At 33.7% G+C, this 139,797-nt stretch overlaps 20 protein-coding genes, 1 long non-coding RNA gene, 4 other non-coding genes and 2 pseudogenes across 40 annotated transcripts in view; 17 read left to right on the forward strand and 10 right to left on the reverse strand.

Annotated features, from left to right (window-relative positions):
• Window positions 1-4,855: 4,855 nt before the first annotated feature.
• Window positions 4,856-8,090, forward strand: LOC145638582 (WRKY transcription factor 22-like). Its single transcript, XM_081689569.1, has 3 exons — window positions 4,856-6,299; window positions 6,411-6,521; window positions 6,991-8,090. Exons 1-3 carry the CDS (start codon window positions 5,677-5,679, stop codon window positions 7,460-7,462), a joined length of 1,206 nt encoding a protein of 401 aa, XP_081545695.1. The 5' UTR covers window positions 4,856-5,676; the 3' UTR covers window positions 7,463-8,090.
• Window positions 8,091-8,889: 799 nt separating this feature from the next.
• On the reverse strand, window positions 8,890-11,875 carry LOC145638583 (uncharacterized). Its single transcript, XM_081689570.1, has one exon. The coding sequence runs from the start codon at window positions 11,840-11,842 to the stop codon at window positions 9,569-9,571; it is 2,274 nt and encodes a 757-aa protein (XP_081545696.1). The 5' UTR covers window positions 11,843-11,875; the 3' UTR covers window positions 8,890-9,568.
• A 1,218-nt stretch (window positions 11,876-13,093) lies between these two features.
• Window positions 13,094-17,748, reverse strand: LOC145638584 (3-methyl-2-oxobutanoate hydroxymethyltransferase 1, mitochondrial-like). The gene is made up of 5 exons (XM_081689571.1): window positions 17,230-17,748; window positions 16,076-16,282; window positions 15,846-15,992; window positions 13,764-13,817; window positions 13,094-13,660 (listed from the first exon to the last, which is right to left on the reverse strand). The coding sequence occupies exons 1-5, from the start codon at window positions 17,635-17,637 to the stop codon at window positions 13,418-13,420; spliced, it is 1,059 nt and encodes a 352-aa protein (XP_081545697.1). The 5' UTR covers window positions 17,638-17,748; the 3' UTR covers window positions 13,094-13,417.
• A 1,733-nt stretch (window positions 17,749-19,481) lies between these two features.
• On the forward strand, window positions 19,482-24,220 carry LOC145638585 (uncharacterized). The gene is made up of 10 exons (XM_081689572.1): window positions 19,482-19,978; window positions 21,097-21,233; window positions 21,333-21,506; window positions 21,676-21,912; window positions 22,019-22,119; window positions 22,237-22,309; window positions 22,420-22,488; window positions 22,606-22,713; window positions 23,362-23,487; window positions 23,771-24,220. The coding sequence occupies exons 1-10, from the start codon at window positions 19,645-19,647 to the stop codon at window positions 23,963-23,965; spliced, it is 1,554 nt and encodes a 517-aa protein (XP_081545698.1). The 5' UTR covers window positions 19,482-19,644; the 3' UTR covers window positions 23,966-24,220.
• A 517-nt stretch (window positions 24,221-24,737) lies between these two features.
• Window positions 24,738-26,096, forward strand: LOC145638586 (uncharacterized). The gene is made up of 2 exons (XM_081689573.1): window positions 24,738-25,478; window positions 25,731-26,096. Exons 1-2 carry the CDS (start codon window positions 24,979-24,981, stop codon window positions 25,909-25,911), a joined length of 681 nt encoding a protein of 226 aa, XP_081545699.1. The 5' UTR covers window positions 24,738-24,978; the 3' UTR covers window positions 25,912-26,096.
• Window positions 26,097-28,757: 2,661 nt separating this feature from the next.
• Window positions 28,758-30,946, forward strand: LOC145639611 (desiccation protectant protein Lea14 homolog). The gene is made up of 2 exons (XM_081690897.1): window positions 28,758-29,505; window positions 30,473-30,946. Exons 1-2 carry the CDS (start codon window positions 29,300-29,302, stop codon window positions 30,744-30,746), a joined length of 480 nt encoding a protein of 159 aa, XP_081547023.1. The 5' UTR covers window positions 28,758-29,299; the 3' UTR covers window positions 30,747-30,946.
• A 247-nt stretch (window positions 30,947-31,193) lies between these two features.
• Window positions 31,194-62,333, forward strand: LOC145639610 (desiccation protectant protein Lea14 homolog). Of its 2 annotated transcripts, XM_081690896.1 has the most exons (3): window positions 31,194-31,490; window positions 33,173-33,484; window positions 62,322-62,333. In XM_081690896.1, exons 1-2 carry the CDS (start codon window positions 31,285-31,287, stop codon window positions 33,456-33,458), a joined length of 492 nt encoding a protein of 163 aa, XP_081547022.1. In that variant the 5' UTR covers window positions 31,194-31,284; the 3' UTR covers window positions 33,459-33,484; window positions 62,322-62,333. The 2 variants fall into 2 exon arrangements, with proteins under 2 accessions (XP_081547022.1, XP_081547020.1); XM_081690894.1 differs by lacking the exon at window positions 62,322-62,333 and having other exon boundaries at window positions 31,196-31,490; window positions 33,173-33,685.
• Window positions 34,588-34,660, forward strand: TRNAA-AGC (transfer RNA alanine (anticodon AGC)). The gene has a single exon. It is a non-coding gene; the product is annotated as a tRNA-Ala (tRNA).
• Window positions 35,343-35,825, forward strand: LOC145640685 (Late embryogenesis abundant (LEA) hydroxyproline-rich glycoprotein family). The gene has a single exon (XM_081691921.1). The coding sequence runs from the start codon at window positions 35,343-35,345 to the stop codon at window positions 35,823-35,825; it is 483 nt and encodes a 160-aa protein (XP_081548047.1).
• Window positions 39,803-40,754, forward strand: LOC145638587 (RING-H2 finger protein ATL67 pseudogene; annotated as a pseudogene).
• On the forward strand, window positions 46,370-48,407 carry LOC145639608 (reticulon-like protein B4). Its single transcript, XM_081690891.1, has 5 exons — window positions 46,370-46,801; window positions 47,135-47,315; window positions 47,415-47,559; window positions 47,662-47,731; window positions 47,843-48,407. Exons 1-5 carry the CDS (start codon window positions 46,465-46,467, stop codon window positions 48,010-48,012), a joined length of 903 nt encoding a protein of 300 aa, XP_081547017.1. The 5' UTR covers window positions 46,370-46,464; the 3' UTR covers window positions 48,013-48,407.
• Window positions 49,473-57,595, reverse strand: LOC145638588 (golgin candidate 4-like). Of its 2 annotated transcripts, XM_081689574.1 has the most exons (15): window positions 57,172-57,595; window positions 56,908-57,006; window positions 54,448-54,576; window positions 53,797-53,976; window positions 53,358-53,496; window positions 53,217-53,281; window positions 52,344-52,508; window positions 52,159-52,236; window positions 51,925-52,062; window positions 51,356-51,652; window positions 51,192-51,257; window positions 50,665-50,867; window positions 50,468-50,522; window positions 50,183-50,365; window positions 49,473-50,098 (listed from the first exon to the last, which is right to left on the reverse strand). In XM_081689574.1, the coding sequence occupies exons 1-15, from the start codon at window positions 57,379-57,381 to the stop codon at window positions 49,787-49,789; spliced, it is 2,319 nt and encodes a 772-aa protein (XP_081545700.1). In that variant the 5' UTR covers window positions 57,382-57,595; the 3' UTR covers window positions 49,473-49,786. The 2 variants fall into 2 exon arrangements, with proteins under 2 accessions (XP_081545700.1, XP_081545701.1); XM_081689575.1 differs by lacking the exons at window positions 56,908-57,006; window positions 57,172-57,595 and adding an exon at window positions 55,277-55,406.
• On the forward strand, window positions 59,848-59,940 carry LOC145641175 (small nucleolar RNA SNORD24). Its single transcript, XR_014115238.1, has one exon. It is a non-coding gene; the product is annotated as a small nucleolar RNA SNORD24 (small nucleolar RNA).
• On the forward strand, window positions 59,998-60,145 carry LOC145641396 (small nucleolar RNA snoR145). Its single transcript, XR_014115426.1, has one exon. It is a non-coding gene; the product is annotated as a small nucleolar RNA snoR145 (small nucleolar RNA).
• Window positions 60,247-65,943, reverse strand: LOC145639609 (U11/U12 small nuclear ribonucleoprotein 59 kDa protein-like). 2 transcript variants are annotated; one of them, XM_081690893.1, is made up of 8 exons: window positions 65,343-65,943; window positions 64,875-65,235; window positions 64,699-64,782; window positions 63,645-63,710; window positions 63,065-63,137; window positions 62,598-62,965; window positions 61,392-61,432; window positions 60,247-61,103 (listed from the first exon to the last, which is right to left on the reverse strand). In XM_081690893.1, the coding sequence occupies exons 1-8, from the start codon at window positions 65,510-65,512 to the stop codon at window positions 61,040-61,042; spliced, it is 1,227 nt and encodes a 408-aa protein (XP_081547019.1). In that variant the 5' UTR covers window positions 65,513-65,943; the 3' UTR covers window positions 60,247-61,039. The 2 variants fall into 2 exon arrangements, with proteins under 2 accessions (XP_081547019.1, XP_081547018.1); XM_081690892.1 differs by having other exon boundaries at window positions 60,247-61,114.
• On the forward strand, window positions 65,735-65,818 carry TRNAL-CAA (transfer RNA leucine (anticodon CAA)). Its single transcript has one exon. It is a non-coding gene; the product is annotated as a tRNA-Leu (tRNA).
• A 3,678-nt stretch (window positions 65,944-69,621) lies between the features above and the next one.
• LOC145638589 (uncharacterized) lies at window positions 69,622-70,717 on the reverse strand. The gene has a single exon (XM_081689576.1). It carries the CDS (start codon window positions 70,566-70,568, stop codon window positions 69,960-69,962), a length of 609 nt encoding a protein of 202 aa, XP_081545702.1. The 5' UTR covers window positions 70,569-70,717; the 3' UTR covers window positions 69,622-69,959.
• Window positions 70,718-76,580: 5,863 nt separating this feature from the next.
• LOC145639612 (delta(8)-fatty-acid desaturase-like) lies at window positions 76,581-78,540 on the forward strand. Its single transcript, XM_081690898.1, has one exon. It carries the CDS (start codon window positions 76,904-76,906, stop codon window positions 78,248-78,250), a length of 1,347 nt encoding a protein of 448 aa, XP_081547024.1. The 5' UTR covers window positions 76,581-76,903; the 3' UTR covers window positions 78,251-78,540.
• Window positions 78,541-82,694: 4,154 nt separating this feature from the next.
• LOC145640686 (nuclear transcription factor Y subunit B-10 pseudogene) lies at window positions 82,695-83,740 on the forward strand (annotated as a pseudogene).
• Window positions 83,240-88,945, reverse strand: LOC145638590 (nicotinamide/nicotinic acid mononucleotide adenylyltransferase-like). Of its 2 annotated transcripts, none has more exons than XM_081689577.1 (10): window positions 88,788-88,945; window positions 88,533-88,606; window positions 88,373-88,458; window positions 88,170-88,253; window positions 86,516-86,600; window positions 86,297-86,388; window positions 85,947-86,048; window positions 85,707-85,765; window positions 85,311-85,611; window positions 83,240-83,712 (listed from the first exon to the last, which is right to left on the reverse strand). In XM_081689577.1, exons 1-9 carry the CDS (start codon window positions 88,832-88,834, stop codon window positions 85,521-85,523), a joined length of 720 nt encoding a protein of 239 aa, XP_081545703.1. In that variant the 5' UTR covers window positions 88,835-88,945; the 3' UTR covers window positions 83,240-83,712; window positions 85,311-85,520. The 2 variants fall into 2 exon arrangements, with proteins under 2 accessions (XP_081545703.1, XP_081545704.1); XM_081689578.1 differs by lacking the exon at window positions 83,240-83,712 and adding an exon at window positions 84,225-84,461 and having other exon boundaries at window positions 84,787-85,611; window positions 86,309-86,388.
• Window positions 88,946-91,843: 2,898 nt separating this feature from the next.
• LOC145639613 (uncharacterized) lies at window positions 91,844-94,207 on the forward strand. Its single transcript, XM_081690899.1, has 2 exons — window positions 91,844-92,367; window positions 93,427-94,207. Exons 1-2 carry the CDS (start codon window positions 92,027-92,029, stop codon window positions 93,920-93,922), a joined length of 837 nt encoding a protein of 278 aa, XP_081547025.1. The 5' UTR covers window positions 91,844-92,026; the 3' UTR covers window positions 93,923-94,207.
• A 2,427-nt stretch (window positions 94,208-96,634) lies between these two features.
• On the forward strand, window positions 96,635-101,542 carry LOC145639614 (protein ABIL1-like). The gene is made up of 9 exons (XM_081690900.1): window positions 96,635-97,056; window positions 98,985-99,067; window positions 99,422-99,572; window positions 99,723-99,822; window positions 99,935-100,027; window positions 100,122-100,203; window positions 100,354-100,409; window positions 100,501-100,604; window positions 100,962-101,542. The coding sequence occupies exons 1-9, from the start codon at window positions 96,964-96,966 to the stop codon at window positions 101,121-101,123; spliced, it is 924 nt and encodes a 307-aa protein (XP_081547026.1). The 5' UTR covers window positions 96,635-96,963; the 3' UTR covers window positions 101,124-101,542.
• A 1,773-nt stretch (window positions 101,543-103,315) lies between these two features.
• LOC145639615 (uncharacterized) lies at window positions 103,316-109,940 on the reverse strand. Of its 10 annotated transcripts, none has more exons than XR_014114911.1 (5): window positions 109,495-109,940; window positions 109,106-109,164; window positions 105,943-108,735; window positions 105,586-105,630; window positions 103,316-103,673 (listed from the first exon to the last, which is right to left on the reverse strand). It is a non-coding gene; the product is annotated as an uncharacterized LOC145639615 (long non-coding RNA). The 10 variants fall into 10 exon arrangements; XR_014114910.1 differs by having other exon boundaries at window positions 103,317-104,009; XR_014114919.1 differs by having other exon boundaries at window positions 103,327-106,098; window positions 107,493-107,604; window positions 108,686-108,735.
• A 1,149-nt stretch (window positions 109,941-111,089) lies between these two features.
• Window positions 111,090-113,267, reverse strand: LOC145640687 (uncharacterized). The gene has a single exon (XM_081691922.1). The coding sequence runs from the start codon at window positions 113,265-113,267 to the stop codon at window positions 111,090-111,092; it is 2,178 nt and encodes a 725-aa protein (XP_081548048.1).
• On the reverse strand, window positions 113,268-114,218 carry LOC145640688 (uncharacterized). Its single transcript, XM_081691923.1, has one exon. It carries the CDS (start codon window positions 114,216-114,218, stop codon window positions 113,268-113,270), a length of 951 nt encoding a protein of 316 aa, XP_081548049.1.
• Window positions 114,219-131,832: 17,614 nt separating this feature from the next.
• LOC145639619 (UDP-D-xylose:L-fucose alpha-1,3-D-xylosyltransferase MGP4-like) lies at window positions 131,833-135,929 on the forward strand. 2 transcript variants are annotated; one of them, XM_081690905.1, is made up of 5 exons: window positions 131,833-132,398; window positions 134,013-134,174; window positions 134,567-134,782; window positions 135,295-135,516; window positions 135,588-135,929. In XM_081690905.1, the coding sequence occupies exons 1-4, from the start codon at window positions 131,964-131,966 to the stop codon at window positions 135,502-135,504; spliced, it is 1,023 nt and encodes a 340-aa protein (XP_081547031.1). In that variant the 5' UTR covers window positions 131,833-131,963; the 3' UTR covers window positions 135,505-135,516; window positions 135,588-135,929. The 2 variants fall into 2 exon arrangements, with proteins under 2 accessions (XP_081547031.1, XP_081547030.1); XM_081690904.1 differs by having other exon boundaries at window positions 135,295-135,929.
• Window positions 135,930-136,024: 95 nt separating this feature from the next.
• Window positions 136,025-139,797, reverse strand: part of LOC145639617 (putative alkaline/neutral invertase F) — a 4,267-nt gene continuing 494 nt past the window's right edge. The window contains exons 3-7 of one of the 2 annotated variants that reach the window (XM_081690901.1): window positions 138,750-139,193; window positions 137,914-138,472; window positions 137,415-137,577; window positions 136,907-137,085; window positions 136,025-136,757 (exon numbers count right to left, since the gene is read on the reverse strand). In XM_081690901.1, coding sequence (XP_081547027.1) covers window positions 136,168-136,757; window positions 136,907-137,085; window positions 137,415-137,577; window positions 137,914-138,472; window positions 138,750-138,845 — 1,587 coding nt within the window. In that variant the 5' untranslated portion in view covers window positions 138,846-139,193 and the 3' untranslated portion in view covers window positions 136,025-136,167. Of the gene's footprint in view, window positions 136,758-136,906; window positions 137,086-137,414; window positions 137,578-137,913; window positions 138,726-138,749; window positions 139,194-139,797 lie in introns of those variants that run through there. The other variant, XM_081690903.1, reaches the window with a different exon arrangement.

The following is a 139,797-nucleotide window of genomic DNA, read 5'->3' on the forward strand; positions in this document are numbered from 1 at the left end:
GTATTTGTGGGTCTAACACTTTGAGAGTGAGGGGTAAGGGATCACCACTCTCAAAATATATGTAGTGAGAATTGAACCCCCAACCTCAAGATTGACCACTATACCAAGTCTAGCTTGGGAGTGTATGTGTTTTTATTACTTCTAATATATTAGAACTCCGTACTAATTTGAAATTTTTACTACAATGCGTATACAATTGATGCTATAATGATCATGTACACACTAGAGAACCCAAAAAGGTACGTTGGAGTAGCATTTAGAACCGCAGAATGGTTATCATAGGATTCTGGAAATGAGAAATGAGAAAAGAGAAAGAATAGGAAGGAAATTTAGGATCCTCCTCCATATAGTTTATAGCTACTGGTAGTGCACAGTGCACGCCTCAAACGCAAGGCGCGTGGGCCCATAAATATCTGCAACGCCATGTGTCAGTCCGTCAGTTTTAAAATTCATGCATCCCTCATTTTTTGGGGGTCACACCCTAACATTAGCTCCCACCAACTCACTTATACCACGCGCATTTCTTTTGAGTGATCCACCATTTTTTCGTGTTTATCCCATGAATAAACTCATGCACTCACTACTACAACTTTCAACTTTATAGCGGATGCAGATGTGTCCTTTGTTTAATAAAAATGCGATACAGGCATACAACGATAGAAGCTTAACTTATGCTTATGGTTGTACAGTTGTACGTAGTGTTCGACTATGTTTTATAATGTGGTTGTTTGTTGCATGGTTGTATCAAGTTGTATGGCTAAGCAAGAATGTTTGAAAATTCCATAATAATCTAATCCGTATTTTTATATATTTTATGCCAAAAAACGTGATACCATTTGTACATATTTTATACTACTTCCGATTTTTTTTATAGTTGCAAATTTGGGGTATTATTTGGGGTATATAAAATATTTCAAAATTGCAACAAAAAAAAAAAAAAAAAAACGGAGGTAGTATAATTTTTAATAAATTATCCTGAATGTTCATATGTAAAAGACGGATAATTTAAATTCAAGTATCCTTGAATTTTATTGTGGTTAATCTGTTATAACTTTTTGATTAAAAAACGTTGATCATTTCTAATTTTAGATATTCTAGTATTCACTCTAGTAAAAAAAATATATAAAAAAAATTTAAGTTATACTCCATATTCATGAATTTTGATAATTCACTTCCAGTTTTGAACAAGGTTGGGGCTATTACAACCTCAATTTATTTTTACTCATTTCAAATAAAATAAGCTACATTTAAAATTTATTAGGCAAAATAAGCTATGACAAGTCAATATGAATGAGAGTGAGGGGTAGCTCAAGTGGTTAGAGCTTCTCTCCCGATTCCAAGAGATCTTGGGATCGATTCTCACCCCCGCCCTTGTGGCTCTCTAAACAAAAAAAAAAAAAAAAAAAAAAAAACAAGTCAATATGAATGAGAGCTTAGAGAATAATACCTATTGGAAGTAGACTAGTGGTTAATCAAAATAAGCAACTTATAAAAACATAACACAATCTATATTTCCAATTAAACATTTCACTTTTATCTTAATGCTTTACTTGAAAATTCGTTATTGAATAAGGCCTATATGCATAGACAATCGCAAATGTCAACGTTAACTATATCATAAAACTCATTTAACCAATTATCAATCCAACTTCTTGTATTTTATTCAGCAAGGGTAATGTATATTATCATGTATATAAGCCACGATATTAACTTGGTGAAAAAATGGCAAAATGCTAAAAGTACATAAATTGACCTAAAATAAACTAACTAGACAAATCAAGTCATATGAAAATTGCTACTCCGTAGAACTTAATTTGTTAAAGACTATTACCTCCCTACATATTCACACAAAAAAATTGTCAACATTGGCATAAATAGACTAGTAAAGTTGTTTCTTGCTGGCAATTTTAGTGAAGATAAAATGGACAATTTTTATTTATTTTTTTATTTTTTTAATTTGAACGCATTGCGAAAAAAGTTTAGTTTGCTACTTTGTTATTGGCTTATTGCCAGCTAGTTTGCCCCGAAAAAAAAAAGGAAAAAAAAAAAAAAGCACTCTATCATGGGCCAATAAGAAAAGATGGATGAGCTGATCATGCACCATGCATGTGATACCCGATTGTGACTAGATTATTCCGAAAAGTCAAGCAACTTGTGAAAACCAAACTTTATTCTATGAAATTCGAAGTAATATTAAGGAAATTTGGTCCTCATTCATTTTTTTTTTTAGAAAATAAATATATAGCTATACAAGTATACAACAAAAATCTACTAACCTAATTATTATTTATTAAAACTATGATAATACAGTTATCTACACACTATGGAGCACATGCTATAGTGTAATACGAATTAGAAATGTATATAATCAACACAAGTCTTACATAATTACTCATCATATATTCATATGTTATTGTACTACTAGATATGGGTTTTACATATTTTTAAAAGAAAATGAGGTATGGTGATAGATTTAAAATTACAATGAAATCAAAATTAAAGTTGATCGATGTTAGATGAAAGAAAATCTTCATTCCTTCATTGGTTAGTGTGTTACCCTCGATCAAGTTCACATAAAACCTCATCATTTTCAAGTCATATTCATAAAATTTATTACTGATGATAAGCAATGCAAGGATAGCTTAAGTAATTCGGATAAGTTAATTAGAAAAATTATAAGCATGCCAAATTATTGTGAGTATTATATATATACACACACGCAATAACTACTAATTTCATAGTATTTACTCCATAAATCATATATTTTTTTATTTAAGAAAAAGAAAATTCATACTTCCATTACGATGCTAGTTGCTTACGCAGTACAATAACTTAAAATGTAAGATTGTTAATAATCGTTCTTCGTTTTAAATTTTAATGATAAAAACATTTAATCCTTTTATGGACATCCATCCTTTCATAAATAAAACTTTCTTATTATGGTAAAATAAAATATTGGGAAAATTAGTTCAAAAACATTGACCATGGCAACAATTGCCAGGGTAGCACATTTCACATTAAAATATATGGATCGCATGGAAAAAGGGCCGATAATTACCATATTTTACAAGTTTACGTGTTTTGGTTGGTGGAGGGGATTGGCTACACAATAATAAAATATAAAATATATATAAATTATTGAGATTATTAATAATGTCCTTTGGCTTTTATTGAACTCCAAGTGTCACGGAAAATGCCACTTAAGATACTTTGAGTAGTTTTTAAATGTTGGGTTTATCCAAAAATATCTATACTTTTTATTATACTCTGTTATTAGGTTTGTAATATAATAAATCTATAAATGAAATAGTTCAAAAGCGATTGGCACGTCGTCAAGCTATGTCAAGATAGTTTGTTATTATAACCTCTCATGATTTTTGCTTTTAAAATATGATTGTTTAAAGTATAGAACGTATGGGGTTGAATTTGGTTATTTGCCATGTTAGTTTGAGTAGTCAAAATTCTTGGCATGATTTGAAATTTAAGTTGTCTTTGACTTAACATGAGTAACGTAAAAATATACTTAATTTGTATATAAAATTGTACGAGCATCATGTAACAACTAATCAACAATAATGCGATCAACATAAGAATAAAATTTTAAAAACAAATGAAGGTAATAACGGTTATTAATATCTTACAATACATTACCCTTGGATGATACACATACTCATGAATTGAATGACAGCTCATCTAATTCATCCTGAATTCTCACAATTATTTGTTCAATGCAAAGAGTCAAAGAGCTGTAGAGTGTTATGACTGTTATCATATAGTTAAACAACAAGGTCAATCTCATTAATACCCACCAAGATATCGATCCTTTATTTCCTTCATAGGTTTATTTATGTAGAGATATCCACTAGATGAATGTATAGTTAAATATTAATGAGATACATGTAACAATTTAACATTTAGTAAAAATGCACTTTAGTGTAAAAGTTTAATTAACCTAATTATATATGAAAATATATAATATGGTATAATCTAATTTCCATATAAAATATTGCTTGTATGGCTGTATCCAGACTCATAAGATGTAATGAGATAGCATTAATATTACTTGTATGAGCTGTATCCAGACTCATAAGATGTAATGCAATAACTTTAGTTTCAAATTAACGAGTACTATCCCAATACAGTTTTTTCACTAACACTCTTAAAATAAGAGTGTATTTGATTTAATTCGAGTCAAACATGACCTATCAACTCCATTTTTATTTAATTTTTGTGTCAAAATCCGCCATTGAGTGCATATATTTAGACATTGAAATCTTTATATTTTGATTTGGGTTGGGCCGTGTGGTGAAACAATTGGTGGTTTGGTTTGTAACTTTGTACAAGTACACTACTCGTATTAAGTTTAGTTAAAGAGTCAATCAGATTAAAACAAAACCGGACCAAAAATCCCAAAAAAAAAAAAAAAACCAATAATGCGCGTGTCCCACTCCCACTATGAGTCTATTAGTTGCGGGAGGGCTATTACAGCCTCGGGTCACAAGAGCACCCTAGTGGGACCCAGGTCACTTTCTTTTTGTCGGTACGCCCCTTAGTCACGAGCAGCAGTAGGACCCACCAAATGTTAAAAACCCCAAAACTTAACATAACAACATTGAGCCGCGTTTCTCCTTTTTCTTCCCGCAAATCCAGCCCCCCCTTTGACATTTTCTCAAGTCAACCCCCCCATCACCACCCTGGTTTTTCACGTACTCCACAATACCACTTGTTCATTTTTACTTTTTTTTTACTACTGTATTTATATTTATTCCTCCAAATTATGTAATTAATCTATATTCTTTTTTCTATGCGACTATAGAGTATTATCACTCCGTATTTATTACGAGTATTCTTACTTTCTTATAAAAATCGACAATACATCACAAAGTATTGAAAATAAAAATACATAAGTACTCCGTATTTATTATTTTGTCCTTTTATATGATTATCAATATAAATAATAACAAGGGCAACAAAAATAATTTTTTTTTTTAAAAAAAATTTGTCTTCTTGTTACCAGTTATATACTGTACAATTCCCTCAAAAAAAAAAAGAGAATTTATATACTATACAATAATACAATATTATCTTTAAAAATAAAATAAAAACAATAATACAATAATACTAAATGAGTGTAATGCTAATTTTACAATACAGTGTATGTTTTTAGGACATGAATAGTTTAGTCTAAATGAGAATAATTTTCATTTATTATATACCATTGCAAATATTCTTGATAAAGATTTTTTTTCCTTTTCATTTTCATAAATCACTTGAATTGAGCTTATGTAAACCGATGATATTGAAAAAAAATCAAAATAAATAGAGAAAAAATGGTAGAAAATTTATACACGTATAATAGAATATAAAAATAAAAAAAATACACACTCTTCTTTAAAAAAAAAAATAGAGAATTCAACCCATAAACGTCAAAAATATGCAACTTTAAAAAATAGAGAGCTGAAACTGAAAATGTCCTTTTCTAAAAATTTCATTTATATATATAAATCCCATCCCACTACCCTCCACTCTTTTTAATTATCTTTCTGATTTCTTATCCCCCCACCCCTTCCAAAAGTCAGCGCCTTCTCTTGTCTCCATTCTCTCATTCCTTCCTTCTTTATTCTCACTTTCTCTCTCCTCCCCTGTTTGTTTCATTTATCTCTCCTCATTACATCCATGGAAACCCCTCCAGATTGGGATCTACTCGCCGTTGTCAGAAGCTGCTGCTCCACCACCACTACAACCACCACCACCACAGCGGATCTAGAACCTTCTCCACCACTTCCGCCGCCACCCCCGTCGTCGTCGTCTTCGCAATTCATCCCTCTTCCTCAACTACATAACCAGCAGCAGCAACAACAACAACCGGCAAAGCAAGAGCCGTATTTTTCTACATCGCCTTGTTCAACAACGAGTGGGGGTGGTGGTGGAGGAAGTGGTGGTGTTCTTTTTCAATTTTCAAACCCCTTTGAGCCTTGCACCTCAACGACGTCGTTTGAGTTGCAGGATATTTGTAAACCGTTGATTTGCACTACTACAACTACTGCAAATAGTTCCGTCACTATTCATAACAATAATAGTTTTCAGTCTCTCTCCTCGGCTTCGTTGGCATCTCCGGTATCTTCGCCTTCTTCAGTCATCACTGGAAGATCTTTTGGAATTGTCGAACAACAACATCAACATCAACAACAACAAACGCAGCTTCGAGGATTAATTAAACCTTCTCATGTCATTTTTGGAACTTCTTCACCTTCTATCGCTGGAAATAATGCTTCTCAAACTCAGAGAACTAAGAAAAGGTTGGTTTTATTTGGATTAATTTCTCACGAGAAAAATATGATTTTGAGGAGTACCCATTTAGTAGATTGGTGTCAATTTTAATGGGTTCTGTTTTGATTGTTGTAATACAGGAAGAATTTGATGAAGAAGGTGTGTCATGTTCCAGCAGAAGGTCTTTCCTCTGATATGTGGGCTTGGAGAAAATATGGTCAGAAACCCATCAAAGGCTCTCCATATCCAAGGTGGTTTTTCTTTTTGTTTCTTTCTATATTACTTGATTTTTCCAAAAAAAAAAAATAAAAAATAAAAAAAATAAAAAAAATCAGTACTCCCCCTCGGTTAGCTCGAGTTTTCAACACTTTCCATTTTCATTCGATTAGTTTACAAAGTGTTCCGTTAAGCATATGCTAAAGCACCTATAATGATAACATGTTGTGATAAGCTAAAGAATTTGTGTTCAAACTCTTTATTTGCTTTTAAAAGCAAAGCAAATTCCTCAACACATAACTCCAAGAATCTCATCAAATCTCAGCTCATTTCCAAAATTCTTTACTTTTAAAGGTGAAACCAGAAAAGTAGTCCTTGTTCAATGAAACCAACCATTAATAGAAATTCACCTACCAAAAATCATTTTTCTGATTTTCAATTATTTGCTACAATTTTATCTTAATTTTTACTAATGAATTTTATTTCCAAAAATAAATACAACAGGGGATACTACAGATGTAGCAGCTCAAAAGGATGTTTAGCCAGAAAACAAGTAGAGCGCAACAGATCAGACCCTAAAATGTTCATAGTCACCTACACTTCGGAACACAATCATCCTATGCCAACACACAGAAACTCTCTCGCCGGAAGTACCCGTCAAAAACCACTTACTACCACCGGAACACCGCCGGAGCAGCCCACTTGCTCGTCACCCTCCGCCGCAAGTCTCTCTCCTTTGACCGAGAAGTCAGAGTCAAAGACTGAAGGAGATGAATTGATCAAAGAGGAAGAAGATACTAGCGAGATGGCTTTATCTGATTTAATGCTTAATGATGATTTCTATGTGGGATTTGAGCAAATCGACGGTGGCTCAGATGGGAGTGATTGTTTTTCAGATCATTTTTCGCCGTCGTCGTCGGAATTTCCTTGGTTAAGTAATAGTAGTAGTACGGCAGCAGCTGCCGGAGGGAGTTGACTTTTTCCGGTAGACGTTGACTTTTATTAATTTTTTCCGGTGGGAGGAATTCTAGTGGTTGTTGATGATGGTGGGATTGACTTTTGGTTCATTGACATGATGCCTTCCCACTTTAATTCGGTCAACTTTTATTTTATTTTATTTTAAATTTATTATTTTTACTTTATTTGTGCTTTTTTGGAGGGGGGAGGTGGGAAAAATGCTCTCACTATTTGTCAGAATCTATGTAAGGTCACAATGGCATTGTGGATTTGTAAGGTAGTGGAGATTTAACAGTAATCCAAAAGTTAGAGAGATAAGGAGGAGAGAGAAATTTAGAAAACACTTTTAGTTGGTAGAATCTCTATTCTCAACTAAAGTGGTTTTTTTTTTTTTTTTTTTTTTTTGATTTGTAAGTGAATGTAATGGGAATGGTCTATTGAAAGTTAGCAAGAGAAGAAAGAACCTTGTAGAGGAAAAAAGAGGGATGGGGTTGGGGTGCATATGCTTATAGTTATTCTTTTGTTTTTGTGAAGGAAGGGAAAAAAAAAAAAGGAAAAAAAGGGAAGAGGAATAGTAGTATAGTGGTAGTTATTAGCAATAAAACTCGTAAAGTTAATTATTCGGTATATATACTTCTTTCATTTTACGATGATTGTCTTACTTCTCGTTATGGTGCGTTTATATTTATGATTGATTATGATTATTTATTCGTTCGGTGCTCTTTCAAGAAATGTATTCTTACGCTTTGTCCTCTTCACTTATTCGATTAAATTAGTGTTTGACTCATACAAAACTAGCTCAAAACTTTGCTAGCAGCTTACTAACTTGATTTTTTGCTATCGAATGTTGACTTTTAGAGTTATGTAAACCCAATAAAAGTGTGAGTCAAGGACATATTATAGAGGATTATTATTTGTGAACGGAGCGAGAATTAAAGATAAGTTGCTTTTTAGCTTTGGAGTTCATTGTCAAACGGATATTTTATTTATTTATTTATTCTACTGTAAATAAATTAATTAGTTTATCAAATGCTTTAAGAGGGATGGTGATAGTTTAATGTAAAAATTGCTAGTTTTGGGACCATCGAATGGAATCTGTGGAAACACATGGTTCACAGCTGTCGGTTCTCAATCTCCAATGAAAGTCACCATCTTTTTCCTCTTTAGTTTTGGGGGATAAATTGGTAGGACAACCCTAATTACTGCCTAATTTTAACTGAAAACTCTGCACATTTTATAAATTTAGTAGGCCTTATTTTTAGAGCAGAGCAGAGACCATTTACAGACATTACAGTACCAATTTTGGTGAATGAAACCATAAACAAGCAGTAACTTTTCAAATACTGCATACCAGTTCTGTAATTCAATAGGGTTTTAATTTCTGAAATTCCCTACCTTCAACTTGATGTGAACATTCCACATTCCTCTTTTGAAACCACCAATCCACCATAATCTTTTGTCTAGTAGCTTTTAAATGTGGAAATTGACTGAGGAGGATCGGAATGGAATGTGCTATATGTAGTCGTAAGGGAAATGAATAACAAGTTTAAAGTAAAATTACATACTCAGTACCATGTAATAAAACCGAACAAAATTCCCTCCATAATACGAGTATTATGTTGAAGAAAGTATTTAAGACTAAGGTTATTGGATTGCAGCACAAAAATAGTCCTTTTCATATAAAATAAAAACCGATACATCTAAATTGTGCTCATTGCAGACAAGGGTTTCCCCTACTGTGTCTGCATCTTTGCTGAATGATTGACAATCAACCCAACGGAAATGTTGGTATAACATCACTCTGTCCTCTCAGGAAAAGGGGAATTTGAGCTCTGGATTTCAGCTCCCTAAATCAGCTGAGCCTGAAATGCAACTTTCGGTAATTTGTGGGGGGTTGAACAGGCAGCTAATAGCGACGTTGCAGCATCTTTTTTCTCTGCGTACCATGTACCTTGGCTTCATACAGCTTACTAACACTGTTAATTGTAATCCGGGGAGATCTTTTGGTTAGATGTAAATAGAAAAAATTGAAGTTCCACTTGTTTAAAGAGGGACTAGTTAAGCAACTTCCTTTACAAGATGGGAAGTATAACCTCTGATTACCAGAAAACCACTCTTTATGCAGTCACCTGTATCCTTCAACAAACTGTTTAAGTTTATCATCTTCGCCTGCTGCAGGAAGCCACTCAGTGAGTACCTCCATGGTTATATAGTCAGGATGACAAGCCAATTCAGTCATTTTACCCATAAGCTCTAAAGCTTTATCAAGCTTATTCTGGTCTCGTAGGCCTTTGAATAAAGCATTGAAGGTGCTTGAATCTGGGCCCACGCCTTTGGCTATCATGTCCTCAAAAAGAGAGAGTGCTTCCCCCAACTCATTCTTCTGGCAAAGAGCATCTATTAAGACATTGTATACTACAGTGTTGGGAGGAGTCCTGGTGGATGAACTCATTTTCCTAAAAATTTTCATGGCTTCATCAAGCTCTCCTGCCCTGCAACATGCATAGATTAGTGCTCCAAATGTGACAACTGTAGGAGCAATCTTGTTTTCAACCATTTGTATAAGCAGTCTGCGAGCTGGTTTCAGGTCCCCGGTTCTGCTGAAATATGATATCAAAGTATTGTAGGTGATACTATCAGGTTCAAGTCCAACCTCTTTCATTTCCTCCATCAACTGATGAGCTTTATCCAACTTATTCTTTTTGCAAAAGCCGTTGATCATCACATTATAACACCGAATGTCAGGGAGAAATCCAGCACTTTTCATCTCGAATAAAACTGACTCAACATCATCCATAAGCCCTGCTTGGGACAAACCAGAGATCAGGCTATAGTACACAATGGCATCTAATGCACATGTTTGTCTTATTTCTTTGAACAACTCCATTGCTTTATTGATATTATTTACACCACAGAAACCACTAATTAGCGTAGTATAAGTTACTTTGTTTCCTTTTAACCCTTTTCCTTCCATCTGACGGTAGAACTTGAGCGCGTTACCAGCTTTACCATCTCTGCACATACCACCCACTAAAGTATTAATAGTAACAACATTTGGTTGAACTCCTTGCTTCTCCATCTCATCAAACAATTCAAGAGATCTCTCAAGCTCATCAACTTTACAAAATCCATCAATCAGACAGTTATAAGTGCTACTTATTGGGGAGCATTTACCTTCTGAGATCATCTTTCTCATCATACATAAACCTTCTTCTGCACGACCAGCTTTACATAGCCCGTTGATAAGAGTATTATAGATTATTACATCCGGCTCAATGTGAGCACCTATCTTCCCGCTTCTCATTTTCTCAAACAAATTGATCGCTTCATCAATCTTAAAAGACTTGCAAAGGTGATTGATACTAATCCCAAGAGTCACAACATTAGCACTTCTGCCTTTCGCAAGCATATCTTCCAATAATACTTCCATTCTTTTAAATTGGCGGTCTTTTGCCAAACCTGTCAACAAAGCATTATATGGTGCAACTTCAACAGGTCCATCCAATTCCATGAAAGCATACAAAAGCTTCCAAGCCAGGTCAATCTCTCTAGTCCTACAGAGTTCAGTAATCCATCGCGTCAACAGAATAGTATCAGGAAACACGCGGTGTCTGCCAAACTTCAACGCTAGCTCCACAACTTTCTCCCAAGACAACCCCTTTCCATGCTTCCTAGCTTCCAACATCACCGAAAAAACAATCGCAGCAGTGTTTGAATTTGGCGGGAAATTCACATTTGGTTGGAGCATATCGTCGAGCACCTGGAGTGCATCATCAAAACGCCCGTTTCTAAAGAGCTGATCAATCACCACATTCCGAACATGGGTATTCTTCATCTGAGATTCTAATTCATCATAAATAATCATTAATTCCTCAATCATTCCAACCCGCCCTAAACATTGAATGAAAAGAATAACAGAATTAACCGTCAAAGGAACACCCATCTCTTTGGAAGTGTTAAGAAGGTCGAAGAGCTTCTCTTTCCAACTGGGTTTTCGAGAAGCAAGCTCAAAAACAGCTTGAAATGCAGAAGAAAGCAGATTATCATCTGGGCAAGGAGAATTGGAGCGAAGGTGTTCGATGAAATTGAGGGCTGTAGAAGAATCGCCCAAACGACGAGTGATTTGGAGGATGTGATTGGAGGAGAGGGAATTAGAATCTGAGAAGAGAATATTAGAAAGCTGTTGGTTTGTCTTCCAGTTTTCATTGTCGTTGGATTTGAGGATTTCGACGATTTGAGTAACGATTGAAGAAGATGATGAAGGGTCTACTTTAGGTGGTTCAGCATTGTAGGGTTTTTCGATGGATGAGTGAAGGAAAGAGGCGTAAATTTGAGGGTTTTGGTGTTTGAGTAATCGAAGGAGTTTAGAGCAGATTGGTGCTCTTGATGCGATGCTCATCTTTCTCTGTTTTTTTTCTCTGGGGAAGAAGGAAATAAATTTTGGGGGGAAGTCAAATTTGAAGACACTACATAAATCGGTTTGCTTGCACCCACAATGGTTGCTGAGAGGTTGCGGTGCGGTTATGGGCGGGTGTACGTTTGATAACGCGTGCACGATACATACACAATTATGGTAGCTAAGGTCTAAGGGCGATACATAATTACATATTGAGTAATGTTACTAACTCTTATTTGTTATTCCCCGATTAAATTATCTTATATGAATGTAACTGAGTTGGATTGCACTCATTACATTTTTTTTCCCTTTAAAATTCCCTAATACTAACTATTACTGAGTATAGAGGAAAATATTTATTGATATTTATCATGTCAAAGATTAATCTACCAATCATTTCCCACATGTAACGGCACAATGATATAAACTCGGGTGAACTATAGTAGAATTGATCTAAAAGAATGATGAGTACTTTCTTGTGGTTGTGAACTTGAGATAGCCAACTCAAGCCATAATTGCTTAAACCTTAACAAAGGAGATAAGTTGATATAGGTGTGAACTTTGTTGGAGATTGGAATTATTTCTTTTATACAAAGCAGAGAAAAGTTCCTAATAGAAGCTCCTAATAGAAGCAGATAAAATAAATCATTAAGACATTCACATTTTGATTTTTGACTTTGAAGATCATAAAAATTAATTAAAGGATACATCATACAAAACCGTATTATTATTGGACATGATAATTGTCAATTCTAAGACTCTGTAGATATCATTGTGCCAACAGTAGCAATGTCAAAATCACACACGACCCTTGTCAAATGTTGTCACAGCAAAGGTCAAAAGTCATGTCCATGACACTTTTTTCTGGAGGAATCTCAAAATTTGATTAAAGTTGAAGTGGAATTTCTCAAAGTGCCAAATAGCTTCAAGGTCGCCCATGATTGCACTGTCCTGTGTTATTGTTAGCAAGTCATTCTCATCAGATTCTTTAGAGATTACAGGAAACTTTCAAATAAACTCGTATGTCAATAATCAATATTGATTTAGCCTACCTTTAAACGATACTCCGTAATGTACCGGAGCTTAGACCTCATCTTACGGAGAGAACCTGCAGATATTACATGTAGAAAAAAAAAAAAGAAAAAAAAAAATTTAAGAAACTTCTGATTGGCTGATTTAATGCTTTGAATATATTCATACAGGGAATGAGCCTATTTAGAAGACAGAAATGGAGTCGAATACAAAATAAGAATCTCCGTGATCAGATCAAATCTCTTATTCTCATAAGGTCTCTACAGCCGAACTACAGTTTCTGTTATGCCTCTTAGCAAAATTACAGCACCAAACGACTTACAGACTTACAAGCTGAAAGAAAACACTATCCTCTGTTTCTGGCAGGGTGCTTCAGTGTCATAGCTGAAACTGATACAACATGCTCACTTTTACTAGCACTCTACTGATATAACATCCAAATTATACTATCAACAGAAATCAGTGGAGACTGGAGACCTCTTGTCAATATGAGGAGCCATTTTTTTTGTTTTGGATTGTCGAATACATTTTGTTAGTCGTAGCAATCTATGAGGTGATTTTGTTTTTCTCCATCTTTTCAACAGCTTCGGCTGCAGCAGAGGCAGCTTTATCCAATCCCATCTGTTTTAGCTCATCCAAGAAGCCACCAACTTCTGAAGCACTGATTTTATATGGGCTGTGGTCAGGTCCAGGGAATGAACCACTTGTCACTTCATCCTTGTACTCCACAAGGGCTTTGTTGATCACATCTCCAACGTGTGCATATTGCTTGCAGAATTTAGGAGTAACCTGCAATTATTCATTGAAAAAAAAATGGCAATAAACCATCTATTCTACTTCTATTTCATTTTAGGGGTGGCGGTGGCAGAATGTTTGAGTAGCACTATCTAACCTTTGCATGGTGAGGGTGTTGCAGCATTCCCAGGAGATCATGATACACTAATACCTGAAATTTAAGAAGCATTTGGTAAAAGAGATCATATATGATTGGATGCATTTTGCATATTTCATGGAGTTAGTCTACAATAAAATTAATGAAATCTTATTCAGCCTTTTTTTTTTTTCCTTTCTTTCTTTGAATGACAGACAGGGCAAATAGTTTAGAGGGCAGGGGTGGTGAAGAGGAGTCAATGCCACAGTTCCTTTTTTTAGTCGAATCTCAGAAATGACATCTAAGATTGAAATAAATTTCCTTCTTACAGAATCATTTAAGCTTTTGAATGATTGACAAAATTAGGATATATCAAGTGAATCAATTGGACATAAAAAAAAATCCTGGTGTAAAAACAAGAGCATAGGCAATTAAGTTTATCTGAATTTAGTCTGAAAACGGTAAATTTTATGGGACCACAGAAAGAATGCATCATACTAAACAAACTTGGCTGCAGAATTCTGCATCTTTATGATAAAATTGTTTGAAGCATGGGGAGAATGAAGAAGGAAAACAGCATTCTGCATTATAGAATGGTAGGCTTCCTACAAGTAGCCAAGAATTGATTGTATAGTTTTCTAATTTTTGATGCAAATCAGAGGGACCATAATTATTATAAGGGCATCCATAAGTCCACATCAGTGCTTTAAGAGGAAACACTTACTTTTGCAGTCTGCAAGAGAGGTGAAGCAACTGAGCCGATTTATTAAGCTAATAAAAGAGGTGCATGAAATCACATAAATTAGTTTCCTATCTTTATCTCTCTCAATTTCTATAATTAATTCTCCTTGAAACAACTTCTTTATCTTAATTTCCAAGTTGAAGAGGAATGTTTGGGTAGCCTTTCATGTGAGAAAGGTCAGAATGGAATTTAAAGCATTTAGAATAAGAGTCTCATTGAATAACTGGTACGTTTCTATAAAACAAAAAATAAAAAGAACCAAGTCATCTGCATGCAGCAAGGAATTCAATTGAAGAGCAGGTAGTATTCAAATTAAGCATTAGAAAGGCAAACAATCCAAGAATTTTATTGACATGGCAACTTCTTTTTTTTCATTTCTGTTCTTTGGTAATTTTGGGGGGGGGGGGGGGGGGGGAAGAGGGGAGGACACACGGGATGATGAGGATTTTGCTGAAGTGGAGTAGAGGCACTTGCAGTGCTTAAGGCCTAGTGCCCTACTTTTAGGTGCCAAATTCAGTTGAAGTAATTTATAGAGGCTTTGATATTTTAAACAAATGTCATGAATCTCCCATTCAATTTATAAGTAAGGTAATAATGATGCATGCTGGGAAAATCAGTTAATTACAATTGTGAAAAAAAAAGGGCAACCTAAGATCACAACAGTAGAAATTTTGCTGAAATTTCCATTGTTTTCTATAATTAAGGTTAGTCTCGTATAAGTCAAAAAAGGATTTTTCAGTAATCTTACAGACTTACACAAGGAAAAAAAAAACTATAACATGAACGACCACCTTTCTAATCATGACATGTGTGCTTGACTCCACCTAGGTTCGAGCACAGGCTTCTTGTCTTATGCCAGCACTTCAAGAACCCTAATACCTTGATGCACCTTGCGCATACAAACCAGGTCACCAGGAAACCCATTGCCTCAGGCCCTCAGTGCAGGCTCATGCCTTCTTAAAAAGTGGTCAGTAAACGAGTCTGAATTAAATTCAAGGGGAGGAAAGGAGCATAAAGTCAACAAAAAAGGGGTACACTACTATTCTTTAGTATTGAAGGGACACTGCAGATGAATTAAGAGAGTTGAGGGATGAAAAGAGTTATGTGCAGTGTGGAAGACAAACTAACTGGAAAGAGCCATAGGTAAACTAAAACCAGGCTTGTAATTAGCACAGGAGTGTAAATTTTATGGTAATAGTAGGCAATGGCATGTGAAAAGATGTCGAGTAACAAATGAATGTATTTTCAAAATTTACTAAGCAAAAAGCAAGATGATGAACTCTAAACTTCTTCAAACTAAAACACAAATGCATAAAGATAAAATGTCAACTCATTGACCTTTCAATAATGAGAAAACAAACCTGCCCACTGCAAAATGGTCCAGCTCCAATACCGATAGTAGGAATTCCTAAAATGGATGTTGCTGCTGCAGCCACTGGTGCAGGAACACATTCCAAAACAACAGCAAAACACCCAGCTTCTTGCAAAGCAAGTGCAGTCTCTACAACCTTCACAGTACCACATTCAGCGCTAAGATATATCAAGTCTATGGTCACATGGGGTGAGCACTGAGGAGTCTATCAGAAGATACCTTAACAGCACTGGAAATGTTTCTCCCTTGAGGCCTAAATCCTCCAAGAACACTAATGGCCTGCGGTGTCAATCCTACATGCCCAATCACTGCAATTCCAGCTTCAACAATAGCTTTTGCTGCTGTAATTCTAGAAGGTGATGCTCCCTCCAATTTTATTGCATCCATTCCTCCCTCTTTCAAAATTCTGACAGCTGAATCAACTGCCTGTTTTAATTTTACAATGCCATATCATGAACCATCACACTAATACATTCACAAACATATTACTTGTATCAATTAAGGCATCTTATTACAATGAGTATATACTCTCTCTAAATTATATTGAGCTATTGATTATACACTTGTACACCAATGAGATAAATCAGTTTATACCCTCTAAAGCTTATAGGCATTTCGTTTCTTAGAGTTTATTCTATGCCTCGCTGTAAAGAGATCCCAAGACAACTACATGAGTTATAAGGAATTGGGATTATTGGACCACTCGGAAATAGGGGTATGCAAGCTTTGGATTTTTTCAAAAGCACAAAAACCATTTGCTGAAGAGAGCAGTATTCTTCCTTTCCAGTGGCCAATACTCAGTATAACAATCAAATACACTCACCTTAGGGCTTACACTTTCGATTATGATACAATAAAGCACTTACAGAACAAATGTCTAATCTAATCTAACAAACTTCAGCCCCATTTTCCCAAATGTCTAATCTAATCTAATACATTCTTAATTCTTCACCAGTTAAAACTTTTTTTTTTCTTTGATTAACCACCACTTTATCCTCTTGTGCTTTTAGCCACCAGGTCAAATATTAGAAACAAGGAAATTAAACAAACTTGATTGCACTTAACTAAACAACAACATGATTATTAATTTTATTACAGTATTTTATACTACATAAATTATCCAATTGCAATAAACATTCCCTGCTTATCCAACAAGAACAACCCCACTTAATCAAAACCACCTTAATTATCATCTAATTATTACATCAAGCATACAACTGTAGATTCCTTTCCCTACTTTAATCAACAAGAACAACCCATCAAGCAAAAAACCAAAAAAACAATGACCCAATTCACAATTCATCCTTAAAACATAAAAAAAAAAAAAAAAAAAAAAAAAAAAAAAAAAAAAAAACATAACTTTTTATTTATACCTGCTGAGAGCTGGACTCATAAGTACCAAAAGGAAGGTCCCCAACAAGAAGGGGTCGATTAGCACCACGCGCCACCGCACGACAATGAACAAGCATTTCATCAAGAGTAATCGGCAAAGTAGTATCATACCCGTGAACGACCATGGCGGCGGAGTCTCCGACGAGGCAAATGTCAATTCCGGCGGTGTCGAGGTGTACGGCAGAAGGGTAATCGTAGGCGGTCACCATTGTTATGGGAATTCCCTTCTTGTGTTTCTGCTTAAGGTGAGCTAATGTTACCCTTTGTTCTGTGTTTTGGGGTTTTGGACCGCCGTATACGGTGTTTTCCGGGATGTTGCTCATGTTGCGGAGGGTGAAGCGGTGGCGGAGGACGGCGGCGTGTCTTAGGAGATTGCTGAAGACCGCCATCGAAAAAGACAAGGAAGGGTGGAAGAGAGTAGCGCACTAGTGCGTGCTTGGATCGTGATGGGGTTGTTGGCCTACCAAAGTGCTAAGTCAATAATATTCTTCGTCATTTTTTGCTCTTAAAGGGAAAAAAAGAAAAAAAAACATTCTTTTGAAACAGAAACTATGTTATGATCCCCCCCCCCCAAAAAAAAAAAAAAAGGAGTTTTGATTCTTATGAATGTTACTTTCTTCGTCTCTTGATTCTACAAGTAAATTATTTTGCTATATAATATTATCGGAGTTTCAATTTGTCTAAATTTGTGAATAACATGAATCAACTCTGTGTTGGATGATAATTGAACATACCCTTTTCTTTAAAAAAAAATGTAGATTAAGAGATGGAGTTTTGATTATCTCTAGTTTTTCGTTGCATATATTAATTTGATTTTTCCATTCCAACTTACTTAATTTATCTCAATTTAAAGGTCACATTCTATTTTCTAATCATATACAAATCTACAATGCACTTGTAACATAGCTACCTCAAGTCTTCACCTTTGTCACTTAACAATAATCCTAAAATTTATTTAGCCTTCAACTTGATGCCCAAACCAAGAAGCTATCTATATGGCTTTGACTTTACCCCTATGATGCTTTACATAGTTGCAATGCATTATTTATAATTTTCAAAGCACCTTTTACATCTTCGAAATTAATATTGAGGTCTTAGGTGTTATTCGAGAAACAAACAATTTTTAAATTGTTAAATATGTTCAAGTTGTACAGAAAAATACTTTTCAATATCTTGTTGGTAACATAAAAAGAAAATATCTTAATTTCATTGTTGACTTCCCTAAAGCAAGCAATCTAGAAGTTCTTGGGTTAAGTTGCTAAGTGAATTGTCAAATTTGGATATCCACTTCGTCTAGAAAACCACTTGTATTTACAATAAGATTTTTTTTCAACCTTCAATTATTTAAAACAACCATTAATAAATAAACTCAATTACCACGAGTGATAAAGCTATTGAAAAATTTAATATTACATCACAAGAGACTAATTTTGCATTGCATAAGACTTTGTAGTTGACACGTAACATTTTAATTCTTTATAGTATTTCTTGTTAACATCATAGAATGTCACCTAACCAATTACATTACATAAATAATCTAATTTGGTTATTTGGTAAATAGAGTTTTGACCAAAAAAAAAGAAAAGAAAAGAAGAGCTTATTTGACCAATTAGAGGCTGACTACATAAATCATCTAATTTGGTTGTTTGGTAAAAGAACTTTTATAACGAGCTAATTGAGGCAAATCAGTTAATTTGTTAAAAAAGAAGAAAAAAAAGAAAGAAGAGAGAGCTATTTAGATTAGTTGATTGAGTTATGGATGTATAATGACACTATTATTGTAAAAAGTTACTCTAATATACATTCTTGCCCTCTAACTTTTTCTTACCCTAGTTAAGTAAAATTTTTTTGTCAATGTCTAATCTTGTCATTTTATGTGTTCATCTAACAAACAACTACATAAGCTAATTTTAACAAACAAGTAAACAACTCTCATCTCTTACCAATCTAGTAGTAAAAAATAACTAGTACAACCAGCTAATATAATCAACTAACCAATAATTACTAAACAAAGCCTTTTTGATCCGAGATTTTGAGCATCATTCCTTTAATGCCTAAATGAATAAGGCCTTGTTGATCTAAGATTTTGAGCATCATTCCTTTAATGCCTAAACGAATAAGTTCTTGTTTTTTTGAGCTTATAGACAGTAAAATAAGTGTCAGCAGATCAGATTGAGTCAGCTAAACAGAGCAGAGTTTAACAAAGTATAACATTTCTAAAGAACAGAGGTGCCGCCGTCTCGTGTCATGGGTCAATAATCAAAACATAGTAGTAAAGTAATAATGCTAAAAACAGAAAGGTTGAAGTGGTTAGCTTGAAAGCATGGAAGTATTTGACAAATATTATGAACCAATCACACATTAAAAAAACTGCCTTTCTTTCGGCGTGACGAATAATGTGGTCAACACGAATACCATCCACATTCACTACTTGTAGTTTGTTGACACCTCCATTTCTACTTCTTTATCGCTTCACTTCATCATCTTCTTCAACAACTGCTCCATTCACTTTACGCATTCTCTCTCCTCGCCGCCGTAGATTTGCGACTCTCTCCGCCGCCATGACATCCGCCAACGGCTGTTCTCCGGCTGACCATATCGCCGGAAACTGGATCTCGGTGCCGGAACTCCGACTTTGTGATCATTATTTCACTGTCCCTCTTGATTACTCTCGCGTATCTGATTCATCTTGCCCTAAAATCACCGTTTTTGCTCGCGAACTTGTTGCCGGTACTTTTTAATTCAATCTATTTCATCAATTTTACATATTCATCATTGCATTGTCGAATTTGATTGCGAATTTATCATATCCTAATCAATTGCCGTTATTTTGAACAAATTTGTATTATATGAAAAATTGATCTTGCTTTTGATGGAAAGAGTTTTGATAAAGTGAAAAAGGGCGTGGAAAGGGGATGAACTTTAAGATTTATTCTAATATTGTTTTTTTCTGGGTGTGTAAATTGTGTATGTAATGAGTGTGGTTGCCTATTTGCCTGGTTGGATTCCACTAACAGTTTAATTTGTTGGATTATATGCTAGTTGATTATCGTAATTAGCTTTTGATTTCACTCAAGAATCTAGATTGTACGAGGGAATTTTGATAATTCGTTTTGGTGGTGGGGTAGTACTTAATACTTACCATTACAATTGTTTATAAAAAAGACATTCGATTGATTGACTACAAGTGTGTTTATATCCTTTGCTTTACTAAATAGTACTTTGTAGAAAGAATATTGACTTAAAACAACTAGGAAAATGATGCCCTGCACTCTATATCTTTGGTACCACTGCCCACTACCACGGGTCTGTGTCAATGTGTTTATGGTGCACGTGGCCGATACCCGGCATGTAATGTGTGCACACTGATCACAACCTCTCATACGATCAACTATTGCATGTGTGCATGTTTCGAGTTGAAGCTACATGGTGGTGTATTAAAGCCCTGTTCTTTTTATATCGAAAAAGAAGTTTCAAGTCGAGTGGAGTGTATATTTAATTTAAGGGTTTATGAGTTTAGATAATTTGTCTATAGGAATAAGGGCTTACTATTTGAGATGAGTGATGTTAAATTAAGCACGCAACTATACAGATTGGAGTTCCATACTTTTGGCATGTTCACTCATTTGATCCTTCTTAGAACAGGAAAACTATTAAAGGGATTATAACTTATAAGTATACAAAGTGAAACTAACGAACTTTGGCAAAATCAATACTCTTTTTATTCTGTCTGGCTCTTTGAATAATGTGATATATATTGCTTGGTTATGGCTGTTAATGCATTAATAGCTTTATTGTCTTTTGCCAATTTGAGGTTCACAATTACATATTTCTCTTATTTCTCTCAGCTGGTAAGGAGGATCAACCACTGCCATATCTTCTATATCTGCAAGGTGGACCTGGCTTTGAGTCTCCACGTCCTACAGAATCGAATGGTTGGATTGGTAAAGCATGTGAAGGCTATCGTGTTGTGTTGTTGGATCAGGCATGATTTATTGGAAGTTTCATTTGCAAATCCCGTTATTATGATTAGGTTATGGTTCTTAGCTTCTTCTTGGAGTTATCTAATGCAGTATTTATACAGCGTGGAACAGGCTTGTCAACTCCTTTAACCACATCTTCTATGCGGCAAATGAAATCTGCAGAAGATCTGGCTGAATACCTGAAACACTTCCGTGCAGACAATATTGTACATGATGCTGAATTCATTAGAAAACGCATTGTTCCTGAAGCTGGCCCTTGGACTATCTTGGGACAGGTATAAGTTGCTTTTAGTGCTTATCTCTTGATTTTATTGCATTTATAGCTTGTGAGCTCACATGTATAGTGTTCCATTTACTCCTCAGCTTCACTAAGTATGTATTTCACCAAAAGTGAACTCATGTAGCTCTTATAATTCACGACTTTTCTTTCCCTTTGTTTTCTAGAGCTACGGTGGTTTTTGTGCTGTTACATATCTAAGTTTTGCCCCTCAAGGGTTAAAGCAAGTCCTTGTAACAGGCGGAATTCCTCCTGTCGCAGATGGTTGTACTGCAGATGCCGTGTATCATGCATGCTTTGAAAAGATTTCACGCCAAACAGAGAAATACTATGAAAGGTTTCCGCAGGATGTTGAAGTTGTTCAAGATATTGTTAAATTCTTGGCAAATTCTGAAGGAGGCGGGGTGTGACATTCTACAACATTTGAGTTTACTTTTCAATTTTTGAATTGCTTTTTGTTGAAAACTTAATTTGGCGTTATTGTATCTTTTCTTGTTTCCTTGAATGAAGGTGCCTCTACCATCTGGTGGAATGTTAACCCCAAGGGGACTTCAAACTCTTGGTCTTTCTGGTCTAGGGGCTAGTGCTGGGTTTGAGAGGTTGCATTACATGTAAGTAGTTAGTCAACATCTCGCTTTACTTAATATGAGATTAAAGAATTACTCTTTTAGTCATTCTATCTATTCCTTTCTTTTTACCTTTTCCTTCTTATCCTTTGTTCTCCACAGGCTTGAGAGAGCCTGGGATCCTGTTATAATTCCAGGTGCACAAAAGCAACTCAGTTACTACTTTTTGAATGCCGTAAGTAATTTAATAGACAAGTTTTTTTTTTTTTTTGTACAACGTCTTACATTTCTTGAAAAAACAACTTGGTATGACAATTGATGGCTTGAAACTTTTCTGGATGGCAGTTTGATAACTGGGGGGCTTTCAGTACGAACCCGCTATATGTGATACTTCATGAGTTGATTTACTGCCAAGTACGTTTAGTCTCTCTCTCTCTTTTTTCCTTTCATGTTTTAGGGCAGATGAACTTGCTGCTGTTTGTCTAGCAAAGTTTTCCATGTAGATAATGGTAAGTTATATCAAATCTGCAGGGTGCTCCGTCACAGTGGGCTGCTCAAAGAGTAAGGGAGGCCAATGGAAACAAGTTTGACGCAATCAGGGCAGCAAAAGAAGGGCGTCCTGTGTACTTCACAGGAGAGGTATCTTTCCTTGATATTGTTTTCTTAGTATCATCTAGTTATTTTTTATATTGGTGTAATGGGCTAAATTCTTGCTTATGCTGTTAAGTGTGGAACTTTGTTTTCAAGTGTCAAACCTTCCTATTCTAGAAACTCTCTTTTTCTTCTCCTTTTGGTGAGTGAGTCTCTTCCTATGAAGTTCTTGTTAAATTTACAATATGGTAAATTCTAGCATGAGAGCTTCTAAATTATGCCTTGAGTCCTTGAGAAGAAAATGTGTATCCATATCTTTATAAAAGTTGCCCCATAATACCCAAGTTAATTATAAAGCTCATCTTGTAACCCTTGCCTTGCCTTGCCTTACAACCTTCTCACACAGAAGTTACTCATACAATAATTCTGAGTGAAGTCAGTGAATTTTGCTGCATCGAGAGTTAAACTGCAAAAAGTCTGTAACTAAGTTTTATTTAGTTATGTACGGCCAAAGAATACTTGCTTTCCTTAGTAAAGTTTTGCTTTCTTTGTTGGTCAGTGACAATAGAAATAATTTAACGACTGATCCACAAATCTGTGTTTTTCATTGTGTTTCTTGCATTTTGGAATCTGCAGTAGGCAGCAGTGAACGTCTGCTCATTTAATCTAATCTGACTTGACACTCTACTTGTACAGATGGTATTCCCATGGATGTTTGATGAAATTTCTGCCTTGAAACATCTCAAGGAGGTTGCCCACATACTTTCAGAGAAAAAAGATTGGCCTCCATTATACGATGTAGCAGCACTGGAGAACAACAAGGTCTGATTCCCTGCCTTGTACATGTGATTGGATCCTGAATGTTTCTTTTTCTCCCTGGATTCTTAGCCTTCCTTGGTGATATGTATTGCTGATGTTTTAATGGCAGAATACCAGGATTCATAATTTGGGGCTTGTTTCTTTGCTTAAACTGCAGATATATTATACTTCTTTTTGTGTCGCTAGTTTCATGTGAATACATGTTTCTGTCATGTTGTGCTCCCTCGGGTTTAGATAATGCTGTGCCTTATCATCTAACATTGCTAATGCATGACAATGCTTATAGGTTCCTGTAGCAGCTGCGCTCTACTATGAGGACATGTTTGTGAACTTCAATCTGGCCATGAAAACTGCTGAACATATTTCCGGAATTAGGCTGTGGATAACTAATGAATACATGCATTCTGGTTTACGGGACGGTGGAAGTCACGTCTTTGATCATCTGATGGAGATGTTGAATGGGAAGAGGCCCTTGTTCTAAATATTTTCCAGTCTCAAGATATGTCTTTACCTAATAAATACTGCTAGCTTTTTTTTTATTTTTTATTTTCCTGTTATCAATATATAGGTTGGCGGATTGTAACATGTTTCATTGAGTTCATAAGCGCAGGACCATGATAGAGTGGTCTTGCTATTAGAGAGAGGGTTAGGTCTGAATTTTGATGATTTTCATAGAATGTAATAATATTAGTTTATGATACTCAGAAATAAGAATAACAGCATGACATGTTTTTTTTTTTACAAAATCTAGTCGAAATTGTTTTCGTGTAAAATTTACCCGACTCTACCTTTCTGTCAGCCCAGCAGAGTGCTTTCGCCGTTGGTGTTCTTTCCAAGGGCGAGTTTGTATCTGTATTCGTAAAGATGTTTGTATGGGATGAATTAAAGTTTTAAATAGCAGGGGTCCAGGACACGAATCCGTTAATGCTTCATAGTGACTTTCATTGAGAGACTGATAATAAATCCCTTGTCACATTAGAAATCACCGTATTAGTAGTAAACCAGGTAAGTAATTGACTATATGGGTTGGCGACTTAACAAATTAACACACTAAAAATTCCTGCAAGAAGCTACCTTACTATCTGTATATGTGCGTCATTGCGTCGACGTATCGCCTTTCACCATTGATAATGTACACATATTAGAGAAAACGACAGAATAAATACTACACAACTAACATAAAATGCAAACATATGTATTGGATATTTGTAGGAAAAACCTTTCACAAACGTAATGTAGCACCAGTAGTTGAACCAACAAAGTAGGTGCAATTTTGTTGGCCTTTTTTTTTCTTTTATTTCTCTCTAAACTCCTTCAAACGTAACATCCTCTCCTTTTTCCCTCCCTTTTCACATACACCTCTATTTCTCTAACTCTTTATTTTTCATATATCTGGCCAACGTTCTTACCTTCCATCCATCTCACCATATATACACCCATACACGTTTTATATTCGTCCCGAGCCTCTTCATCTATACTCGATCTCATCATCGAATGGAAGAGCAGCAAAATGTCCCACGCGTTGAGGTTCAACAAAAGGAATTTTCACCTCCGTTGTTGTTTTCATCAAATGATTTTGAGGCCGCGACTATCTCAGATAACGTTGATTGGTCTAGCTTTTTGATCGATTCACCAACTGTTAAGGCGGCTAGTAGTTATTTATATTGTCATAATAATGATAATAATAAACGACTTGATTGTGCTGAGTTTGAAAATGATCGTCAGAGCAATGGTTCAGATTTTTTAAGTGGTGGAAACAATAGTACTCTAAGCAATAATGTGGAAGAAAATAGAGGAAGTATTGATCATAGGTTGGAAAGCAGCAAGAGAATAAGTAGTTGTAGTATTAGTAGTAGTGGCAGTACAAGATCGAGGAAGGCCAAGGTGGTTCCTCGATTTGCATTCCAAACGAAGAGCTCTGAGGACATCCTTGATGATGGGTATCGTTGGAGAAAATATGGACAGAAATCCGTCAAGAATAACATCTATCCAAGGTACGTACATGTTTAGTTCGTTCTTGGTGTACAAACAACTAATTTTCTCTTTTTAGGGAACGATAATTAATGCAATTAAATATTACAAAAAATCAATATTTATTCTGTATGGTCATTCTTATTCTTCCTTTTTTTTCCTTGACTAGTTACCCTTATTTTCTAATTTCATGATCGATATTTCTATATTAATAGGTTTTAATTTTCATATTGGATTAATGATCAAAGGCTAAACAAATTATGGTTATCATACAGGAGCTATTATCGGTGCACACATTTGACATGTAATGTAAAGAAACAAGTGCAGAGATTATCCAAGGACTCTAGCATTGTCGTAACAACATATGAGGGAGTTCACAATCATCCTTGCGAGAAGTTGATGGAAGCCCTTTCTCCTCTACTTAACCAAATGCAATTTCTATCTAGTTTAACCTAAGTATCCCTAATTCATGAATTATTTAACTACATATTATTCTAAGCTTTCTCAAACAAAATCTAATTATAAAATGTAAATGCACATACACATGTATCAATGAACATATATATACATGATAGTATATTTGTAAGCTTGTAGCCAGTTCTTTCCTAAAGTTAAAAGTTAGATCGAATAGACGAATACATCTTCAGTTTTCATTGTACACGTAATAATGTCAAAACAAAAATTCTTACACGAGGTTGATTTAACAATTGTTGGGCCAATTTTAATTTATGAAACTAAATTGTAACATCATTTTTTAGGGTTTTAATAATTAAAAAAACTACTTCAAATGAATATCATATTGTGATCCATGTCTGATTTTTCATTTGGATCATCATCCTGAATTATTAGTTGGATATGTGCTCCAGTGATGAGTCCCATGTATAATATGTTTCGCACAACTAAATAGTCCAAAATTGCTAAAATGAGATCTTGTAAATTTTGTCTTTGTTTAATTGATCATCAAGAATCACTACTTACACCATATATATTTCACATTTAATTGATTTTTGAAAGATATTCTTGTTAATAGTCCATTTCAACTAAGAGATTAAGTTAATTGAAGTCCATGTTCAATGTTCAATTTAATGGTTTTTTTATATACTTTATCAAATGTCACTTGAATTTATTAGTGATCATCCAACTTTTTTCCTACTTTATGGGTGCAAGTATGGGACCTATGCATGGCATTTTCAATTTTTCATAGGTTCTATTCCATCCATAAGTTAACATTGAATGCATGGCTAACTAATGTTTTTGTTCACGGCCTCATTCAATCAAAATTAGTGGTCCTACACCCATTCAACATTCAATAAGATTTTAATGCCTACTCTTTTATGGAAACCATGTACTACCTCCGTTACATATTAGTTGCAACTTTGGGGTATTATTTGTGAGACATAAAATATTCCAAAGTTGCAACTAATATGTAACGGAGGTAGTAGCATAATCAGCGGCGATATGAGAGTGAAACCAGCCATCAAGACACAATACGATAAAAAGTTTGAGATAGATAACAATATAACATAGATATTATTCTCTTCGTTCCTAAATAATGACTCGTCGCCTTGGTGAAGACTAAAGACCATAGCCAACACACCACTTGTTCATGAATTATGACTTCAAATTTGGGGTGACTAATGAAGCTAATCTATAATTGGGCCAAGATCCAATAAAACACATCACTACTTAGCTTCAATACCGTATTATGATAGATACCTAAAACCTCATTTTAATTGACACGAAATACTTATTGACTGGCCCATCATTCTGGTCCATAATTAATAGGCCCACATCCTTCAAACGGTCAAACTTTCAACATTTACGGACGGATCCGGTATTCTTAAAGTACACGTGTACAGCTGACCTGGCCACCTTATAAATAGTACGGAGATGGGTCCTCCAGGTGAGATCTTACATAGTTACGTTACGCCTTATACGCGGGTCGGCCGGTATACACGTTTTTGCACGTGTCCCACCGCTTATACTCCGTTTTTTAATTACTACTTCTATTTCATACAGAGTATTATTTTCAAACAGAGGTAATTTTTTATTTTTATTATTTTTTTTTTATAAACAGATAGTTTTTTTTTTTTATTGAGCAAATATAAACAGATAGTTATTTGGTAGAATTTGAATTAAAATTTTCAAAATGTTTTTATTATGAGTAATGTTATATATAGCCCTTAAATAAAATTATGTACAAATTATTGTAATTAATATTAATTTTTCATCAGTGTTTCCCCTTTTAGTTTCTTATACATAGCCCTTAAGGCTATATTTATAAGGGCTATGTTTATCATTTTTCATTTATTAAACGAGTCAATATTTTTAAATTTCTTTTTTTTACAGTTGGGTAAAAAAAAAATTCTTTTTTTACAATATATCACTATATACGTACCAAATACTACAATTTAACTTCATCATGCATGAATAGTTTAGTCTAGTGATAAGGTTTGCATCTCATAACTTAAGGTTGTGGGATTAAACCCCTCTAAAGGTAATTAAGGATGGAAATTCCCTTATATTTCGTCCTACTCTCAAAGTTCTTAGCCCGCAGACACGGATCGGAAGGATTTGTGAGAGATTTCAGTTTTGTAGGATCTTTCTCCGTATTATACAGTACTAGAAGAGGGTTAAAAAAATCGTTATTAAAATTCTAAACAAAGCATAAATTAACATGTAAGTGATGTAACTCAAGGTGAAAACAACCTTAAAATAAGGATAAAGTATACGAGTGTATTATTGAGTTTTGAAAGTTTCCTCGTCTATTCCACTGGAATATGATTTGCTTTTTGGTACGGCAACAATTGTAAAGAATCGACGAAGATTGCCTTTTTTATTTTCAAAAAAATGAGTTACACTTTGATGACTACTACTCCATATGAAAAGTCAAATCTTACACGTCTATCCCACTTTGATAACAAATCCTTCCACTCGTTACGCCTACAAAAGTACAAAGTACAAAGTATTACAATGGCAACGTCTAACCATTTTATCAAAGCATTTGTTTTTTAAAAAAAACTTCAGTACGTAATTCCTCTGTTTAAAAATTTAATATTAATGGTACTTGAAAAAAGCAAATGGGAGTATTATTTGAATCTTAAAATTGGACATAAGGGATGGAGGGAGTATAAAAGATTTTTCTACATCTTTTACTTTATTTTTGGTGTTCTACCTTTGGTCTAATTCGGATTCCAGGCTCAATTTCGAGTATTAATTAAGGGTTTGTTCTGATTTACTGAACTGAACTGAATTGATTGGAGTTGAAATGAACTGAACTGAAATGAATATTTTACGAGAGAAGGAAATTAGAAACTAAACTGAACTGAAATTAAGCTGAAGAGAACAAACCTGAGATTCAAACCTTTTCAATTTTATTTTAAAATATGTGGATTATTTTTTGGTAGATTTTAAATTAACATTATAATTCATTATAAAATTTTGTTAAACCCGTGTGTGGCACGGGACTTAATCTAGTTTTATTAAAAATTAAAAGCTATAATTCTTTTTTTTTTTTTTTTTTTTTTTGAGGGAATAAAAGCTATAATTCTTAGGTAATATTAATAATTTGTTCTTGAGAAAAAAGTAAATGCCCAAAATCTTTAAAAACATTGCAAAAATCTGCTTTAAAAGGAAACAATTCTAATACTTAGGTAAGAAAATCACAATGTAATTAAAGTCATATATGTGTAGCACCAATAAGACAATATTAAAACCCCAAAGGCCTCAACCACTTTAAAAGCATTAGTATTAAATTATAGCCAATGACCAACATGATTAAGGGGTAATCATCTTCCTTATCTCATAAAATTAGTTTATATAAAGCAGAGAGATTAGCAAAATAATGTCAAGATTAAGAGACAAAGCAAAGAACTTTGTATCAGAGAAAATCGCAAATATGAGAAAGCCAGAAGCAAGCATAGATGATGTTGATCTAAAAGGAGTCAACAGAGAAGGTGTTACATATTGTGCTAATGTTGGTGTTACCAATCCTTATTCTCATTCCATTCCTATTTGTGAGATCACATTTCATCTTAAATGTGATGGCAGGTTTGTTATTTTATAATTTGCACTTGGAATAATAATAATTTTCAATTTGTAAATCTTGGATCTTGGGAAATTCTGATTGATTCCTCTGTTTTTATATATTTTTTTTATTGTTTGATTTAATTTTTACTCGTGTTTAGTGCAAATGTTTATTTATTTTTTTTTATTTTTTTTGAGAGATAGTGCAAATGTTTATGAATTAGGATGATTTAATGAAATATGGAGTTTTGAAATGTTGCTTTTTATTTATTTATTATTTTTTTAATTGCTAGTCAAGATGGTTTAACAAGTAAGTTGACTTCACATTTTGCTTAAATTGAACGTTAGATCTTGCTGCCTCTAATGCCCTTTTTTCTGGGGCCTTTTTTAGGACGGATCAAGTGCTTTTTTTTTTTTTGGTTAATTAGGAGATATAAATGGTGTTTTAAGGATAACATGTACAAATAGGAGGGAACTTTTTAAGATATGTTAGGAATGATATACCCTTTATAAGGCCGTCACTAGATTTAATTTAGTTCATGTACTCATGTTGATTACTTGATGTACTCATATTAACAATTAAGATGTTCACGGGGTACAACTAAAATTGTAGGTCAATTGTTAAGGAATTACATATATATAAATGGAGACTAGATTTTATTTAATAGAAATGATTTTCCTTGTTTGACTTGGTTTTATGATGGTTTGTTGAATTATATTTATATATGAACCTGGACTTTTGCATTTGATAGTCGAGGTGGTTAAATTGATACTTTGGGTATGGATGTATGATGTTACATTTGTTTGGATGGTTTGATAATAGGATTATTATACATCTAGTTAATTTCCTAAATGTAACAATGTTACGGACCAGAAATAGTATTGTATAAATTTTTTCAACGCAATTTTAGATTAAGATTAGTTTTAGATTGGCAATATTTTAGTTCTTCAAGTTTGATGTAAACTAATGGCATGAAGTTGATATTTACAGGCAAATAATATCCGGAACTATTCCAGATCCAGGTTCAATTAAAGGAAATGATAAGACAAATCTAGAAGTGCTAATGAAGGTGCCACACAGCGTGATTGTTAGCTTGGCTAGGGATATCTTTAAGGATTGGGACATTGATTATGAGCTTGAGATAGGTCTCGTTATCGACATCCCTATCATTGGAAACTTTACTATTCCTGTCCGGAAAAAGGGAGAGATCAGACTTCCCTCCATCAAAGACTTCTTTCGAAAAGGAGAAGATAACGAGGAATAAACCTTCCTTGTGAATTGTGATATATATACTCATAATTGTCTTTTATTTATACCCATTTCCTAATGTGTGTGGTCTATGCACCAACCTTAATTTGTTTTTAAGTACTAAAACGCAAAAATATTGAATCCCTCATCAAGTTGTTTATGGAGCAAGAAAAGTTAATTGAGTAATCAAATAATGCGTAATGTTTATATTTTTAATTTTTTTTAAATGTTTAAAGTTATTCCTTATTCGGAAAACTAAATACGGAGTATCCAAAATACGGAGTATCCAAAATAAAGATCGAGATAAATAAAATATTACAATAATCGCCTTCAAAGGAAACAATTTTAATATTATTATTATTGTAAGAAAATCACATCAGAATGCAATAAAAGTGGTATACGTGTGACACCTTTTAACATCTTAAGGCAAGAGAGCCCCTCTCAACCTCTATTTATATAAAGGCCTGACCAATCCCAAAACAAGAAGCATCGCTAAAACAAGATCAATAGCAAATCATCTTCCTTAATCTCGATCATAAAAAAAAAATAAAAAAATGGCAGGATTAATAGACAAAGCAAAAAACTTTGTAGCAGAGAAGATCGCAGATATGCCAAAACCAGAAGCAAACATAGAAGATTTTGATCTGAAAGGAGTTAACAAAGAGGGTGTTACTTACAGCGCTAAAGTTGGTGTTATGAACCCTTATTCTCAATCTATTCCTATTTGTGAGATCACTTACCTCCTTAGATGTGATGGCAGGTTTGTATATTTTCTTTTTTACACCCTTTTTTTGCATTTAAATTTTTTTTAAAAAAATTCTATTTTGTCAATCGTTTGATCAATGTGATATATATGTAATTGTATTATATCTTGGATTTTTGGAGATTTTTAATTGTTCTCCCCTGTTTTTTTTTTTTTTTTTTTTTTTTTTTTGATTTATTTATCCTGTTTGAAGTGTAATTGTTTCTGGTGATTTGTTTGAATATGAACCTTTTGATTTTGCTAGTCAAAGTAGTTAATAGATTTCATGTTTCTTAGATGGTTTGGCTCCTTAATTAATCTTTTATGCCCTTTACCTAACTAGACTTTTTTAAAAAAAAATTTTTATTGTTGTATTGAGGTGCATCCGGTTAATTTCCTAGATATGCATCTAAATTCAACTTCGTAAATGACTAAGGGTATTTTTGGTAATTTAAAAATGTTTTTGAGGGTAAATCGAGGACATTATAAAGGTATAATATGGGGCGATTTGGGGATATATTAGGAAATGATATACTCGGACAGTCGTATTCCATTGTCTATAGTATACCCTATTTATTATGGATTAATGATGCTCATTTCCTCTTTTTTGAAAGTATGATGCTCTTTTTATTTCTCTAATGTTTATATGATCAACATATTAATCAATAAAGCACTAAAGTTATTTGAATTGCTAAGAAAATATTGGAAAGTTGTCGAGGTAGATTATATTAGAAGGTAGAAAGGGCATATTTCCTTTTTACTTTCATGACTTTAATTTGCCAAAGCCTTTGATTCAGGGGAAGATTAGGAAAACAAACCCATCACTGGTAATGATAATGTAGCTTAGGTGCTCATTGTGTTTTATTTAAGATTTGTCAATATTTTTTTTGTTTGATATATCAGAGTAATCAGACTTAACAATTTTATATAGTCCAATATCCGAAAATTTTGATGATTTATTGAAAAACTAGCTGCTGCACACCGATGTTATTTATGCAATTATGTGCAGAAAATGTTAGACATGTTCTTAATTTACAAGTGATTAACACATATATATAAGTATCATCGTTATGATCATGAATGTTATGCATTCGATCTCTAACACTAGTTAGGTCACTAACAAAAGTGTGCATAAACTTGTTTAACGCGTAATCATAGAGGGATAAGAATTAGTACTACCAAAGACTTCTATTATGTAGTACAGTGGAGGTATTATATTATGAAGATGCCAAATTTTATAAAATGGAGGGAAACATTGAAAATTCAATTTAAATATGGTTATTTGGGCTCCATGATTTGGCATATTCTTGATACTATTCCACTTTTAATCTTCTACGCAACTACTAGTAGAGAGCCAAAGATATATATTCATAAGAAAGTCAGGATTCAGGAAAAAGAAGAATGAATAAAATATGTCAGATCTCAGGCTAAGTCCTTTTCCACGTCTTTATTGATGCTATTCTTGTACGAGTAAGTCTTAGGTTGATACTGTCCTTCATTAATTTGTATGAGACGTTAAAGGTTATCCATCATAAAGCTATTAGTCATTCCGAAATTAAACAAATGTTACCCTAGTCTCACATTAATTAAGTTTCACTGTTCGTTTGTATTAGTATTGGTGTCATTAGTTGAGGAACGATGATTGAGAATCATTCCGTGGTTTGAATGATGAACTAATGAAATGGAGTCAATTTTTGCAGGGAGATACTATCCGGTACCATTGCAGACCCAGGATCAATTAGAGGAAAAGAGACTACAATGCTTGACGTGCCAATGAAGGTGCCACATAGCATCATAGTGAGCTTGGCAAGGGATATCTTTAGGGACTGGGACATTGATTATGAACTTCAGTTGGGTCTTGTTATCGACCTCCCTATCATTGGAAACTTTACCATTCCCCTTTCTTCCAAGGGAGAGATCAAGCTTCCGTCCATCAGAGACTTCTTTGGTGGAGGAGGAGAAGAAGAGGAGGAAAAGAAGGAATAAACTCATGATGTTTGAAAGAAAAAAAAAAAAAACATTCTGCCTTTTTTTATGCCTCATTTCATAGTTTCATGTTGGTTATATTTGGGAAACTCACTCATGGGGTCTCCCTTGTACTAGTATATCTTACAGGAACATTTCGTGTTATCACCAGAATTTTGCTTGTTTTGGTGCTAGAGTTCTTGTAATTATAAACGCATTGGTTCTTTTACGTGCTATATGTTATCAACGTTTCAGTGGGCTATCCGCCTATCCCTATAAACCGTTTGCTCTATAAAATTGAGGTCATCAATGCTGATTTTTTAGCTAACATTGTGGCATATCTAGGATCTGCAGATACGAGAAACTGTCTATTGTGGTCTTTAGTTTTATTCCCCTTGCTAATATATATGATATGCCTAAGCTTCTTGCCTCTGATATCAGATAAGCCAGGAACTTCAGTTAGAATAACTCTGCTTTCATAGTTTTCATATGAGTAGATGTCTCTGAAGTCTGAATTGAATGCATAACATTGGGCAGATCAGAAATCATCATCAGTTCTTAAATTAAGCAGTCCAATATTGGAGTTGGCATAAAGCCCATAAAAAATGAGGGCCTTAATTATATACTATGACATAGTGCTTAATCGCTTCAAGATATTGCTAATGGTTTTATTACTTCATAAATCCCTCAAAATCATTGTCAAAAGCCTAAGTGTGTTGGATAGTGATGAAAGTTAAACTTCATATTAATTGCACTAGGACTTGCTCTATAACAGATGAGCAGGGAACTAGTTAACGGTTAATTAACTTAGGGCCTGTTCTCATACATTGAAATTCAGTTCAGTTCCTAATTTCTTTCTCTTATAAAATATTCAGTTCAGTTCAATTCAATTTAGCTTAGTTCATTTCAGCTGAGTTCAGTCAATGAGAACAGACCCTTAGTTGGTTCATAAGTATTGTAGTTGCCTAGTTGGTTTCTTTGTTGTATCATCATTGTATCATCGATGTGAGATACAAAAAACAAAACTGAAACTACCTATTGATCAACACTTGAAGCTCATGTAAGTATGCATACCCCAACAAAGTTTGAACGAGCTACAGAATCGATTAAACTGGTCATAATCAAATCGCAAACGCAATTTATCAGCATTGGGGATGTAGCTCAGATGGTAGAGCGCTCGCTTAGCATGCGAGAGGTACGGGGATCGATACCCCGCATCTCCATTTTAATCATTCTGTAGTTCCTAGGCACTATTTCGGTATTTCCACCTTATTTTCTTCCTTATTATTTAGTTCCCTTTTTTTTTTTTTTTTAATAAACGTGCTAACAACGTGGTTTGACTTTCATAATTCACCCCCCATTTCTTACGCCAAATGAACACAAGTTTCAATGCTTCATCACCAATCAAGTTTCAACTCTATTATGATATTTACGAATATTTTAGTTACAAAGAAAGTGCTCTTAATTTCGTATGTGAGTATTGAATAATCTTTCTCGGATTAATACCAACTTAACTATAATTTTATCCTAGTAAAAACTCTTTAAAAGAACTCTATCTTATTAAGGTAACAACCTAAAAGATAAAACTCATAACAATTAACAAAAATATATCCTAAGCCTAAAACAAGAAATTCCTAAAAACTAGTAGGCAAAAATCTAAAATAAGTAATTCCCATTTCACTACGTATCAACATCACCTTCTTCTTTAGCTCTAAACTTGTCAATTCTCCCGGCCCCTAAACATACCCCTTAAATTCCCCTGCCATGATGGAGGATCGGACCCGCCCACTAGCAAGTCCGATCACTAATCCAAATCCGATCCGATCCACCAAAAAAAGGGGTTGCACGACTTGCATCCGCTACCTATTATGTTCCCTAGGGACATTAGTGTTAATGATCATAACCATGATAGTCCTTCGTTTCACATTTTTTAAGGTTAAGGATCCAATCATGACATTCAACAAAATCTCCCTCACCAACTTGGTTAACCAGCCAGGGTCCAACATCTCAATGATTGCTGACATCTCTTTCGAGAACTTGAACCGGGCTACCTTTAGGTTCAGTAACACCACAACAAGCATCTACTGCAAGGGGATCATGGTGGGTGAGGCTCATGGACCACCCGGCCGAGCCCGGGGCCGGCATACCTTGAGGATGAACATAACTGTGGAAATCATTACAGAACGGATGTTTAAGGCTTCGAGCATAGTTAGTGATCTGAGTTCTGGCCTGCTTATTATGGATACCTACAGCAGAGTTCCTGGAAGAATAAAAGTGTTGGTCATTGACTTTAAAAATGTTGTTGTAGAGATGAATTGTACAGTTAGTTTTAATACATCTAGCCAAGAAATTCAGGGTCAAAAATGTATTACCTCCGTTAAAATTTAGTTGCAACTTTGAAATATTTTATGTTTCTCAAATGATACCCCAAAGTTGCAACTAAATGTTGACAGAGATAGTAAGAGGTTTGTTGAATTAAGATTTTAGAAATACTGAATGAGTAGTATTTTTGTTTCTAGAATGAAAATACGTAGTATGTTGCTATATTGTCCAAAACTTTCAGGATAATAATGATATTTGGAAAATGAGTTTGGCACTCTTTGTTAGTAGAACATATAGAACTGTAATCTTTCAATAGTCTACATTGGGGTCACCAAGTCTTGTTGTAAGCTCATAATTATAGCCTAAGAAGCACTGGCGGACCTACGTTGGAGCAAGGGGTAGCACGTGGTACCCCTAAAAAAAAAAAAAAAAACTGCAAAATGTTAAAAATGCTACAGCAATGATTATGTATATATACTTTTCATTGCTTATATATTAAGTACAATGTGCATTGCTCTGGTGGTGAGTTCAATAAAGTTAAAGTTGTTTTATGCGACAGGTCAGGAGTTCGACACCTATAGGCTACACATTTTGTTTTTTGTTGTTTTTTTTTTTTTTTTTTTTTTTCCCTTTTTAAAAGAAAGCTTCTCATTTCATACGAATAAGTGAATAACCATGTAGAAATAGCTTTCTAATTTACAATATACTCTCTATTCATAGTAATCTTCCCATTTTCATGTATATATTTTTTTTTCCAAAGCTCATAGCTTTATATAAGTAACAATATTTATGAATATTTACATAGAAATGTATATAAAAAAATCGCATGTTATAGTTTTTTTTTTTCTTATATTCAATGCAATTAGCTGTATAAAACTTAAACCGATTGATAGATAATACCAATACATACTTTGTAGTGTATAATTCATGGAGCATTTAAGGGAGTACTTTTTAATTTGATAGCAGTATATTATTGACAAACAACTATATTCGGAGTATATATTATGGACAAATTAAAAAGCACTAATATTGGTAAAAATATTATGGGCAAAGTGGTACATGTATATTAAAAAGGTCTAAATTGTGCATACACTTACAAAAATAGGGTAGGGTATAAGTTAAGACAACACATTGTACTGTATAAAGTTAACCCAATTCGTTCGGTTGATTGTTGTATAATGCGACAATCTAAATAGTTTTATGACTTTATGAGTTCTAGCTATTTACGGTTTGCTAATAAGTTATTTAATGCGTAGTGCTACCCCTAGTTAGAAATCCTGGATCCGTCACTGCTAAGAAGCATAGTCAGGTACATAACGTTGTATAAATTATTTTTAACATGATGCTGAAGCGTTGGTTTCAATTATAATATTTTCAATCAAACACAAAATTAAAAAAAAAATGCAGATACAAAATTTTGATTGCGTTTATTATATCTTTTGCAGATATTTTATCAGCTAATCTATTTGACAAATTGCCATCGACGTTCCTTATAATGTTGTACAAGTTGATCTAACATGTAATCCACCAATTGTACAATTAGACGTATAATGTGTGAGATATATTTCACTCTATAAGCAATCAGCTAATCCAAAAGAACCCAAAAAAAATGACCACAAATGTTAAAATCAAGGCCCAATTAGTGGAAGAATAAATTAGAAGAAAGTGACGGGTCGTCTGTGGTAATGGAATGGACAAGGAGGATACTTGACCAGGAACTGTAGCAAGATGACGAGTTCAAACTTCAAAAGTCAATTAAAAAAATGGGCTTCTTTGTCCTCTTTACTGATTGTGTGAGCATGACTCCATGCTTTCATACTACAATGTGAGCTTTTACCACTTTCACAAAATTATCATCATCTAAAACTCTAAAAAAGGTTGTAGTACGTATTAAATAAATGAGAAACTTGTCTTCTTTTTCCATTTTCTATTTCTCTTTGGGTTTGTTAATAACTTAATATGGAGTACAAACAATCTAATAGGACATTTGTATTACAAAACAATATTTATAAACGAATCTATGTAACATTGCAGCGTAAGTGGGGTAAAATAATATGGAGTAATAAAAAATACTCGTATCACCGTTGAAATGAAACGGAATCAATTTCATGACCTCAAATTTATGAGTTGGATTTCTTATCAACCTTTGTTTTTCCTAAGAATCAATTTATACTTTATACTATTTGATTTAATTAAATTTTTGTACGTAGTATATGGTTCAATAATGAATATATATAATTTGTATTACAGTGGGTATTTTTCTGTACATTCTAAAGTCCGTTAACAGATTTTTCTCAAAAATAAACAATGAGTAGGTCATATAAGTATGTAAATTTGGAATTAATTTGTCATATAACATTAATTAAGTTAGAGGAACTTTTGTTTTGGAATTACTCAATCCATTTCATAATAATCGCAACACTTCAACCAATACACATATACCAATGCACCATTTTGATCATTAATAATTGTAATTATATACTACGTATTACTCCGTATTAAGAAGTATAAAATGTTAATATGATGAAAATATACTTAAAGACTAATCCAACAATATTTTACATGACAACCTATGTTTTTTATATGGTTACAAAAATAATAGTCAAAAAGTAAGCATATAAATAGAGTAAAAGTCAAAGTGTTGCGTTTATTACGAAAAGGATTAATGACTAGCTTATACACGATTGAAAGAATAAAAAAATTTCAATTTGGTCTATCACATTCAAATATTAAATGATCTAATCTTCTATTGAACATGAAACTCTATACAATATATTAGCAAAAAGTTACTCATATCAAAATTTAAGTGGATTATTGCCTACGTTTTTTTTTTCTTGTCTATTGTGTGAGAGTTTTTCTTTTGCAATATCATTACTTTTTTGTCATTATTTGATTGTTAGAATTATTATTAGAACCTTTTAAAATTAGCATTGGGGGACCAATAATTTCAAGTACATTCAGAATAGTTTGCTGATCATCCTTCAAAGTGATTAACTCCAAAACAAAACTGTAGAACTCTAGTGTGTCGGGTATAAAATGTGTAATTAACGTCAAGAAGTATGAATGACACAACAACTTAATTTTTTATTTAGTACAACCTAGCTAGCTTTTGATACTAGTATAATTTAAGGGACACTGTTATATCTCCCTGTCTCTAAATATCCTGAATAAACCATATTTTGCCAATAATAACAAACCAATTTAGACAACTTGAAGTGTATTAGTATTAATTTTGTTAGTGATGCACGGTTGGTAGCATTACAATCCGGTAATCAAACTCATCATCATGATTAAATAAAGACCATTCTTCCCACTTACAACAACCCAACAAAGAAAGACTTTCCTTCATTTCAGTTTGAGTAAAGATGGTAATATTAGCTAGAAAGATGTCTAGGAAAAATTAATTCTTGGCTAGTTGTCTATTTGCAATATAACCAACTTTAGAAGAATTTAAAATAGGCAAAACCTATAAAAGAAAATAAAAATTCCTATTACCCAACTTTTTTTCTACCATTACATAATCATTTATGTTATGTATGTAACTCATACCGAATCACGCCAACATTGTTAAACATGTTTATTTGAATGTTTGACAATAGGAAAGCACCTGTAATTAAACAGTTGGCATAATAATTATTTAATAAACAAGAATACAAGATAAGCGAACCAGGCTAATAATAGGCTGTTACTTGAATAATCCATTTCTTATAAGTTTTACGCTTTTTTCCTCCAACAAGCTGCTACTTCAAAATCTCCAATTAAATCGAAATTACGTTTAAGACATAATGTACCACAATTTGCAAATGTCTAATACATGACCACCTACACAAAATATGTGTGATCATCCTCAGAAAAACACAATAACACACTTAAAATCTTAAAATCCCTATTTAATCTTCATATCGGATACAAATAACGCCATTAGTGATCTTAAATAATTGTGTATACGCTCTCCCATCTCCCTCCTTGAGCTCTGAAGGAGTCTCTATAAACCCTCAATTTCTTCAACCTCCCCATTAAATGAGTGTCGCTGTTCCCAAACCAAGAATTAAATGCAGCAGCTGGACTCTCCACCCACCTCTCTCATTCTCTCTCCAAATAAAATTAAACACATTCTTCCCAAAATTAACTCCTCTTCACCCCACTCTAACTTCAACCCATCAACCCCTTTTCCCTTTCTTCTTTCTCTCTCCTAAAAAATGAAACTCCCCCTTTTTCAATGTCCGCCATTATTCCTCCACCTTCCTCCTCTCCCCCTCACTCCCCTCTCTCACTTCAAAACCTCGGACTCGGTTACGCCATAGCTATCGCTTTCGGTTTCCTCGTACTCTTCTCCGCTCTTCTCCTGTCTTCTTACATCTGTTGTCGGGCCAACCACCGCCGCCGCCGCCGCCTCCACGCTCCCCCGCTACCTAACTCCTCCGACAACGGCATCATCGTACCTCGTATCATCTTTGTCGCGGAAGACGACAACGACGACGAGGAAAACCAAAACAGAGCATCAAACGGCGTCGTTGGACTCGATCGTGCTGTCATAAACTCTTACCCGAAATTTCAATTCTACAAGAAGAATTTAGAATCTAGTAACGGTGATAATTTAATGTGTTCGATTTGTTTGTGTGATTACAAAGAAGGTGAGATGCTGAGAATGATGCCGGATTGTAACCATTTTTTTCACTTGTGTTGTCTTGATGCTTGGCTTAAACTTAACGGTTCTTGTCCTGTTTGTCGGAATTCTCCGTTACCAACGCCGATTTCTACGCCGTTAGCCGAGGTTGTCCCCCTTTCTCAGTACCCTGATAATCGTCGCAGGTCTACTGTCATTTCTTCCTCTTAAATTATTTTCTACTTGTACTATATTTTGATTAGTTTGGATTTTTCTTTTTTTAGTTTTTAGATTTTGGTTTAAGTATGATTGATTTGAAATTATGATTATGAAGGCCAAATGTAAACACAAATTCAATGGAAATTGCTAGGGTTTTTTTTTTGGCCTGATTCATGCAAATATTGATTAATATCGATTGGTGTTATTAATGTTTAATTAAAACACGCTTATTGTTAAGTTTTGAGTAGGAGTTGAGTATCGATTTTCGATGTTTATTGTTTTTTTTTTTATGTGTGAGATGAGATCATTGAGATGCTATGTTCTCTTACTCCCTAACAAAAAGTAAAAGAAAAAGTGAGATGAAAAAAAAAAGAAGAGAAAGGAAGAAAAAGAGAAAATTGAAAAAAAGGAGTTTGTATTTGGTTGTTCCCTTTAGCAGCAAAGTTCATGTTACATGCCTTTGATGTTCAAGTAGGACATATGACCATCTTATCATTGAGAATTTTTGTGTATGAGAATCAGAACAATTTGGGTTGTACGGTACATTTTGTTGAGATGATTGAAATGGAATTTATGCTTATGAAAAAGTCAATTCTTTTGGCTTAATTCCTCCTTTATTCTCCTATTGGATTATTGTGAGTTTCACATACTCATTCATCTTCCCACCATTAGCTAATGAACGTGTCAGTGTCATAGTCCTAAGTTGAAAGTTATGGGACAATTTCTTCAGCACAATGTCTATGATAACTTCTTTGAAATCATACCGAGTGATTAGGTAATAAGGCTCTAAAGTTTGAAGAGCGTGCTATCACATTTTAATTAAATTGACAAGTTTTTATTGACATTTAAGTCGAGTTTTATTCAGTACGAGTAGTTTTAATTGTAAAAGATTTACCAACAAAATGTTCTCAATCAATCTACTAGTCTTCTTCATTCCACATGAATGTTTTATGCAATGGCAATTTCAAGTTTGTTCAATCACTCTTATGCTATGCCAGTGACATAAACGTAAAGAGTAAGCAATTCCAACTACAATGACATGCATGGAGTATGAATCAATATTTTTGAAAACCGAATTTCATATTGAAATAAAATTTTGCTTTAGCAATGGACTGTGTGGCACATGCATGAGAATGCAAGTGATATAAGAACATAGAATCTTTCATTTAAAAAAAAAATGAAATCATCAAATCATGTGCTATTGTGATATTCTGATTCTTTAATTCAATAATTGACTTTTTTTTTGGGGGGTTGGAAGTTTGGAACTATAAGCCATTTGTGATGTTTGTGTTTTATATCCTTTGTTTTCTCTTGAAGAGCATATAATTTTTTTAGTTTTATTTATTTATTATTAACATTTTAGCCTTTTATATAATGAAGGTCTTATGGATGCTTCTACTATAGTCAAAGAAGATCCAGAGATTAAGAATTGATGTATTGTTTAATTAAGTTATTAGAGACATGATTACATTGTTATTAGAAAAAGAGTTGACTTTGGAAAGAAGTTGAGTAAGTAGTGTGACAACACACACCACTTGAGCTCCAAAAATTATGTTTGTAAATCTGGTTGAGGAAACTGATGATAGAGGAAATGGTATAGGAGCTCTAAAAACTAATCTCAAGATCTCCCATCTCGAATATCTTCATTATTTATTAATTAATGTACTCAAAACTATACTAAATTAATTGTAAGAACCTACTTAAGCTTTTTAATAACTCACTTTTCCACTAACTTTTCAATCAATCTTAGGCAAAACTTTCAACTTTCTATATCGAAACCCAACTACATACGGAGTAGTTTTGTACCCTGATGCATGTGCTCTTCATCATCTTTAAGGTGTTTGGGTCTAAATTATTTAAGGTTTGGACATTTGGTTTGGTCTGAATGAATTTTTATCTTTAGGAATTACTCTGTATAATTGCCTATCTTAATGTGGTATGATATTAATTTTTAAAGTCTAATCTTATTTGGTATTATTTTAATTAGAATAAGGTTTCGTTCCTTTCATCTTATCCAAGATATTTTAATCTAAATCTATTTTGAAGTTTTGATCTAATCTACTATTTTACACATAGTATGTTTTTGTCTTGTTTGACTTTTATTGTTTCATTATCTTTAATATATTGTTTGACCAAAACAGAATAGCTTCTTGGATAAATATAAGTGTACTTATAATGAATATATTTTTATTTTAATTTTTCACAACATCTACATGTAACGATCTCAGACATGAAATCAGCTTGACTTTTGTTTAGTCATTGCTTACATAAGTTGTTTGAAAATTGACCAAGATATTAGTTTACATGCCTAACACCTGGTCAAGTGAAAGTGTAGTGGGTTTCTAGTCATGGTTCAAGTTGAAGTAAACCTATGAAGATGGATGAAGATGAGCTGATGAGGCATAAGAATTAAGAAGGGAACAAAAGGGGAGAGCGTGTGAAGGTGTTTCACAATTTATTATTTCGACAAGTATTTACGGAGTAGTTTAAAATATGATCTTATTTAATACGAGTAGAAGACTTTTAATTGGCTTGACTTCTGAAGTTCATAGTCGTACCATTTAAAGTAGTTGGTATCCTTTGTGAGAAGATTTAATTACGGCTTAGCATGTTTTAAATTTTAAGGGAATGCACTTACTCAGGGAATATGAAGCTCCTTTATTTTTTCTAAAAACAGTGAATAAGCTCATAAGTCATAACATGCGAAAGTTGGTCCAGAATTTCAGCCCAATTGAAATTGACGTAAAGCCCATTTATGCTGAGATTAGAAATTTCCAGCCCATAATCCGATTTCAGCTTCAACTTATCACCCGTTAGAATGAACCCAATTTTTCAATTCAGCTTTACTGTTAAGAAATTAATGAATATTGAATACCAAAGGAGAAGTTGGACTAATTGGAAACATTGGGCAATTTTATACTCCGTATATAGTTATTTACTACTCTGTATTTTGAAGTATTTTGGCATTTGACTTCTGCCTGCACAATTGTCTTACACCTTTTTTTTTCCCTCTCTAAAATAAAATGTAATATACTCATACAGTCTTGCCTCCTTAATTACCCCTATTTTATTTTTGATTAGTCTATTTGAAATTGTCCAAGACTATGTATAATTATAAGAAACCATCACTTTATTTTCACATCTACTACATAGTACATACTACATTTGGTGTCATCAACTCCATCAACAAATTATGAAAGTAACAAAATCTTAATGAAGCATACGAAATTTAGCATGAAATAGATGACACCTTGACACTATAACAGGCCAGTTACTTTCTCTTTATAAGGAGAACTACAAATCAATACCAAGGAGGCAAGGAACCTATAATATTAGACGCTTAATAAAGGAAGTAACTGAGAGTCAGTGATTATAGGAATGTAGGGAAGAAATTTAATTAATTAAATACTGTAAAATGGTATTCAGCCATCAGCAGTTCAGCACCCAATTACAAAAGTTTGACCAGCTATAATTAGAGTCAATGATCATACTGTATACTATGAATGGGTAGGAAATGAATAATTGCTGTTGTCTGTTGATTTGCACCCCATAAAAAACTTACCGTTGATTAAAAACTGTTGTCCAATTTATTAGTATTGCATGGTCTGCATCAAATTAATTACTTCGTATATATGCATTTTTTTTATTTATTTATTTATATTTTTTAATCTTTGGGCCGCAGTAGTATATGTTGTAATGTTGTTTCCAACATTTTGTTCAATGTGTGTGCTTCATTTAGATCTAGTCTTACACTGTTACATTATGCAGTGGGCAGAGGGCAACGAATCTTTGTTATGTCCGTATCCTCATATTCTTTTTATATTGCGGCGAGTTCATGCTCATTTTGATTCTTATATTAACTCGTATGTGGAAGCACTATACTATTAGTCCTCGCAACTTCATTTAAATGTTTCTTTTTTTGGACACAAAGATTAATCTTGGTTATGGTTCAGAGAATCAGATGGAGTGCCTCATTCCGTATTAATTTTTATATACAAAGTAGGAAGTATGGAGTACACGGTGCATATTTTAAAACCTTATGGGTACCTGGAACAATTTCTAAAAACTAAATTAATACGATGTTTATATATCGACGATAATTTACATACTCTCTCTGTCTCTAAAGCTTATTTTTTTTATTGTTCGAGTAATAAATGTTAGAAAGAGATTTGTATTAAGGGATGAATGGAGTAATAAGTAATACAGTACTAGTACAAAGTAACAATTTCTTATAAATGTGCATATAAATACGAATTTGAATTAATTATGATTAGTGCTAGATCAAATTGTTGCATATTTCAAAATCAATATACTCCCTTTTTTGTTTTAAGTTGGGAATTGATCGACAATTCACGAGTAAAGCGGTATACTAAATATTTTTTTATTGTTTTTTCTTTCCATTTTTAGCTTCTTTAGGGCTGTATATATCTTTTTCTATTTTAAAATACCAATGAAATATTATTATTTACTTGTAGTTTGTTTTCCTCATATTTTTGGACTGCTATAGTATTGTAGTACTGTAGTCTGTAGTATCAACAACTACTAAATTTCTAAATCTAGATGTGTAGTATCAACATTCCAGCAAAAAGGCCTATACTTTCGGTAAGCTTTAGCCGACCTAAGAAGAACATATCTCCTTATCCAGGTCATTGTCGAGCCCACTTACATGTTTTATAGCCTAAAAACTTCCTAGGCTCATATTGTGAGTTGTGACGTACTGTAGTAATTTGTGATTAAATTAGCTACAACAAAAATAGGTTTGGGTTAGCCCTTAGCCTTACATGGTCCACTGTATATTTGTGAATCAAGTATCACAGCCTTCATTGGTACAAAATTAAGGTTAGTCTTTAGTCTACCTAATATAGCTAGATATATGTACCTTCAACATTCTTTCCAATCTTCAAGGATTTAGCATTTCTATTTGACCATTTGATAATGTACAGCTTTTGACTATGTATGTTAATGAATTTTCTACAAATAGAAGTTATAAAACTATACTGTGATATAATCGTATCAATAAAGCATTGAAACCAACTAAATATGTTGTGTATATAGTCCATCATATCTAAATAGTTTTTTTTTTATTTTTTGGATAGGTTAGCAAACTATGTTGGTGTAAATTTGTGAATCAAGCTTTAAAGTTAGAAATACTACAATGTTTCTCACATTGAACTAGATGGGATGTATTTTATCCGAAAATCCGATAGGTATTATTATTTTGTGTGTGAATTTTATCCGAAAACTTCGTATGAATAAAATTACTAGAATAAATTCATACTCTATATAAACTACTTTATACCGTCCTAATGTCAAACTATTACAAATAAAATCAAGATACTTCTTACTCTATATTACTCAGTAAAATTAAGTCACACCTTGCAATAAAAAAAATGGTGACAAAGTCCGGAAAAAAAAAAAAAAAACATTCTAAAGGGGAAAGGCCTAAATTAATGACACGTGGCGTCCACCATCCCACGGTCGGCACCTCCATTTTCATGACCGTCAATTTAAATCACATCTGTAAGCAAAAAAATCAGAAAAAGCGTCAATTCTATACAAGACAGAGTCGTCATCAAACGCCGTTTAATAATATTATTCCTCAAGTAACGCCGTTTAATTAATACCGTATTTATATTCCGAAACTTTTGCTTTTGAAATTTGAATCTTCTTTCCCTCTTACAAAACCACTAGATTAACTCCCTTGATTTAATCTCAACGGCCACGATTTCTCCTCTCATTTCCTTTTCTCGTGATCCCCATTCTCTTTATAAAACCTCCCATATTTTTCTCTCTCTCATAAAACCCTCATTTCACTTTCTAGAAACTCCAATCAATCTCTCCCTTTTTTTCCTCTCTCTGAAACTTCTTCGCTAAGCTTTAATGGCGGAAATCGGAGAAACCAAAGCTCCTCATCCCGAGGGAGGAGAATCGTCGTTCATGGAGAAGATTGCTGAGAAGCTTCACTTCCATGAGAGCCACGACCAGGAGAAGAAGCACGATGAAGAGAAGAAGCATGACGAAGAGAAGAAGCATGATTCATCGTCGTCTTCTTCATCTTCTTCTTCCTCAGATTCTGAATCTGAGAAGCCTAAGACGACGTCGTCTCCTTCTGCTCCGGTTCCTGCTCCTGCTGCTGCTTCTTCGTCTGTTGAATCTAAGATCCGCCGTCTTTTTGGCCGTGAGAAACCTGTTCACCAAGTTCTCGGTGGTGGAAAACGTACGCACTTTTTCTCTCTCTTCTGATTTAAATATTATGCTCTTTGATCTTAATTACTTGATTTATACTTTTAATCTAAGCTATAGTCTTCGATTTTTTTGTATGATAATATTCAGATTTGTTTTACCTAATTTATGATTCCGATTTGCGATTTGATTTCATGTGCATAATGTGAGATTGATTTATCTATGAATTGCGATTGAATTGGAATTTGATTGTTTGAAGATTGAAAAAAGTAATCTATAAACTGTAATTGTTTGAAGATTGAAAAAAGTAATCTACAAATTGATTGATGAATTAGAAATGATGTAATGAATGTGAATGGTGATGCAGCTGCTGATGTGTTCTTGTGGAGGAACAAGAAGATCTCAGCTACTGTATTAGGAGCAGCTACTGCGATTTGGATTTTGTTTGAGCTGCTTGGATACCACCTGCTCACTCTCGTTTGCCACCTCTTGATTTTCTCCCTATCAGTGTTGTTTCTATGGGCCAATGCTTCCAGCTTTATCAACAAGTAATCTTCAAACTCGCTTTGTTAACTACATTATCATTTATGCATTGAATAAGTTCATTAAATTGCTTGATTGATTAATGTCTTGAATTCGAATCATAGGTCGTCACCACCTCAAATCCCCGAGGTTACACTCCCGGAGAATATGATAATGGAAATTGTTAGTGCTTTTGTGTCTGAGTTGAGACGAGGACTTAAACTGTTGCACGACGTTGCTACCGGAAAAGATGTGAAGCAGTTCCTTGCTGTATGAATTGCTTAACTTATTTTATGTTGATGATTATATTGAAGAGAGAAGGAATTTTGGTCATGATTTGATTTTGATGATTGTATCATTTGTTGTTTGCAGGTCATTGCAGGATTGTGGATATTGTCAATTGTTGGCAAGAGCTGCGATTTCTTGACCCTATTCTATATCAGTAAGTGATCATATTGTTATTCATTGCTCTTGGATTTTAAGGTTAGTTTGTGATTGTTATTGTGATTTAAGTAATGTGTCATTAAACATTGTCATCTGTGTTTTGCCACAGATTTTGTATTGTTGCATACTATCCCTGTTCTGTACGAGAAATACGAGGACCATGTCGATGCATTCGCCGAGAGAGCAATGGGTGAGGCCAAGAAGCATTATGGTGTGGTGAATGAGAGGTACATTAGCAAGATTCCAATGGGACCTTTGAAGAACAAGAAGGCGGATTAGAGATATTAAACAAGCCTTATTCCACAAACAAGTGTTAGGTTTCCTAACTCTTGACTTATCCAAAGGTCGTTGGTTGTGCTACTCTACCTTTGGCATTTTCATTTTGGCTATTTGCATTTGACTTTCGGTGCCTAAAAAGTGGTATTGCTGGGTTTAGATTGGAGTTGCCAGTTTTTGTAAGCTTTGTGGGCGTTGCTTTGTTCTTGTTTATTGACATTTATGGCACAGTAGAGCTACCTAATCTTGTTTATTCGTGGACATGGTTCTCTTGGCTTTGATAGGTAATAGTATTTGCTAGAGTTTAGTTGTGATGTATCAGTCACAATACATTGATCTGTTATTACCCTTGTGCTATGCTAATTATATACAGTACAATAGATTTTGGTACCTGCTTATTTTGATTTGTTTTCCCTTTGTTGGTCACACGTTACTCTGCTTGGTTATTTCCTTGGAATCTTTTTATTTAAACACTAAAGTGCTGTCATCTGTTCATCAACTCTAAGGACTTGATGTGAAGGTCTTGTAGCAAATTTTATGGCTCAATTTTTAAGTATCTCACCTTTTCAATTAGGCAATGTTTTACAGCCTTGTAGTTGAGTGTTCCATCTGGTTCCATCAGTCTATTTGTTGATGACTGCAAGGAACCCAGGAGCTTTACAGGTAAAATCCAGACTGCCCTCATATTTGAGTGTTTGAATCTCTCAAAGTCCCTTGTGGTTGAACTTTTACAGCATGTGCTAATGTATTTGCTAATGCATTGTAACTTGTTCAGTTTATCTATTTTTTTTTTATTTTTTTTTGTGTTTAGAGAGCTACAAGGGCGGGGATAAGAATCGATCCCAGAACCTCTTGGTAATTATGGATACTATTATCTATCATGGTTGCTAACCTTTTCTTTCATCCTCATTAATCATTGATCCATCCGTCCATAAAAAAAGTTCCCAGTTTATTACTTGTATACGATGTATGGATTACACGTATAGAAAAGGGAAAATTGAAATAAATGTGTTGAGACTTGAGAGAAGACCTGCGTTGTTTTGAAGGACAAATCTGATAGGAATACGACAATTCGTTAGGAGCGTAGGGGCATGTCCTTGTCATGTCAATACCAGATTTTTCTCAATTGTTTGTGTCCAATTTAACGCCTTGTCCTTGTACTAATCGAATGTACATTGTGTCGCCACTAACTTGACATGTTAACTAATATCTCAATTATAGATTTCAACAGGCATCATCATTATTGTGTTTAAGTCACTAGGTGGCATTACTATTAGAAGACATGTAAGCTCAATTTATTTACATCAGTTAAACAGGCATCAGTTAAACGAACGTTTAATTTATTTATTACTATTAGAAGACATGTAAGCTCAATTTATTAACATCAGTTAAACGAAGGTTTAATTTATTTACATCAACGCTTTACTTTCAATGAATTTTATCAAGAGCTATAACAAATCAAATGGGTAATTTTCCATTGCATAGTTGTTTAAGATTGAAAATTCAAGACCAATGGGTAATTCTTCATCGCAGATTGAATACACGGGATAACTAATCAATACGACTTATTGGGGTAATAAATATCCATGACACTTTGACGTTTCCCTCTTATCATCTACATAGAATATTGAGATCATATTTGCAATTGAATCAATATATATATAAATGAATCAAACATTACATGGAACAAAACCACAAAAATAAGAAAACAAAAACTTTTACCTTTTGGCTAATTACACGACGTTTGTATAGCTGTGTTTAGGTAAGAGCCTCAAAACTATGAGAACTGCTTACCTGAGGGTGTAAGAGGAACTGTGGAGAACTCAGAAGCAGGATGGTCATAAGGTTTAGAGCTCTGATAGGAATGTGACGATCTTGATGTATCAATAGATGGATTTGTGGTAGAAAAGATAGGAGGACGTCCACTAGAACTTGCTCTTCGGTCAGGCAAAGCTTGAGGAGCAGTTGGGGTGCTTGGACTGCTACCATTAACATCTCCCTTTGATACTTCAGTGGATTCTGTAGACTCTCTCTTTTCTCTCTCTTCAGATTCTTTAAGAAGATAATCAACCCATAGATCCGCAAAAGACTGAAGGTAAAAACATATGGCAAGATGCTAAGAAAAAGATCCAGGTCTGGGTTAAAAGAACTTATTAATTAACAATCCAATTACCTGATTTTCTGAAGCCATATTTGCAGGTGTCCCTGCAGAACCTCCACCCATAAAGCCACCAACAAAGCGGCCAGGCAAACCCAAAACACCACGAACTACACCTTTCCCACCTTGCTGAGCAGCGCCTATTCGCTGCTTATCCTCGTCTGAAAATCCCAGCATGCGAACCATGAGATCAAGTACCTGGCAACAATTCAAAATGAGCATATAATTCATATAAATGATCCACACAATACATGGGAACAATAATTCAATAAAGATTGGGGTGGTAAAATAACAGTGTACCTCTTTACTGTGGTTTCTCTGGAAGTATGTCACAAGCAACTTGATGACTATGCGCCTGAAAATATCACAAAAAACATTAGTTGACCCTAAGAAGATTGTTGCCACATCCAACAATTCTTTTACACAACAGCAGAAAGATGATGAATCAGGTATGATATACTGCACAAAAAAGTATTGCATGGTTTCAAAATGCAAACCTGTCGACAAGAAAATCAGAATCCACCGACATCCTATTGAGCCTTGTCATGCTTTGCTCTAGCGCACGACGGAGTTTTGCATTGTCCTCCTCAAGCTTATTTACCCGATTCTTCCATTCTGCTACTGATTTGTCTGCTTGAGCAAGCTTGGCTAAAATTTCTTCCTTCTCCTTGTTTGATGCTTCAACTTGCTGTTGTGATTCCTGCAGTCAAATGATAGATAGATTGGCACGTTTAATGTTACTAGTATTTCAACTGGAAATTTGAATATGTGAGATGAAAATTCAAATGTGGTCCACAACAAGTGAATCTCGGCTTTCTTTGAAAGCTATGGCACAAAGAATTTTCAGGATTAAACAAGAAGTCAACAATGCATCAGGTTTTGAAAATTAACTACTGAACTACATGCACACTACAAGTTGATAAATATCACACATATTTAGAGCTCTTTGCAACCTACTGTTACACGTGAAAGACGCCAAAGAAAGTAAAGACTTATGGCTGTTAATATGGGATGGAGCACAGACCTGCAGAAGTTGTGAAAGCTTTGAACACTCCTCTCGGGATAGCGATAGGTCACCTTCCAAACGCTCCTGTAAATAAAAGTTTCACAATTTGGGCATGAAAGGTCTTCAAACAATGCATTCAGAAGCAAATATAACAGAAAGAAGATTTGGGACCAAGTTAAGACCTTTGCTTCAATTTCAGCATAGTATTGTCCAAGAGCAGTTTGCAAGTTCAAGATTTCTGTATTTTTGGCATCAATGACACCCATGAAGCTACCAAGCTTCTTCTTCAAGTCCTCAATTATTTCCTTTGACTGCTGTAGTTCGTGATCATTCATAATCTTGATCTCCTCCTGACTTGCACGAGCTTGCCCCAGAGCTCTTTCCAAATTTGAGATTGTTGCCCTTTGGTATTCAACATGCTGTCGAAGCTCCTCAATAATTTTACTATCCTCATCCATCTTTTCTGATTCTTCCAATTCCTAAAGGGAGATAGCACACAAATAGCTTGAATATTAGTGACATAGTGCCAGATAGTTGAAGGGGAGATTGAACATGTAAACTATACAATTTATTCTGAATGTAATATGATGAATGAAAAGAGACAAAATCCATAGAAAAGAAATTTTGAGCTAATCAAATTCCCAGAGTTTGATAGGTTGGTTTACCAATGTTATATTAGCCACAAAAATTAATTTACGTACTGATAACAAACAAATTCACATTACGAAGTAAAGATTATGAAGCACACAACCTTATCCAATAAATGTTGCTTTAGACGAGCAAGCTCATGTTTGGCTTTATCCCTTCCTCGACGTGTTTCTTCAAGTTCTTTCTCAATCTGTTGTAAGGAATGCTCCAATTCAGCTTTACCAGGGAATGCATGTCCATCCTACATTTACACTGTGTATTAGTTAAACTGGAATTGCATTGACAGTGAAGACCTACATGGTTTTCAAGAAATAACATCAGCATTAACAGACATTACCTCATTAAAATTGTTATATTGCAGCTTCCCTGCTCCAGTAGTATCACTAAGTGTGGATTCAAGTTTTTCCTTCTCTGCCTAGAATAAAGCTAAGAATTTAGTTCCCGCACTTCTACTAACATGATAGTACTTATCATTTACTCTGTTGACAAAATGCAAACAACAAAAGGAAAAAGATGACCAACCTTTAGCTTGACATTTTCCTTCTCCAGGCTTGATATTGTTGTTCTCAGGTCGTCTGTATCATTTGCTCCTTCACTCTGTCTTCTACGAAGTTCCATTTGTAATTGTTTAATTTCCGATTCTTTTTCATCCACCTCTTGGCGCAGCTTATTTACCTCAAATGATGTCTGCAATACACAAACATTAATTCCACAATAGTTATTATAAATATACTTCAGTACATGTAGCCAAGATAAAAAGTCAGATGGGTACATTAAGCCAAGAGACTAATGCAGCCTATTCATAATATCTAAAACCTTTCCGCATATTATGATTTTAAAATCCACTCTGACAAGTGACTACCATATGAGTTTATTTATGTACAGAGTATTCTAGTCAATGTATGGAATGATGTCAAAAGGATATTGTCATGATAAAACAGAGCAAAGATCTATAAGAACAGTGTTTTGATTAAGTTAACGGAGGGAAGACTTGGAGTGTGAAGAAAGAGGACGGTAAAATTTTGTTTTCAACATGTCTTGCTTTCAATCTAAATTTCTAGAAATAGGATATTAAAAAAATTCCTAAAGATTATCAGATCAAAACTTCAGTATACATGCAATGAAAGGATCCTCCGCACCATCATCCCATTAAGAAAAGATAATGCACACACGAGAATAGATAAATCCATCAATAGCAGCAAGACAAAAAAGTGAAAACAAAATAATAGGCACCAATGTCACGTCAACATGTAATTCATAATAACGCTCAAATTTAAAGCTACACCTGTACAGGATGGAATTAATCCAGCACAACTATTCATGTCTATCTTTAGAGAAACAGAAACAATATAATTGTTTCCTTGAATTTGAGTCAAAATAGAATTCATTACTTACTTCATTATGTCCCGATTTCAACAACTTGAGCTTCTCTGTTAATGAACCACTCGTCTTTACTTCGTCTGAAAACAGCATTGAATGATTAATGCAAATTAAGCAACAGGGGAGAAGGAAGGAGACTGTACAAGCAAAAGAAACCTTGCAATTTGACTTTTGTAATCGCCAATTCTGCACGATCTTTTTCCAATTCTGCTTCCAATTTTTTCATCTGTAACTCGTGATCCTTCTGCATTGCAGCTAGAAGTCTGTTTTTCTCTTCTAACTTATCTGCAAGCTCCTAGAAGTCATTTATTTTTTGTTAAAGCTATTTCCAAATACAAGCAATAACTGAGAAAATCTCCAAAAGAACATATAGCACTAACCAAGATCAACAATCACATAAAAATTTGCATTCTCTATGATAATGTCAATTAACAAGAAATAAAAGGCAGAAACAACATAAAGAATTGAGGAGAGAAAACATTGTAGTTTCAACTTATTTTCATCCACTCTTCCAATACCCATTATGTGTTAGCTTATGCATTTTTAAAAGGCGACTAAAAAATTTAAGAATAATGCAGAACAGAATGTACATTACCTTTTCCCGACAGGAATCTGAACATTTGGAATCCGAATCAGCTTGATTTGTATGTAAAAAACCATTGCTGACCCCATCCTGTTTAGAAACAGCACCATTTTGCCACTGATTCCCGCTAGAACGATTTCTAGCAGAGGTTCCATGCTTGTTCTGCCGGCTAGGAGATTGCTCTCCACTTCCCTACATCAAACAAAAGAGTTGGTACAATAACTACAAAAAATAACAAGAAAATACTAAAAATTGTGATATATTAAATATGTTTTTTTAGAAAATGGCAAGCTATACATAGACAAAATGGAATATCACTTATCAGAAACATATAACACCAACTTCAGTGACAGAAACAATACCATTCTGTAGTAATCTTAAGAGTTAACTGATGATTTAATAAGATACACACTACCCAACCTCCAATGTAGAAAAGATGGAAGGTGGGAAAGGAAACGGGCAAAAGATTCTCGGCAACTAATGCATAGCCGAAGATAGAGAACCATTCAAATAGAGCAATTGAACAAATTCAAACAAGATTCTCCTATCCAGGAATGATTACAATATTAGTTTTACAATATTTCTTAGGCAAGTAATGGAGACATGATAAAGAATACTTCAGACATTCAACCCTTATACGATGAAGAATGTTTCAAACAGTACCTTCTGCACATTCATACTACTTGTTGATGCTCTTGAAGCTTCATTACGGGTGGTACTCAGGGCAGCATTTGTTACTTCCAGATTTTGTTTTAACGAACCATTTTCTTGATAAAGTTTGACTATATGATCCTGTCAATTCAGTTAAAAAATTCAATTAAAAGCTCACAAGGACAAATAGATAAAACAGCAAACACAAAAATATTTCCACACAAGGGAATATCACATAAATATGCAGAAAGGTAAAAGCAAACAAAGTCATGACAAACAGAAAGTAAAACGAGCCTAAAATTTCACCATAGCATTATTCTGGAATTATGTGGTTCAGCTATTCTGACTTAACAGTACAATCTTTGTCAGCAACTTTCACTATAGAGTAAAGCTATCAGCAGATAACATAGGTCATAGGTAGAATTGTAAGGAAGAGGTTCTTGAGTGGTCTAGTACGTAGTATATAAAAACAACAATTGTGATCATGTGAAAAAGAATAGCTGAAAATTCAAAAACTATCTGACAACATATCCGGCGTCTATCAAGCTTCATCAATTCTTACACAGAATAGTGATGCACAAAAAAAATAAAATTGCAAGCGCATGACGAGCATTAAACATTCAAGCATTAATTTTTAAGAATTTCCAGAGGGCCTTATGTAAGGATGCTCCCAAGAGTTTATCAATCTCCAAACAATCCATAAGAAAAAGAAACCAAAAAACCTCCTCTTTTCCAATAGAGAAAAGGATCATTCTAGAAGGTTATGATTTAAAGGTCTAGTCTGGCTTAATATTTATATAGAATTAAAAGTTTACTAGTTCTAAAGCTCAGTCTATCATACATTTGAGGTTGCTAGACATATGGTGTTCAGACAGCCTTGTTTCACAAGTAGATGATGAAGAAATATAACTTCACGTGTTTTCATACGAGCCACCAATCACCAACTGTCTTTGAAAGGTTGACTTCTCTAAACTGCACAAAAAGACTAGCTGAATTTAAAACTGTCAGATACGTCATGGACAACACTAACAGAGCTTCTTGCTCAAAAATCCTTATATAAGCACAAAACTACTAGCCCGACATACAGATTTAAATCAGATATTTTACTCATGAAAAATTCCTAACCCTAACAGTTAAACTTTTTTTTTTTGGGTGGAAAAATAACCTTTAGTTAGTGGATCCTATTTCACTAATTTACAGCAAAAACCGGTAAAAAAAAGCTTTTATTCTATCAAAAGCAATCTTCACATGTCAGGAACTCAGAATACCTCCAGGGATAACTACTATTAATAACAAAATTAAGCACCAATTACTAAAAGCCTTTTTGAAAAGTGAGAAAATTCAATGTAAGGGATCATTCCATGAATGCCAATAATTGTGTCTTTGAGCACAGCACACTCTAAGCCATTTTCGAGAGCCCCAAACATAAAGCATCTAGCATATCTAATATTTGTAGCTCATAACATCGGCCATTATTCTGCAAAAACCTTATAGCATATCTAATATTTGTAGCTCATAACATTGGCCATTATTCTGCAAATAACTTATCTTGCAATTAACAATTAAGGTACTTTAGGTGACTTGCATCTTATTCCCAAATAACCCTTCCATACAAAGCAATTTTTCTAATAGGTGTATGACCCAAATCGAGTGGTATATCAGTGTATGAATGAAAAAGTTAATCGTATGCTTAGTGAAAATTGTAAACACATTGTCTATAATAACACAAACCATAAGTGCAATGTGTCCCCCCCTTCCCTTTCTCCCTTTATTTTTACCTTATTACCTAATTCACTATATGTATATAATATACCACCTAACTTAATAACAGTTATGGATGCATTTCAATGGTCACTCCTTCTTGGCCAAAATGCTAGTTAACATTAACAGAACAGCAAGAGTGAAAGATGTTAGGTAGATATTGCAATTGTTTGTTACATAACAATTTGGATGGTCCATTTAGGCAAGACATACTAAATTAGAAGCTTACAAGATCCACACTAAAACAAAAAGTGCGAAACCAATATCCTTCCTCTCGGATAATATTCTACTGAACATCTATCATACATTGAGTATGATAGAGGAAAAAAAATCAGATATATACCAGTCATCAACTAAACATCTGCTATTCGGTTATTACTAAATTCTTAACATAGAACTTAATAACTAGCACAAAATGAGAAACACTCTGATGACTTCTAATATCATCTACCAATCAAACCTACAATCTCGCTCTCGCTGTTCCACGTCTATACTAAAGCTAAATCACTTACAAATGAACTTATATAACCTCTATCATCAACACTATTTCTCTCGTGTCACCAGCTGTTGCGAATATTGGCTAAAATCGAATACACGATATGCATTTGGATTCGGTGTTAATTCATGGAATTGAAATTTAATATGAGAATAAAAGAACAACATATGGTGAGTGCAATTGACGATCCTGAATTCAGCAGGTAAAAAACTGACCTCTTTTTCTTTCAGCAAAGCAGCATAATTAACTGATAATGCCTTAATTTCTGCCTCGGAATCCCTAAGCTTCTTAATCTCCGATTTATACCGCTCAATCTACATGCACATTATCAAATAACCAAAATTCAAAACATAATACTAAAATTCAGCAAAAATTAAAGTCATCAACTCAAAAACCTAAGAATTATGATCAAATTACATCTAATTTCAGTACTAAGCTCAATCAATCGAAAACAAAAGTGAAGTACAAAACTCAAGTACCTCAGAAACATAAGGAGAATCATTTCCATTCGACAAATTTGGAGAATTAGAAGGCGATTTGGAATGAGCAAGACTGTGAGAACGCCTTCGATCAGAGTAAGGAGAATCGTAAGCATGGATCGAAAGTTCATCTTCATCGTCGTCGTCATCGTGAACATCAAGAGCAATTTTATTTAGGTTTTCTTTCAAATTAGCAATCGAACTCCACATAATTTGACTTCAATCAATGAATTTAAATTGGAAATGTGTTTGAAAATTGCAGGAAAAATCTGGAAGTTTGAATATTGGTGTGAAGGAGTGAGGAGAGAGAATTATAGATCTGGGAGAAGAAGTTGAGGCTTGGTGGTGGAAGCCTGGTAGGAGGAGAAAGGTAGGGAGTAATAGTAATTTGATGTTTTAATGTAATGGACTAATGGGGGTAACAACTAAGAAACCACGTTTTTGTGTTGTTGATGTACGATAATGTCTTCGCTTTGCCGAGTTACTGCTTATTTCCTTACGTTGTAAGCCATGGGTGACAATTGCTTACCAAGTGGGATGCACACATGAACATTTCAATCCCGAGATTACATGAAATTGGGTGGGGAGCTCTAACTATTTAACCTATTCTTTACTTTCTGAAAAATTTGGAAATTTTATAGTAGTTCTTTTAGTTTTGGTTTCATCATATGCACAATTTAACATTTCAATTAATATAAGCAACTATTTCGTCATTGTTAAAATTGGTTGTTGTTGGGCATTTAACTAATCAAGGCCTAAGGGGGCAACACGTGAACGAATTGTATGTGACATTTAATGATTTTACTTAGTTTTAGGTTTTGTTAGCATCGTTGAGAAAATTCTTGACATATCCAAGGTTGAGGTTGGTGATTGATTTTGGGAACTAGCAATGAAGGTTGTAATTTATAAATAACTGTAATTTATAAACAACCAAAGTGTTTAACCAGCTTAATAACCTAAACCATACAAAATAAATTATCATTCGGAGGAACACATGAGTATTTTCATTCAAAGGACAAACGCATCAGTGGATTTCAAGGCGAATCAATGCAAACTCACATATTCTATTGTTTCATATAAAATTTTTATTAAGGCAATTGTTAATCAAATTTACGATGCATTTAGTTTTAAAGTGTGTAGTTTTTTAATTTCTTAAGAATTACATATTTCAATTTTACAATTGTTTCTTGTGAATCCAATTGATGATTTCTAGTTTAACTTTCTTTAACATTGTACTTATCTTCTTTATAACATTGTTTCTTGGGATAGTCAGGATAATTTAGCTGGTATAGGTTGGGTTTTCCGTGATCTTCTTTCGGATCAGGTCCTAGGGGGTGGCCTTCGGGCTCTTAGAGCAGCCTCAGCTATTCAAGCCAAGCTTCAAGCCTGTTTGTGGGCGATTCGGTCAGCTAAACGTCGGGGGTTTGTTCGAATACAAATTTATACGGACTGCATTCATGTGGTTTTTCTTCTCTATGGAGTTGTTAAGGATGATATCTCCTGTATTTGGCTTCTACAAGCAATCCGAGATGAACTCAATGTCCTTCCAGATTGTAGATTTAAAAAGGTTCCCCGTTCTTGGATCTATCTAGCTCACTGGCTCGCAACACAAGCTCGTCGTCGCAATTTTATTTCTTGGTCCTTTTAGTTTTCTTTCGTTTGTTAGTTCTCTTTATCAAAAAAAAAAAAAAAAGGAAAAAAAAAAAAAAAAAAGAAAAAAAAGTGCAATATCAGCAAAGGACAAAGGCCGAAGAATGTGAATGAGCATATTTGGATGAAGAAACAATTGGGCCAAAACACAAGCCCAAGGGTAATCTGACCTGAACTCTCCCAATCAGCAGTCCGCACTATATATTACAACCACCACCTTCTCCAAAACTCACCAATCTTCCCAATTTACAATCGTCTTCTTCAACTACGCTAGGGTTTCTACTCGCCGCTCTCTCAGCAGCTCATCTCCTTTTCTCTCTCAAGCATTATTCAACAATGAGAAGATGCGGTGACGAGAAAGATTACAAAATCATTTGATAATCTCTTGTTAGTTTTACATGATATCTCATTTAATCTATGGTTCGTATTCCCTGAGCATCCCTCTCATTTTTTTTTTATAAATTTTTTATTTTTTTTCAAATATTTAGAAATGAATTTGCAACGAAGGACCTATAGGAGGGGTTGCTAAATAAATTGCAATCATCATCCAAGTTTACCTTCGAAAACTTCTCGAAAACAGATTGCCGGTTCCGACTTTTTCTTTTGTTTCGGTTCCGTCTCATTTTTTTCACACATTTTTATTTTATAATTAATTATGCCTACGTTTGCAAGTTCGTCGATCTATAATGAGCGGTTTGATGAATCTATCAATAGGCTAAATTTAAAAACCCAGTATATGTACTATGTATGTATATTGGGCTTCCTTTAGCTCCGATTTTTCTTCCATTCAATTTTTTTTGATGGCATAGGATTTTTCGGTGACAAGGTAGGTACATTTTTATTACTAGTGTAAATTGAATTTGAATGCATAATGTTAAATGATGACTCTTAAAGACGGATTCCCACTGATATTTTTTCACAGATTTTTCTGTGAATTAATTGATTATAACATCTTTCCTGATACATTATGCATTTTATAAAAAAATCTTTTTAATTTCTCCTATGATTGAAATTGATTAATTGAGTGGCCGGTGATGTATGATAATATTTGCTACTCTTGATGGGATTTCTACGGGAATTTCACTTGATGATCTTTTATCCACCAAGATCTCTGAGGTCACTTAATTAATTATCATTTTAATTTGTCATAAAATTATATGTATAAATTAACGAAAGTGGCGAAGGTCCCAGCAGGGAGGTGGGAAACTCTATAAAATTGAGACCTCTCTAACACAAATTATAACCTTCGCATATGAAATGCCGAAAATATAAGATGCCCAAATGCTTAATATTTGGATCATCTCGAACCCTCGGCTAAATTTCCCACTCACCAGTATTACATATCTGTCTTTTTAAACCAAATTTTTAATGATTTTGCTTAAAAAGAGTATGAGATTGCTGGAGAAGAATTGAATGACAATGATATTAGACAATAAAATGAATTTTAATTCTCAAGTACAGTAATTGACAATACTTAAAAGGACATAAAATGATATATTGAACAAAGATAATCAAATATGGACTTCTGGTTTCTTAAAATAAATATATATAAAAAAAAAAAAAAAAAAGGACTTTTGGTTAACTTGTCCGTGTAGCATTGGACATTTCATAGGGGCTGGACGAATTGACTGAGATAGGAAAAAATGTGCATTCTTCTGAAGAAGTTCATGATTCTGCCGATTACTTGTATAGCTGACAGCCTGACAGTGTGTTTCCGTGTTACCGTTGCATTATCTATGGAGAACTTATCTTAATTGCATAAACTATCTGAGTTTGTGCAAACTTCTTTAGGAACATTGTGCCATATCCCATATACTCAAGAACTGAAACAAACATGAATCAAATCTGGAGCTGAAAACAATCTCCAGATAATGAGAAGACAAAGATATAGAAACTGAACTGGCTGATAAGTTACTCTATATTTTCAAGGAATGAAACCTATCGAAGAACTTTGGCAGTGGATCAAATAGGATGAGCACCTAGACAAAATAGAATACACAGCAAGCATGCACTTGCCATGGATGAAGGCAGAAGAGAGGTGGTGTGCTTGAGTTTTGAGAGAATCTCCTTTATACTCAAGATATTTCTTGCTTTTCCATCGTTGTTTGTTGATATCTGTCACAACACCTTGCTGTTCATTAAGGGTGCACACAACTGAATTTCAGCAATTTCTCTATAGACTTACAGGAACACCAATTAATTGTTATTGAAGTATCATCTACGCTGCACAAGATATGATCCCCATACTTCGTCTGCTGGAGGGGGTGGTTGAACCCAGTGCCCTGGAATACGACTAAACACATAATATATTAGTTGATATAGGAGTTGCTGAATCAAGAACTAAGGAAATTTTTCTATGGAGTAAGATTTTAATTTGTATTCAATGATCTTTCCCAAATGGTTATAAATTTTTTAAAAGCCTAAAAGGTTTTAGCACAGCTATAATTTTCTTAGGCTTGTGTTTTTCCTATCATTCACAAATCATACTACATCAACTCTTTTTGCAAAAAATTTAAACCCCAAAGTTAGAACAAAAGGACCACAAATAGTAGGGTGCAGAACATTCTCACCTTCCCCCGGGCCTTATGTATGCATCCCATGTTCTCCGAACCTGCAAATAAGTTTTAGAGGAAAAATAAGTCAAAACACAAAATGGAGAAATTTTTAAGTTTTTTAAGTAAGAAAAGCAAGTAACAAGCAAGCTAATGATAGATATAACCTAAATGCTCTTTACAATGAAATCAAAGTGCAACAAGAATCAGATTGATTTCCGACAGTTAACAAATTTTTAATACTATCGTTGATCATTAGACCTTTGTGTCTAAAATTGGATAACTACAAAAATACAAAATGGACAAACAGAAATATTAGAGCTTAGCAATATCACTGGCTAGATCTAGATGTCCAGAAGGGCTTCTAAATATACATTGTCCTAAAAGATTAAGGGTCTGTTCTCATTGACTGAACTCAGCTGAACTGAACTGAGCTAAACTAAAATAAATATTTTATAAGAGAAGAAAATTAGGAGCTGAACTGAATTGAGCTGAGCTGAACTGAACTGAATTTCAACGTATGAGAACAGACCCTAAGACTAAGGAAATTTAAAGTCAGTCCCCTATCCTCACTCTCCTTTCGAATGAGTTCTTAAGTCCCTGCATCCTGTCACAAGACTCTTTTCCAAGAGTCCTATGTCAAACAGATGCAAAATGAGGTATAATCAATGGCTAATCTTTAGTCTAAAAATCATTATTCTATTAAGCCACCTAGGCAGACTTTAACCCAGTCAGTTTATTTGTAACGAATCCGTATCACAATATAAGCATGGGTCATGAAGGAGTAGTATGTAAGTCGGTAAGTCCCCGAGTTTCATTAGAGCAGTACAAGAACCTTGTGGTTATCCTAATAGGTAACTAAAGCATTATCTGGGATCCACAACATGCTACATCAAGTTTCACCACACTTGTTTGGCATGACTCAGTTTCATGAGCACAGCACTTATGAACATACTGCCTATGCACCCGTTTATCAAAATATTACTTTTAAGATTATCTCCTTTTTTTTTTTCTTTTTTCTTTTTTCTTTTTTCTTTTTTTTTTTTTTTTGTCATGGATGGCTCATACTCCTCATTTTCGGCTTACAGGGCTTATGATAAAGACGATCTTCAAAAATATATAGAGATAGCATATAAGCATCAGAGAGTGATTAGGAAATCTGTATAAAACCTAGGGTGAATATATGTAAAAAAAAAAAAAAAAAAAAAAAATTACGTTAATTACCTCAATCAGAGTACCCATGTCAGTATTACTTCCATGATAATAGTGATAGAACTCTGGGGGTAAATTAGCCACATAGTCATATGCACCATGGCTTTGTCTATCAGAGCCTTGTTTATCAGTTTCTTTGCTAGCGGAAGCAAGAGAGTCAAGCCCACTTTTACTCTGAGTTATCTGCTCTTCACTTTCTTCACCATCATCCTTACTGGTTTCATTCTTATCCCGAGTAACTTTTCTAGATTCTTCAACAGCTGCAATAGCATCCTTGGCTGCACCTGTTGCTGCAGCAGCCTTTGCTTGGCGCTCTTCCTCTTCAACAGCAGCTCGAACTCTCTCAAGAAACTTGTCATCTTCTTCTGGAAGAAAATGGCCTGCATGATTTTCACATCATAGTATCAGCATACATTACTATGAAAACATTGATAGGGTCATTATATCTTCAACGTAAGTAAATGATTCAAAATTCATACCTTGTTTTTTCAACTTCTGTATCCTGACAGAGCGCAGTTCTTGTAACTTCTCAACCATCAATGCCAGCTCAAGCTGAAACATAGAACATGTTTGTTCAATGAATAATTTTAAGAAATAGACAGCCCTCTGTATAGTCAGACTTCAAAAAATCTCAATAGAGAAGGCCACATCAAGAAAAGAATGCAGTTATATGAGGGGAAAATACGGATGAGGGTGAGAGGGTAGGAAATGAAAGAAACTTGCTTATTACAGAATATAAGATATTGTGAAAATTTCAGATAATATATGTTTAGGGCATAGTAAGAAGGAAAATATGGTAACATAAATTATAATCTAAGCGAAAAAATACTTGGTTGTTCTAGCTGAAGATAACTTGACATCAAAGTCAGTAATACATATAAAGTATCAGAAGCAACTCACCTTAAAAACAATGTAAATATTTCCAAGATATCTAGAGACTAAGAAGAGAAAATCTAAACAAATAATGGTATTAGGGAAAGCATTTTTTTTTTTTTTAGAAGGAACAATATGTATGTAATACATGTTATACATAATACATCTAAACATGCATAATCTCACCTCAGCTTCCAATTTCTTCCTCTCCTCTTTAGCCTTCTGCTTTGCAATTACTTTCATCTTCTCTACCTGCATATAGCCATGAGATTAACGTAAAATCAGTCCTGTTCAAGAGAATGCATATAGTCATGAGATCAACGTAAAATCAGTCCTGTTCAAGAGAATGCATATAGTCATGAGATTAATGTAAAATCAGTCCTGTTCAAGAGAATGCATATTAAAAAAGTAACATATGGCAGGATTAGCCACTGACAAAGTAAAGGGATCATGTATTCTCAGCAACTGGTGCTGTTCAACAGAAGAGCATGGTATTCTAAAAGTGAAGCGACAGCAAGAGCAAAAATGGTGTTATAACAGGAAAGTAGAAATACCATACATGTGAAGATGGTAATGTTAGGACCATATAGCAGGTGGAAACTGGAAGATAGCTAAGACATCAGCAAACTATTTTGATACATCTAAGCAGAGATTATCCCTGCTAAAACTAGAGATTGAAGGTAGTAATTGATGTATGTTTATCAAAGACAAGGATGACTTAAAATGATAGAAAAATGGAAAACTCCAGTATCATGATTCATGCCATTGACAATAAAAAATATAGAAATTCAGCTTTGTAAATAGCTATCATTTGTCCATCTCCCCTATGATTCTCTCTCTATCTGAAGTGGCCCGAGTATACTAAGCTATAAAACAAGGTATCGGATTCTTATATTTTCACTAGTATTAATAATTTAAATGGCTCATAAGGATAATTAGTTCTACTATTGGCAAAGTAAAATGCATCCAATCCAAGTTCTACATCTAAAATTCTGAACTCTGAAGCACAGATTGTCAAACCAGAAAAAGGCAGGTAGCTCTCTACAGAATACTAATCATTTACCATCCTCATAGAATGTCATTAGAGGATCACAGTCACCATATGTCAGTTCATTTGAACCATTATCATTTTACGGCCTTTTTTTTTACAGAATTAAACAGCACATCATGCATAAGGATAACCTGAACCAACAACTAAGTGTCCCATTTCTATATAGCAAGTGAATGCAACACATGGTACCTTTTGTTGTGCCATATCCTTGGCAATTTCTTTAGCCCTCCATTCATCAGCTTCTTGGTCAAGTTTCTTGAATTGCTCATCCTTCTGTACACCATTAACAAAATCAGTTAACATAAACATACTCCAAAGCTTGTAATTCAGGTCAATAGCTTGATATATGAGCAATAGAAAACAACCTTAGCAAGTGATTCAGCAACACTACGTCTCTTCCTCTTCCTCCACAACTTATTGCGTTTCGACTTGTTAATCTTGTCACTTAATCTAACAACAGCAGATTTCTCCTCCCATGGGGTCCCATCATCAGTAACAAACTTAAGAGGTTCAAGCAGAAATTTCAATTTTGACATCAACCCATTTGCAGCCTCCACTAAAATCAACTCTTGGGCACCCAAATCAATCCTATAATCCTCAAAAAACCTACAAAATTCATCAATTTTTGAACTATCAATTGACCCATCAACACCATCATTATCATTCTCTTTTCCCACACACCCTTTTACTTCCTTAACCTTCGTCAACATCTCCAGCTCTTTTTGCCTACCATAAACAACCCAACAGACAAAAACATAAAAGACCCAATTAAATTAAACTTACAATAACAACTTTTCAGTATCAAAAATTAAGAAAATTAGAGGAAAACTTACAGTGCATTTGCGAGAGAGAGGGTTTGATGTAATTCTTTAAAGTGGTGTTGGACATTCAAGGGGTTCCAGAAAGTGGTAGAAGGAGGTGGGTTTGGAGGAATTGATGGACCCCATTGTTGAGGAGGAGGAGAAGGAGGATGCCCCATTGCTTGATATTGAATTGGGTTCATTGCAATCAACCACCAAATCTGCCGCGTCTTGCGACGGCGCTGACTTGGTCTGACGGAGTTTGTGGCGGCGTCGCTGAGTTGTTATCGAGGGGTGGAGTTGGAGCGCTGTGATGAGGGTGTTGATGCTGAAGTCAGAAGTAAAATGAAGAAACAATTAGAATGCGAGTGTAGGCGGAGATTTATGTAGAATATCTATTTAGAGTGATGAAATATAATAAGAAAGTCAGGATGGCCGAGTGGTCTAAGGCGCCAGACTCAAGTTCTGGTCTTCGAAAGAGGGCGTGGGTTCAAATCCCACTTCTGACATTTTTTTATTTTTATTTTTTCCTTTTAGTTATAAATTTTGATTTCAGTCAGTCTTCAGATTTTTGGCTCTAAGGGTAAGTTTATTGCAAGTCTTGAGCAAAGTCTCAACATGAGTCTTACTCAAGATTCTTGCAATAAACTCATCTAAGACTCATGTGAGTCTTACATGGAGTTTGGAAAATCCAAACCCATGTCAAGATTTTGCAAGGCCAATGAAAATTAGCCACCTCACCAACCACAAGTTTACAGTAATTTTTTAAAAAATAAAAAAAATATATTTTACAAAAAATAAAAATATTTTGAAAAGGATTAAATGAGTTTAGAGTGAGTCTTGGGATAATGTGTAAATTTGGAGTTCAAATCCCACTTCTGACATTTTTTTATTTTTATTTTTTCCTTTTAGTTATAAATTTTGATTTCAGTCAGTCTTCAGATTTTTGGCTCTAAGGGTAAGTTTATTGCAAGTCTTGAGCAAAGTCTCAACATGAGTCTTACTCAAGATTCTTGCAATAAACTCATCTAAGACTCATGTGAGTCTTACATGGAGTTTGGAAAATCCAAACCCATGTCAAGATTTTGCAAGGCCAATGAAAATTAGCCACCTCACCAACCACAAGTTTACAGTAATTTTTTAAAAAATAAAAAAAATATATTTTACAAAAAATAAAAATATTTTGAAAAGGATTAAATGAGTTTAGAGTGAGTCTTGGGATAATGTGTAAATTTGGAGAAAGTCTTGTATGAATCTGAATAATATAAAAGTATTTTAAAGTTAGTGGAAAGCTGATGTGGCAGAGTCTGAAGTCTGGGTCCGAGTCTGGAGATAAACTCACCCTAATAATGTGTCTATGATTCGGGGTTTTAGGTAGCTCATTACTAATATTTTGAGAGACTTGTGATTTGTAGAATATTTTGAGAGACTTGTAATTTGTAGTTTAACGTGATTATTTTGAAATAATTGAATGAGTGTTTTATTGAAAATTTTCCCAGTTAACAATTCTCGAAACACATATGATATTTACGTGTAATTATAAGTGTTGTATATGATTTTATGACATAATTCGGTCATCTATCTTGAGGAGCTACTTGCTCTTTTACATACTTGATACTTTGTAGTCCGTACCACTTACTTTAGCTCTATAACACACTTTGTATTTCGTAGTCCGTACCAATTACTTTAATTTGGCTCGAACACTACTTAGATCTTCTCAATCTAGGATAGTGTTTCAGTGTTTGCCCATTTTCAACCTCTTATGTAAAATTCGACATCAAGAAACCATGCATATTAACCAAATGCCTTGCTGATGGTCCCAAAAGCTTGGATAGGTTGGGCAAAATCCTTTAAAACGGGCCTCACGTGAAATAGACATTCATTTATTTGACTTTCCATAACACATGAAGCCATACTATTGATGTTTAAACTTGTTCAATTTATGGCCTATAATTTTACGAGTACAATGTACATGGAGAAATTAGTCCTGTAGTTAGGGGTATAAATCAACAGTGTCAACTGCACACAATGAACCAAAAATATAGCAGTTTTATGCCCTTACTTTATGGGGTAGTAACAATGATATTTGTTTGCCTTTTCCAACATGATCACACACCCTTGTCCTTGGTCCCCCTATTTCTTCTCGTCTCTTCTTTCGAATCTATGTTTTAAAGCTTAATCATGTAATATTCATCATCTCTAATAATACAATATGATCAAATGCGTTTATATTATATATAGTCATCTCTGTTTTTACCGATATATGGAGATATTATAAATTTGTAATTGATATATACCCGTAGCCTCAAAAGTATAAGTAAGCTATGTTTGTAATTGATTTAATTGAATTTACAATATGTCAATATATCTTACGTACTACACATAATAGGGTTAATCACCTTTAAATCACATAACAATTACTTAAAATTTTGGTAAGTTAACTTCTTATGCGTATAGGTAGTGTGTTGCTTGAGACTTCAAAGAGACTTAACTTTTATATTATCATGCATACACCCATGTTAAGTATACAAGGTTTTGCCTTCTCCTATATTGTATCAAGATTATTCTTCAAATAATGTCACTTTTGTGGTGATAATGCAACATATATACAATGTTCTTTAACCAATTTACTTTATAATAAATACTTCTCTGATTAAAAAAATAAATAAATATCGTACTTTGACATAAGTAAAAACATTATACTTACTTAACTAATATATAACTAATAAATACTTTTTTTTGGTGTATTGTACAAAAAGACATAAAGATTGAACTCATTGAATAAGTATATGAAATTTGATTTTATTTCTTGGTGCCTTATCTCTTATGCTATGTTTTTAAAAGATATAATAGTAATTAACTATTGTCGTATCATAAATTATATTAATAAGCGAAAGAGATATATATCTGAAATAATACTCCTTATCCTTGTTGCCTGTTAGTAATAGCAAGTAGGGACAGAAAAACCAAAGATCTTAGCTAGGGGACATAAAATTAGGTTGTGTCCAAGCTAAGATGTTGGCTATTACACCCACACAATCTCTCTCTTCCAGTCCTAATTGGCTCTAATGGAGTTAACTTGTTGTTACACCATCATTTATACCGAGTAACCATCAAAGAGAGAGACAACTAAAAATAAAAAACTAAACACAAGAAAAACACGAGACCATATAATACTACTTCTTTGTTTCATCTAATTATTAATTGAGGCTATAAATGTAACCTAATAAGCTAACCTACTACACTTTGGCCATGTATTTTTTAGTACCATGGAAGTTTTTTAATGGTTTGTTGGTTTTACAAACTTAATAGTGGTTGACTTTCTTGACCATCTTGTTTAGGAAAGACAAATTACTTACTCTAGGATACTCATTTGGAAAGCTAAACTCATTATATTACTCCTAACAAGATGGAGTTTATTAGACATATTCATATAATAACTTAAATGTTAATATTAATTTTAATTACCATTAGGACACATGTCAGGACTTTTTTAAGTGGATGTCTTGTTCCTTTACATGTATCTTTGCTTCATCCAATCAATGTTAGAACAATACTTCTATGTGAGGTCATTTTTAAAAAAAATGATACTTTGTAAATATTTTGAAAATAAAAGTGTATATGAAGAAAAGAAATTAGGTAACCCTTATCCTCTTTGTAAGTAGAGTTGAAAAATGCCCCCTCAACATTAAGAATATATAATACTCCCTCTATATTAAAATATAAATAAATATTTTAATTTAATCGACATACTTATCAATGCAATCTTTAATCAATGCAATCTTAAATAAATATTAAGAATAATTTATAAAATATTATTATTTAAAAATACATTGAAACGATTCTAATAAGTATGTCATAGTAGGAATAATGATTCCCATAATTTGGAAGATAGACATAGGCCCAACATAATGGGTATGGTTAAACTAGCTAAATTACAAGCGCCTACTGTACAAACAAAAAGGTGTCTTCTAATGAGAGTGCGCGCTCGAGTGGTGGACCGACCAAATCAAAAGTTGCAATATTACTTACCAAATCAAAATCTGCATTTCCTATTATACTAGACAAACCACTCTTTCTGGGCCCTTCAACTTAAACCTCTTTCTCAAGAACAATTCTTCAAGAATTAATACACGAGTTCGTACTAAGTCTTGCAAGTTCTATAGTTAATTAAATAATTAATTTTTTTTAATAATTAATTGAGTGAAGAGGCCTTACCCTAAGAATAGATAGGAATTGAAAATTAATTGATTATGAGTTATATTGTAATAAGATAGATGATTCGATTAGAATACACTCCTTTTAGGCCTAATTCGTATGAAATAACCTGTCATGCCATTAATTATGAATAAAGGATATATGATACCCCAACTCTCAAAAACTCCTTATATAACATTTGAACTTATAACCTTAAAGCCTTAGAGTCAAAAACCGTAAACTAACCAAATTGAAGTACTTGTCACACCCGCACGTAGGTAGCCCTATACATTCAAAGCCTAGCATGATCAAACTTAACACAACAGAACAATTACAATAAAAATCCAAAATTGGGAAAAATATTCATCATCTAAAGATCACTGGACAAAAATACAAAACATTTGTACATGCTTAAACAAATTAAAAACAAATGAAAACCTTAATTAACTAAGACTAATTACATAAACCAGTACTAGATCTTTTACAGTAGAGAATAGCATCACGAATGGAGCTCTCATCAATATCACTCCAAGCTGTTGCTGCTGAACAATAAGCTGCTGAATTATCTCTCATAGGAGAAGAAACAACTGGAGTATTATTAGTAGTCCAACTTTTTACTTCCCAAGTTATCCTATTCACATCATCAACTCTTGTTCCACCTCTGCCTATTGTTTCTCTCCTAGGAATCAAGCATTTTATGTACTTGCTGATTATTTTCCTAGGTACAAATTTACTCCATTTTCCCATGAACATTCTTCGAAACGACGACGAAGATGGATGATGATGATGAATTGTAGAACTGATAAGCAATGGTGATGGTGTTGAAGCATAGTAGTTATTGTCCCCTGACTCGTCGAGGGACTGAGGCAGGATGAGGCCATTTGAAAAGAGTTTATCAGCATGAACAATTGAAGAGGGACTAGTTTTCGAGATTGAAATGTCGAAATCAAAGTTGTGAGAAGTTTCTGATATGTTGTTTGAGATGGTTTTGTGTAGTTCTGATTCTGTTGCTAACCAACTGTATGAGAAGCTCTCTGTTGCTAGAGGGTGTGAAGTTTCCATGTTGTTTAAATTAGTAGTAAGAGTTGAGTGTTTAAGGAGAAAAATACAGGTTTATGGAGTAAGAGATTTATGTTATGCTTGAATTGGTGGAATTTTGGAGTATTAATTAGAAGTATCAATGAAGGACCACAAATTCAAGGAGAGGTACAGTTTCAGAATGTTCCATGAAATATATTTATTGATTATTGAAAGACATAGATTTTGTCATTTCTTGGCTTTGGAGTTGACATATATTGAAAGACCCTAGAGAGATTATTGGGAGTCATGATAATATAAACTCTTCGTATATTTAGAGAATGACAAAATCATCCAATTTTATCGACTTTCTTTTATTATTATCCTTAAGTATATCTGTAAGCCTAAAACATTTTGTCTATCTTTACGATCGTTATGCATAGTGTGATTTTTTTATAGTATGTATATTGTATTTATTGATGAGCGGATTATGTTTTTCAAAGTGATAGATTAGAAAATCGAGATTTAAGAGATGATTATGTTGGAATTATGGACATTATAAAGGGGTTTTTGTCTAAAATAATCCAAGCAATAAAATTGGGGGAAGGGAAATAAAGAAATGGAAAGAAAACAAAGATGGTACCACCTTATCTGCAACATGTTTAGTTGAGAAATGACGTTGTTAGCTCATCTTATTTTCTTCAATTAGATTATGGTAATGTGCTAAAGGAGGAAATATTTATACATAAAAAAAATTTAAAATAATAATATCCAGGTTGTCACAATTGGCAAAGAAAATAAACTGGGCCTTCTGGCAAAAATGTTAGTATGTCTAATGTTTTAAAGGAAGAATTCTGAGGAAGCATGTGTTAAAGGGCCCATCGTTTGCATGAATGGAAAGATAGTCAAGTCTAGATTACTAATTAGAAGTGGTCTCATCAATATAAAGTTGGAGTATGAATTATGACTAGTAATAATGATGAAATATACTTTTAGTATATTATCTAGATAAAGAGAGGAGAATCATGGCCAATTAGAAGCCAATACAAATTTTTGGTTAATTAAGAACCAATGCAAACAAAAATAATCTAGAACAAGTGGAGGTGGAGCTTAATTAACGGTTAAATTATAGAATCCTCGTTTTATTTGTTCTACTTGCTTAATGTAGATTAAACTACTACGTAAAATTTTTTATGAAAAGTAAAATTAGGGTTTGTTCTCATTGACTGAACTCAGCTGAATCGAACTGAACTGAACTGAACTGAACTGAGCTGAACTGAACTGAACTGAAATCAACTGAACTGAGCTGAAATCAACTGAATTGAACTGAATATTTTATAAGAGAAGGAAATTAGGAGCTGAACTAAACTAAACTAAACTGAACTGAACTACGCTGAACTGAACTGAACTGAATTGAACTGAACTGAGTTGAGTTGAGCTGAACTGAACTGAACTGAACTGGAGAAAGAAAATAAGATAAAGGAAGAAATGGAGAAAGTAAGAACAATAAAGTAAAAAGTCGGTGAGTAAGAAAAATGCAAAATAAGCGAGCAAAAATGGGAGGGTAATAATAAAAATATGGGGTTATATGGTAACAAAAAGATTTGTCAAAAATAATATAAGAGTTTGTTATATTCAGCTTAATTTCAGTTCAGTTCCGATTCAATCAGTTTAGTTTAGTTCAGTTCAGTTCAACTCAGTTCCTAAAATCCTTATTTCATAAACAATCAGTTCAGCTCAGCTCAATTCAGTTCAGCTCAACTCCAAAAAATTCAAATCAGTTCAGTTTCAATCAGTTTAGTTCATTAAATCAGAACACATCCTAAATTAGGTAGAAAAACAACAACTCATGAACATTTTCAAAGTTTGGGCTTTGTTTGACCACTTCATCAGTTCTGAAAAGCTGATTAGCAGGGAGTATGGACTTTTTGTAACTGGGCTCAGCTAAAGAAGTTTAAGCACTTATAATGGGCAGAAATGCAGAATGCACCACAGAAATAAAGCCCATTCATACAAGTTCTTACGGAGTACTTTTTTTTTTTTTTTGGACACTCCCTAAACCTGCAACTCATTGTCATCTATAAATCTATAATTAGGTGCTCATATGTGATTTACACTGATGTATGAGAAAAAACACTATCATATATTCATATGAGACCGAGTTGCCTTAATAAATACTTTTTGAAGATGAAATCCACATTAATAGATAATTAAAAATATTTAGTGTAAAGTATTAACCTCTCTGATAGGACTTTAATAACAAGGGTTTATGTAACTATGTTTGATCTTATGTACTTCATATATAGTTACCATAAACATTGATCAAAGTAGCGTGCGTAAATTATTTTAACCTTTTAATGGGGAGTATGGAAGAATTTCTAAAATAAGTTATAGATAATAGGTTCTTGATGACCTTGAGTTATTGGCGTTATATTGTTATTGCCTAGCTGGACTTGGAACAAACGACATTTAAATTATTTACCAAATCTTAACCATTTTATTAATGGTGATGCACCCTGATCCATATATTTGGAAAGATCGAGTTGTGAAAGAAGTACATGTATCAATGATATCACATACTATTTGCTAGCCTATAATCTTCATCTTAACCATCTCAAATTTAAATAATAGAGTATGACAGATTAAGAAATAAATACATCAAATAAACAGCAATGAAGTAAGATTACGACTAGAACGAAGAACTTTATAACAACCAACCACTTTGTACGACCATAAACACACTCAACCCAATTATTCAATGCTTTAGTTTATGTATATTTTATTAGTAACTCAATGTTATTACTGTAAGAATATTTTATATTAGTTGTGCAATGTGCATACTTGTATAATACTTAAGTCTTAAGGTATTAAATTTGAATTTTTGTACTTGCCGCCCAAGTGGCACTCAAAATTGTTATTCGTGTTATGAATTTATGAGTAACGTAAGACTATTGATAAGTTTAAGCCCTTTAAATTACTTAGCTCCTAAGGTTTTGATTTTTTTTTTACCAGCCCAATCGATATGGAGTATATTAATCATGTTATCATCTGTTAATATGTTATTCCCAATTAATTAAAAAATTAAATTTTATTAAAGAAAAATTAGAGTCCAACAAATTTAATTTAATTTAACACCATAATTAACAAGAATATATCATGCATAATTAAGTAGTACTTATATACAAGTATATAACTCATGCATGACAGCATGAGGCATTGATATCTTCCCCACAAATCCACAATAGTATTACATATTAACATAGTACAATAATGTGGTACTTGCAAACATATACTTGTATACATAAAAACAAGTAAAAAAAAAATAAATTATTATACTACTTCCGTTAAATATTATGTGCAATTTTGAAATATTTATAACTTACAAATAATACTCAAAAGTTGCACGTAATATTTAACGAATATAGTATTTGCATTACACTTTGTATATAATTCAAAAGGAATGCATGGCTTGTGCAACTATATATCCTCCAAAGCCATGCATGACCTGGTACGGTTCTCAACTTCTCACGCATACACGAATTTGAGCTCTGACTAACATTTTGAATGTGACACTTAAGTTTTTTAATTTAAGGGAAAGGCCAACAACATGCCAAGTTAGCTAGCTACAAAATTAAAAACAATCTAGAATATACCCAAGTTTATATAAGAATTGATGTTTTAACTAAAAAAATAGTAACTTCAAATGAACAAGGCAAGAAAATAAAACCTTAAAATCATTGATGTTGGGCGTGTTCGGCATTAGTTTTTGAGTAGCTTTTAAGTAGCTTTTAGTGGTTTGACCAAGTCAAACTACTACTTATCAAAAAATGTGAGTGTTTGGCAAAGTAGTGGTTAGAGTAACTTTTAGTGGTAGAGGTAGCTTTTGTGAAAAGTTAGAAAGATTAGCTTTTGAAATTAGAGGTAGCTTTTCAAGTAGCCGTTGAAAATTTAATCTATGGTTTTAAAAATAAAATATTGATTTTTATATGTAACAGCTAGTCAACCACTACTTTATCGAACACTCATATCTAAATTATTTATTTTCACAGCTAACAGCTTGTTGACAGCTAACAGCTACCTACACAGCTAACAGTTACCTCCACAGCTATAGCTACCTTCACAGCTATATTTTGCCGAACACGTCCGTTATCAATTGATATGACCTTAACCTCTAAATGCCAAAAATGATCTAATTGATAAAAAAAAACATGTAAACTATTGGTGTTTAAAAACTATTGATCTGTTGATATGATCTTAACCTTCAAATGATAACAATGAGTCAATGGAAAAAAAAACATTTAATTCATTGATGTTTTAAGTTATCAATTGATATGATATGATGTGATCTTAACCTTCAAATGATAACAATGAGTTAATGAAATGAAAAAAAAAAAAAAAAAAAAAAAAATTATTCATTGTTATTTTAAACTATAGATTGATACAGTATGATCTCAACCTACTGTATTTTAAATTATTGGTCATATCAAACAAATAAACTACTGTATTAAATTGATTAATTAAAGGTCAGGTGATTACTAATGAGAGACGCGCTAATGAAGGAGCGTCTAGAATAGATAGAGTCAAGGCTTTAACATTTTCATGAAAATATCTAAATTAGTCGACAGGTGAGAGGCAGTGACGTTGTAGAATGTGGGAATATTACTCTCTTTGCACGACACGCACGTTCTCCCTTTTTGTCTTTGTTTACTTTTTTTATATGCTTCTTTTTCTTGCTGTCATTTCATTGTTTTCATTTCTCCCCTTTTTATTATTTTAACCTCAATCATGTTAAATTACAGAGTTTCATTTTCAAACAATCCGATCATATTATTCATAGTCATTTAGCAAGAAAATTAACTTTTGAGAGCCATATAAGAATTCAACAACGAATCTTGATCATAATTATAGTCCAATTATAATCACATTGACTCTACTTGGCTAGCGATTTAATTACACATCACACATGCAATTGGGAAGCGAATTTTACCAATGACTTTTAAGGTAATATTGATTGTTGTAAAATATATATATATATATATATATATATATATATATATATATATATATATATATATATATATATATATATATATATATATATATATATATATGTTAATTGAAATATAAATTATATTAGCTAAATGAGATAAGATAAGTTTAAATATTACTTTGTTGTACATAAGGGCTACTTGGTTTCAATCAATATTACTAACCATTAAAATAAATCCTGCAGAGTATTAATTTCTAGCAAGGGTTTGTTCTCTTCAGCTTATTTTCAGTTCAATTCAATTCTTAATTTATTTCTCTTATAAAATATTCAATTCAGTTCAGTTCTTATTTTATTTCTTTCATAATTTATTCAGTTCAGTTAAAAAAAATAAAGTTAAGGTATAATATGATGTAGCTAAAAAAAAAAAAAAAAAAAAAAAAAAAAGAAGCTAAAAATAACTCTAATTATGTATAATAAATTCAGATTAGATCACATGAATGAAAATCAAATAAATAAAACACACTTTAGACATAAAACTAATTTTGTTAATGCACCTTCAACGATTCTGTGTACTCTTTGAGACGATAGGAAAACACAAACTTTAAATTTAACAAACTACTATGTATCACACAAATTACTCGATGGATTGTAATTTTGTAAGGCTGGCTTGTTTTCCATGGAGTATTTGTTTTCTCCATGATAAGGCAAGGCAGTTAAGACTCGTTAAGCTAGGTAGGTATGTAGGTTCCTCGAATAATAGAAGAAGACAACCCGAATTCAATCTAAGTAGGCCAAGAAAATATCAACAAAAACGTTATACTGAGTCCACACCTTTTCAAAATCCTTAGAAACCAACCATCCATTTTTTGCATTATTCTTGTCCTTTTTCTGTGGTCATTACTTCGTGACTCATAATCTCTTCTTTTGGCTTTTGCCAACTCCTTTCACATTCATACCAAATTTTTTTTATTTATTTTTTTTACAATTTTTTTATTTACAGCTCATTATTTTTTTAATTGTTTTAAATATTTTTGATATATTTCCACCATAAATAAATAAATAAATCCCTTTTTAAAACGGTATATACTCCTACTCACAGGCTAACTCCAACCCTTTCCCCTTCCTTCTGCCTCGCTCCTCCGCTCACATCCTCATCTTCTTCCCCTCTCATTGTAAACCCAGAAAATATCTCTCTAATAATCCCCAAAAAAATAGAAATAAATTCAAATTTAATCATAATAAAACCAACCCGTTTAATGGGGTTGCTCTATTTTGGTTAATTTGATAAAGTTGTGCAATACCTACATCCTCAAATTCGTGAAAATCTGTAATCTTTTCTGGGTAGGGTGAAAAACTGAGAAAGATTTGATCTTGCATTGTTTGTTTAAAAATGGTGGAAGCAAAGAAATACATCACATCTGATGAACTGAAGAATCACAACAAAGCAGGAGATCTATGGATTTCAATTCAAGGGAAAGTTTATGATGTTACAAATTGGGCGAAAGATCATCCAGGTGGAGATATACCATTGTTAGCACTTGCTGGTAATGATGTTACAGATGCATTCATAGCATATCACCCAGGTACTACATGGAATAAACTTGATCAATTTTTTAATGGGTATTATTTGAAGGATTTTGAGGTTACAGATATGTCAAAGGATTACAGAAAGCTTCATAATGAATTTACTAAAATGGGTTTATTTGAGAAGAAAGGGCATGCTGTAATTTATATCTTTATTTCAATATTTATAATGTTAAGTCTATGTGTTTATGGTGTGATTTGGTCTGATAATGTGCTTGTGCATCTGGGTTGTGGTGCATTGATGGGTATGGCTTGGATTCAGAGTGCTTATTTAGGGCATGATTCTGGGCATTATCAGATTATGTCAAGTCCTAAGTATAATAAGGTTGCTCAGATTTTGACTGGGAATTGTTTGACTGGGATTAGTATGGCTTGGTGGAAATGGACTCATAATGCACACCACATTGCCTGTAATAGCTTAGATCATGACCCAGATCTGCAACACATACCGGTTTTCGCGGTGTCAACCAAGTTCTTCAATAATATGACCTCTGTTTTCTATGGAAGGAAGATGGATTTTGATCCTGTTGCAAGGTTTCTTGTGAGTTATCAGCATATGACATATTATCCTGTGATGGTTGTTGCTAGGATTAATTTGTATGTGCAGACCCTTTTGCTGTTGTTTAACCCTAACAGGAAGGTGATCAATAGGGGTTTGAACATAATGGGGATTATGGTGTTTTGGACTTGGTATCCTCTTCTTGTTTCCTGCTTGCCTAGTTGGGAAGAGAGGTTCATGTTCGTGCTCGCCAGCTTCGTGGTCACGGCTTTTCAGCACATTCAGTTTACTTTGAACCATTTCTCTGCCAATGTGTATGTTGGACAGCCTCATGGGAATGATTGGTTTGAGAAACAGACGTTTGGATCGATTGACATTGCTTGCGCGTCTTGGATGGATTGGTTGTTTGGTGGACTACAATTCCAGCTCGAGCATCATTTGTTCCCTCGTTTGCCTCGTTGCAACCTCAGAAAGGTTGCCCCTGTGGTGAAGGATCTTTGCAAGAAGCACAATTTGCCTTACAGGAGTCTGTCTTTCTGGGAGGCTAATGTTTCGACCCTTAAGACCCTTAGGGATGCAGCTCTTCAAGCTCGAGATCTCTCCAATCCGATGCCTAAGAACTTGCTATGGGAAGCTGTCAACACCCATGGTTAATTCCATTTACCACTTGCTGTTTAAACCTTATGGTTGATGGCTTCATGCCATTTCCAGTCAAGTTTTGTTTTCCTTTTCCTTCAAGGATAATGCGAGGTTTTTGTTGTCGACATTTCACATGGAGGTTTTGTTCATTTATCTGCTGTTGTAGCAGCACCTATATGATTCACTACTTTTAGGAATCTCACTTCGAATTCATGTATCTATTATCTATCCTGCTTTACATGAATCAAAACATTATTACTAGTTACTACTGCATATTACATAAATCGAAGTTTCATCTTGTTCAACTGATGTTAGTTCGTCCATAATTCTTTCTTATTATGTATGACTACGATTATGAGATAGTATGGTACTTGTATTTTTAAGCAGCAAATATTTTAAAGGTGCATCCGGTGCAGGTAATATGGTCTTCAGGTGGAAGCTATATAACTCTTGTTCAGATTTCATATTCTGAGTCTGGTTTACGCTGCGTGTATCCTAAGCAGATTTTCTTTTGTAAGTTTGTATGCTACATGGCTTTTGTGTAGATTAAAAGTAAGCCAAATGGCATGAAATTGAAATTGCTAAGAAATACAGTAAGCAATAAAGTCTGGGAGGGAGTCATTTTCTGAAAACTCATGAAGAAATTGCTATTGTAATTAGTTTGGTTTATGAGGCTGTGAGATTCTATATTTTGAAAATTGACAATAAAAAGCCGAGAACTAATATTCAGTATTCAAATTAAATAGTTTAATTTTTCAAAAAAAACAAAATATTCAACAATAACGAACATGCTTTAGTTGTTCAAACAAAATCATTTTGTCAAGTGTGGTTTGATATTCATTTTATAAAGTGGTGACTAGGGCTTTTGGCTTATACAATTAGAACCACAAAAAAAGAAGTGTTACCAAATTGACAGCAAATTCCAAGTGTTTACATCAAGAACTAGTCCATTATAGCACTATGCTAAGATGATAAGTACTCGTATGGAATATGGACCCACCTTTGAAAGGGAATTCCTTCTGCATTAGACTATCACTTGTAAGTTGTAACAGAAAAATAATATCAAAAACAAATTTATTGCTGGCTTAAGTGCTAAGCTTTTATACACACCTGTCACGGATGGCCTGCTACTTCCGTGAACTTGGATTAGATTTTGGTACTTGAAATTTTGGTTTCTTGTTGTTAATCAAGAATTTGAAGATTTCAAAATGTTTGCTATTGCTGCTGCTTAATTGATGCTTTCTGCTAGTGATTTCACTCTTTCAATTAGATTAATATGTAGTACAAGTACTCAAATACATGATTAATTGATTATAATGTCTCGCCGTGTTAGTTTTCACCATTTATGCATCATTGTGGATTTATGCCGCCTTTTATACACTCGGTGTACATACCTCTAATGGCTCTATGTACACTTAATCCTCAAACAAGTAACAACACTAACTCAAAAAAAAAACATCCAAATTATATAAAACGAGGCAACATTGCAACAAGCAAAAATATCAATAATGTTAGATAATAAGAAAACCATTTAATTTGTTCAAAAAGCATTCAAAAGAGGAGAAACCATGACAATTCATAATTTTTCCCTTCAAATTAATGGTAGTTATAAAAAACCGGAATTAAAGGACAATTGATCATGATATTCATGTATGCACAAAGCTACAAACTAAAGTCATGCAAGGCCAAAAAAGTGAAGAGAGTGGGACTCAATTATATGTTAATTTAATCAAGATATTTTGTACTCCATTAAAGTCTTGCAATACTTTTCAAATTCACACCTTACATGATCACATGGAATTAGACGCGAAGAAATTTCGTTGCAACTGTCTTGTTTGTGGAAAATCTTACTTGACTTTCTCAAGGAGACTGTATGTAAGGCTTTAGCTACGTGGAAAACAAACTAATCAAGGAGTATGTTAAATCTATAATTTACTCAAAATTAGTGACAAGCATTTTAAAAAAAAAATTAATTAAAATTAACGTTAACATGCTTTATTTATTATGAGAGTGAGGATAGCTTAAGTGGTTAGAACTTCATTTCCAATTCCAGGAGATCCTGAGATCGATTCTTACCCCCGCTCTTGTGCATCTCTAAACACCAAAAAATGTGCTTTATATAATGTCATAGAAGTTTATAGATATAGAGTACTACTTATCTTTATTATGTCATAAAAAATATCTTAAAAATTATTAATAACAAGAGTTCAATACAAAAATTTACACGTATCAAATTATCTGGTAATTGTCTTTTGATTTTCAAATGATTGTTCTTATAACATATTCCCTCCGTCCCTTAATACAATGCCTCTTTCTCTTTATTATGTGAGGAATAAATGCTCAAAAGGGAGTACTGTATTAACATACTTTGGCAAGTGAGGAAAACCAATTAAGCATGAGATTTGCGAAGTTAGAAAAACAAATCATATGCAAGCTCAGCAAAAACAAACCAGTAATTGTGTTGGGCCCAAGGATTGGCCCATCACTGTTCAATAATTCACTAATTGGGTTGGCCCAAGGATTGGCCCATTATTGTTCAATGATTCACTAATTGGGTTGGCCCAAAAATTGAACAAAGCACATTGGGCCATTTGCTTGGATTTACAACGGATAAATCAGTTTCATATTTGTATTATTGCACAATCACACTTCTAGCCTTTCCTCAGAACTGGTCAATCAATAATTTATATACTTTGTACGTAGTATTAAATACTCAAGTAATCTATTTCAAAAAAAAAAAAAAAAAAAAAAACTCAAGTAATCATGCTTAAAACAACACCAATTAACAATTATTCCTAATTATCAAAGTATAATTTAACCACCAAAGTGAGCTTGCTTGTAAATAAGCTGATGAGCGTTATGTGATTTACACCAATGAATTTGTATTCACATGTAAACAAAGCTTATGCAACATCAAGTTATAAATGTGACCTCAAATTTAATCTTAATACCTAAGATTTATAATACGTACTACAGAACTACGGAAGTACTCAACTACTAAGTCACAATATCATGGTGCACTTCGTATGTTTTTTATATACTCCGTAATATAATTGATTTTTTTTAAAGACACCAATTGTTTGTTAGTTAAAGTTCATTTCTCACCATCTATAAATGTGTATGCAAAATATTACAGGTTTTTGTTATTCAAAGAGAGAAAAAAAACTTTTGTAGAAAGCATTGGGTTTTGGGTGTAGAAAATTGAAAGAGTAAGAAGGTAATTTAGAGAGATGCAAGAGGAAAATTCCAATAATCAACCAATGCCAGCAATTGCTAAACCTCTATTATTTTCATCATTTATTGAAAATCCAAATTCTCAACCTAATGTTGAAGAGAATTGGAGCCATGACCAACACATGGACCAGACAAATGCTCCTCATTTTGAAGCACCACTTGGTAAATCAATCTTTCCTTGAATTAAATTTCTTTTTCCTGAGAGAGCACATGTTTGTTTTTCTTACATATCATGTATTTATCTCCAAAAAATTTATTATTATTTTTTTTTTTTTACATATGCGAAGTTTTTTTATTATCAATTACATTCATTGATACATAAACCCACAAAAAAAAAAAAAAAAAAAAAAAAAAAAAAAAAAAAAAAAAACCTTCACTTTTTAGTATTTTAATTAAGTTAATCTCTTCTAGCAATTTGAATATCGTGACATTTAAAAAAAACACGTTTTATATCACTCACACAGTCACACAACATTTTCACCTTTTTATGGTGGGGGTTGCATTTAAAAGTTAAGCTATCATGATTTTTTATCACCCTTATCTTTGGTTTTTCTTCTACTCTCATTTATAACTTTATAACGACGTTACATTGTTATTTTTAAAAACATTATTATTATAATTTGTATCAACTTCTACAAGTAATTAATTGGTTAAAAAACTTTATAAGGAGAGAAAACATGTGCGTTAAAAAAAAAAAGAGATAACATGTTTGAAACGTGACTTTAGACCAATAAACATGTATTCGTATTTCGAATTTTTGGATGCCCTTGTTTTTATGCCCTTAGAGCTAAGTTTGGTCACTTGCTTTCTTTTTTCCCGACAAACACACACTCGTAACGTACTTTTTAGCTATACTTTAATGTAATTTAATGTGTTTACATGTAAGATTATATCGAAACGTATGTTTTTTACAAAGTATATAATTCTTCAATTTAAAAGTTGAGATGTGTTTTCAAGTCTATATTATTATAATCTTTCGTGACTCATTGACTCTCTTTATATCAAAAAAGACAATGTATATCTTTCATCCTATTTACTCATATTTGTTACTCAGTTTGTACCTAAGTCTGTTTCCTCCTCCCAACCAAACACTCCATTTGATATTTCGATCTACAAGTAGTTGATTTTCGCAAGGGTGGTAATTTAAAATGATGCTAGGTACATAGTAACATGTTAAAAACTTAAAACATTAATATTACTATTGTTTGTCTATGTCAAATATTGATAGAATTTTTACTAAGACTATTATTTTTGGGTGCTACTAGCATTCTATTAATGGTATATCAGTTGTCAATATCTAACAACACAATACCAAGTTTATTTTATAACCTTAAAATGCTATACCATTCAATTGCTACCAAAGAGAGACATACATGTCCAAATTTTGTGAGCAACTGTCTCCAAAAAAAAAAATAAAAAATAAAAAAAAATTAAAGCTTCACTGCTTCATTAAGGACTTGATCTATGATGCTTGTTCGTTTACTTCGCTTTAACTTGTCATATTTTTCAGGTACAATGCCATTGATAGGTGATATCGGTGGACACGATATAAGGATGACCAACAGCAACCAAAGCTCAATGCTAAACCAAACTGAACACAATCATCAAATCCAGGGTAACATTTGCAACAACATGAATCCTGACCTACACACCAATCATGGGACCAAAATTCCCAAGTTTAAGGCCCCAGTAATGCCATTTCGTGAACAAGATCATTACATGCCAATTGCAAATTTGGTCCGGATCATAAGGCGAGTCCTTCCCAGCAATGCAAAGGTGGCTGACGGGGCCAAAGTGATGCTGCAGGAATGTGTTTCAGAGTTCATCAGCTTCATCACCAGTGAGGCTAATGAGAAATGTCAACAGGAACACCGCAAGACTATAACAGCTGAAGATGTTATTGTGGCAATGTCTAGGCTTGGGCTTGATCACTATGTTGAGCTGCTATCTATATACCTCCAAAAGTACCGAGAGAACGAGCTGTATCCACCAGTCCCTAGGAGCGGTTTTGAGAACATTGCTTTTGCCACTAATGGCTTGCCCTCTTTTGTTGGGGTTCATCCTCAATCTGCTATGTTTAGTACTTCATCTGGCACAGACTGTGGACCAATAAGTACAAGTCAAGGCTTGTACACATATCCTGTTGGTGATAGTATTGGCCCAAGTTTGGCTCTTGGAATTGGTGAAGCAAGTGAAAGTGAAGGAGTCGGTCCATCTGAGCCACCTCACACCGATCAGTATTTCTGTAGCCCATGTGGTCATTACAAGTAAGAAAACGGTAAAGGGAAGGTAACTAGGAGAGGATTGATATCTTACTATATCTATGGGAGACAAATCTCAAATGCTTGGTTAAAATGTCGCTATTTGTTTATGTACAATGCCATAATTTTCTAAGGTGCTCTTACATGTTTTTTTCCTTTGTTGCATCACCGATAAATCAATAATGCAAGACTTTTGTTTAACAATAAACAGCATATAACTAGGGCTGGCAATCGGATCAGGTCGGGTCGGGTTCGTGTTCGGGTCAGCTAATTTCGGGTCAGCTACCCCCAACCCGGACCTGATCCATTTAAGTTTTCGGGTTGAAAAACTTGACCTGACCTGATATTTTCGGGTTTCAGGTCAACCCGAAAATGACCTGATTTGACCTGAAACGTTTTATTTGGGTATTAATCATGTTGTTAAATTCGGGTTGGGTCAACCCGGCCAACCCGATAATGTTCATTTAACATGATATTTCAGTCTTTCTGACAAGTACTCCGGAAATCTTAAAATTTAATCCCAAACAAAATAACTTATAGATTACAAACAAGTCAAATTAATGAATTACAAATCGTATTTTAAATGCTAAAATGAATTTTAAGAACAATCTTCCATCTCTTTGTTTTGTCCTCCATTATGGAAATGTGGAATCAATCTCCTATTCTCCTCCTCTCTGAATCTCTAAAATCTGACTCTTCGAAAGTTAAATGATTTTAGTTGCTGTAATTTGCTGCCATTTAAAAAATACAAACAACATTAGCATGAAAATAAATTGACATGAACAACAACAAAAGACAATAGATCAGAAATTATATGAACAACAAGAGAAAATTAACAATAGAAATTACTCAAATCAGCATGAATAAATTATATAATAATACGAAATACAAAACTTAAAAACAAAAATTAACAACAACAATCGCATAAAAACATGGACAACAAAAATTAACAACAGAAATTAACATTAACAATCGAATATTAGCATGCACTGATGAACAACCCGTATTTTTTAGAAACAATTAAATACATGTAAAATAATGATGAAACAAAAGTACCTTGTAAATTGATGAAGGAGAAGAACGAGTAGAAGAGAGTGACTCACAATTTACAAAGGAGATTTGATTGTTTGAATTCTTGAGTTGAAGAAAGATGAATGAAAAATTGATTTAGGAGAGAGAATCAGAGAAAGGGTTGAAACGGCTGAGAGATTGTGATGATCTTAGGGTTTTTGCTTTTAATAGGAGGCTGGTATTGGGCTTGGGCTGAATTCTTTAAGTTTTTTTTTTTTTTTTTTTTTTTTTTTTTTTTTTTTTTTTTCCGGGTTAAATGGGTCATATTCGGGTTGAAATATTCAACCTTAACCTAACCCATTTAATTTTCAGGTCGGGTTCGTGTCGACCCATTTAAGTTTTCGGGTTGAAAACCTCAACCCTAACCCGTTATTTTCGTGTCGGGTTCGGGTCGGGTTTTCGGGTCGGGTCAGTTTTTGCCAGCCCTACATATAACAAGGCCAGAGAGAGCATTCTATATTTAAATTGGTAGTAACAGAAAACCATCAATTCATGTTATAGAATGTTACCTAAAATTAAGATGGTAGAATAATATATTGCTTTGTGGTTTATAATCAAAGTCCGGCTACATGTAGAACAGGTTCGCAACCATGAGAGGGAGGGAAAGTTGGTAGTTCCATTTGCACATGCCCACTACATTTCCTCCTTTCTGGTTCTTTGGAGAACCAGTTCTCCATATAGCTGTTTTCAATTGCAGACTTGTAGTCATATAGATCTGATTAATGTAGATAAAGGTTATGTTTTCGTATATAATCTATCACTTCATCAGCTGTTAGGTACTTCACGGACAACCCTCTTGCGATGCAGTCCCTAAAAACATGACAAACATAAGATACTGAATCCTCAGTTATGAATGTCTTTCATAAATCAGTGACCATGAATCAGAGAGACAGTGAGTATCTCACCTTATTCGAGTTGAGCTGATTTGGTTTGAGATGAGTTCATCCACAATCTTAATATTATTCTGCAGAAAAAATATTTAAAAAAAGGAATTAAAAAAAATAAAAAAAAAAAACTCATGAATACAAAAACCTTATTTAACAACACAAATAGACGATAGAAATAGCCAAATAGGGAGCTGTGATTCCTACTAGGGCTTTCGCAAAATCTGATAGTTCAACCTACAAGTCCAAAGTTCTACATACCTTGTTCTCATTCAGTATGTCATTGCTTAGTATAATTTTTTCAACATCTTTCCCTTCTCTGCGAATACAAGCCACGCCGAAGTCTCTACATAGGGCCTGGACCTGGAAATCAAAAATCATGTCAGCATAGCCAAATCATTTACAAGCCACGCCGAAGTCTCTACATAGGGCCTGGACCTGGAAATCAAAAATCATGTCAGCATAGCCAAATCAACTCTTGTCACAAATTCACAATAGCTGAAGCCTAAAAGGTTATATACTTGTCTGAAACACACACTGATCCTAAATTCCTAATACATCAAATTCGAGAGTGTAGCCTTGCACTCTATTTCAGTTAAATTGTAATTTGCCTCAGAAAATACCTGTTCTGGTATCCAAACACCAGGAGTGGCAAATGACTCCAATAAATCAGAGCCGCAGACAAGCATTACCCGAAGGGACCCTGGGTAGAAAAGGCTAAGATGTTAATTTGCCTTTTATTCACGCATAAGCAAAAAAGTCATCCATATCAAAAGATGTGCCAACTGCTTGATGCAGAATGCATGAATGCAAAAGACTTTAAATTATACCTGGTGAAACAAGACCATTCTCGCATAAAAAACTCTTCACTCTAGTTAAAACAGTCAGTGTTCGTTGATAGGAAGATTGTTTTGCCTGTAGCAGGGTTTATATCATCAGAAACAATTAATTGCCCGTGGCAGTTGAGAGGTCATCCTTCTCCCTCACATCCCCCCATAGTAACATCTACAGCCATAGGAAAATTATTGGGGTCTTAGGCAATGACACTTTCAAGCTACTGCCAGTCAACAGAGTAAATATAAAACCTCAAATCATTTGCCTTTAGTTCAGAGAAATACAGGAGTCCCATGGGGTTTCTAGTGCTGAATAACCACAACATACTACTTTTTATTTATTTTTTAAAATTTTGGGCCGAGATGGGGGTCATAGGGGAGTCACAATGGATGATATAACAGAACTCGATCTCAAAATAAAAGCAAACAATTTCATATTATTGCAAAGATGGGGGTCATAGGGAGCCACAAATGAAACAATGCAAGCACAACTTGGTTAACAAAAGCAAAGAAATCCGTTTCTTTTCAGTTTGTTAAACATTCAGCACAAAATAAGGGAAAACAGGGTGGGGTAATATTGCTAAGAGAAAGAATCAGAAGAAGCATAAGGGAGAGGAATATGATTAAATTCAGTAATATTCATGGTAGAAGAGTAATTTAAAGGAAAAACGAGGCCCTATCGATTAGTATTACACAGAAGAAATCCATTATAGACACTAATCTAATAGAAAATACTAATATAATAGAAAAGAACTGTCTTTTCTGTATACTTTCCCCGGTTCTCTTGCTACCGTGGGCTTTACGCAATCGATCGGATCATATAGATATCCCTTCAACACAACATAGGTCATCGAAAGGGAACGTTTCCCCCCAAAACCCCCTCGGGGGGGAAGGTTTCTTTAAATTCAAGGTTTTGTTAAAAGTTTCTTTGAATTCCTTGAATTTAAAGCTTCAAAAACTTTGAATGTACGTGCGTACTATTATTTATCTTGACCGCAGCCTCCCGGGCGGTCTCGCCCTGTGAAGCAAAGTCGGACATAGAATTGATAGGGAACCGTAGCCAAGGAGTTGATTCAAGCACAGGAGTTGATTTGATCAACATAACCTTCCAGTAAATAACTTTGCATATGGACTGCCATTGTAAGTTAATTACACAAGGACACTGAAGTTTATCGAACTACCATCAACAAATGGTGGACGTTCCATGGGGGTTATAACCGCCTCAAACAAGTCACTAGTTGCAATGTTACAAAGAAGGCCATCATTATCATTAGCTCGTATTTGTTCTATCTCAATTCTCAACTGACTAAACAGATATATTATACTTTTAAGTCCTAACTATTCAAACAAATAAAAGGATATCTCAAAGTTTATCAAACTACCATCAACAAATGGTGGATGTTCCATGGGGTTTAAACCGCCTTAAACAAGTCACTAATTGCAATGTTACAAAGAAGGCCATTATTATCATTAGTTCATATTTGTTCTATCTCAACTAACTTAATGAACATATTATACTTTCAAGTCCTAACTATTCAAACAAATAAAAGGATATCTCAACATCTCACACCTCCATCAAAGGATGGATGTAAAGAAAATGCTCGGAGGTCGGATATTAAATTGATTACAAAAATAACTAGCAGCATATTACCTCCCACGCATCTACCATTATAAAGTCTGAACTTTTACAGGCTAGTTGACACATTTGTATACGATGTTCAGCAGATAAAAGACCCTGCAGAAAAAACAAGCAGGATCTCACTTCATTTTGCACATACCAAAAATTGAGCCATAATGCACATATAATACGAAATTGATACATAATCACCCAAAACAAAGAAAAATGGAGGATACCCTCTTGTTATATGCATCGTTGACAGGTGATAAATAGCCTCCAATAACATGAAAACCTTGTGAATTCAAAGCATCTCTTGCCAATTCTAAACCAATTAATTTCACATTATTAGTACATAATTGTGATATTGTAAGAAAGTAGGATGATAAATGACATTACCGAGCATTCTCAAGTGCATGTAAGTGGGAGGATTAAAACTTCCAGTTGCAACTAAAACCACAGACGTCTTCTCTCTATTAAAAAAAATGAATAAAAATAAGTGAGGCCTAACATTTGATTTGATTGATTAATGGAGTATCAATTATCAATCAAACCAAAGTATAATTTGTGGATCAAACACAAACACAAACCCGAGCAAGATGTTAGCAATTTAACAAATGCTATCAAATGAATTGACAATTAGTATATGCTTACTTGTTTGAGGAAATACTTAATTTATCAAATGGTAAGGGAACATCCATTTTTCTACCGACGGTGTGGTTTCCTTCGACGATCGCCGCCGAAATAGTGACGGAATTACGGCTTGGAGAAACTACGCTACTGGGATTCTGGTTTCTGGGAACTTTTTAAAAAATAAATAAATAAATAAATTGGGAATGGTCGTGTACTCGTGTTAGAGTTGGGGTGATAAAAAAAATTGGACACTTAGTGAAAAGTTTGCTATGGGCCCAAGGCCCATTTAAAGTTTGTGAAGTGATGAGCCTATAACGGCCCATCCCATTTGCATATAGACAATCATAATTACTCCTAATTTTAATTGAGGTTTTATTTTATTATAAAATTTTCTTCAAGATGAGATTGATTGAGTTTTCCGTTTTAATGTTAATTTTATTGTGTGGAGTTGAAATCGATTGGTTGGTTTTTTTTTTTTTGGCTTGAGTAGTGAGATAATTCATTTGAATATCTTAATTGATACTCCGTAATATGATTTGGCACGTTGATATTTATACTCTTATAAAGCCAAGACAGGTTGTGGTGTATTGGTGTACCCTTGCAAAGACTTAAATGACTCTCTTCTTTAAAGATAGTAGAATAAAGTCAATCAATTAACACAAAGAATAACGAAAGATCAATTAATTAACAAAATATGACCTGACAAATTTATTTATTTTGGTGTTCCTCCCGATTCATCCTTTAAGCTAATCTGGATTCGCGAATTAATTATGGGTGGTTAGATTCCAATTCCCTCCTAATTGTTGTTGTGAGGAGATCGAACACGCAGTCTTTCTTACCAAGCCAGTCTTAATCACCACTGCACCAACAACAAGTATTAAGCAATCATTATGAAGTATGCTGTAGTATAGCTAAAAAGAGAGTATTGAGGACTTGTTTGGTCCTCATTCACTTGATATTGTCTTAATAACATACATTCCACTCATTTTTAAGGTGTTACACTAGTTCACAATTTATGTTTGTATATGCACAATTTAAACCATTATTTTTTAAATATGTATTATAAGAGTTTTAGTGTTTTAATATTACATATTGAGAATAACTCTACAAAAAAGTACATAGTAATAACTTTCATTTTGTAAGTGATATTGAAGTATTCAATAATGAAGTCAAAGGTAACATGAAATATATATGGATAGCGTAAACGCCGTAAAAAGACTGATATGATGATTTATTTATTATTATTTTTTTTTAAGAATATGATGTAATTATGTTTAAAGAGGTACTAAACAATTTTTACTATGTTTACAATGAAATATAGAATATTACTCGCATCTAGCAGAAGCTATGAAGAGCTTGTTTAAATATTCATCTCTTCATTTTTTTTTTAAAAAAAAAAAAATTAAAGCTAAACATGATGTAATGATGTTTAAAGAGGTACTAAATGTTTTTTTGCTATGTTTACAATGAAAAATAGAATATTACTCGCATCTGATAGAAGCTATGACGAGCATGTTAAAATATTCGTCTCTCTATTCTTTTTATTTTTATTTTTATTTTTATTTTAAAGCATATTCTATGTATTAATTTGGACTTTCGAATAATTGGATGGCAACAAAAGCATTTAGCGAAGGGGGCTAGAGAAACTTAAAATTTGCCAAATTGATCAATGGAAAATTATGTGTTTGAAAACTACCCATGTCATACATATGACCAAAATGGAAGTGTGTCCTAAGTGGTTAGTGAGATCTTCAAAGTGGACCCTTAAATTATTTTATGCATGAAGGATAGTTCCAGAAAGGCAGAAGTGTTGTGGCTAAACTTGTGACTAGCATACGATCATATAGACTAGCTGATTTTCTTTTTTCTTTGGCATTTTAATTTATTCGAATATTCGAAAGAACACAAATAAAAAATACTACTATGAAAAATAATTAATTCTACTCCTTTTGTGTCTTATCTATTACTGTACTATTTTTGTGTTTTACCTCGATTATAAATTTGTAATGTAAAAGTTTGCAATATAAGGTGCTTAGAAACTATACACAATCTATTAACGTTTTAGCAAACAAAAAACATAATGTTTTATTGTTGCAAATCATAAGTGCAGTTGATTGTTCTTGTGCTGATCTTTGATAGTGCAACTAGGCACATAACTGCTATTTATTTGGAATGCATATAGGAGGGCTAACTAGTAAAATTCACATAATTTTTGTAAGTATTTTATCGTTAAAAGTGGTAATTTTTAATGTACTATTATACATGTATTTTATACTAATAGAGTATAAGGGCATGTTCTCATAGACTGAACTCAGTTGAACGGATCTAAACTGAACTGAATATTTTATAAGAGAAGGCAATTAGGAGTTGATGAACTGAACTAAACTGAATTTTTTATAAGAGAAGGAAATTAGGAGCTAAATTGAACTGATATTTTATAAGATAAGGAAATTAGGAGTTGAATTGAACTGAACTGAGTTGAACTGAAATGAACTGAGCTGAACTAACTGAGCTGAACTGAAAATAAACGTATGAGAACAGACCCTAAGTTATTTTAGTAGTACTATTTATAGCTATCATAAGTAATAGTGTACAATAGTCGATGACAATTTATATACTTATTTGTACCACTACCACTCTTTTGTCTTATTCATGCTATTTACTTAATTGCCAAGTTGCCATGTAAATAGCAGTCATGTGCCAATATTTAACTATTGAGTTTGCATTGTTTACACTACCAATTAAGGGGTATTGAGCCAACACTAATTGTGGTTATGAATGCCTCGTAGGAGATTAAATTGGAATATTGTAGCAGTTAAAGTAAAAAGTTATATACATTCATATGTCCAAACCCTCACCAATACTAACACATATTACACATACCAATTGTTTGACAAATTTAGAAAATTTAAGTAAAATTACAAGAATTAAACCATTATCGCCCTCCAATCTTAATAAAATTTGATCAAATAATAGTAAAATCGCTAAGACAAACGTGTTACCTCCCTCCGATCTCATACAACTTAAAACAAACAAGACCAAAATTGAGTTGGTCATACTTTTCTTTCAAAGTTTAATCAATCAAACTTTGTGCTCACAATAGTCACAACTCACAACCCCAATTATCCCCATAAACTTATCATCTTATCCACACAATCTTTCCCACGCTTACACACTGACACACCTCTTCTCTTTCTCTTCCTCCTCTTTCTTTCTTCCAATTTCCATTTTCCTTCACAAAATTCAACACCCATTTTCCAATGTCAATATCCGGATTAACGAATACCTTCTCAAACCCTAACCCTAAAATCCTCAATTCCCCCAATATCTCCATTTTCAATGGAAATTGCAGATTCAAGCTTAGGGTTTGTGCTAAAGTTACTACCCCTGAACCAAATGCTAGGGTTCATGGTCAATTTTCTGCTCCTGTGAAGCCTAGTAGTAGTATTAGCAGCTCTACGACGTCGTCTTCTTCCCCGAAGAAGAAGAAAGAAGATGAGCAGAAACGAGATTATTATATCAACATGGGTCATGCAATTCGTTGTTTAAGAGAGGAATTTCCTGAATTGTTTTGCAGGGAGCCCAATTTCGATATTTACAGGTAAATCTCTCTAATTCCCTATAATTTTTATTACCATTTGAATGTTCTTGCTAATTTGCTGGATATTTGGTTTAATTGCTGGAAATTTAGTGATATCTATTGTTCATTACTTGTTTAAAATTGGTTGTCTTTTATTGATATGATTTTGTTTCAAAGACATGAAGTTGCTTTTTATGATGACTGGCTTATATTTTTGTGGATTGTATTGGATGTGAAATATGCTGATCAATTTTGCTGGAGATTTTTGATTTGACCCCCCTTTTACATGCCTTGGAAAAACACCCGAAAAGCAAAACCGTAAAACAGCTTCATTGATGTATACTGTGGTAAAGGAAGCGAAGGGAGATGATTAGAGTAAGAAAAGAGAAGAGAAAAGGAAGGAGCTTGAATGTTTTTGGTTAAATGGAAGGAATTGAGATGATTCCGATATTTTTTTTTGATCTAATTATAAAGGGAAGATAGGATAATTATTCGATAAGGTATGTAGCTTACTAAATTTTGGAGGTCTGAGCTTGAAATTATTTATATACATGTAGGCGTGGGCTCGTTGTAGAGTCGTAGCTAGTATGAGATGGTACAACATGTAGAAGTGTGAGGCATCCTTCAACTTGGCATCTTATCAAAATTTTCACTCCCTTTAGTAGATTTTGAATTGTTCAGGCTGATAAAGCATGGAAACTAAGAAATGCTAAAACTGAGCAATAGTAGCATGTGTTCAAAGGCCTCAAACAGAGTAATACGTTTATTGCACAAAGTAATATTCGTAGTTGCTAGTAGCATGGCTGGCTTCAAATGTTGTCAATTTGAAACATGGCTAAGTAAAAGTTAGGAAAGTCCTGATGAAGAAGAGGGCCAGAGGGGGTGTAGTTATGTCTTAGAATTATGGTGTCTTACACAGTTATGCCTTCTTATAATTATTATTATCTCCATTAATGAATGCCAAGAATGATTTGGAAAGAAAGTGATGGATTTAGGCTTTCAAACCAGTATTGTTTATCATTGTGTGTGTCATTGTTGATCACATATCGACTTTTTCATTCTTGTTTGGATTCTTAATAGGGATGATATTGTGTTCAAAGATCCTCTGAATACCTTTGCTGGCATTGAGAACTACAAATCAATTTTTTGGGCATTGCGATTCCATGGAAGAATATTTTTTAAAGCTTTGTGGGTTGAAATTCTGAGTGTGTGGCAACCTATGGAGAATGTCATCTTGGTTCGTTGGACCGTCCATGGAATCCCACGGGTCCCGTGGGAGAGCCGTGGTCGTTTTGATGGCCTTTCAGAGTACAAGCTTGATAGGAATGGGAAGATTTATCAGCATAAAGTTGACAACATTGCCCTCAATACCTCTCGTAAGTTCCAGGTACTCTCTGTCCAGGAGTTAATCCTGTCACTTGGCTACCCTACAACTCCAAAGCCAACCTGCTTTGAGCTCACTTCATCCACAGAACTCATCCCATTCGCGGGAGAAATGATTTCTGTAAGTCATTATTTGAATTCTGCCCTGGATCTTTCACATAGACATGAGGCAGAAACCTCTCAGAGATCGTAGCCTTCTGGTAAAAAGTAAATTTTGCTAGTTTTTGAATGCCTAGAGCTTGGTCATCCTTAGCATTGGAGGGCCATATAGTTGCCTTTATGCTTCTTGAACGATAAAGTATACGCCTGTATGTTATATATATAATATACTAATAATCATTTCAGAATGCTGGAGCTTCATTAATTGTAGCATGAACAAGACCTCACCACCTGCTCATATGTAATTAAGCATGATATAGTCTTGTAAACATTGTAGATTCTGTATATATTTAAATATAAAGTTGAGATTTCAAGGTTCTTCTCGCTGCTTTTTCGTTATCAATTTATGCTATGGGCAGATTTGTGCTTGTCAGTTAACATAATGGGATATGCAAGTATGGAAGTCTGATTTGAACTGGTGAGTTCTGTCTCTTGTACCCCTTTATTAAAAGTTTCCATTCTTTTATTATATCAACCCGCCTACTTGATCTTATATCGTAGGCATTTAGCCACATTGAGGCTATCAGTGGTTCAGTCCTACTAGGCCTGCTGCTCGTCTCAAAGACCTTGTTTTGACTTCATGAGTTCACAGATGTGGCCTCTGAGGCTTTTAGTTGATTAGTGGGGTTATGAAGGTACCAGACAATTCTCACATCATATAGACATGTTTACTTCGAATAAAAGGAACAAGTACCGAGTCTCATGACTCTCATCTTGTTGGAGGTAGGAAGTAAGAAGCTATACATCCGTAGGCCGTAGCAGCTTAGAGCCATAGACTTGTCTGAAATGTAACTGACCTTTTTTTCTTTTTTTTTTTCCGAGTAAATTTTTTTGTCAAGTACTCAAGTCACAGTAGTAGATGTCAAGAATGTAATACACTCGTAGGTATAAAGTCTTTGGGGTAGTATTCAAGCACTTCAATTAAACCTCATTCTCTCATCACTGTTTTTGCAATCACTCGGGATCGAGCAAAGTCATTAGGTTTTTTTTTTTACTACATTAGCGTTCAAGGACGAGGATGGAAAGCGGCGACAGTTGAAAAGGTTGGCGCTTTGAAGTAGAGCTTGAGAGTAGAAACAATGCCAGTACAAGGTACATTTCACAGCAGTTTTCTAAACTACCAATAGGCAATACGCAAGGTTGCTCTTATGTTATATGATCATATCTTAATTCTAGTTGAGCTGTGAATTATCATACGATTTATGCTACCTAATCAATTTGATGAAGATCCTTAAATGAAGGATTCATTTGTGGAGCTCACATGGCTGAGGGCCCCACAAAGATCTTTAAAAAGTGATCGTGTTTCATCATTTTTGTATTGATTAATTAAGGATGGTGGTTGATGAGAAATTAATCTGCGCCTCATAATTACTTTTACTGATCGTAATCTTTACCTCATTAACAAAATCAGAAAAGGGTGATAATAGGCCTAAAACACTTATTAATTAATATAGATTAGGTGATTGATTTTAGCATCAACATGACATCCAATTGAAAAAATGATGATTAAAACGACAGATATACATGTATAATTGTTTCTTCTTTCTGAAATAAGAATTGCATCAGTGACAATGTTTAAGCGCCAAAATGTCCTTCCTACACTTTTATCAGCTAAGACACTACATTCCTTCAATCTTCCCTAGAGCGTCATCGAATTGCTTCTTATCATTATCGTATCGTCTTTCCGAGTATGTATTGAATCTCATGCCAACATCCCTCCATGTAGAACTCATCAACACAGAAAAATCGAGTTCAATGAGTTGAACAATTTTTGTCATGTGTGGTTTTTGGTAGACCAAAGAGATAAAGTCCAGGATTAGCAACTCCTAGTACACTTGTTGTGAATTGTGATAGTATGGCTCTGAGATTTATGTTATGGGCAAATATATATTGAGGAGCATGCACTCTGAGTACTATATTACAAATTTAGAAATGTTAAAATGGAATCTTGGATGAATGTATAGTATATGCTTGGATTTTTGATCGTAAAAGCATGCCTAATAGAATATCATATCTCTCAACTGACATTTGGAAGCAGAAGCAGGTGATGGGCACCAAGCCACCACCAACTGAAGCAACGGGATTTAAGAATCAAAAGTCTGCGCTAAGTATGCAACCGTTTCAGACTTTAATAAAAAAAACTTCTGATTATTAATAAATTATATGTTTTCTGTTTTAACCTATTGATAATTTATCATTACTCGTATAAAACAAAAAATAATACGTCAATACAGAAGTATGTTTATATTTTCAAAGTTTATGTTTTAATTCTTGACATATCTTTGTATGTATTGTGTTAATTTTTGTAGCAATATAGAAATCATATTGATATTCTAATGTGCCATTAATCTAGTGTTACACAACAAAATTAAATAGAGATTTTAGTGTTACATATGTTTTTTTTAATGCCTTTGTATTTTATGTTGTTGTTAACCCAACGGAAGAGGGAGTGTTGCATTTTTTAAACCGGAAAGAATGACATTGATGTTAGAATTGAACGCAAGATCAATGTAGAATACTGGTAAAAAAAAATCAATACAGAATTAAAAATTATTCATTATCATTACAAGAATAATATGATACCACACCCACTTCTAAATAAGCACGATAGCCTTATTAATATTTTTCTTGCCAACACAATGAATAGATCAAATTTCAAATAATTGAAAAAAAATGGATAGAGTAGAGTGTAATAAAACTAATTAAAGAGTTGGTTAAAATAGGGGATAGTCAAGTCAACCACCTTCATAATTGATTGAGTTGAGTGTACAAGTACAGTAGTATCCACCACCGTCTTCATAAACACACATCTTTATCTGTATTCTGAAATCTGAATCTCCCCATTAATATTAAATACGCTCACCTTCATTTTCCCGGGGATTGCTTCTCTTTCACTCTCCTCTTTCTCTCTCCTAACTCCACCTTCCAAACCTAACTTTTATTACAAAAACATTCTTTCCTCTTTTAATCAATTTAATGTTCTTCAATTTCATGCTTTCTGTGATTTCTTCTTTCCTAGGGTTTCTTCCATTGTTTGATTCTACCTAATTTCTTCAATTTTTTTTCTGAGAAAATATGGAAGTCGAGCAACCTAAAGCTCTCCCTAATCCTATGACCTTCGATGAAGCTTCCATGGAGCGTAGCAAAAGCTTCGTCAAAGCTTTGCAGGTTCTCTTCTCTCTCCTCCTCATTTTCTTGTTGCTAGATCTGGATTCCCATGTTTTTGAGCTTCATCTTAATTTATTTTATTTTGTAAGGCTTATTATGTGTTTTTCTTGATGATACAATTATTATAAAGTGATTTTCGCATGATGAATCATTAATTGGCTATAATTGGATATTTTTTTTTTTTTTTTTTTTTTGATCTTATATTTTTTATCAATGATTTCTTTTCATTATATTCTTTGTTAAATATAGACTAATTCCTCTAATGTGTAGTTCTATTTTTATATTTATGGTTTATTTCATACAAATTACAATTTTAAAAATTAATGTACAGTAACATGATTCATCTTAAAGACTGTACTGGTAGTTTGGATAGATTATGGACAAATGCTTCCATGTTTTTAACAATTAGACTATTCAATGAGAAATTAGTAGAATTATACTGATGGTGTTCTGGTTTGAATCGAGATGATGTGAATGGAAGGCACATTTCTGTTTTTGGCGGTCACTTTCTCGAGTTATGTTTGCAAGATAAGCAAGTGCTTTACTAGAGATGCTAAATGTATATAGCTGATTAGCTGCTGTATCCGGGGAAGGGCACGATGAAATAAATACTGTTGCATTCAGGGAAAAGCTTGATGAATTGACGAATGTTGCATTCAGGAAACTACATTGAGCGTGTTCAGCTCGGTTAGAACGAGTGCTATAGGGATTATATGTATATGATAGAGGAGTTCTTTTGGTTGTTGAGGCAAATTGTCAGCTTAATGTTGTTGGGATACAAAGATGTAAGGGGGTAGTGTTAAAGAGAAAACGAACGGTTTTGGTGTGTTTTAAGAGGGGCTTAATGCCTAGAGCTTCATAAAGTCCCTTTCTTGTTTAAAAGTGATAAGGATTTGACAATTCTTTGCTTGAGTAAAATAGCTATCCAAACATGGTGCTATACTTGTAATAAAGTGAGTTGATGGTTAATAGTGCTTCCTAGCCTCATAGGATGTCCAGAGCTCATTGTAAGATGAAGTTTGAAGCTTAATAAGCTAGGGATTAGATGCACTTCTACTCTAATAAAGATATAATGGTGACTATTTTATTATAATTTGGTATATTTATGTTGTAGCCACATCTGTTGTCTCCATCTTCCTCCAGAATAGAAATCTTCATGGCTTGGTGGATGGTTGCTTGATTGAGAATCTTGAGTTAAATTTGTTGTATGGAGCTCTTCATGCCACCAAGACATCTCACTGAGAAGAGGGATATCATTACTTTTTACAAAGGTCTATCTACTTTGTTTTGCATATAATAGGTTGCATAAATACGCCAAACAATACTGTGAAACATAGAAGGAGATATGCACTTGAACATTTTCTTAGCTCTTTATTGTAGATATAATCAAAGTGTGCAATGTTGAATGAATTAGCCATGTCCTGCACTCCTGCTGGAGGGACATCTGCACCTTTTTTTCAATTTGATCCATGTGGATTCTTAGAACTCTGTATTTGTTAAAGCAGCAATTAAACTTATGAGAAGTGGGGAACAATATTATAAAGATGGTTTTGTGTTGTGATAAGTAATCGAAGTGCTGAAGGTATTGCATTTTCTGTTATAGTCCTTTTAACAAGTTTGGTTTTGTCTGCTGTGGTACTGATATATGGTGCTTGACATGCTATGATTCAGTAATTATTCCTACTGTTATGTAATTTTATTTTCTTCTGGAAAACTACTAATATTAAGCTTCCCCCAATAAAGATGCTAATGCAGCTAACTCATTGGTTAGTGTGGAGGAAAAAGAATGGTAGTGACTAGAAGTGTATACCCTAAATTTCCATTATTTCTAAGAAGTCAATTATTGAGTCTGTTTGTCATTGGATTTGTAACTCAATCTTTTGTCTTCTCTAATTAATTTTGATCATTTTTGCTCAATTGCTTTACAGGAACTCAAGAATCTGAGACCCCAGCTTTACTCTGCCGCTGAATACTGCGAGAAGTCTTATCTTCATAGTGAGCAGAAACAAATGTAATGTTACAGTATAATTATTGCAAGTTTACCTTTGTTATTAATCAGTCGTGTAGTCTTTATCATCTGTTTGCCTGCCCCTATTCCAACTCCCAAGAGAGTATGAAACTTATTGATCCTAATCATCCTATGTTTCCATATACGGCATATAGAGTTTTAAACAGTAATATTGATAACGTAATTTTGTATATTTATACAATAAGTTTTAAATCCATTATAACTGTGGAAAAGAAACAAACCGAACTCACACTTGTACACATGCACAGCACACACACAACTCTATGAGTTATTTGTGTTTTTTTTTTTTTTTTTCTTTAGTCTTCCCTTATGATTTTTGTGTAAATTATGCCACAGGGTATTGGACAACCTAAAAGATTATGCTGTACGAGCTCTAGTTAATGCTGTAGACCACCTAGGCACTGTTGCGTACAAATTGACTGACCTTCTTGAGCAACAAACTTCGGATGTGTCAAACACAGAGCTGAAAATAACATGTCTAAATCAGGTATAGTTTCTTTCTCATCACCATGTGAATTATTCTGCTTTGTGCGGCCATTTCCCGTTTCTCTGTTTCCCTAGGTAGGACATTTACTTATCTCTTTCTTTTTTCTTTTCTTTATTCCTTATATTTTGGAGCTGATCATTTTGTCTTCAGAAACTTCTCACTTGCCACACTTATATGGAGATGGAAGGCCTTAGGCAGCAGCAACTTTTGGCAATTATTCCAAGACATCATAAACGCTATATATTGCCAAGTAAGGAACATTGTCCAACAATTTTTTGGCCCTTCAAAATTGTCTCCTATGTTGTACTGTAACTGACAGAGCCTATATTTTGACACCTCCATCTTGTTGTATGCTGCTTTAGACTCTGTCAACAAAAAGGTGCACTTTAGTCCTGCTGCGCAGTCTGATCCTAGGCAAATGCATGTCCAGGCGAGGCCTCGTGTTCATCCTTCAGGTGCTTAATATCCCATTCAAGATATCTGAGGATTTAAATGCTGTCATCATACCTCTTTAATGTGCTTAGTTGGTTTCATTGTTAAACTATTCAGGCTCACCTGGAAAGACTCTTTCTTGGCACCTTGGCTCTGAATCAAAGTCTCCCTTAAAAGGGAATCATAAGACTGTTTTCAGGTTTGTCCAATATACCATGGAATTTTAGCCTGATTTAGAAGTACTATCATCAATTCATCATGTGTTGCCAATCAATTATCTTGGTGTGCTCTTGTGAAACTCCTAAATGCTTAAATATTGCAGACCTTAACCCCACTTGTTTCCTTGCAGCGGCTCTGAAGTCCAAAAGGCTTCTCCTAGATCTCCCGCAGTATTCCAGCTCCTAGGTATGTTACTCAGCCCATTCAACTTTCTCGCAATAACATTATTTTTTAGTAGGCTTAGCTAGTCGATATTCATCTCCTGTCATATGTACAGATAATGAGGCTGACATTCGGGCTAAGTCATCAGGGCTCCATACACAGCTACCTAGTGGAGATCCAGCTGGGGCTTCTATGCAACCATATGGTGCTATGCCTAAGGTAATGACAAATAATATTTTATGTGATATCTGCTTTTCCCATAAGCATGCTGATTTTATGAATATACAAGATTTTGAGTTTGTCCATAGCTTTCCTGAGTATTTTTATCTGTAGATGCTTTAATGATCTACGAGTACATTTTGTTTCATAAATCATAATTCATAACATATACCAAGTTGTTAATAATACTCGTTCTATAAGATTAGCACAATGCCAAGAATCTCAAAATAATGGGTATTATTTAGCTACATTTGGCATCCCTGCTAGAGACACCCAGTTATAAAGCACTGAGATATCTTCTCAAGTTCATTAACGTACAAATTATTGTAGTTAAAACAATATACTTTCTAATTGCAGGATTCTGTATCGGATTCTAAGGCCATGACACCATTCAAATCTTTTAACAACTCCAACTCCCGGCAAGCGATTGTTAAGGCCCCAATTCGCCACAAAAGCATGCTGTCGGCTTTCTTTGTCAAACAGAAAACACCGAAGCTCAGGACTGGTAAAGTGGCTTAACTTTCATTCACGAACATGCTTCTGTTGCCAAGTTTGAGAGGAGTTTTTCTAAGTTGCTGTATCTGATATCAGAAGTACAAAGCCCTTGATACCATTGGCCGGAAGCTGATTGAGGCTTTCATGTTTACTTGACTTTCTCAGTTTATATACCTACCAATCAGGTGATTTATATCCTATGATGAAAGATATTGTCAACAGTGAATTTCTCTGTACATCCAAAAAAAAAAAAAAAAAAAAAAAAAACCCTGCATTCTAGTGACTTATTATAAAGCTTTATAGCTTGATCTGTGGCATCCATTTGCTTGTAAATCTAATAATGTGATAGTTTACTGCTGAAATAATCATGTATATCTTGAGATGTTCAGAAGTTTTGAAATTATGAGTTTGGTACATAAATGGCAATGAAAGAATCTGTGAAATTACTAGATTTGATCGGTCCTCAATGGCTGATCTTTGGAGTGCCATGTAGTTGGCCAAGTTGCCACTCCCTTTTGCACTTTATCATACCGACGCGGTTTGTTCAGAACTCATGGTGCTGGTAGGAGCTGAGAGGTGGAGGTGCAATGAGCTTACTATCTCCCAGGGGAGCATACTCGTCACGCGTTTTGACGTCAAGATGTTTGGTTGCTCCATCTTCCAAGGAAATTATTGTGAAACTGTATCCTTTAAGATTATTGTGATAGTAGATGCAATTCTGCTGCACTTTGGAGAAACTTGTTGCCGAAACACAAAAGGAAGGGCCTCCTCCCCAAAATCCCATGAAATATGCTTTATCTCCAATAGAATGTACTCAACTCAAACACAATTTATCCTTATTGCCTTACTTGTACAACTCCACCGTGTTATCAAAAAGGATGGAGGATTTGATCTAATTAAGTTGCAAATGGTGGTAGGGGCACCAGAGAGTCTATAAATAGACTGATCAAGTGAACCTTCCTGGCCCCATAAACTAAAGCAATTAGTATATTGATCATCTTGTATGGTGTCGGATAACACATTAACCACTGTTATCCAAGGTGGCTCTACGGGTGCTTCAAAGCTTGCAATATTGATCCAACGTTTGCAAACCACGCTGCATCTGATCACATCCCTCATAGAAAAGTTCTTTACCAAGGTTGCCATGATTATTTATATACATATATGATTATCTATCTTAAAAAGGCTAAAGAGTAATACAATGAAATGGATTACATACTTACCGGTTTGTGTAAACAACTGATGATATTGTGCAATCAAAATAAAATCGGTACAAGACTGAAGAATTTGATCTTATAATAATGGTACACAGTACAATTATATTAAATCAAAATTGACCAATAATAATATGCATGCATAAACAATAAGCTAGGTAGTGTAGAGGATCGATTGGATTCATCATACTACGTAAAGTCGTAAATAAAACCTACTCTTATAATTACATAGTTCAAATCTCAAAAATACAAAGCAAGTACGAGTACCCCTTTAGCTTGATTGTTGGACTCCATCTCATTGAGCAGACAAAGATGATGTAATCCACTGGAGGTGGCTACAGACCTGAGGGTGGAGAATACGGCTGTGGGTAGAGGAATTTGGTAAGGTGCTAGGTTTTTTTTTTTTTTTTTTTTTTTTTTTTTTTTTTTTTTTTTTTGATAAAACGGTGCTAGGGTTTTTTTTTTTGGTTGATAAAACGGTGCTAGCCTGCCAGGGTGCTTACTTCCTAGTTGTTTATTATATACTAGTCGTTGGAGCACGCGCTACGCGCGTGCCCCCCGACGGTAAGATATGTAAATATCGTGGTAGTGTTTGGGTTTTGTAATATTTGTGGTGTTGTGGTTGTCTTCGGGTTTTGTAATTGCAAGGATACATGAGTTTGTAAGTAATAACAAAGAGTAGTAATAAATTTTAGATGGGGAAATATCGGTGAAAAATCAATTATTAAAATTAAAGTGAGGTTATCTAGAAATGGTTAGAATCTAAAGATTTGAAATAAACTATACCATTCCCTTCAAAAAATAAACTATACCATTGTTTAAGATATTATTTTAAAACGCAATACGGTTTCTTATTACCTAAATAATTTTCGAATAGCTTTGTTTTAGAATGATTGTGATAAAAACGAGTAGTAATAAGAAAATGCAATATTAAAGTTTAAGGTTGTGTAAAAATGGATTAAATGTAAAAGATATGAAAGAATTGTATTGTTGTTTTGAAAATGTAGTTTATGAGAAGGCACTCATTTGGCAAATAGATCAATGTGTTGACTGTTTTAAAATATGTTGCTTTTAAAGTAGAAGATGAAGAATTTAGGTGAATGGAAAAACTCTTCACAAAATACATTAACTTCATAGAGTCCTTTGGTTGGCTATCTTATGCTCTAACAATCATCTACAAACAACAGCTGGGTCTAAGTAACCTCCAAACAACAGCTGAAACCGCTCCAATAACCATGAACAAGACAAGAAGGTCAATTCCACCGCCAATGCCAACTGTTACACTTGGGCTTGACGTAAAAAATGAAAACAGTGACCAACCCCATCCACCAATAATGAATACCAGGACCAAGTGGTGGAGCTACAAGTGGATTCACAAAAATAAATAAATAAATAAATAAATAAAATAAATCACACACATTCTAACCAAAAATTTGTATTGTTGATCTTTCTTTATTGATATCCTATACTACCTCCAATATTAATTTCTTCTTTGGATAATACTATGTTAACCACTATAGATACATTTTCCGGTTAAAATATTAATCACATTAATACAACCAGCTGCAAGACAAATTATAAGTAGGGCATATCCAGTAATCCAGACATCTAAATGTTTCAAAAGACAACTGTAGCACACTATAAGAAATAACACAATAAGCATTCCATAGAAAATTGCGGGTCTTCCCATGAGAGCCTGTGCGAGCAGCCATAAAAAAAGCATGCCATTAACCAACCAAAAAGGCTTAACATATACAAGCAATAACCAAGTTCATTATCTATCATGTTTTCCAAAAGAATAATGTGCTGCCAATTTCTCTAATCTAAATATAAATATACTGTATAAAGCAAAGCATAGGAAGATGAGAGGTTTTACCAATGCAGTATATCTTAAGAAATAAACCCAAAACCAATTCATATAACCCACTATTCGTTCAGCATCATTATTCTAGAATTGGGAAAAAAAAGAGGGGGGGATGAGAATTTATAACGAGCCACAGAAGCATCTTGGCATCCAAAGATTTCCTACACATGACTATACTAAAAATTACCTCAACATGAAAACAGATAGAAGTAATTAACTTTATTTTTCTATAGCTTTAATTATATTGTTATGGACATGCATCAAAGTAACTATAGAGCCCAACCATCTTCATGAAACAATGAAGGAAAAAAAAACAAAGTTAATCATTATAGCATTCATATTAGTCTAAGTGTTCTGAAATATGCAAGTCTATAAATTCTTTCTTTAAGCTTAATAAGGATACTTGTAATATTTGATTTAATATGTAAGCCCCAATATAATCTTCACACAATCACACTTCTATTTTCTTCCCTTCTCGCCCTATATCATCAGCCTTCAATGTGCTTTATCCCTTTCGTTTGTTTCTATAGTCTACACCCATTTCTAAAAATTTAATTCACGATAAACAAAATGTCCTTAATCTCCAAACCAAGTGCGATTGTGTGACTTATCTAGGAATGAAGTAACATTACATCTAAACTCATTTTGTCTATCTATCTTGACATCTCTGCACATCGATTCACGTGCAATCATAACCCAATCATATGAAATATCCATTTGTGTCTATATTAGAAATTTGAAAGAACAGTAGCCCAAAATCTATGTTAGTCAGTCATAGGGTATGAATCTCAGCCTCTCAAGAGCCTCTCAAGGCACGCATAAAGCAGACAAATCAAGAAAATTTTAGGAAACTAACTGAAATAAGGATAGTCCCTATTCTAAAAGATATTTACACAAATATATTAAATAAAATTGAAATACAATATTTTCTTTTTTACTCTAGGATTAGATATCTTAATCAAATACACATCACAATCGTTAAAATATGGGTTTTTTTTTTTTTTTTTTTTTTTTTTTTTTTTTTTTTTTGCTATTGGCCTAGCCAATGAAAATTTGGGATGGTCCTCTCAGGACTATACCTTGTTATCCTATTCCATCTTTTCTTCGCAATAGGAAAAAAAAAGTAAATATGATAAAAGAGGTTCGTACATCGTAAGACAAGGGTATATAAACATACTATGTAACACATAACCACAAATGATAATTAGCAAAGTGGGGATGACAAATTTGAATTCATTTTCAACTATCAATGCCTAGAATAAGCTTAAAAGGAAAAGTCCCCCCAAGTAGACAGCTCCTTGCTTCTTGCATCTTTTCATAAGCTTAGCCGCTTGAGCATTACTTAAAAGAAGCCTTCTAAAGTACATAGGTAAAAACAAAAAAAGCTACCTAGGCATTAAAAAGTTACCTGAATCACAGATGTTCTCTGAAAAGGGCTCTTATCAGTGTTAAGCTGCACAATAGAAAACAAATTAACATTTATCCAACAACCACAACTCAATATAGAGAATGATCGATACATTGGATCTCAAAAACATTGATTAGCCAAACAATCGTCTAGGCGGGGATCACAATTATTAGAATTAGGTTCCCGGTACCATTTCTATTTCGCATAAACGCAAGAAGTCACTCACAGAGACAATTCTCCTAAGATTGGCATTAGTCTCAGAAGGTATTTCAGCACAAACAAACCTATCATAATCAGCAGGACATTTCATCTTATATTCAGGTTTTAGAATAATTAAAAAATAAGCATGTGGCAAACCTCTTTTCTGAAATTCAACCACATACACCATTGCAGCAACTTCTCCAAAGACCTTCCTTTCCAAGATCTCTTTTTTCAGTGCAATCAATTTTGCTCTAAAAATTCTAGCAACCAAATCAGGTCTGTACAGGCTTCCTTCATTCTTTCTTTCCAAGGCTGGAACACATATTTCGTAAACTCGTTGGAAGGCATTTAAAATAAATAACATCATTCTAAATATCAAAAAATAGTTCAAGTAAGCTTGCTTGTTGTAAAACTAAAGAGCTTGTTTCCACTAAAAGTCTAACATTGTAACAAAAAAAAGAAGGCATGTTAAGTCCTATATGCTCTCTAACAGTCATCAGCTTCGGTTAGTTAAAATTTCTACAAGTTCATTTGTTTCTCCACAAGTTTACAGAGGTATATTTTAAATTTATACAAAAGAAATGCTTAACACATCAATCAAGAAAGGATCCCATTCAATCATCATACATTGGCTATCTTAGGCTATGTTTAATTCACCTTTTTTTGCTTATGTAATCTGAAATTTTTTTTTTTTTTTTCTGATCTAATCTAATTGTCTAATTTGACTAAAATTGGACCTTATATGTACGCTAATCTACAAGGAAAAAAATATCAAGTGAATTTATTTTTGCTTTGTTGTAATCTCTTTGTTTAGGTTAGGCTGTGTTAGACTGTTGGTGTACTTAAGGGCTTTGCCCTTATCCTGTTTTTGATTTGTTCATCAGTAATATATCCTTGCCACCTTACTTGCTAACCAAAAAATAAAAATAAGATTAGCATTACATAACTCACATAGCAAATCTTCAAATAAATGCATCAATTAGATCAACTACATCAGCTATCTATTAAAAAAAAAAAAAGTCAACCTTTGAGCATCATCATTGCCCATTAACTTTAATCATTAGATATAGCGGTTAGTAAGCAGTCAAAATGTGATAATTATTTAGAGCTGTTCTTCATTAATATAAGACTATACTTCACACATGAATAAGATAACAATTATATCAACACCACTAATGTTAAATATAAAGAATACAAAATTAGCAACAAGGAAAACAACAGTAATTTTATAGAAATAAATTTTGGTATATAGCTAAATTTTACTCTGTAATTACTTTTATAACCATAGAAATTCAAACTCCAGCACTTGATTCGATTATGTATATATCAAATTCTTTAAGTTTTAACAAAAGCCAATACAATAAGCACAATTAGAAAGAATGGATACTTACTAAAACTCTTTATCCTAGACAACCAAGAAAAGTTATTCTATCTATTTTATTAATCAATTTGAAAGAAATGGCCAAAGGCCAGTTGCCTTCATTTAAACAAAAATCAGCAGCAATTCTATACTCAATGACAATCAAGCAACCTCCTACCCAAACTCTAGTAAGCATATTCTCACAGGCAAAGATGAGGCATAGCATGCACAAAGTGGTTTTCCATATTTTCCAATTACATTTCAAGAATTAGACCACAAGCACGTATAGATGTGGAGAGTCGGACAGCCACAATGGAAAAAAAGATAACTGGAGAAGCAGAACAACCAGCAGTATCAAAAAACGTCCACCGCATTCCACATCAACCTCCTCTCTTCTCGATCTCCTCCTCTTTTCCCCCTGGAACTCAACCGAGAACTACATCTCAGGTCTGGGCTAGCTGACAGATTTGAGCAACTGTGCATTAAAAAATTAAAAGCCATTTGCAGACAACCTATACAAAATCCTACAAATACAACAACAAATAAATTCAAACTTTAACATTTCACTTATTCATTGACAATCAAATAAATTCAAACTTAAACAACCTATACAAAATCCTACAAATACAACAATCAAATAAAATTCAAACTTTAACATTTCACTTATTCATTGACATGTATATTCCTATTTTCTAGAACAATACCACAATCTCAAAAGGACAAAAGGTAATAAAATAAATAGCAAATTTTCAACCAAATTTAAAACATGCCACTAATTATCAATACTATTGAATGTAAGAAAGAAATCTAAAATAATACAAGCATCACTAACTCAATCCTATTATAACTATAAAATTAGTCATAATCACACTAAACTCAGATCTTAATCAACCCCCCCCCCCCAAAGCAAATTAAAAATACTAATAATATGTCCCTCCAAGGGAGACAAGCAATCGTCGGCATACTTGCAAAGGACCAAGAATCCTACATGAGTGCTAGTATCCGAAACAGTTAATACCTTAACAAATAACTGGACTTTCGGCCTTGGTGGCTCATTCATTTGAATCGGAACTTTTAAACTCATCTTGCTACAATAATACAAATACAAACAATCCATAATCCACAAATCTATATAAACACCATCATAAACTAAACCCTTCAATACTCACTACACAAATACTTAAATTATTAGTAATCAAACAGTCTTTCCTCTTTTTATGGAAGTTAAGTAATATGGGTATAGACAATTCGATACAAAAGCTATACCCTATATTGTCAAATTGAAATTAGATGACTATAAAAAGGATACAGATCTTACATCAATAATTTGCTTTGATGGAGGAAATTGGCACTCAGCAAAAAATGAATTAAACTCAGAAGCATTTTTTATTTATTTATTTATTTTATAAAAAAAGACCCAGAAAATCAGAAATAAACAAAAATTAAATCTGTCAGCACTCAAACAAAAGGAAAAATCTAATTAAAGAGCTGAATATTGAACCAATTAGAACACAAAAGTGAAAGGAGATAAAATTATACCTGGAGATCAGAGATAAAAGCATCGGAGAATCAACAAAATACCTGTCAAGCTGCTTCAATGGAGAGAGAAGTTCAGAAGTTGCTTTAGTTGATTTAACAAAAGAACACATAATAATAAACAAAATAGCAAACAAAATTCAACAATAACGGTGCAAATAAAACCTAATTTAAGCATTACCCAAAATTCTTTAACAACAAAACACTTCATCAATGTGTAATATCACCACTCAAAACTCTCACCAATTCACTTACCAATTTACCAAAAACAGTTCGAATTTCACAGTTCAAATTTCTCAATCAATCAAAGCAAAATTCCACCAATTCAACAAAACACAAACAAACATCAACAACATCAGAAAAATTTTCAAGAAATTTTTTTTAAAAAAAAAAACAGAAAAAAGACCAAACTTCCAATAATACCTGAGTATATTCACCTCAAACTCGAGTCCACCAAACCTTGCTCCATCTTCTCCTTCGGCCTATTTTAGAGCGAAAATAGAGAAACGGGAGGACGAGAAAAAAAGGAAAAATAAACAGAAAAAAAAAAAAAAAAAAAAAAAAAAAAATCAGTCAACATTCATATATAAAAGGTAAAATCTAATTGAAGAGAAGAGATGAAAATTGGATCAATTAGAACAAGAAAGAGAGAAGAGAGATAATTATAAATGGAGATCGGAAAATCATCTTCCACAACCGTAACCTTAGTAACCGCAAGCCCAGAAATAAACAAAACAACCTTCATATAAAAAGGTAGAATCTAATCGAAGAGATGAACATCGAACCAATTAGAACAAGAAAGAGAAAGGAACCTTAGCAACCGCGTCGTCGAAACCGGAGAAATCGAAACACTGAGAAGAATTGGAGCCCATAACCATCGTCGAAGGGATCGATGATCGTTGGTTTTGAGCTCTTCGCCGCCATCGTTGTTGTCTTGTTGAAGGAAGACATATTTTCTCTCTCTAGCTTTCTCTCTCCTTGTTTCCCCTAATTACTCTGAGCCTTTTTCCTGAGATGAGAAGAAACAGAGCGAAGGGAGTAGGAAAGTCGGTGAGAATTCAAAGGGCAATTTCGAAATTCCCTTAAATTCGGGCGACGGAGGGTTTTTTTTGGGGGGTTTCGGGTTGCCGCATGGGTGTTTTGGGTGGTTTTGTGGTTTAGGGGAGGGGCGTCACCGACGCTAGGGTGGGGGAGGAACTACGTCTAGGCGCCAGCGAAGATGTCGGGTTGCAAAGGGGTCGTGGCTAGGTGGTGGAGAGGGTGGTCGTGGTTGGGGTTCTGACAGCTGGCCTGGGTTTTTTTTATATATTTTTTTCAGCCAATTATATAGTGACACATGTCACCTTAACCTGTTAAACCAGGTTAAATGATCGGTTGGGATCTTTTTGAGCGAATGACTTATGTTGAGCGAACGAACCAAAGTTGTATTTTTACCAATTATTCCTTGTAATTTTGTAGCTTTTGATCGAGTTTTCAGCAATTATTTTTTTATATTCAGACAATAATGGTTTTCATCTGATTTTTGGAAAAAAAATTCAAATGAAGACTTGAATTTGCAACTTTGATGGTTTAATTAGGACTATAGTGTTACTAATGGTTTGGTATAGAGGGAAGGGAATAGGAAAAAGAATTAGGGTTGGTCGATGTTTTTCTGGTGTGGGGAAATTAAGGGAGGGATATATAGGTGTAATACCCCGTATTTTCATACGTATTTTCTAATTAATTAATTAAGAATTATTTTATAAAAATAGTTTTTTAGTGAATTTATTATTTGGAGCCAAAAAAATATTTGAATTTTGGAGCCAAAAGTATTTTGAAAACTAATCATTATTTTGGATAAGATTTATTATCCATTTATCCTATTTAAAAACTCGGATTATTTATATATTTCGGATATTTTATTTAAGACAAAAACTATATTTTGGGGGGATTTAATTGGTAAAATTATATTTTTAATTATCTCTTAAAATCTCTTATTTTCCTTAATTCTAATTCTGCTTCTTTTTAATATAATCATCATATAAACAGAAATACATTTTATGTATACAAGCTAAGATAGTGCACGCCATCCGTGCACAATATAAGAAATATGTATGTAATATTATAGTAGTGAAAGTTATAAAATAAAAGGTTGAAATTATTACAATTAGTAGTAGCAATACATACATGATTGGAAAAACAGAAATTACTACATGAAATTAAGTTTACAAACATTAGTCATTAGAAACACCGGGCGCAGTAATTTTGTTCATACAATATGCTCGTCACAATTTGTCTATCCTGCACCATGTTAAAAAAAAAATATATATTAGAATCTAGTTATAAGATGTATATAACAATTGCAAAAGATAATACTTGGAAAAAAAATAGTGTGAAGCATAATATTAATTACCGTGTTTCTAAACTGCTAAGTAAAATGAGGCAGGAGAACTTCTTTATAAACAACGTTTTTAGTTAACACACCATCTTTTCCTTGAATGTTGCCATTAGTAACCAAGATCTTGGTCGTTTGTTGGGAAGTCCCTCTTGATAATGCAACATACAACTGGCCATGACTAAAAACATGTTTGGGAAGATAAATACCAACATGAGGAATGGTTTGACCTTGAGATTTGTTAATGGTCAAGGCAAAGCACAATTTCACTGGAAATTGTTTTCGAATCATTTCAAATGGTAACTTTGCATCTTCAGCTGTTTTTAAAGGAATGCGTGGAATGAATACTCGTGTACCTTTGCAATGTCCAGTCATGATTTCAGCCTCTATAACATGATTCATTAATTGACAACATATTAACCTTGTCCCGTTGCATAGGCCGCTACTTGTATCAATATTTCGCAAAAGCATTATGGGTGATCCAACTTTCAACCTTAAAAGATGTGGTTGCAAACCACCAAATGACAATGAATTTAAGAACTCTTGTTGGTAAAGATTTTGACGGTCTTCTGGAACGGAGTCAAAGGAATAATATATTTTTTCATCTCCGGCAAAATCATTTAGTATCTTCTCATTTAGCATATCAACCTCATCATTTGTCGGAGTTATTATAGCCCTATCTACCATATATGTCACATCCCCTTCATGTTCAGGTAAGTTTGGGAATACCTGATGGATTAAGTTATCAATCGAGTTCTGGTTGCCATTTGGGATGCATAATGAAGATGGTAATTTAATCATGTCTTCATTAACTACAGGCTCCCTTCCATCACCAACTCTTAAAAGAAATGCTGCAAATTCTTCATCATGTCTGGATCTCATATTTTGAGTGAGGTGAAGTTGTTGAACATGCCTCCAAAGTGTTGATTTAACTAAACATGCATCAATGGTTTGAGCTTTTGTTCCTTTAGTCACAACTGGAAGAATTTGCCTAAAATCTCCACCAAATACTACAACCTTTCCACCAAACGGAAAGTCAACCTCCATTAGATCTCTCAAGCTACGATCTACAGCCTCATATGCATGTCGGTGAGTCATAGTAGCTTCATCCCATATAATAATAGCTGCATGCTTTACCAATTGTGCTTCAACATCTTGTTTGCTAAACTTCCACGTTGATGAAGCATGCAATGTTACTGGAATCCCCAAAGTTTTATGAGCTGTTTTACCTCGATGTAATAACGTGGCAGCAATACCTGAGCTAGCTACAGCAAGACCAAATTTCCCTCTAAGCTTAACAGTTGCAAGAATGGCACGATATAAGAAGGTCTTACCTGTACCACCTGGACCATCTAAGAAGAAAATTTGATTTTTATCTCCATCTATAGCTTCCATTATGACATTAAATGAATGGCGTTGGTCATCATTAAGATGCTCAGCGCAATGCACATCTTCTGGTGGAATGGGAGCGGAGATTTCTTCATGTATAGCCCTGGCTAATTGTATGTTGCCATCTAGTTGCATGCTTATGTCAGGGAGGTCGAAGTCACTAATAGTGCTACCCAACTGCTTCAACATGTGATCTATGTCGTAAAGAACGGAGTCACGAACAAATGATGTACTTGGAGGATTGGATAAAGTATAATCTTCAGCCATAAAATGGAAGAATTCATCCCATAAAGCACGAACACCACTTGGTTGGCAATAAACCAATATCGTGGCAAATAATCTTCTCAATGAAGATGGCATTTTAGAGTTTGATGCTTCTTGTAAACAATCATGAATGCTCGCATCATTCTCCATAAGACCTAATTTTTCAGCTGCTTCTCTAAAAGTGGGATAGGTAACTCCATTGACGGTTCGTAGATGCTGGAATGATTCAGGGCCTTTGATATGATTAAGTACCTGTCGCAAGAAAAATCTCTCTCCTTCCATTGGTGATGCTGTGTATATTCTTCCAATCACTTTCAGGTTATTCCTCCTCTTCCTCCATGTTTTTGTTGATGTCATCCATCGGTAACGCCGAGGAAAGTCTTTATAGAGATAAGATCTTGCCTCAGGATCAATGGCATTCATCTTAAAGAATTCTGTGAGCATGGTTTGGGAGTTTTCTGGCATTTGAAGGATATCTTCGATAGATTGATTAGTATTAAATCGTACCTGGTGTCTATCTGGAAGATGGAGTTGTAATCGTTCCACAGAAGGATACATTCAAGTGATTGGAAACTGATAAATTATCCATAAGGCTTCGGGTGCACAAACCCACCTAGCATCCACAAATTGTTGAATCTCATTGTTATCTGCTCCTGCTCGTACTTCCATGGAAACACGATTAACACCCTTGTGCACATATTTGTACAGATATTTGACACTCTTGGTGCTGCTACAAATCTCAACATTTATATGACAATCATACTTTAGTAGTAACCATGGATTATAGGGAACAACCCAACTATTATCAACATAGGTTGAGCTATTCTCATGCAAAGGCACAGCAACACGATCACCGCGACGACGGTAAACAGGGTAGGAGTTATCACCTTGAATAGTGCTTGCAGAAAATGGTTTTGGGAATTTTCGCTTACAAACTCCATTTTCCATGCAAGATGAATTTCGGTGTCCAACACCGCATGGGTTATGGATCATGTGTTTGAGAACAGCACTATACAATTGTGGCTCCTCATCTCTATCTGGTATTTCAGCTTTCACGATTTTGTCATATTCTTCGGGCGATCTTGGTTTGTCGTTTTCATCCAAAATGAGTAACATGTGAACATGTGGCAAACCTCTTTTTTGAAACTCAACGACATAGACATACGCCACAACATTCCCAAGGACGCCTTTATCAACAACATCACTCTTGAACTCTTCAAATTTTGCATGAAATATCCTAGTGATTAAATCAGGTCGGTCTTGTGTTGTTTGACCGGGTAATAACTCTTCCACAATTTCTTTCCATGATGGGTTGCATGTCATAGTGATGAAAAGGTCCGGCTTTCCATAATTTAGAACTAATGCCATTGCATCTTGATATCTTTCATTCAAGTCTCTTGGACTTCCAACAAATGAAGAAGGTAAGACGGTTGTTTTCCCAACATTTACTGTTAGTGATTTAGGGTAAGTATATTTTAGCAAACTAATAAGGAAATTTGTAGTAACCATAATGTTTTAAATTATATATATGTAACTTTTTTTTAAAAAAATACCTGGATTTAGTTCTCCAGCAGCCAAACAATCTTGTAAACCTTGGTATAGTTCAGCTCTTTATGGTATGTTGATGGTCTCGGATCCATCTTAGCTTATTAGCCTCAATTTTGACAAAATTGTCAACAACAAATTGTTGGAACAGCCGTTGTGCAAGCAAGATGATTGAAATAGAATGTGGATGTATCTGCAATAAAAATCATCTACATGGATTAGAAATAATTACGAAAATATGTGAGTGTAGTATCATTACTTGGAAGTAATAAGCGTAGAAAGCTCGACATGGAATTGTTCTTCCATTATTGTCAACACTATTAATCGACCATCCATAAGAACCATACGGAAAAAGTAATGGATATTGTAGGGGATCATAATATCCTGCCGTGTCCATGATAGTCATTAATTCACCAGAATTTATTTGACTGGACTAAAATATCTCTCGGATTCAAGTTTGCAACTTCTTCTCCACCGATAATCACTGCAGCAACTTGGGAAGCAGATGGTAAACAATATTGTGGCCGATTTGAAGGTTGTTCGCGAATGTGAAGTGCACATTGTTATATGTCTTCACGATGTGCTAGAGATCGAAGAGTATGGACAAATGGATTGCATTGATCCAGAATAGCTTTGATTCTTTGTATAATGTCTCGTCGCAACGTGCTATTCTCTGCTAATCGATTCTCAATCTCATGTTCAGTGTCGTATATGTACAACTGAAGGAATCGTGGTCGACAATCTGACCCATTAGGGAGTAAACCACCTATCTTATGATATATGGAACCTTGAGCTCGAAAGATATACTCCTTGTTGGGCATTTGCTAAACTCTCATCTATGTGAACACACATGGAAGTGAAGGCATGTATGTGATTTAGTTTTCTAAGATTATACCTAAAATCCACTCCAATATGTATTTGATCAGTGTATAATGATAACAATTCTGCAGGAACTGGTATAATTGGCAAGATTATCTTTCCGGACATACAACAAATCTGTGATGATTCTTTATGAAAAAGTCGAGCTTGACAATGTGAACATAGTCTTGGAGGACAAAGTTGGACATTTGGGACTCCTCTTCGCTCGTGAAAATTTATTGCAGATCGAGGATTCACTCTTTGCCTAATTATTCGTTCATCAACAGTGTTTACATGCATTACATTATGATGGTTAGTGTTCGAAGTTCCACTACTTTCGCCAATTTCCCGGACACTATTTTGACAGTTGCCCATTACTGTATGAAAATTCAATTTATAATAAGTTGTGAGCATTTTTAAAATCTTATCTTAGATCTTATAGTAAACATAGGCACATTCAACCTTTCTAAAAGAAGGGTGTGAAATAATGATATTGATGATGAATGCGAGCTATGTGTGTTTTTTTTTAATTAATATATTTATTATAGTTTAACAAATTAAATCTTTGCAATTTTTTTTGCTTTTTGTTAATTAAAATTACTATTACTTTTATTAAAAATGCTAGCAAATCAGTTTTATTGCATGAAATAACGCAACAATTAATTTTTGTACATGATGATATGTTTTTATGATAATAAATAAATAGTAATCTTAATTTTATAATAATATTCGGTTGGTTTCTGTAGACACCCATTTGTGTCTCCCCAAAACCAAACCCAGTGATGAGTGTCTTTCACGTCGAATCATAATCGAATGAAACGAAAGTGTGGAAAGGTCTAGTGTTGCGGAAAGTTTTATTTCTTTTCTTTTCTCTTTTCTCTGTTTTTGAAAACTTTATTTTAAGAAAACAGCCAATCCAGTTTGTTTGGTCCATAATATGGGTCCAATGGTGGTGTAGTTGGATGGGGTTTGCAAAGACCTTTCCAACGATATATTATGAGCCCAATTCCGATGAATATTGAGGAATTTATGGCCAATTTACTAAATTGAGCCCGGTTTGAATTTTAAGTACGGCCCAATGATCTAGGGGAGGGCCTAATATGATTTATCATTCCTAATGTAATTAGGAATGGTTTTGGTCTTCTAGAACATTCTAGAAGGTTCTTAGCATTCTTAATTCAATTAGGATTCTTTAGAGTTTTAATTAGATCAAATAGCATTTTCGGTTGGAATTATATTATTTTATCTTCCAGTACGGGAATTTTATCAGAATTTCAAAAAACGCGTTAAAAGCCGGTTTGGCGTCCAACCCCAGGCCTTGGCGCCTGGAACCAGGATTGGCGCTAATAAGCCAGGACTGGCGCCAAGTTGTTTTTGCGATCTTCAGACTCTGTTTTGATAAATTATCTTTTTGGCTGATTTTTCTCTATAAATATCGTATCAAAAACTCCATTTGGATTCACGAGTTCTCCTTATTTTTAGATCATCTACTCTCTCAATCATTAACGATTCATCAACAATCATCAATTTTTATGAACAAGCATTAGTCATTCATCTCTTTCATTCATCTCTCTTTTCTTAATTCTCTTACAAAATTCCGCATTCACAAGATCTAGAAACACCTAGCCATATTCGAAGTTGCCTTCGCCCTAGACGTGAAAGGTTTTAATTTATGAGGGTTTGGTCCAAAATCTCTCTTTCAATTATTTAATTTAGTTGCTTTGATTATTATTTTCCTTGAAGTTACTAACGTGTGTATTTTGTAATTAGAAAGAGGTACAAGGCATTCACGTAAGTACTTTAATTGGTTTTATTGATATTATGATGTAGAAATCATGCTTAGATTGTTATTTTGATTCCTAGTATCATGTCTAGGGTAATTTTAATATCAAGTATGATTAAAAGTATGATGCTTCCTATATTCTTCCTAATATTTATGATGTTAGTATCATGTTAGGATTAAAGATTTGATTTTTATTGCTTAGTGACATGCTAGGATTTGTTATTAATCTTGTTAGTATCATGCCTAGGATAGATCTTGCTTTGCTTTAACATGATTTTGATTATGATTATTTTATTATGATTGATATTATTATTATTCATAATATTTATTATGTTGCTTGATTATATATTGTTATTGCTTGATCACCTTTATTGTATGTTAAAGGGAATTGGTATTTGCAATCACGCTTAATAAGATAATTAATAATCTTGTTCAGGGTTAATTGTGATTATAATTTCAAGTGATCGCCAATAATAGTTTATTTGTGCATTAATATTCAACCAACATAGATTAAACAGGTTTAGGGTTAATCCTATTGATTGCATGTTAATCAGAAAGCGCACGTGAATACGAGCAGAATAAAGTAGAGGCCTATTATCAGGGCAGGTTCAATCTCTTTTAGGTTGGATTTGTAACATCATCCCCGAACCCTTATTTGGTTCATGACCTTATGGAGTTGACGATCTCTTGGATCGTTAAGGGGTGTAACCTTCACCTCGTGAACGGTTTACAAGTTCCTTAAAAACTTGTTGGCGACTCTTTTGCTCTATCTTCTTCCCTTTTGGACGCCACCGTACTTTAGTGTATGATCACAGTGGGGTTCAAGCTAGTGGGATTTTTAAGGCTTGAAACTATTCCCTACAGTTTCATACACAGATAGATAAATAAAGAAGTAATTAATCAATAAGCTTGTGTATAACATTGTCATTAAGTAATGTGAACATTTTGAAAAGTCTTAAAAGTGAGACTATATCAAACTAAGTAATAAACTCACACGTAAGTCTTGAGATAGGGTCTGCAAGATTGTCTCTAGCATTGGAGTTACTTTGATAGGTAATGTCTCTTAGAGAACTTGCCGTAGCATTTTGTCGAGATTTCCTCCTTAAATTATATGACATGCGCCTTTGAGCATTTCTTGTATTAGCCTCTTGTGTAAGTTGTTCAGGAGTCATTCTTTCTCGCCTTAATCTCCGATAATTTGATGAATTTGGCCTTTGATTGTCCATATATTGGTACCTACAACCATTCATTTAAGGGAAAAAAATTTATACACTTGATCAATAAATAAGTATAAAGTATTTCATAAAGATTTGATAAATTTTGATTGCCAATATTACAATTTAAATATCCGAAATTGTCAAACTGTAGATGCTCCGTGTCTATATCCTATCTAGATTAATAACTTTTGCTCGAGTTTTTGGCATTAAGATGAGTGTTGCATTGAAAATTTATTTTCAAATTTGTACAATTCATTAGCACTGCTATGTACATAATGTGGAACATACATACTACAGTATTTTATTCACTTTTATTAAAAATATTTGGCAATAATCCACATTCTTAAAATTGAGACAACAATAATACGAATTATTACTCTGGTATTAATAATTCACATGTATCTTGTCTGTAGCATATGCAAGAATAACTGAGTTTCTTTTGTTAACCCACGGTTTGTAGTAAAAGGTGCTTGGACATTTAATTTTTGCTCACTTAAAGGAAGACTAATTCGAGTAATGGGACCTTAAACATAGAAAAATCCAAACATCAAGACTTATATATTAGCCATTCAATGCCATAGGAAAGAGACTTAGGATTAACGGACTTGTATGAAAGACATACGGAGTACTATTTTGACAACTCTACAATATCATATCATACAACTTAGTAATTGCAATTCACTAATACCCCAATTAAGGTATGAAAGATGATTATTAGTTACTAATGGCTCTTATTAGTATAGGAGATAATATTAAGAAAGTATCTTGATATTATCTTCTAGCATATATCACTCCCGTATTAAGCTACTATCCTACTGCATATCATATCATATCTTTTGATCATGCAATTATTTTGTGATCTTCTAATATTGTATAATTACCTTTTCTCAATATCTTGTCAAAGATATTATTACATTAGATATTATTTCATTCTTTAATTTAGGAGAACTCTTGTATATAAATATTGTACTCTTAACTTCTTGAATATATGAAAAACACTTTACTCTTTCAATTAGATGATTAACAATAGTTAATAAAAGTAAAAAAGAAGAAAGAAAGAAAGGACCTGCAAATAAATTAATGCAGTCGATCGAGCGGGACCTAAAAAATCACAACCCCAAGGTATACTCGTAGTACTTGGCCGGTAGCCGAGATTGCCCACTTTTGTTTATTGTCAACACCAATCAAGCCTTGTAGCGGTCCATTTTAAGCATTATGATAGTATGTTTTTGTTGGTAATATTAATGTCAATCAACTTTTTCTATAAGTTTATCAATGCAATAAATTAACTATGGTTTCTTTTGCGAATAGATAATGAGATAGAAATGAAAGAGGTTGAAAAAAAAAGGAAAATGTAACCATCAAGTTAGATGATCAAATCTTAAACGTAACTGCTTACATGTTAGTTTAGTATCCTTTTTTCAATTTTTTTTAATGTTTATTTAACTTTACTATAGTACCCTTGCAGACTTTGTTTTGAAAAAGGATAACTGAAAGTTTTTTAATGTTTTACAGTAGATCTTAAATAGCCTTTAAAAAGGATAAAATTATAGTAGTTAATACATTAAAAAAAATTAAAAAGATTAAATTATTTATTTTTACTTTAAAAATAATTCCACATAAACCACGGTACACATACACTTTTGTTTTGCTGGAGTTTTGCTTAGTCAAAGTATCTTATTATCATGTTTTCGTTAGTTGTTCCATGAAATAAGGAAGTGGTTTACAATTTTTATTTATTTATTTATTTTTTGAATAGGTTTACAATGTTTAACTTTGTATATTTTATTCTCTCCAAAAAAAAAAAAAAACTTTGTATTTTTTATTTCTTCCGGAAAAAAAAATAAAAAATATTGCATAGTTTATGACTTCAAGATATTTATAGAACTCGTATGTACTTCAATTAAATGCACTAAGTTAATCAAATTTCATTTTTTGTCCATTTATCTATTTCTTGATATTATGTCATCAAACAAATCAATGACATCTCTCATTTATATGACCTTACACCCTTGTCAAAATAAAAGAAACAAATGTTAAGGTGGTAATGACTATGGAGATGAATTAAGGGAGAAAGAATTAAAATCTATTTGAGTATAGAAAGTTAATTTACATATAGTCTGATCGATAATCATCTATTAGTCGCCTCAATAGAATTAAGATAACTTTTTGCAAAGCTGGAATTTTTTTTAATACTCCGTATATATTATTAACTTAATCCTTTATTTGTATAGTATTAACTTAATCCTCTTATAATGTAAGATAGTCCAAATTATTATGCTTAAACTATTAAGAACAATATAAGTCGTATTATAGTTGCATACTCTAAAACTCACATTCATATACTTATTAATTTATTTTATTTTTTTTAAAAGCGTGGAGCAAAGAGATTTGTTGTCATGTTTTTTTTTTTTTTTTTTTTTTTTTTTTTTTTTTTTTTTTATGGATTATGTACAATCTTTGTTTTTTGTCATCTAATTTAAAAATAAAATAAAATAAAATAAAGTATTTAAAATTCATCTAATAAAGTACTATACATATATATCTAATAAATCTATATAATACACATATATCTATTAAAACCTATAGAATATAATATTTACATAAAGGAACCCATCAACTAAAGTACTTTTTTTTTTTGAGGAAAAGTTAGCCGGAAATTTATTGCAAATCAAGATCCGCCAAAGCTAAAATACTTTGGGGGAAGGAGTTCATACAAACACGTTCGGGACATTCATTAGTGTCCCATCTAGCAACTAAATGGGCCACCGCATTCCCGGCTCTTTTAACATGAGAAATAGTAAAAAAACTAAAAGAATTTGACAGCTTCTTGATATCTTCATACAGCAGATAACTTGGAGCTCGACCTTCATGGACTTGCTTAACATTCTTCACCACAGATAGAGCATCACACTCCACCCAAATGTTCATGTATCCAAATCTGAGACCGGATTGTAACCCATACCTCAGTGTTGCTGCCTCTGCCATCTCTGCACTCCAATCCACATCCAAGCGCTTCACTGCAGCCAGTAAGATCTCACCCTTAAAGTTCCTTGCCACAATACCAAGACCCACATACCCATTACCAGCCACATGAGCATCAACATTGAGTTTGATTACTCCTTCAGGAGGAGCAACCCAACCAGAGGGGGAATTGTGCAGAAAGGAGTTTTGGGAGCCACTTCGTACTTTCTGATTGTACTCACGATAGTCTTCCACAAGATGGATAAATCCCCTTGTAACCACTCCCATCTCCAGCTTCGATTGTTCGTGCACCCACTTATTTCTCCCAAACCAAATAGCCCATATCAAAGCAAGGATTTTTCGTACCACCTTCTTCTCATACTTGTCAGACCACCATAGTAGTCTAGTAGCAAAGTTATTTGTTGGCGCATCAGTGATTGCAGTAGACAGGTCATATCCCTCCCATATCGTTCTAATTTCTTCACATTCGAACAACGCATGATCAATGGTTTCAACTTCCATTCCGCACCGAGGACAGAGGTCATTATTTGCTATATGTCTTCTAAACAAATCAGCCTTGACAGCCATGTTGCCTCTACAGACTTGCCATACAAAGTGTGATAGCTTTGGAGGACCGTCAAGCCCCCATACAACCTTCCAAATCGCATTATCATCAGCATTTGTATTTGTAGCTCCAAGCATTCCAAGCCAATAGCCCGACCTTACAGAGTATTCTCCATTTTTTGTGCCTTTCCAGTAGAGCTCATCCTTCTCTTCAAACACAGACAAAGGGATATATAAGATCATTTTGGCATGCTCATTCTCAACAAGTTCATTCAAAGCAATTAAGTCCCACTCTTTGCACTGATGGTTGATTAAGCTAGCTACTGTTAGCTCATTATTAACATCAACGTTCAGTTTTGGAGATGGAGGAACAGAGAGACCAGGCACCCAATTCATAGACCACACTTTCACACATGTGCCATTTCCAATGCGCCAACCCAACCCTTCTAACAGTAGCGAATTTGAGCCCCACATACTCCGCCACGTATAGCTTGGGTCAAAGCCACGGAGAGCTTCAAGGACAGTAGACTTCTTGAAATACCTTGCTTCCAACACATTATGCAGAAGAGATGAGCAATTATGATGAAGCCGCGATTTGTTTAGCTAGTAAGGCTTGATTAAACACCTTTAAATCTCTAAATCCCATTCCCCCTTGTGATTTTGGTTTGCATAATTTATCCCAAGATAACCAATGCATTTTCCTATTAGTTCCGTCCGAGCCCCACCAAAACCGAGCAATAATGGAATGTATTTCATCAATTAAACCATCTAAGATTTTAAACACGCTCATCATATAAGTCGGTATAGCTTGTGCCACAGCCTTGATCAAAATTTCTCTCCCAGGCTTCGATAGAAGCTTCTCCTTCCACCCTTGTAGCTTCTTCCAAATTCTCTCTTTCAACATTGCAAAGATGACTTTCTTCGATTTACCAATGATGGTCGGGAGTCCCAAATATTTCTTATGCTTCTCTACCTCTGTGACACCCAAAGTACTCACAATCGCCACTCTTCGATCCTCCGGAACATGTTTGCTAAACACGACATCTGTTTTATCAAGATTGACATTTTGGCCCGACGCTCTCTCATATACACTGATTATATCAGTAATAACCGAGCATTCTCTAACCGTTGCCTTCGCAAACAAAATACTGTAATCGGCGAAAAATAAATGTGACACCCTAGGGGCCCCATTGCAAATTTTGGCTCCATGAATTTGTTCTTCACGGGCCGCTTTTGCAATTAGAGTAGAAAAGGCATCAGCCACCAATAAGAACAAATACGGGGAAATAGGATCTCCTTGTCGGAGACCCCGAGATGGGCATACTGACCCTGAAAGGTGCCCATCAACTAAAGTACTTAAAAGAGTACTAATAGAAAAAGTGTCGAGATTTTCTAAAATATGTACAATCTAAGTAAGCAAACACATATACACATAAAAAGTTCCTAAGAAATAGTTGAAGATAGATTTTCGCCCATCTTATGATTTTTCCACTGAGTTGTTGATATCATTATGTATCCTGCAATGTAGAGGATTGAATTAGAGGTAGTGAAAATTTAGAAAAAAAATTATTATGTATTCTACAATGTAAAAATTATTAATAATTAAATGATAAAGGTAGTACAAACCTTTGGAGTAAATGTGCACATTCTTCTTCCCAACTGGCGGATGTCACAAAATTGACTTTGTAGGGTAGTAGAGGAGAATGCGTACTTGGAGAAATTATTGTGAAAACATATGCATTGTACAAACTCAATTGATACTTCTCCTTAAGTTTTGATCCCTCATTTATTACCTATAATGATATAGTGGGACAACAGTTAAAAAATGAATTAAATTAAATATATAAATTAAAATAGTTGAAATCAATAATAAATATTGTAAATATTCATGTAAATGTACGTATTAGTATACCGGTTCATCAATCCATTCCTTAACTTCAGATATTGTAGAACGAAGAAGATACTCAATTTGTTTGTTGAACAATATTAGACGCATTGACCCACTTGAGTCTCTGATAGTAATTGTAAGAGCAACCCTAACAAAATATAAATGAATAAGAAAGCTACGACTAAAAAATAATAATGCTGCAAAAACTTTAAATAAAAATTAAATAAATAACTCACCCTTGAATAATTTGAACATCATTTTTGTGACACTTATAACATATTACTTGACCAACATTGTAGTACACCTTATTGTTGCAAATAGAGCATGCATCATACCAATTGAAATTTTTTTCATTTATATCGATCAACATTCCAAGTATTCTGTAAATTTTCCCCTGAAATAAATGACACGTTTAAAAAAATATTTAATAGACATTTAAAAATAGCTAAGTGATATAGTAATGTAAGGTAAAAATCATAATAAAAATGTAGGTAAAATTGAGATGAAATTACTTTTGGCATTGATGAAAATTGAGATATTGTTGTACGTCGTTCATTTGATGTTGTAAGTGCCTTATCCAGTGAAAGGTCACATGTTTGTATCCACTTGACTTTTAATTGTGCAAAATGATCATTGTGAAACCTGAGATAAATACATATGATACAGTAGTGAGTGGAAAAAAAAAATAGTATCACATACATTACGTTTACTTTATATTATATATAATGGTTGTCATCGTTTTATGCCTATCAAGAGTATCTAGTTGTTATGGTGACATTTCAATTCTTATCCTTTTTAATGTCAAATAATTTTGTAGGTGATAACATATATCAAATAATTAAAGTATATAATTATCTACACGTTTTTGGGATGACTGTGGTTTTAAATTTTTTTTTGATAAAATAGAAAAAGAGAAAGGAAAAATAACTACTACATTAATAATCTTAATCACATGAACAAACGTAAACAATTTATAATGGAGAGGCAATAGGAAATTATTGGACTACACTATAATTATGTATAGTAATATTAATAAACAACAAATTTTTGTGTCAAAAATAAATAAATAAATAAATAAATAAAATTAAAAACATTAAATTTTAAGAGTCACACACTCACACGCTAAAGAAAAAAATAATGCTCATCAAAGAAACGAAAGTTTTTAAAAGTAAAGAAAAAAATACTCACCACTGCATCAAGCTAGAAGAAGTAGGATCATTGTGGTTTATATACAACCTTGTGTATTTGCCCGTTTTTAAAAATAATGACCCTGAAAAATATAATGAAGTTAAGGTAAAAAGTAACAATGATACAGTAGACAACACAAAGAAAAATGTAAAATAAATAAATTACCATTAAAATATTTAATTTGTAGCCCACACCCTAGCAAGATGTTATTTTGGTGAATGTTTTCCAAAATGTGTTTGCCGATTTCATTAACAAAATCATTCCATATGGCCAATCTCATAGCAAAGCAACTGCTACAATAAAAATTATTATGTTAGTAATGAAAATATATAATATTTGGATAGATTAAAATAAAAATCTATAATTACCTTTGGTCGAGTATAACAATGTCTTGTTTAATACTTTCTCCATTGTCAATCGCGATAGTTCCAGTTGAATAAATGATAATTCCCATGACATCTACATTATAAACAAACAAAAAATTGTAGAGTTAAAGTAATACATGAGTTTAAGAAAAAGAATCTATATAATCATCAATTGACTACTTAAAAAAACATCAAATTTTAAGTAGTATTATAAGAAGAATAAAATACCTATCAAATTTTTTGCGAAATTTTTGAAGGAATTTACACCATGTAGGGAAACTAAATTGTAGAAACTTTTTGGGAATTCGTCATCATTTGTATCAATAACTGACACCTTTGTTTCTCGAAATTATATTCAATTGGTATTGATTTGGTATTAACCTTAACCAATCATCGGCATCAATTACATGTGCACCTTCAAACGAATATACCAATCCCTCCTGTAATTTTCCAACAAACTGATCGACATCATTTGAGAATATGACACATTGAATTGGCTCTCCCTAACAACAGGAAACAAAAAAAAAATAATAATAATAAAATTATAGGAGTTAGTAAGTTTTGTCAGTAATAAAAGTATGAGTTAACACAAAAAGTATAGAGAAATAATGGTTTACCGTAGCGTCAATTAAAATCATTTTCCATATTTTTCGACCATGTCTCGTAGTTTGAATGTCAAACGATCTGATAAGCCGGGCTTTCACATTCCACTTTCGAGAATATGGATGTAAATATATAAAAGGTGCATATGGTGTAGACATATTGTAGGTAAACCTCAAAAATATAATCGTTGAGTTTTAACCATAAAAGATTGAGCAATAGGCTTAACTTTTTTTGTAAGTGGAGTATGAATTCATTCAAACTGTATGAAGATGTACTGGGAGCAATAGACTACATGGGACTTTATTATCCCAACAATTTTGTTTTGTTTTTGACAACTGTCAATGAGGTAAAACGACAATATTCTAAAGTACCTCGTACATCCCTTTTTCTCTCTTCTCTCTCCTCTCTCTTCTAGGGTTTTAATTTTCTTGGCCGTTTAGGCCGGAAATAGTCTAATTTCTTCGGAAATTAGACTATTTCCGACCCTTTTTCTTTAATTCAATTTAGGGTTCGTTTGGCATCGTTGTGGTTTTCTGTTTTTGGTTTTTTAAAAGTATACAATATATGTCACATAATGAATCAAATATTATTTAGTATTATTAAAATCGTGATAATTTTGAAAACTGACAATAGAAAAGTGGAAACACCTTTTTCTTGTTTCCTGTTTTTAGTTTTTAGTTTTCAAAAAAACAGAAAACTGAAAACCAAAAACGATGCCAAACAAGCCCTTAGTTTTTTGTTTTGTTTTACGTTTTGGTTTATTTGTTTTGTTTTGTTCTCTCCATCTGTGAAAGTCTGTCCCAATTTTCTGGGTTTTTTTTCCTATTTTTTTGGGATTTTGATTCTCATCTATGGATGAGAATTTTATTTTTAGGGTTCTTATAATAATTGGGAAGGTGATTTGGATTCCTATGGGTCTGGGATTTGTCATCAACTGGTCGATCAAAACATCAGTGCAGATTGCGAAGGTCTCAACTTGGAAAGATGCAAAGACATCGAAAATCATTGCTCGCGTTAAGCTTGAAGCGGTGGAGTATGAGCTATGCCAAATATGCAAATTAGTTATGATTTTGATTGTAAAAGTTATGATATTTTCTCTAAATCTGTGGTTTACAAATTCTTATTATTGTAGATGCCGTATGACTTTTATTTAATGATATTATTCTTCCCGTTCAAAAAAAAAAAAAAAAAAAAAAGAGGTAAAACGTGGATAAGTTAAAAAAATTCCAATTCTTTTTTTTTTTTTTTTTAAGTAACCAACTAAACGTGGTTTTACTGGATCAATTTTTTTTAAAAAATCCAAATATTTTTTTTAAGTAACCAACTGAAACGTGTGTGAGTTGTGGTTTTATTATTATTTTTTTTTACAAAAAAATCTTTAGATAATTTAAGTTGTTTAACTGCTTTCTTTTTTTTAAAAAAATAATTGACTATTATAATTATCCATTTATTATTTTTACCATAAAAGATAAAAAAACAATATATTGTGATTTTTTTTTTGTAAAAAGACGTTAAAATAATATGCTGTGAAGAATTTTTTTTTTAGTGGATTGTTTTTTTTTTTTTTTTTTTTTTTTTTTTACAAAAGTTAATTAAAACACAAATTTATCTTTTTTAGTGGATTGTTTTTTTTTTTTTTATTTTTTTTTACAAAAGTTAATTAAAACACAAATTTATCACCCAAAACCCCCTTTATCTTTATATATTACTGTAGATATATATAATTGACTGCTGCCTATTATATCATTATACAAGATTACAACGCATAATCCAAGGCTATAAAATATCCTAAAAAAAATCTTTGTATCTAGAAGAATATTTTCATCAAAATATATAATTATTTTACATTGACTGCTGCCTATTATATATCATTATACAAGGCATAATCCAAGGCTATAAACTAGGGAAGGCTATATATATACGAATATTTACTTAACAAACTACAAAGATATTTAGCTCTAAAAAAAAAAAAAAAAATACATTCGTGTTTACTCTCTAGGTAGGTCTGAACTATTTACTCTCTAGGTCTTCCAAACACAATTATAGAAGAGAATATGGAGGAAATCCCATTAACAACAATTCATGAACTTGCTGATGAGTTATTGATTGAGATATTTGTTAGACTTGGGTGTTATAAAACAGTGATTAGATGCAAATTAGTATCAAGGCATTGGTTATCTCTACTCTCGAACCCTAAATATCTTATAGAATACCTAAACCATAAGAATAATCTTCCCTTACACAAGAAGGAACAACTACCATGGACGTTTTTGTCAACGATGAGGATGAGAGTGATGAATTCTGATAAAATCCCAACTCACAAGGTATTTAATTCTTCAAAATTCACCCTCACTTTTCTTCCTTTTAAATCGTTTATAATTGTGGCGACTTGCAAAGACCTAATTTTGTGTTTAGATATGAGTGACGAAAAAGATCATCATAACAATCAGTATTACTACATATGCAATCCATTAACAAAGCAATGGGTTGCTCTCCCCCCGATTCCAATTCCATCCGACGCCGGCTTTTGGGCTAGATTATTTTGCCAAGATCCTTACTTCAATGAGTGTCACGGAAACATCGATTGCAGAGTTAGAGTTGTGGTTATTCATCCTATACCCATGCCCAATGGCCCGGTAAATTATGACCCTTATAAAGTAGTCAATTCTATTGTTTATTGCTCGGAGAAATCTGTATGGAAAAATATCCATCTTCGGGTTCCATTGAGTATTCACGAGAGTCAATCTTTTACGGGTACTGTTTGTAAGGGAAAGGTGTGTATTCAGCACCATGTACATTGCGGGATGTTCAATCCATTCGATATAACCCCATATTCTTTAACTAGTCATGAAGCCATAGTTATTCGATCACCAATTCCCACTGATAATAAAACCGTCTTCGAATGTGGTGGGCGATTGATTTTTATCGACCCTTTCGGTCCTAGGGTCAATACACTGATCAATACACGCGGTATCGTCTTTATCAGGGTTACAGAGGCGGATTTCAATAAACTCTATATTGGTAATAATAATAATGAGGTACATATACCACTCAATTTGTATAAAAAACATAAGTGCATTGATGAAGACGAGGACAGATCACTTCTGTCAAATTCTAAATTGATTGGTATTCATCCAAATAACAAGCAATTGTTATATCTAGAAACTCGTAACGAAGAGGTGGTTTTGTTTGAAAGAAGATCATTACACTGGAAGACTTTGGGGAATTTGCATCGGGATCGTTTTCGTTCTAATTGCAGTCTTGAGCTCCAATACTGGCCTACACCACTTCCACTCTTATCACCAAATATAATGATCTAAGTTTTTCTTCATCTTATTTTACATGTTTGAATCATCAAATCTACCATACACCATTGGTGACTCTTACTTCGGTCTTTTTTTTTTTTTTTTTTTTTTTTATTGGTAGCTTTATTATGTTCAATTACTTTAATTTCATTTTGTGTTTGAGAATTATCAATAAATTTATTTTGCTTCTATTATTATACTTTTGTTTATTTCTTCCTGTAATCCTATGCCGGTACAACAATTTACCTTTAATTATGTTTTTTTTCATAAAATCTGAATTTTATAAGTTAGTTTTTCAAAAATCCTTTTAAAAAAAAAAAATTCTAATATATACTCGTAAAAGCTTGTGCATTTGGATCGTTTTCGTTCTTTTTACAGACTTGAGCTCCAATACTGGCTACACCAATTCCACATATTTTCTACGAGTACCAATTTACTCCAATGCTTTTTGCTATTCAAATATTACAGTAAATTCATTGTACTAACTTTGTTTAAAATTATTTGCAGCAATTTAACATGAAATGTGAGTAAAAAATGTCTAATTCTTGCAAATATGTGGGTGTTTTTTCAACTTTTAACTATTCTGTACAACATTTTATTCAAAATGTATGTACTCTTACACTTTTTTTTTCTTTTTTTTCTTTTTAGAACTAACTTTTACAATATATAAATACTCTACATATTGATCAATAATAATGGTGATGTATTATCTATTTTTCCACTAAATTTGTTGTGATATCAAGAACGAGTTAGATATTAGGATCTTTCTTCTAAATGGGGGCAAATGGAGAGATTGCGAAAAGTCAAATGAGGGCGAAATTTAGAGATAGCAAGAGTAAAATGTTTTTGATTCTTTTTGTTATTTTTTGGAGGCTTATCCCGCACCTTCACTAAATTTCCTCGGAATGAATGTAAATTTTTTGAAAAGGGACTACCACAAACCTTATTATGTGGCATAACTTGATTGGATATACTTCGTTATGTAATCTTTGACTTTTCAAGTCATGTTTTAATAAAAATTCATTTTTGTAATTAATTCATTATTTTTACTTTCTTAATTAATTTAAGAAAATCAAAATTAGATTAAAAATCAAATACCGCCACCGGTCCACAGTCGTCGTTCCCTTTGCCCCCCTTTTCTCGTTCCGACAGAATCGCCGATTGGACTCGCAACCTCGCCCAAAATTCGGCATTAAATGGCGCTTCCATCACCACCTTAACAACCCATCTCGCCATCTCCCTAAATGGCGCTTCCACCACCACCATAACAACCCATCTCGCCATCTCCTTTAAAAAGCATGCTCACCGCGATCAGCTTTACCATAACAACCATCTTATTGGTGATGGACAACATCAACGCCGCGTTCAAATCACCAGTTGAAATTTAGAACAATGAATAACAAATTTTTATTTTAATTATGATTTTGTAAAGTTAATTAAGAAATTAAAAAAATTTAGAAATTATAATCTGAAAATAAAATAAAAGAATTTAAGAAATTACAAAATCAATTTTAATTAAAATACACTTTGAAAAGTAAGGATTACATGGCAAATTAAATTACGGGCCTGTTCTCATACGATTATTTTCGGTTCAGTTCAGTTCAGCTCCTAATTTCCTTCTCTTATAAAATATTCATTTTAGTTCAGTTCAGTTCACCTCGGTTCAGTCAATGAAACTTGTGGTAGTCGCTTTTCAAAAGACTACTGTAAAATCATTTGTAAAATTTATGCTAAAGGAACGTCATTATTAAAAAGGAATGAAAAAGTATACTCCCTCCATGTTTTAGTAAGTGTTACACTTACCAATTTCGGCTGTGTTTTAATAAGTTTTACACTTTTTTTTTTTGGCAAAAAACTACATTAAAATATTATATCTCTTTTCTATGTCCCCACCCAAACCCACTACTACTTTTTTTATTATTATTATATCTTTCCTTTCACATTCATTACTTTTCAATAAACTATTAACCGCAAGTAATTTTAATCATTTTTATTGGTGTTTAGAGAACCACAAGGGGCGGGGGTGAAAATCGATCTCAAGATCTCCTAGAACAGAGAAGGAGCTCTAACCACTTGAGTCATTATAGCTGATTTCTACAGGCGCCTGTACGGTGCAACATACAGTCGTTTTGTAGGAAAGAACATGATATATAAAAGTAATGATCATATTGGTATAGTGAAAAGGACACACTATTAAAATGTAATGAACATATATCTAGAGTGAAAATAACATACTATCAAAATGTAATGAACATATACCTAGAGTGAAAAGAACATATTTGCACAAAAAAAACGAAAAGAACGTATATTTATGTTCTTTGATTGTCAGTATAATGTACTTTTATTTGCGACATAATATTCATTGCTTATTGTGAAATGTTTATTGAATTTTGTTTTCAAATTATGGTGGTTATATATCGATAATGTTTATTACATAATATTATCATGTTCTTTATTAATATTACAGATGTTCTTTTGATATGAAAAAACATATATATAATTGAATGTTATTTACAAAACAACTCTATGTTCTTTATGAATTATTGTATGTTCTTTACAAAATAGTTACATGTTCTTTTTGCGTTTTTTTGGCTGTACCAAACAAGGTACAACCGTCTGTACCTTGAGTCATCCCTCACTGTATAGTCTATTTTAATCATGTGTTATTTCTTTTATTTGTATCTCTCTAGAGTTGTCAAAATCTAACGTGACAACTCAATCCAAAATCAACTAATTAAAACTCGATTCAAATTTTAACTTATATGAATGCAATAATTTAGCGTGATTCAAATTTAAAATAGACTCACACAACTTGACCTCACCAATCCGATTCACACCTTGAATCGACACCTCTTCTCATAGTTAGCAATTTTTAAGAGAACGGAGTTACTTTACTTGGTAATTCTGAGTTGATTGATAATTTTGCGCTCCAGTTTAGATCCACTGTGTGAGCTAGTTTTGATCTCCACCAACAATGGCGGTCTCCCATCTTCATCAGAGACCGACACACAAACGCCCTTCTTCCTTTCTTAATCGCACAAATCTCACCCTCGTTTTCTCTCTCCTCATAATCCTGGGTTTCTTCTACCCTTATCTGGGAATCTCCCAACCCTTTTTCTCAAACCCCAACTTCGCTTTTCAGTCTAAATGGCGAAATTACTCCCTCCAAGAAGCTGTTTCATTTGTTGGGCGAAATGGGACTGTCATTGTTTGTATAGTTAGTGAACCTTACTTGGATTTTTTGAACAATTGGTTGATTAGTGTTACCAGACATAAACATCAAGACAAAGTTTTGGTGATTGCTGAAGATTATAACACTTTGTATCGGGTTAATCAAAGGTGGCCTGGTCATGCTGTGCTAATTCCTCCAGTTCTTGAATCTAATTCTGCCCATAAATTTGGTTCCTTGGTATGAAATTTGTTGCCATATTTATTTCAATATAATTTATCATATTGCTGATTGATTATTATTGCTATTGGGGATTTGGGGTTTTTGTTTTTTAGGGTTTTGATCTGAGTTTGGTGTTTGAGCTTTTCAATGTGAACTTGTTCTTTACAAGGGTTAGTGTGTTAGTAAATAATTTGTGAAATTGTGATGTTACTAGTTCATATATTTAGTTTTTGGAGTTGTTCATGCGCAAAGATCATATCCCAATGTCTTAGTCTGTAATTTTGATTTTTGATCATTATGGGGAGTGGGTTTTGGGTCTGTTTTAGATAATTGAGCTTGTTTATGTGAACTATTCTACTGCTTTATTAAATGGATTGCTACATCAGGAAATGAATTGTGATGTTAACATACTTACATCTGATATAAGCATGGCTGCATGGAGAGTTCTCATATAAGAAATATCAACTATCTTTTCTAGTTGAAATTGTCAATTAATGCTTCAATAATGAATGAGAATTTTGAAACTAGCTAAGCTATAAGTGGCCCTCATCTCTCAGAAGATATGAAAGGGGAATTTTGTTAATTATCAAGGGAGGAGGGGGGGCGGGGTGGTTATCCGGTTATGCGTGAAGTTTTTATGTCATTGTGTATAAGATGATCATAGGCGAATCGTTTTGTAATTTAAGCTATGGAAGGATGTCTGGTTTGCCATTTAAAGCTTCTGTATAATAGGATGTCTGGTTATGTATGCTCATATGAGGTGAAACAAAGATTGTCATTACTCGGTTTTCTCTTAATATATAGTTGGCGTTATGGCCATGCTTGAATTTAGAGAGATCAGGGGTAACATAAGGGAATGGTGGATGGGTGACAAGAAAATACAAGTTAATCACCAGGATAAAACTGCAGTGTTTATCCTGGGCTAACCAGGTAATTTCGCTAGGTAACAGTAGGTGCCCTTGATGGTAATCTTAGAACTTGGTGTATGAATATATTACTTAACCAGTTGGTTTGTATAATTGATACACAAATCTTAGCAGTCTGATCCATCCATTTGTTAACATTTCTGAAAAAAATTGTAACTTAATCTTTTTAACCTCTATATCTTTGTTTCCAGCTCAACTGTTGCTAATCCATTTATATTTCTGCCTGAATTATGTTGTAAAACCAAAAAGAATATGGATCCAATATCCCCATGAAACTAGACTTATGTATCAGATTCACCTTGCAAATTTTTAGCCAAAGAGGCAATGTAAATACATTCATCAGTTGGTTGCTTGAGAAGTGCAATTATTATTTATTAAGGCTCAAACTCTAACATTGCATGGAATAGGATTCCTAGGGTATTCCTAGTTGCTAGAATAGTAGGCGTGGGTTCTGATTCCAAGTGCAATGTTAAGAAGCTTATCTCCAAATTCATTTTGCAATCCATGATGGATTTTGTAGGGTCAAATGAGTGCACTTTAGCATGATCTGAAAGGAAAATTATTTGTAACCTTTGATCAACACTGCTAGTATGTAATATACGTACCTTAGGAAACTCAGGAGGTTACTTGGGAGCAGGGTCGAGCTTTTCTTTATACTTTGTGTCCATTAATGACCTGCCTAACTGTCATCTGATCGTTTGTGCAGGGGTTCTTCAATTTTACGGCTAGGAGGCCTCGCCATCTTCTGAATATATTGGAGCTTGGATATAATGTCATGTACAATGACGTTGATATGGTTTGGTTGAAAGACCCATTTCCTTATTTGGAGGGAAATCACGATGTCTACTTTATGGATGATGTGGCTGCGGTATGTAGGCTGATATTCCTTGCTATTTTACTCTTATAGTCATATGTATACAGAATGCTTCTGCCTGAGTCTGGTCTGTGTGCTAAAAACTGAGAATATTTTACACATCAAATTATCTATGCGAGTACAGTGCAGCATTCAGCAATGATGTCACTTGTTTCTGCTTTGATGTAAATAACATTGCATAAACGCCCTCTTTAGGTGTTTAGGTTTGCATAATCCTGTTTAATGGTCATGACGGGTCTAATGAGCATGTTCTTATATCAACTACTCAGTAAAATCAGAGACCTGTGTATAAGTTCAAAAGTAAAAAACGCATCCTTTGCTAATAGTTATGGATGATAATTTTTTCTTTCATAATTTTTATTCTTGCCTCTGCTTCTTATATCTAGGTGAAGCCTTTGAACCATTCTCATGCCTTACCACCTCCAGGGAAAAAGGGACGACCTTATGTTTGTAGCTGCATGATATTTCTGCGGTCCACGAGTGGTGCCAAGTTGGCTATGAGAAAGTGGCTTGAGGAGCTTCAAGAACAGCCATGGACCAGAGCAAAGAAAGCTAATGACCAGCCTGCATTTAACTGGGCTTTGATGAAAATAGAAAAAAAGGTCGGTCTTTTTACCTCCCTTAGTCACCTCCCCTTTTCCTTTTTACTTATGCTTCCATTCTCCTCCCTTACGCTTTACAGTTGTCACTCCAATGGATTGAGAATAGAGGAAACTTGCTATTCGTTGCCAAAGTGTAGATTTGTTTAGCAAATGATATGTGATAACTCAGTGAAGTTTAGGGTAGTTACATATGTGACTATTGCATCCCAACCAAAGGGGGTGGGGTTAAAAAAGGAAATACGGAGTATGACCTGCACTGTACTGACTTTTTTTTTTTTTTTTTTTTTTTTGCTGCTTTTGCTTTTGATTTCTGATATTCATTTTGATAAGCTTTTGGGAGAGCCATAGTTGGTCAATTCTCTGAACAAGGAATGAAGGAAATACTTGTATACACCACAAATATGTAAAGAAATTCCATATCAGAATTTTTTTGTTTGTATAAAGCTGACTTGGAGTAACTATTAGCCTAACCTAAGGATACTCATTGGGTTGTATTCTGTACTGGACAACAGGTGGATATGTATCTGCTCTCCCAGTCTGCATTCCCAACTGGAGGTTTGTACTTCAAGAACAAGACATGGGTACGTGAAACTGAAGGTTCACATGTTATCATTCATAACAATTACATCCTAGGATTTGAGAAGAAAATAAAGCGTTTCCGTGACTATGGCCTCTGGCTAGTTGATGATTATGCTTCAGAATCTCCACTTGGCAAGCTATAGAAGTATCAAAGGGTATGGTTATGATTTCGAGTACTACACCTAGCGCTGAACTGCATTTGTAATCTGATTTGGCTGAGCTGCAGCATGTTTCAGCCACTAGCTATGGCATATGCTCAATTTAGAGCTGCTGTAGAATTCCTTCTTTGGCTGTAGTCTCAAGCGAGCTCATTTCAACGAGAGTTTGGCATTCATAAGCTGGATCGCTGGCTGTAAGCTTTCAGAAACACAAGAATGCGCAATGATATCTTCCAATGTCTTGTCTTCAATTTTGATTATTTATAATTATGGGGGTTTTGGGTTTTGGTGTGTTCTAGAGATTTGAGCTTGTATATGTGAACTAATCTCGATTGAGAATCTTGAGTTAATATGTTGTATGGAGCTCTTCATGCCTCACAGGCATCTCACTGAAAAGAGAGATTTCATGACATTTTACTAAGGTCTATCTTCTTCGTTTTGCATATAGAAGGCTGAATAATTACGCCAAAGAACACTGTGAAACACAGAAGGATATATGTGCTGAACATTCTCTTAGCTCTTTATTGTAAATATAACTAAAGAGTAATTTTTTGACAGAAATCAAAGGCTCAAATTTATTAAGTAATCAAGTAATATAACTAAAGTGTGTAATGATTCCTTAGTAATGCTACGATATTACATTTGTTGTTATAGAGGACGTAGGACTACAAAATCAAGATCATGAATAATCTGCTGATAGGTAGTGGGAATGAAACAAGCGGTGATATTCTCTCCTAGATTAGTCACAAAGTCATAGCGGTTCAAGAGCTCAGTAATTTTGGCCAAGGATATAGTAAACGGATGTGGAACTAAACCGGTTTGATTGACTTGCACTGTTACGAGTTCTGCAAATTCTGCTAAACTTGCAAGCCCAAGACATTCGTCAAGCCTTATAGAAGTAATGTACCTTAATGCTATATTTGGATCCTCCAGTCCTACTTGTTCATACACATCAATCTCATCATCAAGATGTTCCTCATCCACTTCACCCACCTCCATCACTTGATTTGCTTTACCCTCCACTTCACCCTCCTCTTGACCCCATTGCAATTCCATTGGATCACCCCCCTCCTCCCCACCAAAATCAAAACCAACACCAACATTCTCAAGACCAGCATCAAGATAATCATCACCCCCATCATACCCTCCATTTACTCCACTATTAGCTTCTAATATGGCACCAGAAGCTCCATCTACATGTTGGTCAAAATGCCTTCCATCTAGTGTCTTCATTGTGTCTGAAAATTGCCAAAATTTTAAGCCAGTTACAAACTTTCCATCAATCTAAGAGGTTATTAACAGCTCTATATGGATTCAACACCACACACGGTTATAATGCTACATTGTATTGTAAGAGAAGCAGATGTTCAAGAAATTTAATGCTCACCAAAAGCTGATGAATACAGTTGCTTCCAGCTAAAAGAGACGTCTCCTGGATCAGGAACTGCTAGATCGCGTAAGCTGGAATATTTCCACTTGTATAACCATTTGCAGGTAGTGGCAAGCATCACCAGAGACCTTCCATCTAGGTACTTGGCTATCGCAATCGAGACATCATCCTCAAACCTTTGAGCACAAAATCAGAATTCAGTGAGAAATTTCAATTTGTAACCATTATTCAAAACTACAGAAAATTCAAATAAAATAGTCCTTGTCTATTCACACAGAATCATGCTAATCAAAAGTTAAAAATCAATTGTTGAACCGTTCAATTCCACAAACATAATCAAGATTTAAGAAAAGATAATTACACACAAAATGATTCCAACCACTGCATTTTCTTTGTTAGAGCTAAATCATGAAGTTAAGTTAGCTGAATTATGAGAAAATCCTCACTAATCAATTCAGCATTCATACTAGCTAAACAGATATATGAATAAGCTTGAAATACATACTGTAATATTCTTGCTTGCTTCCCAATATAGCGACCTGTCTTCCCATCATAGTACTCTGGCCAGCCATCATTGGTAAGGTGTTTCTCCACCAGCTCTATGGCATTTCCGGCCATCTGAGGCCTCGCAGTCTTGATGCATGCAGATACCAGTAACCACAGCAGAACTGCAATATGAGTATGATTAATAATAACGCATAAGCTTAGATATAATGTTTTGTAAAGGCATGAGAAATGCACCCTAGAGAAAAAGAAGAAGAAAAAAAAAAAAAAGGCTGTACCATGATCACAACTTCATACATCATCACTACACACAGACATATTGTCAACATGTCAAAGAGATTATCAATCATAAATGCGAAGTTAAATTCTTGTCATGTAACTTGAAGATAAATTCAATTCTAAGGCTTATATAGTGTTAAACACAGCCACAAACACACTAAGTAGAAATATCTTGGAGAACTAAGTTTTAAGTCAGTAAATTTTTGTATCAGGAAACTCACCTGGCCAAGATCCACCATTATGGTAACTCCACCGAGTATTCTTGGAATCAAACCCTGTGATAATTTTCCTATCATAAACTTCTAGCGCTGGATAAAAGATTTTTAAAGGCATCTCTCCAACTAACTCATCCCAACAGGCTTCAATTAAGTCCAATATAGCTGATGCTTGCTTTGGTGTCGCAAGACTGCTTAAGATAGCAATGCAGTTACCAAGTAAGAACCACCTGAAATCCATGCGAGCTGGGCTGACACTGCCAATGAAATAACCACCTCGTAAGGGCATGAACTCGAATAGCCAATCAGGAATTGACTCCGGGGATAAATTGAACTTGTTTGAAGCAGTGTGAGAGTATTCTTCTGTTTTATAGTGGTATATGTTATTTAACTGGGTATAATCAAACCAGTAATATGTCCGAATATGGTACCTTAGTGCCTTGATCTTGGAGTTGATCTTGTCCAGCAATTCTTTGTTGTCAGGCACTTCTTTCAACATGTTTTTGGCACATCTCAGTGCAAAAAAGAAAAGAGACTGAATCTCAATTGGATACTCATATATTCCCTGCCCAATTGATGATTATGGATGAAGTTAGTAAGAAAATGGAAGCAGGCATGCATGTTACAAATAATTTTAACCACAGTAATCTGTTCACTTATTGGCTTTAAGACATTATCAGATGAGTTTCTATGTTTTAGGTACAAGAAGTTATTTAATCCAAAATAGAAGAAGCGTAGGATTTTGTAGTTTCAGTATGCTAGTTACTTTTAAACTGGTTGAACATAAACCAAGTGAATCACTCTTCAATACCAGAAAAGGAAAGGGTAAACAAGAAACTAACCATCCTTCTGTCAATCATACAGCATGCATCTGCACAGAGTAGCAAGGGGAAAGTGTCAAAACCATCAGAGAGGAACAGGTCAAGGATCAATTTCATGCCTTTCTGCACATCAGGCTGATCTGCCAGTGAGCGGTCACTTGTGCTTTTGACATATGACCTCAGCAAGATAATCCACTAGAACCCAGAATCCATAGGTGCAACTCTTCCAATTGCAGTACCACCATAATCCGCTTCCAGAATTTCCTTCACACGCTCATTTTTCTCGTCTATCTCAACCTTGAAGCTTGCTGGCATTACACCTTCTCCAAGAGTGAAGTTATCAATCCTCTTTTCACGACCTTGAAGATGGAGAGTTTTAAGCAAGAAGTTCTTCACAATTTCTGCGTCTGGGAGATCTTTCATTAGACAAGCTAGAGCACTAGGAACGAAGTCCCTCACAAAAACCTACACATTGGAAAAAGTGAATCAGTACGTGCAAATCCACATGGTTCACCTCAAGAATAACAAAGACAAATGCAGTACATTAATAAAATGACATTTGAGAGTTAGTTCTTTAGTTGCGATGTAAACAATTTTAGAGAGCCACAAACATTTATGGATTTACCTAATTAGCTGATCTTTGTGGTTATCAGCTATGGTCTATGGACTTACTTAACTACCCACATCTGAAACCCCTATTATAAATTTGTCAAGTGCAGACAAATATCTTATTAATAAGTTCATCTTAGACAATTGCAGCTCTTATGATTATTCAAAACTTGATAATCTAATAGAGCTACTTGACAAATTACTCAGAACCACTGACTGAGCTAAGTATGTACATGAATGACAAAGGCAAGGCATTGATACATGGAAGATACATGCTCGAATACTAATGGTTCAAAATCGATATGCCTAGTTTTGCATCCTATTGCAGAATTAAAGGTTATTGAGAAGACCTGTATATATTATCAAATCAGGGGAGGATCAAAATATCTACAAGTTACCTGCCTATTATATTTGCTAAGCTGAGCTATGATAAAATTAAGTCCGGATTCCCTACTTCCCC

Source organism: Chenopodium album, chromosome 7 (assembly GCF_948465745.1).
Source record: "Chenopodium album chromosome 7, dcCheAlbu1.1, whole genome shotgun sequence".
Lineage (NCBI taxonomy): Eukaryota > Viridiplantae > Streptophyta > Magnoliopsida > Caryophyllales > Amaranthaceae > Chenopodium > Chenopodium album.

What these genes read in the sequence shown, in the direction of transcription:
- LOC145638582 (XM_081689569.1), top strand. Translation starts at nt 5,677, where the DNA reads ATGGAAACCCCTCCAGATTGGGATCTACTCGCCGTTGTCAGAAGCTGC. An exon ending in ACTCAGAGAACTAAGAAAAG is followed by an intron (nt 6,300 to 6,410) that starts GTTGGTTTTATT and finishes GTTGTAATACAG; the next exon opens with GAAGAATTTGATGAAGAAGG. An exon ending in AAAGGCTCTCCATATCCAAG is followed by an intron (nt 6,522 to 6,990) that starts GTGGTTTTTCTT and finishes TAAATACAACAG; the next exon opens with GGGATACTACAGATGTAGCA.
- LOC145638583 (XM_081689570.1), bottom strand. Translation starts at nt 11,842, where the DNA reads ATGAGCATCGCATCAAGAGCACCAATCTGCTCTAAACTCCTTCGATTA.
- LOC145638584 (XM_081689571.1), bottom strand. Translation starts at nt 17,637, where the DNA reads ATGGCGGTCTTCAGCAATCTCCTAAGACACGCCGCCGTCCTCCGCCAC. An exon ending in GACCATTTTGCAGTGGGCAG is followed by an intron (nt 13,818 to 15,845) that starts GTTTGTTTTCTC and finishes CTTAAATTTCAG; the next exon opens with GTATTAGTGTATCATGATCT. An exon ending in AACACCCTCACCATGCAAAG is followed by an intron (nt 13,661 to 13,763) that starts GTTAGATAGTGC and finishes GAATAATTGCAG; the next exon opens with GTTACTCCTAAATTCTGCAA.
- LOC145638585 (XM_081689572.1), top strand. Translation starts at nt 19,645, where the DNA reads ATGTGGTCAACACGAATACCATCCACATTCACTACTTGTAGTTTGTTG. An exon ending in GTGTTGTGTTGTTGGATCAG is followed by an intron (nt 21,234 to 21,332) that starts GCATGATTTATT and finishes GTATTTATACAG; the next exon opens with CGTGGAACAGGCTTGTCAAC. An exon ending in CAGCACTGGAGAACAACAAG is followed by an intron (nt 23,488 to 23,770) that starts GTCTGATTCCCT and finishes CAATGCTTATAG; the next exon opens with GTTCCTGTAGCAGCTGCGCT.
- LOC145638586 (XM_081689573.1), top strand. Translation starts at nt 24,979, where the DNA reads ATGGAAGAGCAGCAAAATGTCCCACGCGTTGAGGTTCAACAAAAGGAA. An exon ending in AAGAATAACATCTATCCAAG is followed by an intron (nt 25,479 to 25,730) that starts GTACGTACATGT and finishes GTTATCATACAG; the next exon opens with GAGCTATTATCGGTGCACAC.
- LOC145639611 (XM_081690897.1), top strand. Translation starts at nt 29,300, where the DNA reads ATGTCAAGATTAAGAGACAAAGCAAAGAACTTTGTATCAGAGAAAATC. An exon ending in CATCTTAAATGTGATGGCAG is followed by an intron (nt 29,506 to 30,472) that starts GTTTGTTATTTT and finishes TGATATTTACAG; the next exon opens with GCAAATAATATCCGGAACTA.
- LOC145639610 (XM_081690896.1), top strand. Translation starts at nt 31,285, where the DNA reads ATGGCAGGATTAATAGACAAAGCAAAAAACTTTGTAGCAGAGAAGATC. An exon ending in CTCCTTAGATGTGATGGCAG is followed by an intron (nt 31,491 to 33,172) that starts GTTTGTATATTT and finishes CAATTTTTGCAG; the next exon opens with GGAGATACTATCCGGTACCA.
- LOC145640685 (XM_081691921.1), top strand. Translation starts at nt 35,343, where the DNA reads ATGATAGTCCTTCGTTTCACATTTTTTAAGGTTAAGGATCCAATCATG.
- LOC145639608 (XM_081690891.1), top strand. Translation starts at nt 46,465, where the DNA reads ATGGCGGAAATCGGAGAAACCAAAGCTCCTCATCCCGAGGGAGGAGAA. An exon ending in ATGTGAAGCAGTTCCTTGCT is followed by an intron (nt 47,560 to 47,661) that starts GTATGAATTGCT and finishes TGTTGTTTGCAG; the next exon opens with GTCATTGCAGGATTGTGGAT. An exon ending in CTTGACCCTATTCTATATCA is followed by an intron (nt 47,732 to 47,842) that starts GTAAGTGATCAT and finishes GTTTTGCCACAG; the next exon opens with ATTTTGTATTGTTGCATACT.
- LOC145638588 (XM_081689574.1), bottom strand. Translation starts at nt 57,381, where the DNA reads ATGTGGAGTTCGATTGCTAATTTGAAAGAAAACCTAAATAAAATTGCT. An exon ending in ATTCTCCTTATGTTTCTGAG is followed by an intron (nt 57,007 to 57,171) that starts GTACTTGAGTTT and finishes ATGTGCATGTAG; the next exon opens with ATTGAGCGGTATAAATCGGA. An exon ending in CAGATTCCTGTCGGGAAAAG is followed by an intron (nt 53,497 to 53,796) that starts GTAATGTACATT and finishes AATGACTTCTAG; the next exon opens with GAGCTTGCAGATAAGTTAGA.
- LOC145639609 (XM_081690892.1), bottom strand. Translation starts at nt 65,512, where the DNA reads ATGAACCCAATTCAATATCAAGCAATGGGGCATCCTCCTTCTCCTCCT. An exon ending in TTGCTGAATCACTTGCTAAG is followed by an intron (nt 64,783 to 64,874) that starts GTTGTTTTCTAT and finishes AATGGTGTACAG; the next exon opens with AAGGATGAGCAATTCAAGAA. An exon ending in ACATGGGTACTCTGATTGAG is followed by an intron (nt 61,433 to 62,597) that starts GTAATTAACGTA and finishes ACTTATTTGCAG; the next exon opens with GTTCGGAGAACATGGGATGC.
- LOC145638589 (XM_081689576.1), bottom strand. Translation starts at nt 70,568, where the DNA reads ATGGAAACTTCACACCCTCTAGCAACAGAGAGCTTCTCATACAGTTGG.
- LOC145639612 (XM_081690898.1), top strand. Translation starts at nt 76,904, where the DNA reads ATGGTGGAAGCAAAGAAATACATCACATCTGATGAACTGAAGAATCAC.
- LOC145638590 (XM_081689577.1), bottom strand. Translation starts at nt 88,834, where the DNA reads ATGGATGTTCCCTTACCATTTGATAAATTAAGTATTTCCTCAAACAA. An exon ending in ACGATGCATATAACAAGAGG is followed by an intron (nt 88,254 to 88,372) that starts GTATCCTCCATT and finishes TTTTTTCTGCAG; the next exon opens with GGTCTTTTATCTGCTGAACA. An exon ending in CAGAACAGGTATTTTCTGAG is followed by an intron (nt 86,049 to 86,296) that starts GCAAATTACAAT and finishes TTTGATTTCCAG; the next exon opens with GTCCAGGCCCTATGTAGAGA.
- LOC145639613 (XM_081690899.1), top strand. Translation starts at nt 92,027, where the DNA reads ATGTCAATATCCGGATTAACGAATACCTTCTCAAACCCTAACCCTAAA. An exon ending in CCCAATTTCGATATTTACAG is followed by an intron (nt 92,368 to 93,426) that starts GTAAATCTCTCT and finishes GATTCTTAATAG; the next exon opens with GGATGATATTGTGTTCAAAG.
- LOC145639614 (XM_081690900.1), top strand. Translation starts at nt 96,964, where the DNA reads ATGGAAGTCGAGCAACCTAAAGCTCTCCCTAATCCTATGACCTTCGAT. An exon ending in GCTTCGTCAAAGCTTTGCAG is followed by an intron (nt 97,057 to 98,984) that starts GTTCTCTTCTCT and finishes ATTGCTTTACAG; the next exon opens with GAACTCAAGAATCTGAGACC. An exon ending in TAAACGCTATATATTGCCAA is followed by an intron (nt 99,823 to 99,934) that starts GTAAGGAACATT and finishes ATGCTGCTTTAG; the next exon opens with ACTCTGTCAACAAAAAGGTG.
- LOC145640687 (XM_081691922.1), bottom strand. Translation starts at nt 113,267, where the DNA reads ATGTATCCTTCTGTGGAACGATTACAACTCCATCTTCCAGATAGACAC.
- LOC145640688 (XM_081691923.1), bottom strand. Translation starts at nt 114,218, where the DNA reads ATGGTTACTACAAATTTCCTTATTAGTTTGCTAAAATATACTTACCCT.
- LOC145639619 (XM_081690904.1), top strand. Translation starts at nt 131,964, where the DNA reads ATGGCGGTCTCCCATCTTCATCAGAGACCGACACACAAACGCCCTTCT. An exon ending in CCCATAAATTTGGTTCCTTG is followed by an intron (nt 132,399 to 134,012) that starts GTATGAAATTTG and finishes TCGTTTGTGCAG; the next exon opens with GGGTTCTTCAATTTTACGGC. An exon ending in TGATGAAAATAGAAAAAAAG is followed by an intron (nt 134,783 to 135,294) that starts GTCGGTCTTTTT and finishes ACTGGACAACAG; the next exon opens with GTGGATATGTATCTGCTCTC.